This window comes from Mixophyes fleayi, chromosome 2, assembly GCF_038048845.1.
Source record: "Mixophyes fleayi isolate aMixFle1 chromosome 2, aMixFle1.hap1, whole genome shotgun sequence".
NCBI lineage: Eukaryota > Metazoa > Chordata > Amphibia > Anura > Limnodynastidae > Mixophyes > Mixophyes fleayi.
In genome coordinates this window covers 18720471-18864649 of record NC_134403.1, presented here as the reverse complement: position 1 = coordinate 18864649, position 144179 = coordinate 18720471, and the positions used below count along the sequence as shown (strand labels likewise).

Sequence of the window (144179 nt, the reverse complement as noted above, 5' to 3'; positions counted from 1 at the left end):
TATTGTAAGCCCTAGTGGGCAGGGTTCATCTCATTAGATTGTAAGCTCCTAGGAGCAGGGCTTCCTCCCCTATTCTGTATAGATGAATCAAATTGTAAGCCCTAGTGGGCAGGATTCATCTCATTAGATTGTGAGCTCCTAGGAGCAGGGCTCCCTCCCCTGTTCTGTATAGATGAATCATATTGTATTCCCCCAGTGGGCAGGATTCATCTCATTAGATTGGGAGCACCTTTGAGCAGGCCTCCCTCCCCTGTTCTGTATAGATGAATCAAATTGTAAGCCCTAGTGGGCAAGATTCATCTCATTAGATTGTAAGTTCCTAGGAGCAGGGCTTCCTCCCCTGTTCTGTATAGATGAATCAAATTATAAATCCTAGTGGGCAGGATTCATCTCATTAGATTGTAAACTCCTAGGAGCAGAGCTTCCTTCCCTGTTCTGTATAGATGAATCATATTGTAAGCCCTAGTGGGCAGGATTCATCTCATTAGATTGTAAGCTCCTAGGAGCAGGGCTTCCTCCCCTATTCTGTATAGATGAATCAAATTGTAAGCCCTAGTGGGTAGGATTTATCTCATTAGATTGTGAGCTCCTAGGAGCAGGGCTCCCTCCCCTATTCTGTACAGATGAATCAAATTGTAAGCCCTAGTGGGCAGGATTCATCTCATTAGATTGTAAGCTCCTAGGAGCAGGGCTTCCTCCCCTGTTCTGTATAGATAAATTAAATTGTAAGTCCTAGTGGGCAGGATTCATCTCATTAGATTGTGAGCTCCTAGGAGCAGGGCTCCCTCCCCTACTCTGTATAGATGAATAAAATTGTAATCCCTAGTGGGCAGGATTCATCTCATTAGATTGTAATCTGCTAGGAGCAGGGCTTCCTCCCCTGTTCTGTATAGATGAATCAAATTGTAAGCCCTAGTGGGCAGGATTCATCTCATTAGATTGTGAGCTCCTAGTAGCAGGGCTCCCTCCCCTGTTTTGTATAGATGAATCATATTGTAAGCCCTAGTGGGCAGGATTCATTTCATTTGATTGTAAGCTCCTAGGAGCAGGGCTTCCTCCCCTGTTCTGTATAGATGAATCAAATTGTAAGCCCTAGTGGGCAGGATTCATCTCATTAGATTGTGAGCTCCTAGGAGCAGGGCTCCCTCCCCTGTTCTGTATAGATGAATCATATTGTATTCCCCCAGTGGGCAGGATTCATCTTATTAGATTGTGAGCTCCTTTGAGCAGGGCTCCCTCCCCTGTTCTGTATAGATGAATCAAATTGTAAGCACTAGTGGTTAAGATTCATCTCATTAGATTGTAAGCTCCTAAGAGCAGGGCTTCCTCCCCTGTTCTGTATAGATGAATCAAATTGTAAGTCTTAGTGGGCAGGATTCATCTCATTAGATTGTAAGCTCCTAGGATCAGGGCTCCCTCCCCTGTTCTGTGTAGATGAATCATATTGTAAGCCCTAATGGGCAGGATTCATCTCATTAGATTGTAAGCTCCTAGGAGCAGGGCTCCCTCACCTGTTCTGTATAGATGAATCATATTGTAAGCCCTAGGGGGCAGGATTCATCTCATTAGATTGTAAGCTTGTAGGAGCAGGGCTTCCTCCCCTATTCTGTATAGATGAATCAAATTGTAAGCCCTAGTGGGCAGGATTCATCTCATTAGATTGTGAGCTCCTACGATCAGGGCTCCCTCCCCTGTTCTGTATAGATGAATCATATTGTAAGCCCTAGGGGGCAGGATTCATCTCATTAGATTGTAACCTCCTAGGAGCAGGGCTTCCTCCCCTGTTCTGTATAGATAAATCAAATTGTAAGTCCTAGTGGGCAGGATTCATCTCATTAGATTGTAAGCTCCTAGGAGCAGGGCTCCCTCCCCTGTTCTGTGTAGATGAATCATATTGTAATCCCTAGTGGGCAGGATTCATCTCATTAGATTGTAAGCTCCTAGTAGCAGGGCTCCTTCCCCTCTTCTGTATAGATGAATGAAATTGTTATCCATAGTGGGCATGATTCATCTCATTAGATTGAAAGCTCCTAGGAGCAGGGCTTCCTCACCTGTTCTGTATAGATGAATCAAATTGTAATCCCTAGTGGGCATTATTCATCTCATTAGATTGTGAGCTCCTAGGAGCAGGGCTTCCTCCCCTGTTCTGTATAGATGAATCAAATTGTAAGCCCTAGTGGGCAGGATTCATCTCATTAGATTGTAAGCTCCTAGGAGCATGGCTCCCTCCCCTGTTCTGTATAGATAAATCATATTGTAAGCCCTAGTGGGCAGGGTTCATCTCATTAGATTGTAAGCTCCTAAGAGCAGGGCTTCCTCCCCTATTCTGTATAGATGAATCAAATTGTAATCCCTAGTGGGCATTATTCATCTCATTAGATTGTGAGCTCCTAGGAGCAGGGCTTCCTCCCCTGTTCTGTATAGATGAATCAAATTGTAAGCCCTAGTGGGCAGGATTCATCTCATTAGATTGAAAGCTCCTAGGAGCAGGGCTTTCTCCCCTGTTCTGTATAGATGAATCAAATTTTAAGTCCTAGTGGGCAGGATTCATGTCATTAGATTGTAAGCTCCTAGGAGCAGGGCTTCCTCCCCTGTTCTGTATAGATGAATCAAATTGTAAGCCCTAGTGGGCAGGATTCATCTCATTAGATTGTAAGCTCCTAGGAGCATGGCTCCCTCCCCTGTTCTGTATAGATAAATCATATTGTAAGCCCTAGTGGGCAGGGTTCATCTCATTAGATTGTAAGCTCCTAGGAGCAGGGCTTCCTCCCCTATTCTGTATAGATGAATCAAATTGTAAGCCCTAGTGGGCAGGATTCATCTAATTAGATTGTAAGCTCCTAGGAGCAGAGCTTCCTCCCCTGTTCTGTATAGATGAATCATATTGTATTCCCCCAGTGGGCAGGATTCATCTCATTAGATTGGGAGCACCTTTGAGCAGGCCTCCCTCCCCTGTTCTGTATAGATGAATCAAATTGTAAGCCCTAGTGGGCAAGATTCATCTCATTAGATTGTAAGTTCCTAGGAGCAGGGCTTCCTCCCCTGTTCTGTATAGATGAATCAAATTATAAATCCTAGTGGGCAGGATTTAATCTCATTAGATTGTAAACTCCTAGGAGCAGAGCTTCCTTCCCTGTTCTGTATAGATGAATCATATTGTAAGCCCTAGTGGGCAGGATTCATCTCATTAGATTGTGAGCTCCTAGGAGCAGGGCTTCCTCCCCTATTCTGTATAGATGAATCAAATTGTAAGCCCTAGTGGGTAGGATTTATCTCATTAGATTGTGAGCTCCTAGGAGCAGGGCTCCCTCCCCTATTCTGTACAGATGAATCAAATTGTAAGCCCTAGTGGGCAGGATTCATCTCATTAGATTGTAAGCTCCTAGGAGCAGGGCTTCCTCCCCTGTTCTGTATAGATAAATTAAATTGTAAGTCCTAGTGGGCAGGATTCATCTCATTAGATTGTAAGCTCCTAGGAGCAGGACTCCCTCCCCTGTTCTGTATAGATGAATCAAATTGTAAGCCCTAGTGGGCAGGATTCATCTCATTAGATTGTAAGCTCCTAGGAGCAGTGCTTACTCCCCTGTTCTGTATAGATGAATCAAATTGTAAGTCCTAGTGGGCAGGATTTATGTCATTAGATTGTAAGCTCCTAGGAGCAGGGCTCCCTCCCCTGTTCTGTGTAGATGAATGAAATTGTAATCCCTAGTGGGCAGGATTCATCTCATTAGATTGTAAGCTCCTAGGAGCAGGGCTCCCTCCCCTGTTTTGTATAGATGAATCATATTGTAAGCCCTAGTGGGCAGGATTCATCTCATTTGATTGTAAGCTTGTAGGAGCAGGGCTTCCTCCCCTATTCTGTATAGATGAATAAAATTGTAAGCCCTAGTGGGCAGGATTCATCTCATTAGATTTTGAGCTCCTAGGAGCAGGACTCCCTCCCCTGTTCTGTATAGATGAATCAAATTGTAAGCCCTAGTGGGCAGGATTCATCTCATTAGATTGTAAGCTCCTAGGAGCAGTGCTTACTCCCCTGTTCTGTATAGATGAATCAAATTGTAAGTCCTAGTGGGCAGGATTCATCTCATTAGATTGTAAGCTTCTAGGAGCAGGGCTCCCTCCCCTGTTCTGTGTAGATGAATCATATTGTAATCCCTAGTGGGCAGGATTCATCTCATTAGATTGTAAGCTCCTAGGAGCAGGGCTCCTTCCCCTCTTCTGTATAGATGAATGAAATTGTAATCCATAGTGGGCATGATTCATCTCATTAGATTGTAAGCTCCTAGGAGTAGGGCTTCCTCCCCTGTTCTGTATAGATGAATCAAATTGTAAGCCCTAGTGGGCATTATTCATCTCATTAGATTGTGAGCTCCTAGGAGCAGGGCTTCCTCCCCTGTTCTGTATAGATGAATCAAATTGTAAGCCCTAGTGGGCAGGATTCATCTCATTAGATTGAAAGCTCCTAGGAGCAGGGCTTCCTCCCCTGTTTTGTATAGATGAATCAAATTGTAAGCCCTAGTGGGCAGGATTCATCTCATTAGATTGTGAGCTCCTAGGAGCAGGGCTTCCTCCCCTGTTCTGTATAGATGAATCAAATTGTAATCCCTAGTGGGCAGGATTCATCTCATTAGATTGTAAACTCCTAGGAGCAAGGCTTACTTCCCTGTTCGTGTATAGATGAATCAAATTGTAAGCCCTAGTGGGCAGGATTCATCTCATTAGATTGTGAGCTCCAAGGAGCAGGGTTTCCTCCCCTGTTCTGTATTGATGAATTATATTGTAATCCCCCAGTGTGCAGGATTCATCTCATTAGATTGTGCACTCCTTTGAGCAGGGCTCCCTCCCCTGTTCTGTATAGATGAATCAAATTGTAAGCCCTAGTGGGCAGGATTCATCTCATTAGATTGTGAGCTCCTAGGAGCAGGGCTCCCTCCCCTACTCTGTATAGATGAATAAAATTGTAATCCCTAGTGGGCAGGATTCATCTCATTAGATTGTAATCTGCTAGGAGCAGGGCTTCCTCCCCTGTTCTGTATAGATGAATCAAATTGTAAGCCCTAGTGGGCAGGATTCATCTCATTAGATTGTGAGCTCCTAGTAGCAGGGCTCCCTCCCCTGTTTTGTATAGATGAATCATATTGTAAGCCCTAGTGGGCAGGATTCATTTCATTTGATTGTAAGCTCCTAGGAGCAGGGCTTCCTCCCCTGTTCTGTATAGATGAATCAAATTGTAAGCCCTAGTGGGCAGGATTCATCTCATTAGATTGTGAGCTCCAAGGAGCAGGGCTCCCTCCCCTGTTCTGTATAGATAAATCAAATTGTAAGCCCTAGTGGGCAGGATTCATCTCATTAGATTGTGAGCTCCTAGGAGCAGGGCTCCCTCCCCTGTTCTGTATAGATGAATCATATTGTATTCCCCCAGTGGGCAGGATTCATCTTATTAGATTGTGAGCTCCTTTGAGCAGGGCTCCCTCCCCTGTTTTGTATAGATGAATCATATTGTAAGCCCTAGTGGGCAGGATTCATCTCATTTGATTGTAAGCTTGTAGGAGCAGGGCTTCCTCCCCTATTCTGTATAGATGAATAAAATTGTAAGCCCTAGTGGCCAGGATTCATCTCATTAGATTTTGAGCTCCTAGGAGCAGGACTCCCTCCCCTGTTCTGTATAGATGAATCAAATTGTAAGCCCTAGTGGGCAGGATTCATCTCATTAGATTGTAAGCTCCTAGGAGCAGTGCTTACTCCCCTGTTCTGTATAGATGAATCAAATTGTAAGTCCTAGTGGGCAGGATTTATGTCATTAGATTGTAAGCTCCTAGGAGCAGGGCTCTCTCCCTTGTTCTATGTAGATAAATCAAATTGTAAGCCCTAGTGGGCAGGATTCATCTCATTAGATTGTAAGCTCCTAGGAGCAGAGTTCCCTTCCCTGTTCTGTATAGATGAATCATATTGTAAGCCCTAGTGGACAGGATTCATCTCATTAGATTGTAAGCTCCTAGGAGCAGGGCACCCTCCCCTGTTCTGTATAGATGAATCAAAAAGTAATCCCTAGTGGGCAGGATTCATCTCATTTGATTTTAAGCTCCTAGGAGCAGGGCTCCCTCCCCTGTTCTGTATAGATGAATCAAATTGTAAGCCCTAGTGGGCAGGATTCATCTCATTAGATTGTAAGCTCCTAGGAGCAGGGCTCTCTCTCTTGTTCTGTGTAGATGAATCAAATTGTAAGCCCTAGTGGGCAGGATTCATCTCATTAGATTGTAAGCTCCTAGGAGCAGGGTTCCCTTCCCTGTTCTGTGTAAATGAATCATATTGTAAGCCCTAGTGTTCAGGATTCATCTCATTAGATTGTAAGCTCCTAGGAGCAGGGCTCCCTTCCCTCTTCTGTATAGATGAATCAAAAAGTAATCCCTAGTGGGCCGGATTCATCTCATTAGATTGTAAGCTCCTAGGAGCAGGGCACCCTCCCTTTTATTTCTCTACAGAGCTATATATGATCCAGGATGAATATTGATTGCCATACGTGAAGTCAGGAAGGAATTATTTTTCCCTCTTTGAGAAAAATGAAATGTCTCTGAGGGGTTTTTCGCCTTCCTCTGGATCTTTAAGATGAGTAACTCTGAAGCCAGATCACCGAGAGCTGAAACAGGACTGGAACAATGGACATTATTACCAGAAATACTGGTGAATTTCACCTGTATGGATCAAAAAACATTTCAACTTTACAAGTTATCTCTGCAGCCCCTTAATGCCCAGAGGGAAGGGCAGTCCTCGCAGCCATGGTTCCCCAGAGGTTTCCTCCACAGGGGGGTTTTTCCTCTCCTGAGCGCTGAAGGATGACTCTTCGTGAGTCCAGGGGTATCTGTTATCATGGTTCTCTTATAGAACAAGTGTGTAAAAGACATAGGACAATGTTCAAACATACGTTCCTATTTTATGCAGAATAACAAATGTATGTTTTAATTTGAAATAAAACAACAGTAATATTTCAATTGCATTTCTGCATATTGTTAAATAAAAAAAAATATTTGAAAATAAACTCTGTGTGATTCTTGTTTATATTAAGCTGCACACACTCAAACACAATGATCAAATGAGGTATAACTAGGTAACTGGTTGGTTATCAATGGAGTTCGGGGAGAATGGGGAGGTGATGATTGTGAGAGGACGGATAGGGCTCCGGTCCCATCAGAGCCTGATTTTGAATATAGTGACTGGGAGAACGAATAGCTTCCTGCTGGTCTGCATGGTCACCCCCCATAAGCCAAGACTAGGCGGTGCCCATAAGAAGCACACGCACAGGGGCGCTGGAGTCCTATTGGAGGCCCTGAGTACCATGGATACAGACTGCCAGCTGACATACGGACAGGGCTGGACTGGGACTAAAAATCAGCCCTGGCATTTAAAATACAGAGGCCCACCTCAGTTCAAGCATGAAAGAAGCTTTGTGCCGCCGCGCAGCGTCGGCGCCGAAAAGGGCGTGACTACATTGTTTTGTGGGTGTGGCCAACATGGGGCATTGATACATACATCATAATAAAACATTACATTTATCACAGCCCCCTCAGTAATACAGAGCCCCCCCTCAGTAATACACAGCCCCCCTCAGTAATTTACACAGCCCCCCTCAGTAATACACACAGCCCCCCCTCAGTAATACACACAGCCCCCTCACTGACACACACAGCCCCCCCCCTCAGTAATACACAGCCCACCTCAGTAATACACACAGCCCCCCTCAGTAATATACAGCCCCCCCTCAGTAATACACACAGCCCCCCTCAGTAATACACACAGCCCCCCCTCAGTAATACACACAGCCCCCCTCAGTAATACACAGCCCCCCTCAGTAATACACACAGCCCCCCTCAGTAATACACAGCCCCCCTCAGTAATACACAGCCCCCCTCAGTAATACACACAGCCCCCCTCAGTAATACACAGCCCCCCTCAGTAATACACACAGCCCCCCCTCAGTAATACACACAGCCCCCACAGTGACACACACAGCCCCCTCCTCAGTAATACACACAGCCCCCCTCAGTAATACACACAGCCCCCCTCAGTAATACACACAGCCCCCCCCCAGTAATACACACAGCCCCCCTCAGTAATACACACAGCCCCCCCCCCAGTAATACACACAGCCCCCCCCAGTAATACACACAGCCCCCCTCAGTAATACACACAGACCCCCCTCAGTAATACACACAGCCCCCCCCAGTAATACACACAGCCCCCCTCAGTAATACACACAGCCCCCCCTCAGTAATACACACAACCCCCCCAGTAATACACACAGCCCCCCCTCAGTAATACACACAGCCCCCCCCAGTAATACACACAGCCCCCCCCCAGTAATACACACAACCCCCCCCAGTAATACACACAAGCCCCCCCCAGTAATACACACAGTCCCCCCCAGTAATACACACAGCCCCCCCTCAGTAATACACACAGCCCCCCCAGTAATACACACAGCCCCCCCTCAGTAATACACACAACCCCCCCCAGTAATACACACAGCCCCCCCTCAGTAATACACACAGCCCCCCCCAGTAATACACACAGCCCCCCCCAGTAATACACACAGCCCCCCCTCAGTAATACACACAGCCCCCCCCCCTCAGTAATACACACAACCCCCCCTCAGTAATACACACAGCCCCCCTCAGTAATACACACAGCCCCCCCCAGTAATAAACACAGCCCCCCTCAGTAATACACAGCCCCCCCTCAGTAATACACACAGCCCCCTCAGTAATACACACAGCCCCCCTCAGTAATACACACAGCCCCCCCTCAGTAATACACACAGCCCCCCCCCAGTAATACACAGCCCCCCTCAGTAATACACACAGCCCCCCCCAGTAATACACACAGCCCCCCCTCAGTAATACACACAGCCCCCCCAGTAATACACACAGCCCCCCCTCAGTAATACACACAGCCCCCCCAGTAATACACACAGCCCCCCCTCAGTAATACACACAGCCCCCCCTCAGTAATACACACAGCCCCCCCTCAGTAATACACACAACCCCCCCAGTAATACACACAGCCCCCCCCCAGTAATACACACAGCCCCCACAGTGACACACAGCCCCCCCTCAGTAATACACACAGCCCCCCCCCAGTAATACACACAGCCCCCCCTCAGTAATACACACAGCCCCCTCAGTAATACACACAGCCCCCCCTCAGTAATACACACAGCCCCCTCCAGTAATACACACAGCCCCCCCTCAGTAATACACACAGCCCCCCCTCAGTAATACACACAGCCCCCCCCCCAGTAATACACACAGCCCCCCCTCAGTAATACACACAGCCCCCCCTCAGTAATACACACAGCCCCCCCTCAGTAATACACACAGCCCCCCTCAGTAATACACACAGCCCCCCCAGTAATACACAGCCCCCCCCAGTAATACACACAGCCCCCCTCAGTAATACACAGCCCCCTCAGTAATACACACAGCCCCCCCAGTAATACACACAGCCCCCCCCCAGTAATACACACAGCCCCCACAGTGACACACAGCCCCCCCTCAGTAATACACACAGCCCCCCCCCAGTAATACACACAGCCCCCCCTCAGTAATACACACAGCCCCCCCAGTAATACACACAGCCCCCCCTCAGTAATACACACAGCCCCCTCAGTAATACACACAGCCCCCCCTCAGTAATACACACAGCCCCCCCAGTAATACACAGCCCCCCCCAGTAATACACACAGCCCCCACAGTGACACACAGCCCCCCCTCAGTAATACACACAGCCCCCCCCCAGTAATACACACAGCCCCCCCTCAGTAATACACACAGCCCCCTCAGTAATACACACAGCCCCCCCTCAGTAATACACACAGCCCCCTCCAGTAATACACACAGCCCCCCCTCAGTAATACACAGCCCCCCCTCAGTAATACACACAGCCCCCCCTCAGTAATACACACAGCCCCCCCTCAGTAATACACACAGCCCCCCCAGTAATACACACAGCCCCCCCTCAGTAATACACACAGCCCCCCCCAGTAATACACACAGCCCCCCCCCCAGTAATACACACAGCCCCCCCCCAGTAATACACACTTACCTTGTTACTCGGCGGAGGGAGTTCAATGAGATGTGCGGCTGTTGCCAGTGATCACATGGGACGCGCACCATGTGACAGGTGCCGTCCCATGTGATTAATATCACATGACCGCACATCTCATTGAACTCCCTCTGCGCGCTGCTCGGGCGGGCATGGTGCCCCCATCAGATCTGCCCTACTAGCATTTGCCAGAAGTGCCCGATGGCCAAATGCTTATAACCAATCAGTGGTTCAGCAGGACATGAGCCGTCCCCATGCCGCAATACTCTGTGGTGTTATCTCATGTTAGGAATTCTGGGAAAGTGGTTTATTCTGCAAAAATACCAGATGGTAATAAGAATGGAAGGAAGGGTCACATGACTACTAGATAATCACTATGAATACAGGTAGAGTTAAGGTTTATTTTACCTGGAAAACCATTAATCAGATAATGAAAATCAGAAAGGAAGACTATAAATAATTGCTGCTATTTGGTGATAATGTCATGCACACAGACATGATCAGAAAGTGTCTCCTTCAGTTACTGTGAGGAGCTCTGCTTCACAACTGTCAGGAGGAGAGGAATGCCGGGGGTAGTAACTGGAAAGACCGGGGTCTATTTATAATTTAGTAAATTTAAGGCAAAGTGCTTCAAAATATAGAAAAACCCTTCTTCATGAAGCATAGTCCCATGTATTTTGGATAATAGGTCCCATAGCGGTAGTGTAATATAATGTAATGGTGATAGGTGATTTCTCAGCCTCTTGGTCACAGTGAATTTACATTGGTCACACTGGGTAATCCCACTCCTACAGACATTGGCTAATTAATAACAGTAATATATATTTACATAAAACAATGTGTATGACATATGTAAGAAAAATACATATATAAATACGTAAATATTGGGACTTTTCTAGTAAAACTATAAAGAACAGCTCAGTGTATTGTTAAATAATATGAAATTCCTTATGTGTAGAATGCTTCATCATGCGTTAAAGAACAAGGTGTTTGACAGCTGGATACCTGGATCCGCCTCCCATAGGTGCAGTCAGTGGTCTTTTCACACCTTTATTCCAAGATTCACACAACAAAGCCATACAAGAAGTGAGAATTACAGCTTAGATCTTCATTACGTGCAACTCAGAAGTTTCTGACGTTTCTCAAATGTATATCGAGATGTTTCTGGTTATCAGCTAAGGTTTTATACACTTTATACACTATACGTTGCTGTGTAGAACTGCAAACATCAACAGGGTTACAACATGAGCAGACTGACACTTAGCTATTATACACCTTACACATATAACTTGTGTTTCCCAGCTTAACAACATATTCCTGGACCATCTCTGTTCTGCGGTCAGTCTTAACTTCACAAGTAACCTGGTCCTTGGGACATCTGGGATAGTTCCTGTTTTTCTTCCTGTAAACAATTTATGTAATAATACTGAGTGAAGCATATTTTATTTGATACATTTATAATAACATTACACTCTTCAATCAATATAACAAACATGGCTGAACTATGGTTCACATTTGGGGTCCATCTGCTATACCACTTAACTGTTAACACTGAACCAATAATAACAAAACAACACAACCAATTAACAAAATAAACATAGGGATTCAAAGACTATTGAACACACGGCAGCAGCCATAATAGCTGTTTTAAATCACTATACAAAAATGAAACTGCTTATTTGAATCACTATAGATCCAATAAACACCAGCCCAAAAAAGGGCTAAATTCTAATTATACTCCTAGATTAATAACTTAGTTTCATATGTCGAAGTCAGCAAATTGGATAAAGTCATTTCAATTAAAGTCTAGCAAACTTGGTTGTCTTTGTCTGAAAAGATGCGTACGGTACGCTATGACGTACAAGGGCACGCTACGGCGTGAAAGGGCGTACGCATCCACTACACGTGGCAGCAACAGTAATCGGTCTTTTACCATACATTCGCACAAACACGCATACTTATAAAATAGTACACAAATAATGGTAATTGCAACACATAGTCAGTTATGTCGAAATATAGTAGTATTTATATGTTATATCAGAGTTACATGCATATTAGTGAAATACACGGAATGGGTTAAAGGAATAACATCATGAGTGGTATCATAATGAACCTTATTACATATCCTACTGTTTGGTTCACTCTGCGAGGGAATCGCAGAGTGCATGCACAAGTTATGAATGATAGGGAATTATGAACTACTTAAGACTAAGGAATCCGGGCGGGAAGAGCAGAGCATACCCCCTGCAGAGATGACCCCCTCCTTTGGATTCCTTAGGATGAACCAGCCAATGATTGACGACCCCTTGGACATTCCTGAGACCCGGACCAATAGATGCAAGCTATACCATCTTCATTGTATTACTGTATTTGATTGTGTATATAAGCAGCAGCTTGTGATCCAGAGTGCAGACATCTTGTCCCCAAACTTCAGGATTGAATGACTGCACTGGATCCAGAGCGCCTGCGATAAGTAACGGCTGTATTTACTATTACTTCGCTTGAGCATATTATTCCACTTATTGCGAATAAATCTTTGTGCTTTGGAAACACAAATCGAGGTTCGACAATCGTTATTGGTTAGCGACAATACGCACATAACAATTTGGGGGCTCGTGAGCTTTGGAGGTTTCGTTGCCGATGATACGCAAGACCAACGGATTTCGGTTCCTCAACAAAGGGTGGAGACGCGTCATAAACGGGTAAGAACGCATGGTGTTCAAAACCTGAATTTTACTCTGTGTTGTGAAACCGAATGTCCGTTTTGCATTATCTAGGGCACGCTAACTAGAACCTAGGGACAAAAGAGAAAACTGTTTCTTTTTTCTGTCATTGTGCGTTTTAACTGTATTGCATTGCTTAGCGTATGTGTATTTCCTGCTGTGCGTACGCGAACTTCCGGTAGACTTGCCACGTGGTTAAACAATCGTTTTGATAGTTATTGTACATGTATAGTATAATTACTTGTGAAAGCCTCTGAGATATTATTACTGTTGTTGGGAACTTTTGATTTTCTGCGCAGAAAAGGTGTATAGTGTGTGATGTTGTAACGTAGATACACTGTTTTATTGTGGATTGTGCTCAGTTGCTGTCTGACGAGGCGGATTGCCCAACTGAAGGACGGTATACAGGGCAGGTATACCGAATGTGAAAACCGGGTTTTCGCAAAGCGCTACCAATAGATCGCAAGGTTTGCTAATAATTAGTATTGGTAGGCAGTGCGATCCGATCGCACCATTAGTGCGAATTGGTGAAGCAGCTAGGAGGAATTATACTGGAAAGGCAGGTTGATTGTATTAACTTGCGCTCCCAGCGATAATAAACTCAGCAGATTTTTATGGTTGAGCCAGGGTATCGAGGAGCTGATAGCCCTTGGGGCCCACAGTGATATTTCTGTATTAGGGATCCTCGCCAGGGGCGAGAAAAGCGAGTGAACGCGGCTAAAGGAAATACGTTCACCGAGCATTATAGATCTCTAGCGGTGAGTATAGCAACAGAGTTGAAATTATTAGGTGGAAAGAACAGAGCATTGCGGTGTGTCTGTATTTCACATTTGGCCGGAAGGAACAGAGCATTGCGGTGTGTCTGTGTTCCAGGTAGAAGGTATATTGTTCAACATGGGTGCTAAGCATACGCTAGAGATGGTCAGTGTACTGCCTAAGGAAGGCCCTATTGGTTCAGCGAAATTTCTCATGTGTAAGAAATATGGTGCATACACAACTGTGTATTGTGACACGTGGGTCAAGATGACCAAAACTTGTGATAGGCCTTTCCCAACAATAGGAAGTTTTAATGCAGAGGTACTAAATACCGTAAAAGATAAAGTATGGTTGATTACCTCAACGAAAGTGAGGAATAAACATAATGATTGTTTAAAATTGTGGCAAATGGAAAGTAACACGTGGCAGAGCAGCGAGTGCAAACCGGAAGTAGGCGTGACGAAAAGCGAGCGCAAGGCGGATGTAACCGTTGCGAAGCGTGGCGAACTCAGCTTACCCCACCTTATGTGGCGGGAGGGGTAAGTACAGCCGTTGTTAAAACTGAAAATAGAAAAATTGCTAAGTTGTATCCTGTTTTAAACCAGTTTAAATCAAGTGTATCTGAAAGTGAAGATGAACCCACTGTGATTTCGGCCATTGCCCATGCCGTTAGTGTACTAGAGGCTCAGCGCAAGTATGAGAAAATGGCTGAGATAGGTGAGAGTAGCGTGATCACTAGGAGTGAAAGCGTTCTAAATCTAGGACCAGTAAATCCTGTAGTGTCTCCTGAAGTCAGTGTACCAGAGGGTGCGTTCCCGGTCCGCACAATATCAGTTCCCAATGGGAAACCGGATAAGGATGGTGTAGTTCCTTTAAGAAATGTTACAATGCATTGTCCCTGGACTAGATCAGAATTACGTTCCATTATGACTGAATTCCCAGATCCTGGAAAAGAGTTAGCTAAATGTCAGAAATTTGTTAAAGACTTAGGAAATGCTCACGAACCAACCCGTAAGGATTGGCGGGTAGTGTTGAGGGCGTGTCTTCCTCCCAATACTAACATACAAAAATTTATTGAAGATTGTTTGTTGGAGGAAGATGACACCTTGACTGATGAGATTAACCAACGGAATATAGAACAAATTGTCAAACACTTAGCCATCTGTTTTCCAATAGTAGTAAATTGAAGTAAGATTTTCACCATTAAACAAAAGGATAGTGAAACTGCCTCAGATTACTTTGCTAGAGCTATAACAGCGATCGCACGATTCACTGGGATATCCAACATAAGTGAGGATCCACATCACAGAGAGGTAGCTGTAGGAGTACTGATGGATGGCCTTAGAGAAAATTTAAAGACGAGAGTACAAACCACATTACCTAATTGGAGAGGCGTCACGGTAGACTCTCTTAGGGAGTCTGCTGTGGAGCATGACAAGAACCTTTTTAGAAAAAGGGAAGAGAAAAGTGATAGGTTAATGACGGTAAGTATACAGGCTCTAGAAGGGGTGCATACACGACCACCAGCATACAACCCATATAACAGGAAACCTAAAGTGATCAGGTGTTTCAACTGTAACGAGGAAGGACATTACGCTAGAGAGTGTAAAAAGGAAAGACTCAATACACAGAAAGGTGGGTCACATAGATATCCTCCAAGGAGGGATTCACATAGACTAGAAGACTCACATCTACCCGCGCATATTACGGCAGCAAATGCTGCGCGGGAAATCAATAGTCAGCGGTAGGGGTCAGGTCATACCTGTAGTCTACAGCCAGTGAGGTTAACTGAGAGTCAGAGTGAAGAACCAACAATGATAGTTGACATAGCTGGTAGGAAACAAACTTTTCTTGTAGATACAGGGGCGGCCCGATCTGTGATAACCTCTCCTTTCAACCTACAGGTGACCAGTAAAACTATTCCAGCTATGGGGGTAACGGGAAAAGTGTTACATTATCCTCTAACTAAACCCGCCGAAGTTACTATCGGGCCTCTGCATACTAAGCATTCATTTCTCTTGGCTGCAGCGGCTCCTACTAACTTGCTAGGGAGAGACTTGTTATGTAAAATGGGATGTGTCATATACTGTACTTCTGATGGTGTGTTCTTAGATATGCCGGAGAAGGTCGCACATGAGGTACAGGATATATTGGACACCCCTCAAAGGTTAATGTTACACTCTACTGTTATAGAACAAAGTCCATCTCAAGTAAAGGGGATGTTGCTGGGAATACCAGGTTCCCTATGGACCAGAGATGGACAGGACACTGGACTGATGGCAAACGTAGCCCCTGTCATGGTCAATCTAAAAAGTGGTAGGATAGCTCCAAAAATCCCACAGTATCCATTAAAACCGGAGGTGGAACTAGGGGTATATCCTGTTATTGAGAGGCTGTTACAACAAGGGATTTTAATTCGTACAGCCAGTAAAGCAAATAGTCCCATTTTCCCTGTGAAGAAGAGTGGGGGGAGGGGCTATAGATTAGTCCAGGACTTAAGGGGAATTAACAAAGTTGTTGAGAGCCAATTCCCCATAGTGCCGAATCCAGCTGTCATCCTCATGCAGATTCCACCGTCTGCCAGTCATTTTACTGTCATTGATCTATGTTCTGCTTTCTTTTCAGTCCCTCTTCACCCTGACTGCCAATACCTTTTTGCATTCTCCTACAGGAGAGTGCAATACACATGGACCAGACTACCCCAGGGGTTCATTGACAGCCCCAGTATTTTCTCCCAAGCCTTACATGACTGTTTGCAATCCTTTCAACCCCACAATGGGTCTGTTCTAATTCAATATGTGGACGATTTGTTGTTGTGCTCTGATTCTTTTATGTCATGTTTGCATGATACTAAATTGTTGTTGCTTCATCTTTCACAAACAGGGCACAAGGTGGCAAAGGATAAATTACAGCCATGTCAGACTAAGGTCAAATACTTAGGACACTGCCTCACTAAGGGGCTAAGACACCTGACAACCGACAGAATTGAGGCCATACAACACATGACCCTGCCGCAGAGCCAGAAGCAGATTCGTACTTTCTTGGGGATGTGTGGATACTGTAGGTCCTGGATCCCAGGTTTTTCTGTTCTAGCATTACCATTGCAGGAGCTAGTCTCTTCCTCAAAACCAGAGCGTGTTGTACACACAGAAGAGTCAGAGCAAGCGTTCTTTAACCTTAAAGATAGTCTGACAAGAGCACCTGCATTGGGAATACCTGATTATGAAAAGCCTTTTGAGCTACTTTGTACAGAAGCTGATGGCTGTGCAGCAGGTGTCCTCGCACAGAAACTAGGGATGAGCGCACTCGGATTTATGAAATCCGAGCCCGCCCGAACGTTGCGGATCCGAGTCGGATCCGAGACAGATCCGGGTATTGGCGCCAAATTCAAAAGTGAAACTGAGGCTCTGACTCATAATCCCGTTGTCGGATCTCGCGATACTCGGATCCTATAAATTCCCCGCTAGTCGCCGCCATCTTCACTCGGGCATTGATCAGGGTAGAGGGAGGGTGTGTTAGGTGGTCCTCTGTGCTGTTTAGTTCTGTGCTGTTTAGTTCTGTGCTGTTTAGTTCTGTGCTGTTTAGTGCTGTGCTGTGCTGTGCTGTGCTGTGCTGTGTTCTGCAGTATCAGTCCAGTGGTGCTGTGTGCTGTGCTCTGTCCTTCTGAGGTCAGTGGTGCTGCTGGGTCCTGTGCTGTGTCCTGTTCAGTCCAGTGGTGCTGTGTCCTGTGCTCTGTGCTTCTAAGGGCATAGTTATTTCCCCAATATTCCCCTGTGTTTAAAAAAATAAAAAAAAGTTTTTTTAAAAAATACCAAAAACTACTTTAATTTTTTTAATTACCACAAAATTTGCACAACCAATCCTGCAGTATAAGCCCATTGGTACTGCAATATTACCAAGTTCACACATTCAGCAGTAAAAGTCCAGTGGTACTGCAATATTACAAAGTTTACACATTCTGCAGTATCAGTCCAGTGGTGCTGTGTCCTGTGCTCTGTCCTGCTGAGTTCCGTAGTGCTGCTGGGTCCTGTGCCGTGTCCTGTTCAGTCCAGTGGTGCTGTGTCCTGTGCTCTGTGCTTCTAAGGGCATAGTTATTTCCCCATTATTCCCAAGTTTTTAAAAAATAAAAAAAAAGTAAAAAAAAATAAAAAATTTAAAAAAAAAAAAATATATAATAATTATAACCAAATTTGCAAAACCAATCCAGCAGTATAAGTCCATTGTTACTGCAATATTACAAAGTTCACACATTCTGCAGTATCAGTCCAGTGGTGCTGTGTCCTGTGCTCTGTCCTGCTGAGGTCCGTAGTGCTGCTTGGTCCTGTGCCGTGTCCTGTTCAGTCCAGTGGTGCTGTGTCCTGTGCTCTGTGCTTCTAAGGGCATAGTTATTTCCCCATTATTCCCAAGTTTTTAAAAAATAAAAAAAAGTAAAAAAAAATAAAAAAGTAAAAAAAAAATCAATAAATATAATAATTATAACCAAATTTGCAAAATCAATCCAGCAGTATAAGTCCATTGGTACTGCAATATTACAAAGTTCACACATTCTGCAGTATCAGTCCAGTGGTGCTGTGTCCTGTGCTCTGTCCTGCTGAGTTCCGTAGTGCTGCTGGGTCCTGTGCCGTGTCCTGTTCAGTCCAGTGGTGCTGTGTCCTGTGCTCTGTGCTTCTAAGGGCATAGTTATTTCCCCACTATTCCCAAGTTTTTTAAAAATAAAAAAAAAGTAAAAAAAAATAAAAAATTTAAAAAAAAAAAAATATATAATAATTATAACCAAATTTGCAAAACCAATCCAGCAGTATAAGTCCATTGGTACTGCAATATTACCAAGTTCACACATTCTGCAGTATCTTGTGCTACATATAATGGAGACCAAAAATTTGGAGGATAAAGTAGGGAAAGATCAAGACCCACTTCCTCCTAATGCTGAAGCTGCTGCCACTAGTCATGACATAGACGATGAAATGCCATCAACGTCGTCTTCCAAGCCCGATGCCCAATCTCGTAGTACCGGGCATGTAAAATCCAAAAAGCCCAAGTTAAGAAAATGTAGCAAAAAGAGAAACTTTAAATCATCTGAGGAGAAACGTAAAGTTGCCAATATGCCATTTACGACACGGAGTGGCAAGGAACGGCTTAGGCCCTGGCCCGTGTTCATGACTAGTGGTTCAGCTTCACCCACGGATCTTAGCCCTCCTCCTCCTCCCCCCCCCTACAAAAAATTGAAGAGAGTTATGCTGTCAGCAACAAAACAGCAAACAACTCTGCCTTCTAAAGAGAAATTATCACAAATCCCCAAGGCGAGTCCAAGGGTGTTGGTGGTTGTCAAGCCTGACCTTCCCATCACTGTACGGGAAGAGGTGGCTCGGGAGGAGGCTATTGATGATGTAGCTGGCGCTGTGGAGGAACTTGATGATGAGGATGGTGATGTGGTTATTGTAAATGAGGCACCAGGGGGGGAAACAGCTGATGTCCATGGGATGAAAAAGCCCATCGTCATGCCTGGTCAGAAGACCAAAAAATGCACCTCTTCGGTCTGGAGTTATTTTTATCCAAATCCAGACAACCAATGTATGGCAATATGTAGCTTATGTAAAGCTCAAATAAGCAGGGGTAAGGATCTTGCCCACCTAGGAACATCCTCCCTTATACGTCACCTGAATAACCTTCATAGTTCAGTGGTTAGTTCAGGAACTGGGGCTAGGACCCTCATCGGTACAGGGACACCTAAATCCCGTGGTCCAGTTGGATACACACCAGCAACACCCTCCTCGTCAACTTCCTCCACAATCTCCATCAGATTCAGTCCTGCAGCCCAAGTCAGCAGCCAGACTGAGTCCTCCTCAATACGGGATTCATCCGAGGAATCCTGCAGCGGTACGCCTACTACTGCCACTGCTGCTGTTGCTGCTGTTAGTCGGTCATCTTCTCAGAGGGGAAGTCGTAAGACCGCTAAGTCTTTCACAAAACAATTGACCGTCCAACAGTCGTTTGCCATGACCACCAAATACGATAGTAGTCACCCTATTGCAAAGCGTATAACTGCGGCTGTAACTGCAATGTTGGTGTTAGACGTGCGCCCGGTGTCCGCCATCAGTGGAGTGGGATTTAGAGGGTTGATGGAGGTATTGTGTCCCCGGTACCAAATCCCCTCGAGATTCCACTTCACTAGGCAGGCGATACCAAAAATGTACAGAGAAGTACGATCAAGTGTCCTCAGTGCTCTTAAAAATGCGGTTGTACCCACTGTCCACTTAACCACGGACATGTGGACAAGTGGTTCTGGGCAAACGAAGGACTATATGACTGTGACAGCCCACTGGGTAGATGCATCCCCTTCCGCAGCAACAGCAACAGCTGCATCAGTAGCAGCATCTACAAAATGGCTGCTCATGCAAAGGCAGGCAACATTGTGCATTACAGGCTTTAATAAGAGGCACAACGCTGACAACATATTAGAGAAAATGAGGGAAATTATCTCCCAGTGGCTTACCCCACTTAGACTCTCATGGGGATTTGTGGTGTCAGACAATGCCAGTAACATTGTGCGGGCATTAAATATGGGCAATTTCCAGCACGTCCCATGTTTTGCCCACACCATTAATTTGGTGGTGCAGCATTACCTGAAGAGTGACAGGGGTGTGCAGGAGATGCTTGCGGTGGCGCGCAAAATTGCTGGACACTTTCGGCATTCAGCCAGTGCCTACCGCAGACTAGAGGCACATCAAAAAAGCATGAACCTGCCCTGCCATCACCTCAAACAAGAGGTTGTGACGCGCTGGAACTCCACCCTCTATATGCTGCAGAGGATGGAGGAGCAGCAAAAGGCCATTCAGGCCTACACAGCCACCTACGACATAGGCAAAGGAGTGGGGATGCGCCTGAGTCAAGCGCAGTGGAGACTGATTTCCGTGTTGTGCAAGGTTCTGCAGCCATTTGAACTTGCCACACGAGAAGTCAGTTCCGACACTGCCAGCTTGAGTCAGGTCATTCCCCTGATCAGGCTGTTGCAGAAGCAGCTGGAGAAAGTGAGGGAGGAGCTGGTAAGCCATTGCGATTACACCAAGCATGTAGCTCTTGTGGATGTAGCCCTTCGTACGCTTTGCCAGGATCCGAGGGTGGTCACTCTTTTAAAGTCAGAGGAATACATTCTGGCCACCGTGCTCGATCCTCGGTTTAAAGCGTATGTTGTGTCTCTGTTTCCGGCGGACACAAGTCTACAGCGGTGCAAAGACCTGCTGGTCAGGAGATTGTCCTCTGAAGAGGACCGTGACATGCCAACAGCTCCACCCTCATTTTCTTCCACATCTATAGCTGCGAGGAAAAAGCTCAGTTTTCCCAAAAGAGGCACTGGCGGGGATGCTGATAACATCTGGTCCGGACTGAAGGACCTGCCAACCATTGCAGACATGTCTACTCTCGCTGCATTGGATGCTGTCACAATAGAAAAAATTGTGGATGATTACTTTGCTGACACCATCCAAGTAGACATGTCAGACAGTCCATATTGTTACTGGCAGGAAAAAAAGGCAGTTTGGAAGCCCCTGTACAAACTGGCTCTATTTTACCTGAGTTGTCCCCCCTCCAGTGTGTACTCGGAAAGAGTTTTTAGTGCAGCGGGGAACCTGGTCAGTGAGCGGCGAAGGAGGTTGCTTCCTCACAACGTTGAAAAAATGATGTTTATAAAAATGAATAATCAATTCCTCAATGAAGTACAGCACTGCCCTCCAGATACTACAGAGGGACCTGTGGTTGTGGAGTCCAGCGGGGACGAATTGATAATGTGTGATGAGGAGGAAGTACACACTGTAGGGGGAGAGGAATCAGAGGTTGAGGATGAGGACGACATCTTGCCTCAGTAGAGCCTGTTTAGTCTGTACAGGGAGAGATGAATAGCTTTTTTGGTGTGGGGGCCCAAACAAACCAATCATTTCAGCCAAAGTTGTTTGGTAGGCCCTGTCGCTGAAATGATTGGTTTGTTAAAGTGTGCATGTCCTATTTCAACAACATAAGGGTGGGTGTGAGGGCCCAAGGACAATTCCATCTTGGAACTTTTTTTTTTGCATTATATGACCAATCAACAGTCGTTTGCCATGTTCAAAAAGTAAAACCAAATGTAAAAAAATTCAAGAAATTAAACCAAAAGTAAAATGCCGTGTCATAATTTAAAACAAGAGGTATTGACGTGCTCGAAAACTACTGTATTGTTGTTTATATTTTATAAACACTACACTTGAAAGCTTGAGTCTTTCAATAGAAAAGTAACTGTCCATTGCACGAATATTTGCAACAGGGACAATTTTAGGGTTAAGAAAGTCAACTAATAACACTTCGACGCTGTCTGTCTTTATAAACACTACACTTGGAAGTTGGAGGAGGTATTGTGGCCCCGGCACCAAATTTACTACCGGGGCCACTCCACTGTGCAGTCCATATTTAGGTGTATCAGATATTAAACAACGGTGACAGTTGATGCCCAATTTTTTAATTATATTGTGGCCTCGGTACCAAATTGATTACCGGGGCCACCACACTACGCAGTCCAGATACTTGTTTGGTGGAATTCAGACCAGTTGAGGGTTTTATTATTATATTGTGTGGACCACTCTATCTATACCACACTACAACTCTATACCACTCTATTTCATACTTTAATTCTATTTCATACTTTAATTCTATTTCATACTTTAATTCTATTTCATACTTTAATTCTATTACTAATTAATTACCATAAAGAGGAACAAAATAAACCAATTTTACCAAAAGTATAATATGACTTAGACTTACAAACACTACACTTGAAAGATCGTGCCTTTAAATGAAAAAGTCAGTCTTCATTGCACGACTATGTGCAACAGGGACAGTTTTTTGGGTTTACAAAGTCAAACAATAACACTTTGACCCTGTCTGTCTGGGATCTCAATGACGAATTGTCTGTACCATGTTTGGAGGAGGTATTGTGGCCTCGGTATCAAATTGGGTACCGGGGCCACCCCACTATGCAGTCCAGATACTTGTTTGGTGGAATTCAGACACGTGGAGGGTTTTTTAATTATATTGTGGCCTCGGTACCAAATTGTGTACCGGGGCCACCACACTACGCAGTCAAGATAGATAGATGCGTATTGCGTATCATAGATAAAGTACATTCAGTGGTGTGGGGCAAATTGAAAAATATTCAAAATGCACTGACATTATCAAAAACAAGAGGTTGTCACACGCTAAAACTCCAACATGTATATGATGGAGAGGATGGAGGAGCAGCCGTATGTGTAGTGTAATGCAGATCTGTTGAAGGTTTTTTATATATTTTATTGTGGTGCCCAGTGCCCACTCCTCTACGCAGTCCAGGTACAATTATTGGTGCGAATCATAAAAGTTCAGGGTTTTTAATATATTGTGGTGACCCACTCCTCTACGCAGTCCAGGTACAATTATTGGTGCGAATCATAAAAGTTCAGGGTTTTTAATATATTGTGGTGACCCACTCCTCTACGCAGTCCAGGTACAATTATTGGTGCGAATCATAAAAGTTCAGGGTTTTTAAGATATTGTGGTGACCCACTCCTCTACGCAGTCCAGGTACAATTATTGGTGCGAATCATAAAAGTTCAGGGTTTTTAATATATTGTGGTGACCCACTCCTCTACGCAGTCCAGGTACAATTATTGGTGCGAATCATAAAAGTTCAGGGTTTTTAATATATTGTGGTGACCCACTCCTCTACGCAGTCCAGGTACAATTATTGGTGCGAATCATAAAAGTTCAGGGTTTTTAAGATATTGTGGTGACCCACTCCTCTACGCAGTCCAGGTACAATTATTGGTGCGAATCATAAAAGTTCAGGGTTTTTAATATATTGTGGTGACCCACTCCTCTATGCAGTCCAGGTACAATTATTGGTGCGAATCATAAAAGTTCAGGGTTTTTAATATATTGTGGTGACCCACTCCTCTACGCAGTCCAGGTACAATTATTGGTGCGAATCATAAAAGTTCAGGGTTTTTAATATATTGTGGTGACCCACTCCTCTACGCAGTCCAGGTACAATTATTGGTGCGAATCATAAAAGTTCAGGGTTTTTAATATATTGTGGTGACCCACTCCTCTACGCAGTCCAGGTACAATTATTGGTGCGAATCATAAAAGTTCAGGGTTTTTAATATATTGTGGTGACCCACTCCTCTACGCAGTCCAGGTACAATTATTGGTGCGAATCATAAAAGTTCAGGGTTTTTAATATATTGTGGTGACCCACTCCTCTACGCAGTCTAGGTACAATTATTGGTGCGAATCATAAAAGTTCAGGGTTTTTAATATATTGTGGTGACCCACTCCTCTACGCAGTCCAGGTACAATTATTGGTGCGAATCATAAAAGTTCAGGGTTTTTAATATATTGTGGTGACCCACTCCTCTACGCAGTCCAGGTACAATTATTGGTGCGAATCATAAAAGTTCAGGGTTTTTAATATATTGTGGTGACCCACTCCTCTACGCAGTCCAGGTACAATTATTGGTGCGAATCATAAAAGTTCAGGGTTTTTAAGATATTGTGGTGACCCACTCCTCTACGCAGTCCAGGTACAATTATTGGTGCGAATCATAAAAGTTCAGGGTTTTTAATATATTGTGGTGACCCACTCCTCTACGCAGTCCAGGTACAATTATTGGTGCGAATCATAAAAGTTCAGGGTTTTTAAGATATTGTGGTGACCCACTCCTCTACGCAGTCCAGGTACAATTATTGGTGCGAATCATAAAAGTTCAGGGTTTTTAAGATATTGTGGTGACCCACTCCTCTACGCAGTCCAGGTACAATTATTGGTGCGAATCATAAAAGTTCAGGGTTTTTAATATATTGTGGTGACCCACTTCTCTACGCAGTCCAGGTACAATTATTGGTGCGAATCATAAAAGTTCAGGGTTTTTAATATATTGTGGTGACCCACTCCTCTACGCAGTCCAGGTACAATTATTGGTGCGAATCATAAAAGTTCAGGGTTTTTAATATATTGTGGTGACCCACTCCTCTACGCAGTCCAGGTACAATTATTGGTGCGAATCATAAAAGTTCAGGGTTTTTAATATATTGTGGTGACCCACTCCTCTACGCAGTGCAGGTACAATTATTGGTGCGATTCATAAAAGTTCAGGGTTTTTAATATATTGTGGTGACCCACTCCTCTACGCAGTCCAGGTACAATTATTGGTGCGATTCATAAAAGTTCAGGGTTTTTAATATATTGTGGTGACCCACTCCTCTACGCAGTCCAGGTACAATTATTGGTGCGAATCATAAAAGTTCGGGGTTTTTAAGATATTGTGGTGACCCACTCCTCTACGCAGTCCAGGTACATTTATTGGTGCGAATCATAAAAGTTCAGGGTTTTTAATATATATTGTGGTGACCCACTCCTCGTCGCAGTCCAGAAAGATACCTTGTTGCAACGTTTTGGACTAATAACTATATTGTGAGGTGTTCAGAATACACTGTAAATTAGTGGAAATGCTTGTTATTGAATGTTATTGAGGTTAATAATAGCCTAGGAGTGAAAATAAGCCCAAAAACTTGATTTTTAAACTTTTTATGTTTTTTTCAAAAAAAATCCGTATCCAATACCTTAAATCCGAACCGAGACCTTTCGTCAAGTGTTTTGCGAGACAAATCCGAACCTCAAAAATAACGAAAATCCGGATCCAAAACACAAAACACGAGACCTCAAAAGTCGCCGGTGCACATCCCTAACAGAAACATGGTGACGCTAGCAGACCGGTAGCATACTACAGTGCACAATTAGACAATGTGGCAAGGTCACTCCCAACATGTCTCAGAAGTGTAGCAGCAACGGCCCTTTTAGTAAGTAAGAGCGAAGATGTAGTATTAGGTCATAATTCAACCATCTATACACCCCATGCTGTATCAGCTCTGTTAAGTTCAGCCCAAACCAGACATGTTTCTTCAGCTAGGTTCACAAAATGGGAACTAGCCCTGATGGCACCCTCAAACATCACCATCAAACGATGTAACACCTTAAATCCAGCTACATACCTTCCGTATGTGTCTCAAGAGACACAAAGGGTGGGAGGTGAGGAGACCCTGGTTGATGATGAGTTAGGCAAGAATACTGACACGCATGACTGTATGGAACACCTGAATCAGACCTTTACTGCAAGGCCCGACATACGTGACACCCCCTTAGAAAAAGTAGATTTTACGTTTTATACAGACGGAAGTTGCCATAGACAGACAGAGACAGGAGAGCTATGTACTGGTTACGCTGTTGTAGACGATCAGGATGTGGTAGAAGCTGAACCCCTTGGTCCACCTCACTCAGCCCAGGTGGCGGAACTAGTAGCACTAAGGAGAGCTTGTGAATTGGCAGAGGGTAAATCAGCCAATATATATACTGACTCTAGGTACGCCTTCGGGGTAGTGCACGATTTTGGGGCCCTTTGGCGTCTTAGAAACTTTACGACAGCAGCAGGTACACCAGTAGCACGCTCACAACACATAAAAGGACTTCTGACAGCGATACAGTTACCCAGAACAGTAGCCGTCATAAAGTGCAAAGCCCATACCTTTGAAGAAGACCCAGTGTCATTGGGCAACAACAGGGCAGACGAAGCTGCTAAATGGGCAGCAGGGCAACCTATGACTGTATTGACCGAGACTATGATGGTTTTTCAGACATTAGACACGCAGAAATTAATTGAAATGCAAGATTTGTGTTCCCTGCAGGAGAAGGCTGTCTGGAAGGCGAAGGGATGTGGTCAAGAGTCCTCAGGACTCTGGAGGGATGGACAAGGTAAGCCTGTAGCTCCCCGAACATACTATCCAAGCCTGGCTGAAGCAGCACACGTCCTGACTCACCTGGGTAAAGAAGGTATGTGCAAACCGGTGAGAGCATACTGGTGTGCTCCCGGATTTTCCTCTCAAGCTGGTAAGAAAGCAATGTCATGTCTTACTTGTTTGAGGATAAATGTTGGGAAAACTATTCCAACTGAGCCATCCCACATCCCTCCTACAGACGGACCTTTTCAGGTAATACAAATTGACTATATCCAATTACCACCGTGCAGGAATCTAAAGTATGTGTTAGTGTGTATTGATGTGTTTTCCGGTTGGGTAGAAGCATATCCGGCAGCCACTAATACTGCTGTGTTCACTGCAAAGAAAATTGTACAAGACTTTGTGTGTAGGTTCGGTATCCCTAGAATCATTGAAAGTGATAGGGGTACCCATTTTACTGGTGATATCTTCCAAAATATGTGTAAACTCATGGGAATCAGTAGCAGACTTCACACCCCTTACCGACCACAAGCCAGTGGTAAGGTGGAGAGAGTAAACGGTACTATCAAGAACAAACTAGGTAAGATAATGGCTGAAACTGGGTTGGCATGGCCTGAGGCTTTGCCGTTGGTCCTCCACAGCATTTGAACCACTCCTAGACCTCCTCTTAATCTGTCCCCCTTTGAGATACTGTTCGGACGACAACCTCATTTGATCGTGAGTCCACAAGACGACTTAAAGTGTAATAATGAAGTGACTGTACAATATCTTATAAGAATGAGTAGACAGCTGAAACAACAACAACAAAAACTAAAAATGCTGTCACCTGGTATGCCAGAGACGAACTGTCATGATGTTGAACCTGGAGACTATGTTATGATCCGCAATTTCTTACGTTCAGGTTGTTTAACAGACCGTTGGGAAGGCCCGTACCAAGTGCTGCTGACCAGTACTACATCACTGAAGGTTGCAGAGAGACACACTTGGGTCCATTCCACCCACTGCAGGAGAGTCCATAATCCGGAGAAAGTGCAAGACAAGACTCAGACCGACGACATAGAGCTGTCACTTGTGAGCCTGTTCCGGGAGACCTAAAGCCTGCAGTTGAGACACCTGAACCAGAGACGTTGCCTCAGAACTATCTTTCCAGCGATGGAGTGGCAGTTTTTGTTTTTCTTTTGTTCCAGGATTTTCCTTGTTTTTACTTTTTCTAGGACATTCTATTTTTGTGAAGGAGGATGGAGGACGGAGGAGAGTTCTGGGAGTGATACGGATGAAATGGAGGCCGAAGAAAAGTTAATAGGATATCCTGAGCAGCCCATTATCAAACTTGGTCCAGGGGTTATGAAAAGGTCTGCTAGCTCAGGAACTCGGAGGCAGTGTGAGGGGCTATTGTCTGATGAGTATTGTATCTGCAAGTTCTGCAACTCCCTAGTTGAAGAGAGATGCATCCAACGATGCCAGTCCCCCAGTACTCTGAATATAGGCGGGCATCCTTTGGAGGATTATCACTCCCTGGTGGGTAAGGTGCTAAACCAAACCGAGTGTTGGGTGTGCTCTCACGTGCCTCAAGGGCAGCATAACATAGGACTAGTGCCATTTCCTCTAAACATATCCGAAGTACTCGAATTAAGGGGTGGGAGGCCCATAGAAGGGAGGTACAATAACACTAGGTCCCCTAGTCTGACGCTTTGACAATACTCCATAGGCAGATCTTTGCTGTGCCTAAACATATCTCATGCAAAGCGCCTGGAGAATTGGGAGGCTGACCTATCAGATCAGACAATGGCTCGCCACACTCATTTTAGAGAGAGACTCACAAGGTCACTACTAGGCAGGAATGTTGATGGAAGTCACAAGTTAGGGCGTATAACCAAACATAAGAAGGTATCTATTGGAAAAGTCTCTACATATAAATGTGAAAATATCATTAATGCCGACACGTGTCTAGAGCAGATGGAGACACTAGGCATGGGTAGTCTTATCAAAACTCTGTGTGATATAATTCATGGGCATACTGTTCCTTATGTTCTCCCTGATGATGTGTATTTTGTTTGTGGAAGGAAAGCTTATTCCTGGGTGACTCCGAGTTCCAAGGGCTTGTGTTTCCTAGCTAAACTGGTTCCTGAAATCATGACTATTACTCATGAAGAAATGGTAGATATTCACAAGACTACATCACCACCATACATACACACACAGTATGAACACCGTGGCAAGAGAAATATGATTCCTGGTGAGGAACCCATAGCTACAAAATTGATTAGTGAAACTGCTGGTTTCCAAGTTATGGTTGCTCTAGATCTCACCAGGACCGCTCGGGGAACATTAAACTTTAAATATATCCAAGACCTAGCTAAATTAATAGATAATATCACTGAGATGTATGATGACACTTTCAGGTATACTGGAAGGGAGCTACAAGCGTACAAAAAGGAGTTGGTGCAACATAGACTGGTACTAAATTATCTCACCTCTATTACTGGTAGGTACTGTGTGACACTGGCCACCCAGTTCGGTGTCAAATGTTGCACGTACATTACTAATAATACTGAAGACCCTAAAGAGGTTATAGACCGGAAGATGGATGAAATTTTGCAGCTGAAATGGGAATTTCGAAAGAGCCATAATTCTTCGTTATATGAGGTCGGGGAAAAGGTGGCGGGTTGGTTTTCATGGTTGAACCCAGCAAAATGGTTCTCCGGTCTGGGGGAGTGGGTACAGGAAATGATTGCGAGTGTAGGTAAGCTCCTTCTCCTTATACTGGGTGTCATCTTAGCAATTGGTTTAGTTGTCAAATGTGTTCCTACTGTGTTGAAGTGTGGAAAACGGTCTCATGGGAGTAACACTGAGAAAGAGACTGAAAGGGTGGTACCAGATACTGAGATCATGGTCTGGGAAGAAGTATTGTATAATCCTGAACTTGAAACGGTGATTGGGTGATAGTTTATTACACTATCAAAGGGTGGAACTGTCGAAGTCAGCAAATTGGATAAAGTCATTTCAATTAAAGTCTAGCAAACTTGGTTGTCTTTGTCTGAAAAGATGCGTACGGTACGCTATGACGTACAAGGGCACGCTACGGCGTGAAAGGGCGTACGCATCCACTACACGTGGCAGCAACAGTAATCGGTCTTTTACCATACATTTGCACAAACACGCATACTTATAAAATAGTACACATTAATGGTAATTGCAACACATAGTCAGTTATGTCGAAATATAGTAGTATTTATATGTTATATCAGAGTTACATGCATATTAGTGAAATACACGGAATGGGTTAAAGGAATAACATCATGAGTGGTATCATAATGAACCTTATTACATATCCTACTGTTTGGTTCACTCTGCGAGGGAATCGCAGAGTGCATGCACAAGTAATGAATGATAGGGAATTATGAACTACTTAAGACTAAGGAATCCGGGCGGGAAGAGCAGAGCATACCCCCTGCAGAGATGACCCCCTCCTTTGGATTCCTTAGGATGAACCAGCCAATGATTGACGACCCCTTGGACATTCCTGAGACCCGGACCAATAGATGCAAGCTATACCATCTTCATTGTATTACTGTATTTGATTGTGTATATAAGCAGCAGCTTGTGATCCAGAGTGCAGACATCTTGTCCCCAGACTTCAGGATTGAATGACTGCACTGGATCCAGAGCGCCTGCGATAAGTAACGGCTGTATTTACTATTACTTCACTTGAGCATATTATTCCACTTATTGCGAATAAATCTTTGTGCTTTGGAAACACAAATCGAGGTTCAACAATCGTTATTGGTTAGCGACAATACGCACATAACACATATATGCCCGTGTAAATGAAAGAAAGAGCTTTCTCTAAAACCAGCAGAGGAAGGATGCTTAGTTAGGATACACGGTGAAGGACAGTTATGGTCGCTTAAGATTTCTACAGTGACTGGTTCACGTTTCGTGTCTCCGGCTTCTGCTGCCTCTCCTCGTTCTGACCATAATACACTTTCAATAGCTGCACAGAAATGCCAGTCTCCAAAGGCTGCATTATTATTGGGGGCTGTGACTGGACTTTTCCATTTCCCTACCAAAATACGGGTTATCAGGTTCTCAGTGTACACGGAGGCTGCTCCTGCATCACGTATCTTAGCGACTGCACAAATGATCTGCAGCCACCGACTGAACCTGGAATGCTCTCCTAAATCTCCCCCCTCCTCTTGAAGCATATTCAAATATCTCATTGCACAACATGAAGTCTCACATTTGCATGTGGGTTCAATACAAGGCATTATATATATAATTGTGTTCAGGGTGAACCAGGAACATAGGAAAGCAGTAGAGTCCTGTCATTATTGTAAAGCAGTTCTGTAGAAAACAGTCAGCTACAATAAACAGATAACAATAAAAAATGGTGAAACCTCAAGCGCTTACGGTGTTCTTACATAGTAAATAAGTGATAAAAATAAAAATAAATAATACTTATATTCAATAGAATTCAGATTCTTCTTTGTAGGCAGTCATTCCCCATATGGATGATCATGTAAAATAAAACAAATAACAAAAAACATAGCGTGATACTGTAAGCATAAAATTGACAAAATAAAAAACACAAATAAACAACACAGTGATGGATCTTCTCGAGTCTCTTCTCTCTTAGACCCCTTCAAGCGGTGCACTTACAGAAACAAATTTAAATGTGTGCTTTGAACATGTATAATGAACTTTCTTTCAAATATGCTTTTTCAAAGCGTGAGATACTTTTCAGGATTTTACCACCCCTCTTGTGTATATACTCACAAGATATTTGTGATATGATAAGCATTGTATATATATCCTTTTGATTTTCTTTTATGGTGAATGATGTTCTCTAGTCATAACATGATGAAAACATCCAAAGAGTATTCCAATAAAAAAAAGTGTCTTTAATTATACATAAAAATTGCAGAGATGATAAGATATAGTACAAAAAACATATATAAAAGTGGACTTCCTGGGTACAAAAATCAGATGGATTCCTACCAGATCATATTAGATGTTACGCGGGGTACAAATCATCGCAAGTTCTAGGAAATTTTCATCATTGTTTCCTCTAGATATGGTGTCCTGGTAGTTGATTCTTGTATCACCATCTAGGTCCACAGGCCTTTACACCCGACGCGTTTCAACCTTCCAGGTCTTTTTCAAGGTTAAGGCCTATATCTTTATTTGCTCCCTTATATACTGTCTGACCTCTCAGTAACATGGTTCAAGGGTCATGTGTGACAATATATAATAAATATAAATAAATCCTTCTACAATACATCTGTACATACACCAGAATAACTACAATGCATATGATAAACATAAAATGACAATTTATCAAAAAACACATGGCTAACTGGAGTTTAAATATGGATTTACCACACTGTGTCTCACATACCTTGAAAACGACTGCACCCTTAGCAGTTTTTGGTTGGAGAACATTGTGTGAGGAATTAAGGACACCTGTTTCAGCATCATAACAATTTTAAAGGACAACGTATCTGACGCCCATAAAATGAAATCCAGGGAAAATAACATCTAAATTCATCTATATGCTGCCCATATGATTCCAATGCTAGTAGGAGTACCTGTGTACACCTTCATTTATCTTGAAGCTTTTTAAAGAATTCTTATGTGAGTGTAACTGTTAAAAGAGAATAAAGAAGTTTTGAAGAAAAACATTGTCACACTTGGCTTCTCTATTTTTCTCTTTTCATTTTTTGCATATAAACTATTATCCCGAATATCCGCGATGTAACCATTTGAACAGAATCATCTAAAGAAACCATTAGATATTTTCCAATAAGTGCATTACCGTCATAGTGCCACGGATGAATCAGATCTTCTCTACTTATATAAGTTGTAATGGCTAATAGAAAGGAAAATTCTAAGGAATTATTTCCTCACAAAGATATCTTTACTTACCTGTTTGTGTAATTGGACGTCATTTAGATAAAATGATAAATTGTATATAAGTTTTTGCACTATGTTTTGTCTTTTATATTTTCTTTTATGCAGGACGGGATTATGAACTAGTGAATGAAGATTTGAACACATGTTAAATTAATCACCATTCACATTTAGGTCTGTAAGCGGTACATCTAGAACTAAGATTAGCGCTGAACTATTTAAATTTTTATTTGGGTTTACACCTGCAAATGACACACACAAGAAACCCACCCAACTACCAACTCAGACGGTGTGTGGTGCACTACCCTAACTAAATGTAACACCCCACAAAGTACAACAGATATACAGTACAATACAGCACAATGCAATACAATACACAATGTAGGAAACAGTGAGCAGCAATCAAGCGTTACCCACCGCAGCTTACCTTTGATGGGGGCCAGACTGCCGGGTGCAGCAGTACAAGACACAGGGGAATGGATGGGTGACTACAATCTGCACTCCAAAATGACTGCCGAAGTTATGATGGGAAAACTGGGACACAAGATCGAGGATGGACTGGACACAGTCCCTCAATGTGCTGTAGCTTAACTTCTATATACCCACAGGCCAAATGCATTATCTGTCACCACAAGCCTAGAGCCTGATGCAATATGGCCACTGGCTCTGAGCCTGACAAATGTATGCTAAAAGGTGATTGCCTGAACTATGTTCCCCCTCCAAGGCTCTAAGCCTGCATACTAACTAGGACACCGGCTCTGAGCCTCAATACATCGCTGGGCAGGCTCTAAGCCCGATTTCGTTGTGGCCCCAGGTTTTAGCTCAAACAGCTGTGCCCAAAAATGATGACCTAAGGTAACCGTAAGAGCCACAGGCCATGTGCCCAACTAACTGTCCCATGGGCCTTGTTCTGGGGGGGGGGGAGGGGAGGAGGGGAGGGGCATGATTATTAACTCCTTGCCTTCTACAGACCTCTTATTGGGCCACTATGAATCCTCATAGAAACCCTTGGTCAATGGCCAGAAGACGAGGATGGAGTATACCTGCCTCCTGATATTGATGACCCTATAAGTATCACGAGCCTCCTTCTGCTAGGGCAACGGCAACAGTCGGGACGCATCCTCTGTGGAGTGCCGCGTCCCGGCATCCAGGACAGCCGGGCGCCTGCGCAAATTAGGAATTAGCCAGGTGGCTAAGTACTCTCTCCCGAGCCCCAATCCTTTGCATTGGCTAAGACCAGTATTTAAGGCAGGAAGGGGCAATCCTCCCTGCCGGTTATAGTCCCTGCTTCCTAACAAACTTTTCCTGCTGTGTTGCTGTTCCTGATATTTCCTCTCTCCTGTTGCCGACTTTTGCCTGGATTCTGACGATGATTGATTGCCTGTGGCCTTGACCCCCTGTTTGAATTAGACGCTGCTGATTTGCCTGTGACCTCTTTGACCCCTGGCCTGGACCTAGACGCTACTGTATTGCCGGCGACCCTCAAAACCTTTGCCAGGATCTTCACTCCACCTCTGTGTGAACACCTGCGCTACATTCTCAGATTATCAGCTCCTACTACTAGAGAACAAGACCTGGGGGCATCAGAGTACCTGTGAGCGCATCTAGCTCTACGGGAAAAGCGGTTCCTATAGGCGAAGACCTCTGAAGCCGTTCTAGGAGTTGATACCTGGGGAGTGAGCCGTAACAATAAGAACATATTCGCCGCTGGGAACAGTTGTCCGTGGGCTAGGTTGCACCACTGTATGGGGAATCTGCTGCCTCGAGGGTGTGCTCAGAGTATAAATTCCTTCTAAATGACTCACTGTGCTAAATGAAACTAATTGCTACACATACCTGACCCTTCATATTATCTAATCAGGCAGCTTTAAAACAGTACAAATGTCTCTAAGGGATAAAGCAGAGGCATCAGACGGAATCTGTTAGGACTCCGTCTTTATTCTGAATTCGGCCTGCAGTACCTCTGTGCTACCAGAGGTGCTGCTGTTGTACCTGGACAGTTTCTCCTTGCCTGCAAAGGATTAAGCTCTCATCATCTGATCTGGATCGTGGTCATCCTTGTCTGGCCTTTTTTAAAGACTGTCTTTTCCAACAGACTGGAGCCAGTTTGTTTGTTTGTTAAGAACATTTTATGATATTAAGAGGGAACATTTTAAATTGTGTATAGCTTCATTTGTTAAAGAGAAAATATACTTTTTCATTTATTCACCAGATATTTTCATTGTACAATTGAGCATCATAACATACAGATTATGTCAAAATAGTCAAAAAAAAGAGTAATAAAAGAGAATGATTCACTCAAGAAAGTCAACCATTTATAATGCAAAAGATTTAAGAAATATTAATTGATATTAAATTAATTAGATTTATATTCAATTTTTCCTGTCTTATATATCTATATGTATGTATCTAGCTATGTTATCTATCTATCGATCGATATATTTCAGTCTGATCAGTGTTAATGAAGTTTCTATGTTGTGTTATGCACATTTTGTAGCTATCCAATAACGACTGTCGAATCTCGATTTGTGTTTCCAACGCACAAATATTTATTCTCAAAAAGTAGCAGAATAATTCAAGCGAAATAATAAGTACAGCCGTTACTTATTGCAGGCGCTCTGGATCCAGTGAACAGTCATTCAGTCCTGAAGTCTGTGGTCAATGTGACTGAACACTAGATGAGAGCTACTGCTTATATGCAAACAGAAATACAGTGAAACAATGCAGATGGTATGGCTTGCTTCTTTTGGTCCAGGCTTCAGGAAGGTCCAGGGGGTTGCAGATCATAGGCTAGTTCAAACTGAAGAATCCAAAGGTGGGGGTCATCTCTCCAGGGGATGTGCTCCTTTCCTCCCGCCCAGACTCCAATTACAACTAGTCTATTAGCATTTTATAGTCAGCATAATATTAAAGGTTTATTCCCTAACATCAATAACTAGAGTATGCAATGTGCAATCTCTTCGCCAAATGCACCCGGCAGCTGCTGATGTAAAGGGGATTAATATGATATCAGACATGACACATTTCCTTTAACCTGAACCATATGTATCACTAATGTGCATATAACTCATAATATTACACATAAACACTACTATATTTCAACATAAATAACTATGTGTTGCAACTACGATTAATGTGTACTATTTACAAATGTGTGTGTTTGTGCGAATGTATACAAAAGTGTAAAAACTGTTATTTCCACGTGTTGCGGCTGGACACGCCCTATCACGCCGTAGCGCGCTCTACGCATAATTTCAGACAAAGACAATCAAGTTTGCTCGATATTAATTGAAATGACTTTATCCAATTTGCTGACTTCGACAGTTGCACGAGAGATAGGAGATTAAAGGTGTTTGCAGGAATCTTTTGCAATGGCTAGTGGCTCAGTGGTTAGCACTTCTGCCTCACAGCACTGGGGTCATGAGTTCGATTCCCGAACATGGCCTTATCTGTGAATTTGTATGTTCTCACCGTGTTTGCGTGGGTTTCCTCCCACACTCTAAAAACATACTGCTAGGTTAATTGGCTACTGACAAAATGAAACACTAACTGTCTGCCTGTATGTATGTGTATATGTTAGGGAATTTAGACTGTAAGCTCCAATGGGGCAGGGACTGATGTGAGTTCTCTGTACAGCGCTGCAGAATTAGTGGCGCTATATAAATAAATGATGATTATCCTTTAAATCTTTTATACCTGGCAGATGGCAGCTCAGTATAGCACCCACAAAAATGTATGGTTCAGTGTATACATCTTCCAGCTGTGGGGTATAGATTCTGGGTACAGGTTAATTACAAGGTCTTGGCTTGTTTCACATACATTCTTCTTGATATCTTTCATATACCATCACTATTCAAGCACGCAGTAATTACTCCCATTTTAAAAAAACAAAATTCAGACTCAAACTCTCTCTCAAATTACCGCCCCATCTCTCAGTTCCCGTGCCCCTCCAAGCTTCTCGAGAGAATTGCCTACAGTCGCCTCACACACTTTCTTACAGCAAACAACCTATTAGATCCTCTTGAGTCAGGCTTTCGCTCTCAACACTCCACAGAGACTGCCCTGATCAAGGTTGTCAATGATCTGATCACTGCTAAAAATAAAGGTGATTACTCTCTACTAATTCTCCTGGATCTCTCTGTTGCATATGACACTGTTGACCACTCTCTCCTTATACAAACACTACAATCCCTAGGTCTTAAAGGCACTGTCCTATCCTGGTTCTCATGCTACCTATCTAATCACTCTTTCAGTGTTAATTTCTCTGGATCCACCTCTGCTCCACTTCCTTTATCAGTTGGAGACCACAAGGCTCAGTCCTAGGTCCTCTGCTGTTCTCTATCTATACCGCTTCTCTTGGAAAACTAATAAGCTCCCTTGGATTTCAGTGTCATCTCTATGCGGATGATACACAAATCTATCTATCTATCCTCTCCTGATCTTTCACCATCTGTGTTGTCTCGCGTTACTGACTGTCTTTCTGCCCTTTCATCTTGGATGTCTTCTCGCCAACTCAAACTCAATCTTTCAAAAACAGAATAATATTCCCACCCAAAAACAGAAGCTTCCTGCCTGACATTTCTATTTCTGTTGATAACATGACCATAAATCCCACCCCACAAGCTCATTGCCTAGGTGTAATCCTTGATTCACAACTGTCGTTTATTCCCCACATCAACTCTATATCTAAATCATGTTACATACATCTAAAGAACATTTCCAGAATATGCACATATCTGACACAAGACACTGCAAAAACTTTAATTCATGCATTCATCATCTCCCGCATCAACTTTTGCAATTCCCTCCTTACTGGTCTTCCCAAAGTCAGACTTGAACCCCTACAATCTATTTTGCACGCAGCGGCTAGATTGATTTTTCTTGCAAACCGTTCTTCCTCTGCTGAGCCGCTCTGTCAGTCTCTACATTGGCTGCCTGTATTTCAACGAATCCAATATAAAATTCTGCTACTAACATACAAGGCCATCAACAAAATTGCACCGACATAGATTTCCTCACTTGTCTCAAAATATCTCCCATCTTGACAACTCCGTTCTGCCAGTGCCGTAACTAGACATTTCAGTGCCCTGGGCGAGACAGGGCACCGGCGCCCCCCATCAAAGTGGGAGTGACATTTGCCAAGTGGGTGTGGCCATTCTAATGTGGGGGTGTGGCTAGCTACACATATTTGCAAATGCATAATATATATATCTATATACATATAGCCATCTCAATATATATATATATATATATATATATATATATATATATATATATATATATATATAATATATATATACACACACACACACACACACACACAATACAAATACAATGCCTGCGCCCACATAATACAAATGCAATGCCTGTGCCTACTAAGGATGAGCGGGCTCGGATTCCGCTAATCCGAGCCCACCCGAGAAGTGCGGATTCGACGGGATCCGAGCACTGTTCGAGAACTTCCGCCCAGCAAAAAGATCCGAAACAAGGCTATGACATCCAAGTCTCGCGTCGGATCTCGCGAGACTCGGATGTCATAAATTCTCAGCTTGCGGCCGCCATCTTTATTTCGCCTGACATCAGGGAAGAGGGAGGTTGTAGGGTAGTGGTGCTCTGAGTCCTGCGTGATCAGTCCAGTGGTGCTTTATGCTTGTGTCCAGTGCTCTGTCCTTGCTGAGTCCAGTGGTGCTTTATGCTTGTGTCCAGTGCTCTGTCCTTGCTGAGTCCAGTGGTGCTTTATGCTTGTGTCCAGTGCTCTGTCCTTGCTGAGTCCAGTGGTGCTTTATGCTTGTGTCCAGTGCTCTGTCCTTGCTGAGTCCAGTGGTGCTTTGGCCAGTGTCTGTCCTGCTGAGTCCAGTGGTGCTTTAATCCTCTGCATTTTTGTACTAAGTCCATAGTAATTTTATAATTATTAAAAACTCCCCCAAAATTTGTTTAAGAGAAAATATTTTTTTTTTTTTTAAAAAAAAAATATTAAAAAATAATTAGGAAAAAATAGGAACTGCAATCTATATTACTACATTCACTGTTTCAGCAGTCCCAAAAAATAGGAACTGCATACTATATTACTACATTCACTGTTTCTGCAGTCCCAAAAAATAGGAACTGCAATCTATTAGTACATTCACTGTTTCTGCAGTCCAAAAAATAGGAACTGCAATCTATATTACTACGTTCACTGTTTCAGCAGTCCCAAAAAATAGGAACTGCAATCTATTACTACGTTCACTGTTTCTGCAGTCCAAAAAATAGGAACTGCAATCTATATTACTACGTTCACTGTTTCAGCAGTCCCAAAAAATAGGAACTGCAATCTATTACTACGTTCACTGTGTCTGCAGTCTAAAAAATAGGAACTGCAATCTATTACTACGTTCACTGTTTCTGCAGTACAAAAAATAGTGAACGTAGTAATATAGATTGCAGTTCCTATTTTTTGGGACTGCTGAAACAGTGAACGTAGTAATAGATTGCAGTTCCTATTTTTTGGGACTGCTGAAACAGTGAACGTAGTAATATAGATTGCAGTTCCTGTTTCAGCAGTCCCAAAAAATAGGAACTGCAATCTATTACTACGTTAACTGTTTCTGCAGTCCAAAAAATAGGAACTGCAATCTATTACTACGTTCACTGTTTCTGCAGTCCAAAAAATAGGAACTGCAATCTATTACTACGTTCACTGTTTCTGCAGTCCAAAAATTAGGAACTGCAATCTATTACTACGTTCCCTGTTTCCGCAGTCCCAAAGTGTGTGTGGTTTAGGGGTACGCTCTCTTGTGCTGCATATAATGGAGTACAAAAATTTGGAGGATAAAGTAGGGAAAGATCAAGACCCACTTCCTCCTAATGCTGAAGCTGCTGCCACTAGTCATGACATAGACGATGAAATGCCATCAAAGTTGTCTGCCAAGGGCAATGCCCAATCTCCTAGTAGAGGGCATGTAAAATCCAAAAAGCCAAAGTTCACTACAATTAGTAAAAAAAGAAAATTCAAATCATCTGAGGAGAAACGTAAACTTGTCAATATGCCATTTACGACACGGAGTGGCAAGGAACGGCTTAGGCCCTGGCCCGTGTTCATGACTAGTGGTTCAGCTTCACCCAAGGATCTTAGCCCTCCTCCTCTTCCTCCCCACCCCTCTAAAAAATTTAAGAGACTTAAGCTGTCATCAACAACACAGCAAACACTTCTGCCTTCTAGAGAGATGTCATCACAAATCCCCAAGGCGAGTCCAAGGGTGTTGGTGGTTGCGAAGCCTGACCTTCCCATCACTGTACAGGAAGAGGTGACTCCTTCCACCATTTGCAGCACGCCCTCTGCATATGCTGGAAGGATTACCCACAGTCCAGTTACAGATTTGGCTAATGAAGGTGTGAATGTTGTACACCGGGAGGAGGATATTGATGTAGCTGGCGCTGAGGAGGAACTTGACGAGGAGGATGTTGATGTGGTTATCATAAATGAGCCACCAGGGGGGGAAACAGTTGTTGTCCATGGGATGAAAAAGCCCATCGTCATGCCTGGTCAGAAGACCAAAAAATCCACCTCCTCTGTCTGGAGTTATTTTTATCCCAATCCGGACAACAAATGTATGGCCATATGTAGCTTATGTAAAGCTCAAATAAGCAGGGGTAAGGATCTTGGCCACCTAGGGACATCCTCCCTTATACGTCACCTGAAGAACCTTCATAATTCAGTGTTTATTTCAGGACCTGTAGCTAGGACCGTCAGCAGTCCAGGGACACCTAAATCCCTTGGTCCTGTTGGATACACACCACCAACACCCTCCTCATCAACTTCCTCCACGATCTCCATCAGATATAGTCCTGCAGGCCATGTCACCAGCCAGACTGAGTCCTCTTCAATACGGGATTCATCCGAGGAATCCTGCAGCGGTACGCCTACTACTGCCGCTGCTGCTGGTAGTCGGTCATCTTCCCAGAGGGGAAGTCGCAAGAACGCTACGTCTTTCACCAAACAGTTGACTGTCCAACAGTCGTTTGCCATGACCACAAAGTACGACAGTAGTCATCCTATTGCAAAGCGGATAACTGCGGCTGTAACAGCTATGTTGGTGTTAGACGTGCCTCCGGTGTCCGCCTACTGTGCAGTGGAATTTAGACGGTTGATGGAGGTATTGTGTCCCCGGTACCAAATCCCGTCGAGATTCCCCTTCAATAGGCAGTCCAGAAATATTAGTATCAGATATTAAACTACGTTCACTGTTCCTGCAGTGCAGAAATATTAGTATCAGATATTAAACTACGTTCACTGTTCCTGCAGTGCATAAATATATTAGTATCAGATATTAAAGTACGTCCACTGTTCCTGCAATGCATAAATATATTAGTATCAGATATTAAAGTACGTTCACTGTTCCTGCAGTGCATAAATATTAGTATCAGATATTAAACTACGTTCACTGTTCCTGCTACATCACAAAAGCATGAACCTGCCCTGCCATCAACTAAAACAAGAGGTAGTGACGCGCTTGAACTCCACCCTCTATATGCTGCAGAGGATGGAGGAACAGCAAAAAAGCCATTCAAGCCTACACAGCCACCTACGATGGCCACGTGTTTGTGCCGCCCACTTGTGTCGCTTAGCTTAGTCATCCAGCTACCTCGGTGCAACCTTTTGGACTAAAAACAATATTGTGAGGTGTAAGGTGTTCACAATAGACTGGAAATTAGTGGAAATGATTGTTATTGAGCTTGATAATAGTGTAGGAGTGAAAACAAACCCAAAATATGGATTTTAGCACTTTTTATGCTTTTTTAAAAAAAAATCAAAACCCAAAACCCAAACTCAGAACCAAAACCTTTCGTGGGGTGTTTTGGCAAAACAAATCAGAACCCAAAACCTCAAGCTAATCAGAACCCAAAACACCAAAAGTGGCCGGTGCACACCCTTAGTGCCTATACACACAATACAATTACAATGCCTGCCCACACACACACACAATATGTACATAATATATTTTTACTTACCTTTCCATCGCCTTTATCTCTTCTGTTCTTTTTTCTTCTTTGTTGCGCTGCCGCTACTCCTATCTTTTCCAACAGTGCTTCTCGCCGAATCCTCACTAAAAATTACATCGGGCATGATGACGTCACGCCCAACATTCAGTGGGAGCAAAGAAACTGCCGGGAGCTGCCACTAGATCAGGTCAGAGATCAGTTGGATTGTAGACCCCTTTAAATGTGAAATTGCTGTTGTACCAGAAGAGCCTCAAGAGTTGGCAGAGGCACTTTTTGAGCTTTGATGTAATAATGAAGCACATATTGCATTTGAAAACAAAGCAGATCTGTCATATTTTTGGATGTCAACAGCTGCAAAGGCATCAAAATTGCACATAAGGAGGCAGTCAAAAAGTTGCTGCCTTTTGCAACAACCTACCTTTGCGAACAAGGATTTTCCACTCTAACGAACATAAAAACAAAGCAGAGAAATCGATTGGACGCTGAAGACTGTATCCAAATTGCTACAACATCAAAATGCCCCGATATTGATGCTCTCGTATCAAATGAAGAAACATCATTTCTCCAAAACCTGATGTTTTGAAGTTGAAGCTTTCAAAGAATTTTTGAATAGATTCAATAACATTTTGAATTCCAATAATTAATAATATATGATTTCCTTCCTTTCAAATTAAGGGGGTAATGTTGGCCTATCTAAATATATTTGGGGGTAAAGGGTAAAAAAAATTCCCTGACGCCTGCTTTAAAGGCTTCCACTAGAAGTTTCATGATCAACGCACTAGAAAGATAATTTGTTGCTTTTCCTCTGAAATTGCTAATAAAAATCATTTGGGGGTGAAACGAACATATTGGTAAATACTCACAGAGGAGGCCAGAAAGTAGATATTCTATGTAAGATATATTTAGTTTGGTAACGGTGATGTTAGGATTCCTCACTAGGGAACCACATTTGTACACAGTGATTGCTGAGTTGAAGGATAGGCGGTTGGTGATGAGTCCTATTAATTAAGGATTAATTAAAGTGATATTAATTAAGGATTTTGTTAAAACATTTTATGGACAAATATAACCATTCACCTTGTCTGTAATGTAAGCAGTTATTGGACCTTTATCCACAGACTATTTTCATGATAATGATTAAAAATGCTGATGTTTTCATTTTATTTTATTTTAAAAAAAAAAACCAACAAGTTACATTGACAATGGTGGGGTAAACTTCTAGCTGGTCTACTCTCAAAATGGTATAAATCCCAGACAGATATATTGGCACCTAGACTATTACAATTATTTGAGGAAGCGTTCAGACAGGGAGAGCTGTCAATCCCAATGAGAGAGACCTTAATTACATTGATTTTGAAACCTGGCAAAGGAGCTTGATATTGTGGCTCGTATGGACTTATATATTTGAATAATGTAGATACAGTAATTCTGTCAAAAATGCTAGCTATTACTTTTAATCAAATAACTACTGTAAAATACACCGATCAGCTACAACATTAAAACCACCTGCCTAATATTGTGTAAGTCCCACTCGTGTCGCCCAAACAGATCTGACCCGTCGAGGCGAGGTCTCCACAAGACCTCTGAAGGTGTCCTGTGGTATCTGGCACCAAGACGTTAGCAGCAGATCCTTTATGTTCTGTAAGATGTGAGGTGAGGCCTCCATGGCTCAGACTTGTTTTTCCAGCACATCCCACAGATGCTCGATTGGATTGCGATCTGGGGAATTTGGAGGCCAAGTCAACACCTTGATCTCTTTGTCATGTTCCTCAAACCATTCCTGAACAATGTTTGCAGTGTAGCAGGGCGCATCATCCTGCTGAAAGAGGCCTCTGCCATCAGGGAATACCGGTGCCATGAAGGGGTGTACTTGGTCCATAACAATGTTTAGGTAGGTGGTATGTGTCAGAGTAACATCCACATGAATGCCAGGACCCAAGGTTTCCCAGTAGAACCTTGTCCAGAGCATCACACTGCCTCCGTCGGCTTGTCTTCTTCCCATAGTGCATCCTGGTGCCATCTCTTCCCCAGGTAAACTATGCATATGCACCATATGATGTAAAAGAAAACGTTATTCATCAGACCAGGCCACCTTCTTCCACTGCTCCATGGCCCAGTTCTGGTGCCATTGTAGGCACTTTCAGAAGTGGACAGAGGTCACCAGGGGCACCCTGACCGGTCTGCAGCTACGGAGCCCCATACGCAGCAAGCTACGATGCACTTGACACCCTTCTATCATAGCCAGCTTTAACTTTATCAGCAATTTGTGCTACAGTAGCTCTTTTTTAGGATAGGACCAGACAGGCACACCCCACGCACATCAATGAGCCTTGGGCGACCATGACCCTGTCACTTATTCACTGGTTGTCCTTTCTTGGATCACTTTTAGTAGGTACTAACTACTGTATACTGGGAACACCCCAGACAATTCAGACTTACAATTCAAAGCAAACCAATCTCCATATCTTATCTCAAATGTGAAGTCTTTGGCCTATTGATGGAGGTCATTGGGAAGGGGTGTTAGGAAATCTGAAATGACTTTCCATTAATATACAGGGGGAGCAAATTATGCAACTTCAATTTATATAGTGAGCATTCCTAACTCCATGGGGAACTGATAAATTCATGGGTGGTGTATTCACTAAATTGCGGTAGGTGTCATGTGGAGGAGGTGAAGTGTATCTTGGAGGGTAATCTAACTTGCCGGATGTCCGGACGTTCTGGGAGAGTAAGCATCAATGACCAATTTTCATTTCCAAATGTTCTTCTATTGGTGCTCTGCCAGTCCCTACATTGGTTATCTGTACACACTCTTTCTATATTTATTCATCACCCTATTGCCACCAAACCACCATTGCTGTGTGACAGGATCATTGAACCCCACAGCACTTTTTCACAATTCAATCTAGCTGGACTAATGAGCATTAAACCTCATATCAAACTGCTATTTGCCTATAGAATACAAGCAGGGTCCTCTTACCTCTTTATTGATACCCAATCTGCTCTTCATTTTGCATTTGTTCCCGGGTGTAAAGCAATGCAGCGCATACTGGCGCTATATAAAATACATTATAAAATTAAGAGTTAAAGTTGCACGAGGGTGCGCACAACCTAATAAACTACAGTGATCTGTAGCTTTGAATGTGTGGAAAACAGAGCTGTTCAGAAATAATCATTAAACTATTTCAGACACAAAGGTAGCACACACTGGTTGTAGATCAGCCTCCGAGCGTTTGATAAGAGGGCAGAATCTACAGAACCTTTCAAGGACTTCCCATAAATAACTCCTGCAGCTTCTGTTATTTTTTAATTAAAAGTCAGCAGAGAAACTGGGGAGGAAGGTACAAAGCAGCAGAAATATTCCTGATAGATGCAGGGTATTGGTGCCAGCTCTCTGCAGATACCTGATGGATGACGTACGCTGGCGCTGAGAGGGCACCCACGCACAGAGACCTGCTCTCTCCTAATCTAGGTGCCAGCTTCTACCTTCTGTCACTGAATCACCCGGCTACAGAGCTGGGAAACGGTTCAACTTCAAATAAAATCATTTAAATGGGCAGAGCAATCTGAAGAAAATGTAACAGCTTTGTTGTATTGTAACAATGTACATTTCAAAACATTTCTCAAGACAACATGATATACTGAAGAGAACAAACCTTTTAAAACAAAATCAAAAATATATTCTGACATGCAATTTGGAGGGGGAGAACTGAAGTGTAACATAAACGTCAGAACAGCTGTTTATTCAGCAAATTACTTTGGGAACAGACTGAATTCTTTCTATTTTTCAATTCGCTACACTAATATGTGTAGGAAGTAAGGAATTATTCATTTTCCTCATCTGAACCTAGTGGGTATAGAAAAGTTCATAAGCATGTGCCAGTTTTTGTTCTTAGATATCTGTACAGTTGAATGGACAGGCATATTATGAAAATGTAAAGTCTGTCACTACATACCCTTAAAGGTTGCTCAGTGAGTTCTGCCACATTACTATGAAAGCCCAGCACTCATTACAATCTAACATTGTAACTCCCACGCTGCCCCCCTCCACTGGAACCAGCTCCCCCGTTCCATCAGAAATTCCCCCAACTTGTCCAGCTTCAAACGGGCCTTAAAAACCCACCCCTTCCTTAAAGCCCTTCAGTCCCCCACCCATTGACCTCCTCCCAGTCTCCCCCTACCCCCCTCCCTCTTCTGTCCCCCTCCTACTTCCCTCCTTTTCATTCTCCTCTCCCCCCCCCTCCGTCCCTGCCTCCGTCATCCCCATTCCCTCCTCCTACCATTGTGTCTCTGTCCGTCCTACCCTCCCCTTAGATTGTACGCTCCTCCGAGCAGGGCCTCCTCTCCTTCTGTTCTCCACCACCTTAACTCTGCTCTCCAGCTCCTTGTCTCCTCCGCGAGGTCCTCCGGCCCCTGTCTCTACCCCACTGGGGGCTCTCACCTCTAATCTAGCTGTTCATTGAGCTTCATTGAGTTACTGTGATTTCTGTTAACTGTACTGTGCTGTCTCACCCTGTATCGTGTTTCTGTCTGTCCCTGTACGGCGCTACGGATACCTAGTGGCGCCCTATAAATAAAAATTAATAATAATAACATGGATAAGTGACCAACTCTTTAGCCGATTTGAGGCTTTAATACACCCAGGGGCATGTTTACATGTCAGAGTGAAAGTCTAGCGGTGATCTATGATACGGAAGCGCACAAAGACATAAGAATTATTAACCTGGCAGGATATGGTTAAAACAATTATGTTCTACCATATTAAGAAGCTCGACACCAATAACACAAACAGGACTTATTTTTTCCCCACCAGATCATCGGTATATGGACCGTTCTGAATATTTATTCTTGGCTTTGCTTAGGCTTAAAAATTCTTACCATGCCAAAATTGAGAAGAAAAGTAGTTTCTTTACCACAGATCTCCACATCCTATCTAATTATTATACTACAGGAGTAGTTAATATTGCTCCAGCTGTCCCATTATACACAAACTGTTTTTTTTTTTTTTGGGGAGGGGGGTGGGGGGGAAGGAGGATAAAATGATCAATTTGTGGGACAAAAGTGTCCATTCATTAAGGGAAGACCTGGAAACCAATCATTATTATAAATCCATTTCCCGTCACTTAGACAAATGCTCAGAAAGTATTTTACGGTTAATGGCTCTTTAAGGGCATATTTGACTTGTAGGTAAAGCTGGGGGCACACTACAGAAAATTCATCCAATGCGATTTCTGTAACGATTTCACCAATAACTGAAAGTCCCATTGACCAGCTGATTCCTGGGTACACACCTACATGATTTACCTTCAGATCTGTGATCTTCATCTCTCATAACCATCTGCTATAAGATGGTGACACTGTACAGATATCTGACTACACTGCTGGTGGCGAGTGCGTACACTGCCACATTTGCCCAACATCATTGGTCGCGATTTGTAGTCAGTTTACAACATCAATTGAAATAAGATGAGCTTTGGTATGATAAAGCATAATCGTGGGAGTGTACACACTAATGCGATATCGGACCTAACAGTCGTTTATGGAGTAATTGGCACAATTGAAAAACCTGTAGTATTTACCCAGCTTATCACTTTGTATACAGAGTCTGCATAGATAGAGCGCCAGCATCTATAATGGGCATAGACAGTCGTGTCCTGGCAGAGTGCCAAATCTGGACTCAACTAGACATGTCTGAGCAATGACATTGTACAATTGTATTTTCTCAAGACCAGAAGATCCATAGGCAGCAGGATCTGTCTACACCAGACCGCGAGGTACAATTTCGTCTTCTGTTTCCTACACACAAGCAGGAAAAAAAAAAAAAATAATTCTAGAATATAAACAGCTGCATTTTCAATACACTATTAAAATGAGTAATCCCAGCACATCCAGTCAGGAGCCCCTCAACACACCTCCCCTAAGATCACCCATTAATTGCCATGGGCACCACAGACGCCTGCCTCTGGTGCTCGCTAAACCCACTCACTGTGGTGAGCGAGGTCATATCTGCCAGTGGGGACAAAAACTCCTCTAATGGGACTGTCCTACTGAAATTGGGACAGTAGTGAGGCATTTGACTGCACACCGTGGAGGCAGCCATTTTGCTGGAGAATGCAGTCAATCAAGTAGACAAGAGGTTTAAATAGCAAGCCACTAGAATGAAGAGATCACCAGGAGGCACTGCCTGCTGTGATTGGTTCGTGTGGAGACAACAGATTTACACAGAACTCTAACATTTTAAAATAAGTGCTTCAGTTACTGTGGAATAATAGAACACTAAAAAATTAAACACAAAAATGCATTATGAATACAGAATCTAGAAGACAAATGTCAGTGCAAACCGTAAGAATATAGTGTGTGGATAAGTGTTCTGAACAGACGTTGCATTTGCATACGTGTCAAGAACTGAAACGATATGGAACTTTCCCGAAATAAAATCCAGAAGAAAAACAAAAACTTTGACGTGGGAGCAAAAAACAAAACCGAAACACAGCAGAGCACTGGTGCTTCCCTCCCACACAGATGAACAGACTGGATGTAGTGACAATGCTTTGAACACATTGAAATGAATAAAGCAAGATCCAAAAACCACATTGTAACTACAGGAGGACAAAAGTACGAACACAATTGGGTATTGGCGCATAGAACAGAATGAGTTATATTTGAACATGCAGTTGCACACGTACAAGTACAAGCTAGGAGCCGTGTTTTAACACCAGTTGGTAAGGGCTGCCCCTTCCCTCCAGAATACAATTCACGTTGCTGACCCTCACTTATAAAGCCCTTCGACCTCGTTAATACCCCCTATCATTATTTATATAGCGCCACTAATTCCGCAGCGCTGTACAGAGAACTCACATCAGTCCCTGCCCCATTGGAGCTCAGTCTAAATTCCCTAAGACACACGAGACACAGATGGAGAGGTCAATTTGTTAGCAGCCAATTAACCTACCAGTATGTTTTTGGAGTGTGGGAGGAAACCAGAGCACCCGGAGGAAACCCACGCAAACACGGGGAGAACATACAAACTCCACACAGACAAGGCCATGGTCGAAAATTGAACTCATGACCCCAGTGCTGTGAGGCAGAAGTGCTAACCACTAAGCCACTGTGCTGTTGCTATGTTCTGTCAATGACCTTCTCATCACTAATCACTACCACCCACTTGACCTGTGCTGCTCCACCCATAGCAGAATATGGCCCTGTCAGAGCAGACGCTGGGCCTGTATTCAAAGGAGGGCACTAAAGCATTGCTGAACCCCTAAGCACCCCCAACAAAGGGGTAGTTAGACCACTGGGGCACAGTCACATGTCCTGACCGCACGGGGGTGAAATATTGGGCACTCGCACCTGATGCAAAACCTGCAACTTGGTTAGTGCTGTAGAGACAGACAGACAGACTGGCCATAGAGGGGGAGAGAGTTATCAGCTGCTCCCGTGACAAATATGTCAATAAGTATATGAACAAAACACCAACATGTAAATGCCATTTACATGTGACTTGTCATGAAGAGATTGCCGATTGTTTTGCCGAGCTGTAGAGTAGGAGAAGAATCACTCCCACCGGCAGGTTCCAGTATACATAATACTTCTGTATGGGTCATTAATCACACACTATGATGCGGAAACCCAGAGTATCTCGGGCAGGAGAGGCAGCTGACCTGTCAGAGAACTTAATCCGCGCCGTTGCCGACGGTTCGCCATTTAAAAGGTTGCCCTATGTGCCACATGGGGGGGGATAAGTAATAGTAAGTTCTCTGCCTTTCCATGAGAAGTCCTTATAAGAAATGTAAGGCATAAAGCACAGGGTGTCTGCACGAAACCTTGAACCCAAAAATCAAAATACTATATTCCTAATCCTAAATTACTTTTTGCTAAAATGTCAACGTTCTAAATTCCATCCCATAACCTGTTACAATAAACGTAATGGGTTTGGCCTCTGTGTCCTCACCTGACCAATCACATCTAAGCCTCTGTAACTATACAGGTGGGACCTAGGTGAGCACAGGACTTATTAAGCTACATATGTTCCGCTCATTCCAGGAAAGGTCAAAGAAACACTATGAAATAAACAAGTTCAATACCCACAATAACCAGGATGTTTTGCTTTGTGCAAGAACTGATCTATTGTCACGTCTACAGAGAAGGGCAGATTTCTTGCCCATTACAATAAATTTGATTCTGCCTAAGGAAAGACAAAGAACAGCTCATAATTCCAAGTCCAATTTTAAAACCAGCAAAATAATAAAAAAAAATAATAATTCTGCGACTTTCCATCCCACCCACAATGGTGGCATGAACTGGCATGTTAAACGTATAACAGTACAGAATCACTTGCCAACATGGGCCATGTAGTAGAATTTAAATGCACCTCTGCTATACAGGCCCTGGTGTGAGCACTAGATTTCAGGGTGGGACGTAATGAGGTGTAATGGGATGTCAACATCACATTTTCAATATGCATACCATAAATAGAATATGCAGTACAAGATCTATAGATAAACTTCTCTAGTAATGTCCATCAGCTACATTATAAAATATATGGGCAGCACGGTGGCTCAGTGGTTAGCACTTCTGCCTCACAGCGCTAGGGTCATGAGTTCAATTCCCGATCATGGCCTTATCTGTGTGGAGTTTGTATGTTCTCCCCGTGTTTGTGTGGGTTTCCTCCAGGTGCTCCGGTTCCTCTCACACTCCAAAAACATACTTTTAGGTTAATTGGCTGCTATCAAAAGTGACCCTAGTCTCTCTGTGCGTATGTTAGGGAATTTAGACTAAGCTCCAATGGGTCAGGGACTGATGTGAGTGAGTTCTCTGCACAGCGCTGCGGAATTAGTGGAGCTATATAAATAAATGGTGGTGGTGATGATGATGATGATATGGTTTGGAGTCTCTACTTCACCTGCTGGTTATAAGTGGTAATGCAGTCCATGGTTTTTCACTCATATCTGTTGGACAACAGATTCTGAGCATTGGCCCCCTAAACATTGCTACAAATCCTAATTAAATATTAACCATCAAAATTATTGCAACAGAGCGACTAGCTGAAATACAAAAAGACGAGGGACTTTCCTACTGACGACCAAGGCTGGATTTATGGACCGTAAGCGATTAAACAAACACCTCCGTGATAACCTGTGATAGAACGTGGCTTGGCCAGGTCTCGTGTTTATTGCTCCGTATTGAACGACGCATTTGAAGAATATGAGAACGAGGTGGTTTAATTTATTCGGATCAACATTCAAGGTTCCAAATCATTAAAACAAAAAAAAAAAAAAAACAGTTAAAGAGACTTCAACAAAATGCTGTGTTTGTCACAAATAAAATAAAATGTTCACAGTCCTTCCTGTAAGGGTCCATAGAAGATTCCCTTGGGGCTCTAGAAGAGCCGCTTTGTGCTTGTAGCGCTCAGTCCAGGTAACGGCGGCTGAATAAATGCCGGTTACAGAAATCCCGGGCCAGGAGTCCGCAACGTCAAGTGGTCACAAGGATCAACGGCTGCTCTTCGTGGCTTCCTTCGCTGCAAGTATCAGAGGCGTGAGGCTGGACAGAGGTTTGGCGACCTTTAGGAACGGGTGCTGCGCGGGAAGGAATACAAAATAGAATTAAAATCATTATTGCAGAATTATGGCAAATACTAAACCTACTTCATGTCAGTTATAGTTTGTTATGTACAGGACCAGATTGACTTGGCTTACACTACAGTCAGAGGAACGTTTAAAGGGTATGTATCGCTGTATGAGAAATGAACAAACCTCCGTATACAATGAACAGGATTCTGCCTGGTAAAGCCGCCATCTGCAGTAGCTATTTAGAAACGGTCACAGCTGAGATCTGCATGACTTTAGATAGTTCCCTGTTTTCTGACTGCACTAAACAGGCAAATCTTATAAACGTGCACTGCACTCAATATAAAAAGGACTGAAGATCACCAATAATTACAATTTGCATAAAAATTATAAAAAGATAGGTTTATTTAACCTCAACCTTACTGTAAAAGATAGTTTTTGTGTTCGCCAGCTCTGCCGACATCAGTAAACAGCCTCGCTAAACTCATTCCACTTACCTGGTCTGCAGAGCATGCAATCTGAATATCCGTGAGCACAGACTGACTAAGCTGCAGTTTAGCTAGTAAAGATGTAGACAGTAGCCTCAAATATGTACTATTGATGTAACAAGACTCTACCTTAGTTATGAATTTGGAAATATACATGGACCTTTAATCTGTAGCATTGCAATGTTTTTTTTTTTTATGAATAGTTCTATGTAACTATATTCATATCCTGCCACTGTTTTATTTCTCCTCTGGGCAAATAGTTTTATTTTTTATAGTATATTGGAAAAAATAGAATAGAATATCCTACTTAAAAATTGTCTTACATACCAAGACCACACACAACTTCCTGTTGGTATTCCCTGATGAATAGCTCAGACGGAGAACAGTGCCCTGGTTTATCTCACAGCCGGGAAAATGCTTAAACAGTGAACTAATAATCCAATTAGATCATTAATAAATTAGATTATATTGGCCGCTCATTAAGGGACAAGACAAACAAGATAATTTGCAGAGTAATAAGCCCAGAACAATCGATTACTAAACAATCTGTGCATCAATATCCCAACAAAAGGAAATAAAAATCATTTCTATACAATTTAATTTATTTTGGCCCCCAGTCTTCGGGCAGCAGTTAATCTTCAGATCAAGGAAATATCTATGCAAACGAACTGCAAATGTAACAATATACTGAAAAATACCAGTTACATTTACGCAATAACTGCAGAATGGACTCTAATCTCCCCAATAGACACAGGTCTGTCACCGTTATACAGTGAGGGAAGAGAGATTACTTCTATCTATAACTGCTTTAGAATGGATACTTGTCCCACCCACGATGTCCAAAATACACGGATGTCTGTTCGGTCACAGTATCGGAGAGAGACGCTGGCAGCGCCGTCACCAGTAACTGAGGAACGGAACGGAGCGGATTCTGGCCCAGCGTTTGCATCGGATGGAACGTGCTGGGTTTAATGCACCGAGGTCTATTTATAAAGCATGAGATCAGCACCACTTCTGTGCACACAGAGTCTCCTGCCAGTCACGTGGAGAACAGAAGTCTGTCCGCGGGGAATGCAACCTGTTCTCCTCGAACACAGGAAAAGCCAAACACTGTGCCAGGCAGGAGGGAGAGGGTAAGCCATTCCTATACAGCACATAACACACAGTCCTATTATCCCTGGCATCTAATACCCACAACACCGCAGTCACCGTCTGCGCCATCACCACCATCAGTCGTCTCTGTATAGAGCATGGAAACACTGGGGAAGTAGGACACACAAATCCAAGAGAAAAGACTTTAATTCACCTTATTCATTCCCTGGTAATCAACAGACAACAGCTGGAGCAATAACCACAGAAGAGATCTATCCAGGCTGCGGCTTACTTCAACTATACAAGGCATCCTGGTGCTGTCCAGCGTATGTAGACCTAAAGCCCCAGTTTGCCCTGGCAGGCTTGGCACTCTGGGATTTGTAGTTCCACAAGAGCTGGAGAGTAAAAGATTAGATTGTACGCTCCTTTGAGCAGGGCTCTCTCTTCTCCTGTCTTCACCACTTTTAACTCTGCTCGCCAGCTACCCTGCCTTCCTCCTTGAGGACCCTCCTCCCGCGTCCCCTCTCGCTCCCTTCTCTTCCCCCTGGGGGTCTCCCTCTCATCTGTACCCTCCCTCCTAAGTGCCGTTGCTGGCTGACCTTGCCCTCTCCCCTCCCCTCTAGCTGTGCCTTGAGCTCACTGAGTTACTGTGATTATTGTTTACTATTCTGTGCTGTCTCACCTCGTATTGTAATCTTGTCTGTCCCTGTACGGCGCCGCGGACACCTAGTGGCGCCCTATAAATAAAAATTAATAATAATAATAATAATAATAATAATAATAAATAATAAAAGGTTGCCTAACCCTGAAGTTAAAGAGATTTCATATGATAACACATTATGTGTTATGTTGAGGTTTGCAGTCAAGAACTTTTTACTGTCTATTGAATGTATAAAACACAAATAAAGAAACGGATATAAAACACCAGCATCACTAACAATACAGCACATGGCGGATTCAGGGCATTCTGGGGCGATACAGAGGGTGAGGAGAGAAAATACGGAACCCGATTTATACAGCCACAATAACATGGGGACGATGTGTCTCCAATCACTAAACTGCCCTACGGAACACAACCGGAGAACCTAACCAGACGTGTCATACTGGACAATATGTAAAAGGTAGTTTTCTAAAGCAGTAAGTTTTCTGGATGGGAGATTAAAGTGACCCACAGTTATCTACTCCCTGATAGAGGATGTGCGGTGGGAGGGGGACCGTACGGGCCCGGTTAGAGCTTCCTAGTATGGGGTAGAGTTCTGTGAACAAAGTTACCACAATAAAACCATGAAACGTGATGGGGAGAATAGGAAACCGCTCCTGAGGGACAATATGTAAAGAAGACGATGGTATACAAGGAGACAGACATCTGGGACATATTTAAAGAGTCACTGGGTAGTCAGACATGGGTCAGTGCAAAGGCAAAATTTAATCCTACAGAGATGTTCACCCTGTTTGGAGCTCATCAGTATAGGGTAGGGGTTTCTGTACAGCACATACTAAACAATAACAGGTAATTAACACTGAGTGGAAAATATAGCGAGCAGCAAGTTCAGGAAACCCCTCTCCCCCGTCCATGAAAACGTAAGCACTGGTCCAGTGTTTTGCACAGTAGATCGGACCACCACATTTGGATGTCGGGGAGATCTCACCTCCAGCAGATCTTTGGCTGAACCTCTCTTCTCCACATCCATTTCCAGGCACCGGGTAAGGAAGTCTCTAAAAGAGACAGACAGCTTCTCTGGGTTCTGCAGCTCTGGGGTCCCGTTTGTAGCGATAAGATACAGCGCCTGGTTACAGAACGGAGTCACGCATCAAGAAACACAAATGCCAAACAATCTTGCCAAACAATCTGGAGTGTGTGTAGGGTGGGGGCAGGGGAATGATTTTGCTTTTTACTGCTCGGTGTCAGAAAAACAAAAGCTATTCTCTGCAGTACGGCAACAGTGAGTACAAGGCAATGATCTGTACATTTGTGTTGAGAAATAAATAAGCACGGTGGCTAAGTGGTTAGCACTTCTGCCTCACAGCGCTGGGGTCATGAGTTCAATTCCGACCATGGCCTTATCTGTGTGGAGTTTGTATGTTCTCCCTGTGTTTGCGTGGGTTTCCTCCGGGTGCTCCAGTTTCCTCCCACACTCTAAAAACATACTAGTAGGTTAATTGGCTGCTATCAAAAATTGACCCTCTCTCTTTCTGTGTGTGTTTGTATGTTAGGGAAAATTAGACCCTAGTCTCTGTCTGTCTCCCTGTCTGTCTATCTCCCTCTTTGTCTGTCTGTGTCTGTGTAAATGTGTGTATATATTAGGGAATTTAGACTGTGAGCCCCAATGGGGCAGGGACTGATGTGAATGAGTCCTCTGTACAGCGCTGCGGAATCAGTGGCGCTATATAAATCATCATCATCATCATTTATTTATATAGCGCCACTAATTCCGCAGCGCTGTACAGAGAACTCATTCACATCAGTCCCTGCCCCATTGGGGCTCACAGTCTAAATTCCCTAATATATACACATATTTACACAGACACAGACAGACAAAGAGGGAGATAGACAGACAGGGAGACAGACAGAGACTAGGGTCAATTTTTGAAAGCCAATTAACCTACCAGTATGTTTTTTGGAGTGTGGGAGGAAACCGGAGCACCCGGAGGAAACCCACGCAAACACAGGGAGAACATACAAACTCCACACAGATAAGGCCATGGTTGGGAATCGAACTCATGACCCCAGTGCTGTGAGGCAGATGTGCTAACCACTAGGTCACTGTGCTGCCCATAACTTAACATAACATAAATAAATGTTGATGATGATGATGATCATATTTGTTTTGCATTACAGATATCTGGGTGTATTTGGTACAAGCCCCTGTATAGTGGGGTCAGGGTATAAAGAGACTTCGAGGGGGAGATTCAATTCCTGGCGTTGTGGTGCGGGGGTGGGTGGGGGACATCACTGATCTCCGGCTGCGCAATTACTGTACAAATCTCGGCTCATTTATGGGATGAAAAAAAAATGAGCAGATTCCTGTAAAAACCCCGAGGTCAGGGGGTCTCTGCGGACGTTCCAGGGTCACCTTGCACTGAATTGACCCCCCCTCCCCCTTTAGAAAAAGGTACTTACCCTGAGAGGATTTTCATTCAAATATGGCGGCTCCCCCTCTACCATCTCTATGGCCATGATCCCCAGCGACCAGATGTCCACTTTAGGGCCATAAGCTTTGCGCGTGACCACCTCCGGGGCCATCCAGTAGGGCGTACCGACCATCGTGCTGCGCTTACTTTGTTCCGGGGTAATTTGAGCACAAAAACCAAAGTCCGCTACAAGAGAACCAAACACAACACGTTAAACAGACGTCACACACACTACGGATCCGGTGCCTCAACAGTAACATCTGTAAGCGAAATAACGTTATACATTACAGTCAGTACCAACAGGAGACCAAAAGAGTAAATACGAGTTACAGTAAAATTCTGGGGTGTTAACTAGATAACTAACAGCTTATTACCAAGCAGACTTTCTTTATGGATTAAGCACATAAGTTAAGGTGGCCGACTATGGTGCTGGGGAACCAATATATTGTATCCAATCACCACAGGATCCCCAGTAATTGTCTGCGCCAAGGTTACGATTCTAAAACCTCTTGAATCTGGTGTAAACTCAGAGTTATATCCACAGAAACGTTATGTGTAGGTTCTGAATGGGGCAAAGCTTCCAGTACTAACAGAAGGGGTCAATCTCCTGTACTGCATCTCCTACTTACTTACGTTATAAAACACACAATACCGTTACAAAGAAAGGATGTTAGAGTCCCGATTCCTACCTGTAATTAATCAGTGGTTCAGAATTTTAGCCCAGAGAAGGAATAAGAGTTACCGGCTACAGAGGACCATTTATACAGGAAGAGATATTAATGCTACAAATGAGAAACCCATACGACAACTTGCAGCGCATCACCGGAACGTACTTAATTTGACGGAACCGTCCATTCCCAGGAGGATGTTGTCGCTCTTAATGTCCCGGTGGATGACTTGGTTCGCGTGCAGGAATTCCAAGGCCTGAAGACACTGCAGAGGGGAGAACACCAGACTGTAACCGCGGAACCAGAACAGACACATTTATTTCTATCATACAGCAGACATCAATAAGCACAATCTATTAGATCACGAACGCTCATTAACCTGGGAACGGTCCTCTAATCTCATCCGCAGCCAGAGACTGTTACACGTAGAGAACAGACCTCGGATTTCTGGACATATCAGGATACAAATGACGTCTAATGTCTAACAGTCGATCAGCACACATTGTACTTCTTAAACTAAGGACAACGCAGGATTTTGCATATAAATCTGTGCCAAAATGTACTTAAAACTGATTTAACAATGCTGCAAATGATAAAAACTGTAATGATATTTTGATTTATAATGGTCACCAACAACAAGCAGTTTGTGATACAGCCGGAATCCACAGGATGCTTCGCAAAGCCGCGGTCAGGGAGGGCGACACCAGTCACTGTCCACAGAAAATGGAAAATCCATCTACTCAATGTCCTCTCTACCCCTTTAAATCTACAGAAGTCAATGTAACAAGGCACCTGTGAGCTCTAGTTTAGAAGACGCCGCACGGAGTGAGCTCTGGTGTATTTTCCCGTTTAGTTTGATTGCTCTGGGCCACCAACTCCCACTTCAAACTATTCAGTGTTACCTTCTCTACAGATGTTAGTTCTAGGCAGGATTTAAACACAAGCTGAACCAACCAGAGCACAGGCAGTTTGGGGAGGACACAAGGGTGACACCGATAGTTTAGTGTTAGTGTTGTGAATGCCATGTATCACGGTATATGTAGTTTTGTACCATAATCACTGAACACAGAGCTGTGATGTCATTGAAGCTCAACCTTCAGGTTTTATTTCTGGGGTCCAAACAATGAAAAACAAAACAAAAACCATTTTGCAAATATTAGCTTTACTAGAGATATGTAAAAATGGAGTTAGCCTTTAATGGTTATGTCATTTTAGCCGTACTTTCAGTAATCTAAATATGCACCACTTTGCAAATCCCTACACTGGCTCCGTATCCTACAGAATCCAGTTTAAACTATGTACGGTTACCTACAAAGCCCTCAACACCACCACCCCTTCAAACAGCTCAAATCTCATATCAAAATTCTCTACCTCCCGACCTCTTAGATCTACCTCTGGTAACCACCTCACTCCCACCTACAAGACTTCTCCTGTGCTGTTCCCCACTTATGGAATTCCCTACCACGCTCAATCAGACTTTCCCACAGCCTTCAAATCTTTAGACGTTCTCTAAAAACCCATTTATTTAATAACTCACCTTATCCCTGATGATACTATTCACACTAATGATCCTCACCACTGCCCCAATCTCCACTCTGAGCCACACTCGCTCCCCTTGTGCCCTCTTACACTTAGAATGTGAGCTCTCTAATGAGCAGGGTCCTCCATACCTTTTGTTTTCATGTCTGCATTTATTTTGTCTACCTTACATGTCCCCATTTTCTGTATGACCCAGTCTTCTCTACTGTACAATCCGGCGTTGTATATAGTAGATTTAATTTGGAACATATGGTTGCATATTTGAGTATAATGTTACACCTTCATGTGACATTTGGATAATTTGTAAATGATTGAATTTGTGTTTCTATAGGTTTTGTTTTTGGAAGATCAATTTTACAAAAAAAAAAAAAAAAAAAAAAAAGAAGGTTACCCTTCAACTACAAATGAGAGCCAGGTATCATCACTCCCCTCCCCCCTTAACATGTGATCCCACCCTCCCAGACTGGGGAAACCCTTTAAACATTATGCAAATATCATTGGGTACATCCGAACACTTATTTGTCAACGACACGAAATTTGCGATGATGCACTTTGAGTTTAAATGACGCACTTTAATTCATAAAAAAGTGAAACCCGTGACATTTGCATCAAGCCACCAGAAGGTTGGGAACCAATGGCCTAAAACATATCCTGATACAAAGAAACACACACAGACTTGGTAAGACCTTTACCTCTCTGCACACCGCCGCGATCTGTCCTTCATCCATACAGGTCTCGGTGACGACGTCCGTGAGGGATCCGCCCGCCAGGTACTCCATCACCACCCACAGCTCCTCCCCCACCAGGTAACTGCAGGGAGACAACGTCACTCCGTCAGTGGGGTCATTAACGGACGTACACAGACGTCTACCTGTCCATCACACGTATTTTCAGTGCTAGAATATTCCTATTCTGCTTTTCCCACTTGTTTTGTGGTCTGTATAAAATGCACAGGAATTAAAGACTTTACCAGCAAATAATTCAGCACAAATGATTTTCATTAGAAAGTTAGTGGGAAAAGCAGAAGAATCACACTGAAAAGACGACAGGTTTGATATGATGTATATTCAGACAACTGGATTTTGGAATGAAGCTCCTCCTGTTTGTCACCCCTCTGAACAGCCACAATACTGGAACAAAACAGCAATGAGCCACGTGCGCCCAGGCCACTTTCAGAGCCACGTATAGTTATCACACATGTATCAGGACAATAGTATTACAGTTTGGAGAATGAGTGCTAGTATTTTCCCATGGACTCACCTGTCCAGATAGTTGACAATGTTTGGGTTCTTGTTTTCCCTCATTACAAGGATCTCGTTAATAATTAACTCCTTCTTTGGCTGCTGTTGTAAATTCATCTGCTTAATCGCCACCTGCGTGTAGAACACAAAGAGTCACTGACAAATCCTGCGCGGTAATTAGCTGCAAAGACAACGTGACCAACGCGGGACGCTCACAGCTCAGTTTTACGGCTGGGAATCAGGACGGTGGGAACATCAATGTACCAGGGTGAAAAATAATATACATGGGTTCCCTTCTATAAAAACACGGGCTTACAGGAAATACCCACTAACTCAATGTGGAAACCATTAATTATAGTTTCACGTAACAAAGCCGACGATAATAGATTCCTTCTCAAGTTTCCCCATTTCCTTTTCATTCTTACATCATGGGGAGCTTTGTACTTAGAATTAAACATTCTGGTTTTCTACTGTCCCAGTTCAACCATGTGAGAGGCGGTAAGAGCTCTCCGTGCAGATAGCGGGACCCTGCATTCCAGGATAATGTATGTATGTATGTATGTATGTATGTATGCATGCATGCATGCATGCATGCATGATCCCTTGGGCTGGCTGCCACTGTATCTCTTCCTATAGATTGTAAGCTCAAAGAAACATAATTTGACAGCAGATAAGAACCGCTTGGCCCATCTAGTCTGCTTATTTCTTAACCTATGGTAACCTCAAACCCTATTTGATCCTTAGATCTTTGTAAGGATGTCTTTATGTTTATCCCAAGCATTAAATTGCTCTACTGTATTATCCTCTACCACCTCTGATGGGAGGCTATTCCACTTATCCACTACCCTTTCTGTGAAGTAGTTTTCCCCTCATTTCCTCTGACCCTACTTCCCCCCAGTGTCAGTACATGTCCTCGTGTTCTAATACTTCTCTTCCCCCCAGTGTCAGTACATGTCCTCGTGTTCTAATACTTCTCTTCCCCCCCCAGTGTCAGTACATGTCCTCGTGTTCTAATACTTCTCTTCCCCCCCCAGTGTCAGTACATGTCCTCGTGTTCTAATACTTCTCTTCCCCCCCCAGTGTCAGTACATGTCCTCGTGTTCTAATACTTCTCTTCCCCCCCCAGTGTCAGTACATGTCCTCGTGTTCTAATACTTCTCTTCCCCCCAGTGTCAGTACATGTCCTCGTGTTCTAATACTTCTCTTCCCTCCAGTGTCAGTACATGTCCTCGTGTTCTAATACTTCTCTTCCCCCAGTGTCAGTACATGTCCTCGTGTTCTAATACTTCTCTTCCCCCCAGTGTCGGTACATGTCCTCGTGTTCTAATACTTCTCTTCCCCCCAGTGTCAGTACATGTCCTTGTGTTCTAATACTTCTCTTCCCCCCAGTGTCAGTACATGTCCTTGTGTTCTAATACTTCTCTTCCCCCAGTGTCAGTACATGTCCTCGTGTTCTAATACTTCTCTTCCCCCCAGTGTCAGTACATGTCCTCGTGTTCTAATACTTCTCTTCCCCCCAGTGTCGGTACATGTCCTCGTGTTCTAATACTTCTCTTCCCCCAGTGTCAGTACATGTCCTTGTGTTCTAATACTTCTCTTCCCCCCAGTGTCAGTACATGTCCTCGTGTTCTAATACTTCTCTTCCCCCCAGTGTCGGTACATGTCCTCGTGTTCTAATACTTCTCTTCCCCCCAGTGTCAGTACATGTCCTTGTGTTCTAATACTTCTCTTCCCCCCAGTGTCAGTACATGTCCGTGTGTATGTGTGTATGTGTGTATGTGTGTATGTGTGTATATATATATATATATATATATATATATATATATATATATATATATATATATATATATATATATATATATATATATATATATATATATATATATATATATATATATATATATATATATATATATATTTCTATCTTGTCCCCCTTTCCCTTCTCTGCTTCAAACTATACATATTAAGATCTTTTAGTCTTTCCTCTCTGTTAATACCCAGTCTTGTTTTATTACCGAGATGCTCTCCAGCTCAGACATATGATGGAATGTGACTGGGGCGAGAGGTTCCCCTTTTAACTCATCAAGTACAAAGTACACAAGATTCTTATAGAAGACAGGGAGGAACCAGGCGACAGTTTCCCTGTAAAACACTGTACTGACCCTGCGTAGTCATTATTAGGTGCCTTGCACTAGGGCGAGGTCACCTACTGTATTCATTCTTCACACCAGGTTACACACAGACATGTAAGAGAAGTGGGCGGGGTTAGGACAACCTATAGGCAACCAGAGTATTCAAATGCTGCATTTCAGCACGCTGCGTGTCCGTGTATAGACTAGTTTAGAGCATCAGGACATTAATAGTAACAGAGTGATGGGAGACAGATGTCAACCACATCTATATGTAACAAAGATCACATATCACAGATATTTTATGTAGGATCAACGTGTTTATGGAGCCTTTTACAGGTCCTTAATGCTTCATAACAGACGAACGGAGAACACGTGGTTTCCAGTCTTCTCTTTTGTGAGCCGGCCAAGTAGTACCAACTAATACACTTATTAGTCACAATTAATGTTAAATTGCTCCCCAATTTTGCTTCTTAAAGAAGGTTTTTTATTTTCCGCCCTCCACCCCTCACAGCGAACATTTCCAACATCACAGATATGACCCCATTACCTCTTGTCCGGTCGCTACATCCACCGCGATATAAACCGTCCCCGACGCCCTGTGTAGGACAGAGACAGGTCATACAACCATAATTACAAGCCGGTAAGCAGAGTATAATTATGTGTCTGACACAACGGAAAGCTTCACTTAATAAAACACCAATACAGAGACTAAGCACCTCCGGGACAGACTGGGGTGACTGATGGAAGATTCTCGGTACAGCGCAGAGTAATATGTAGGTAAACGTTCCTATATGAACAAACATTTCCAATTTTAATGCATTAAACCTGGATAGAATATACCATGTACTCAAGTCGAACTCTTGCCTTTGTTTAATTAAAGTCACATTGACCACACAAGTCCAGCGAATAAACAATCGCTGGTTATATCTGCACCTCTCCTGTTTCAGTCGTACTACGATTACTTTAATCTTTAAACCAAAAATTAAATTTTAAAAAGTAGACACAGAAATGATGATGGTGCAGATGTTTTATGACATATCTTCTACATACACCACCCCCTTAACCCTTCATTCACCAGACCATTCACCCTATATAGGTAATTACATTTTCCTTTCATCTCCATGGAGAACTCAGATTAGAGGGTAAATGTATCAAGCTGAGAGTTTTCCGGCAGGTTTGAAAAGTGGAGATGTTACCTATGGCAACCAATCAGATTCTAGTTATCATTTTGTAGAATGTACTAAAAAAAGATAGCTAGAATCTGATTGTTTTTTTTAAACCCGCTGGAAAACTCTCAGCTTGATACATTTACCACCAGGAGTTCTAATGCACTGATGCCTATTCCATAATGGAAGCTGTCTGTGGTCGGTTGAATGAACATAAAGCAGGTTGTGACAAGTTATTCCAGGAGTGAAGTAAGCAGCAGTGAGGCAGTATGACCAGTGCAGAGATAGTACTGCAGGCTGCTGGTGGCCTCTCATCTCCTGCCAGTATGACCCGGGCTGAGCACTCGCTGACAGGAAAACAAAGAGAACAGTCATGCAGCTAACGTAGGGGCATTCCCCGACTGTGAGCACATGCAGGGTGCCCGCCGGTCCGTGACCGGCTTATATGGCATTATTAGATCCTGCTCTTACTACGTGCAGAGCCCAGGAATTTATACTACTGAAACTTTTAATGCCCTGTTCCATGTAACTGAACAATGCCCCCCAGAGAGCAGCAGGGAGATCGCTGGGTCCTGCAGGGTTTATGGTACAATGTCACATCCATGTGAACCTGCTAATCTACCATTATACACTGGGACGTAACACCTGGTTAACAATTATATGGATTAAGTGCCAGCCCCGGGGAATGATCATTTCACTACTCTGGGCCTATGTGGAGATAGGAGCAAAGCAAAAATAGGTGCAAATTTGCCCCTGGACAAGCCATGGTGCAAAGCAATGGATGGAAACGCATTTTTTTTTGCATGCAGGGAACATAGATACTGGTCATAGAGTATAGCTAGGACAGGCCCCCTCCCAACTCTAAATCTATCCTCATTTTTTAAATTTGTCCCCTCTGCAGTGCAAGATGGTTTTACCAAGGTGTAACTTTGCTCCTTTTTTTTTTTTGCCTTGTTTCCAACACTAGATCTGCCCCCTGTATTCATTGGTCTGACTATAGGAGTCTTCACAGCTGCATTAGCACTCAGGCCCAGGGACAACTTTCATCTATACATATCTGTGCACAGGACGAGGGCTGGGTCTATGTATTAGCAGACTTGGGCTCCAAGATAAGAGTACATGGGCTTTACCACCTCTGTATATAATCACGTAAGAATACGCTATAGCTAAGCCTATAAAACACAGAGATATCACTGACACCCGGGTGTATCGCTATCAGAACATTTCTAGTAACTAGAAGCCGGTCAGATAAAAGCGAAGCTTCCGCTATGACCCAGAGGGATGGAAGGTTCTCCCACCCTGCTCAGCAGGTATTTAAAGATGGCGACGTCCAGCAATGGGATAAAACTGATAACTTGCTGGGCAGAAGTAATCTAATATACACACATCTGGCATTTCTGTAATAACCAATCCTGGAACAGTAACAAAGGAGGAGACAGAATCCACATCAGAAAGGACAAGGGGTCCGTTACCCGGACAGTTTATGGTTTTAGCTGAGTACACCCCATAGACGATTACTGCAGACTCAATTTTTGTAACGATTTTACCAACGACTGAAAATCCAGATGATCATGCAGATTCCTGTGTACACACCTACACGATTTACCTTCAGATCTGTGATCTTCATAACCATCTGCTGAAAAGATTGCGACTCTGCACAATGTACAGAGATCTGCCTACACTGCTGGACGTGAGTGCGTACACACTGCCACATTTGCTACACATCGTTGATCGTGATTTTTGGTAAGTTTAGTAAAACCAAATCAACAGATGCAATATGTTTTGGTACGATACAACATGAATGTGTGCAGCACGGTGGCTCAGTGGTTAGCACTTCTACTTCACAGCACTGGGGTCATGAGTTCGATTCCCGACCATGGCCTTATCTGTGTGGAGTTTGTATGTTCTCCCCGTGTTTGCGTGGGTTTCCTCTGGGTGCTCCGATTTCCTCCCACACTCCAAAAACATACTGGTAGGTTAAATGGCTGCTATCAATATTGACGTCTGTCTGTAAGCTCCAATGGGGCAGGGACTGATGTGAGTTGTCTGTACAGCGCTGTGGAATCAGTGGTGCTATATAAATAAATGATGATGAACGTGGGAGCCTACACACTTTTTTTTTTTTGTATTGAAAGCCCGGGAACAGTGCTCTCGTGCCCTAATAAACGGAAAAAAGTGCGAAACTTAAAAAACGTGCTTCACCACTGTATGGAGCTTAAAGACGGGTACGTGTGAGACACAGACTTCGTATACACTATTCCCTGCAGACTGAGACCAACACGGATGATAGACTGTAGATCACGGCTACGCTGACTGACGAACACTAACCGTAAACCACAGCTTGTCTGAGGCATTGCGGGAGACGGGAATTGGAACGAGAGTTTATTTCGTGTTTAGTGCCAATGTTACAGCATGTCTTTTTATAATACTGTAGATCAGTTTGTATTGTAAGCAATTAAAAGGTTAAAAACCGAAAAAACAAGAAGCAAATAGAACTTTGTGGACTAAAAACAAAACTAAGACGTTTCCCACCCCGCTCCCCTTTATACAGTAGTTGTCCTGGCTCCCTCCTCCCCCACCGCGCAGTGTACAAGATCTGTACCCAGAATTCCTTCATTTACACAGACCGGTCTATGAAAGGGGACAAGGGTTTAAAGGCTTATAATTAACAATCAGACAATGGGCAGTTACAGAGCGCTGCTAAGTGAGGTTTCCTGGTTAATTATAGGTGTCAGCGAGACAAAGTAACTTTGTTCCCCCGACATCTGATCTACCTGTGTATTCAGTCAGGACCCAGGAACAGATCATTATCATAGAGACAAATGCTTCTGACAAAGTCCTCCTGATACCAGCTACCTAAAAGGAGGCTCTATAGACCCAGTGCACCAAAATGTTCTTAAACATGTTGTGGAAAACTAAATAAAATGGTAAATGTGCTTCATTTTGAGGATAATTTTGAGTGTTAAAAGCAAACACCTTAAACTTCGTACTGGATTTTAACAGAATATTTCAAGAATGTTCCGACTAAACTTCACAAAAAAAAAAAAATGAATGAAAACAAGATATTGATCAGTAACAAAATACAGACAAATCTACATAGCAAATGTGTTTATTTGAACCCTTTCAAGTGTGGAGGTGGTTTACAGACCTGACTATACCCATTTTCAAGTATTTGCTTAGTTTCTCCAAGAAGAAACTTTAATTCTTAGCCTGACCAAGAAAATGTTATCCCTGCCCCCTGAGTTATACAGAGACCCCCCTCCTCCACCCCCTGAAGTATACAGAGACCCCCCCTCCTCTTCCCCCTGAGGTATACAGCCCTCTCTCCCCCTCCCCCCAGGTATACAGCCCTCCCTCCCTCGGAGGTATAGTCCCTAATACAAGCTGCATAAACATCAATGTTCCCATCGGTGTCCTGCTCACCAGCCTGTGACACGAGGTACCGGCAGCCTGTACTTCAGGGATCTTATTACAACGACCTAACGACCCTTTATGTTTCCCCTACATTGCTTGACACAAAGGGCGCACACTGCAGCCAACCAGATCGCTAAATACACAGCTCAAAAATGAAAGACGAATCTGGGACTAAAAATGTGCCCGAAAACATGGTCTGTAACACACGTGTAACATACAGAAGTGCAAAATCCCAGTCATCAAGAGCGACCCACAGGCCACGTTTTATTAATTTTTGGCTGCAGATACAGGTAGGATAGTTACTGATCCAGCCAATTAGATTACCTCACCTGTGCACAGCTAAAGGAATCCTGAAACAGGACCTGTCGGTAGCTCCTGAGGACTGAGTTTGGGCACCTCTGCTGCAGGAAGTACAATATCGCAGACAAAAAAACCAAAACAAAACACAAACTAGATCTGCAACCTCATTTTTTACGCTATCCCTCCCAGTGGCCGCCCCCTCTCTCTTTCAAGGGGCACAATGTCCGATTAAGATTCTGCCTCTTATTATTAAAGCAGCAAATCCCGGATCTGAATGGGTTCTATATCCCTGAAGGGCTGCGGAACACATGTCTTCAGGTGGGGGGGGATAATAGAATCCCCTTGAATGGCACGCCGATTAATTATCTAAATATTAGACATTATTTATAATGCACCAACGTGTTATAGTACTTTACAGACAATGTCTAATCACCCACATCAGTCTTAATTGTGTACCCCACAAGTCACACACATACACACACACACACAGAGGGGTAATGTCGGAAGGCCGTTAAATTCCCAGTATGTGCTTGAACTGTGGGAGGAAAGTGGAGCACATTGGAGGGGGAGAAAGAATGGGAAACAAACATACAAACGCCACACAGATAAGGCCATGGTCAGAATCAAACTCATTTCCCCGAGACTGCAATGCTAACCACTCTGCTTCCGTAACTAGATGCATTGTTTCCAGAAGCTGCTTATCCAGAGGATATATAAATAACAAGAATTGTCTTTAGTCTGCTTGGTTGCCCACAACTCAGTGGGTGAATTTTCTTTTGCAACATCTTTCTCTATCACACCAGTCTTTATAAGTCTTGGACAGATGTCTTGCCAGCGATTAAATCCAAGTACTGGCTTTAATGTAATGGTGTACTCACCCCTGGCCGATCTTCTCAAACCTGGTGTATTTTTTCTTGGGATCTCCCACGCTGACTATGCTTCCTGTAACACACAGACATGAAGTATAAGACAGTTACACTGCTCGCCACAGTGCCTGCAATACTCCGTCAATAACACAGCAAAGTGTTAGTATCTCCATCGTAATCAAATGGGGTATACGGCCTGGGCTTAAAGAGAGAACACATTTACAATGGAGGAGTTCAGCATAATAATAAATATATATATATATATATTTCAATTATTTAAATACATTATCTTTGCTCCTGGTAGGAGACCCCCAAAAAATAAATAAAAAACAGGGCGCGTTAAGGAGACATACTGTAACACGGGCCACATGTGAGCAAAGTAATTAAGCTGGTGAAGTGGTTAGAACATATTTGCTGAATGTTGCAGCCAATTCCTATCATGTTCGCTGCCAAGACCGTCAGCTAGACGCACCGCATTCTAGTGGTTCACAAAGATCCCACATTAAGCAGAAGCTGTAGCCTTAATAATTAGTGGGGTTTAGTCTGTGGAAAATAGAATTTCATCTTCCAACAACACAGCGAACCAGCTGACATAAGTAGACTTTGGAATTAATGGCATACGTGTATATTACAGCCAGCCTTCCCCAGATGTATAATAAGTCGGCATGTATACAGCGGAGGCAGACATTTTGGGTCAATAGTCACAAAAAAACCAAAACAAACAAAAACCTTAATTTTCTAGGAAACAGTGACATTACTGAGGTATAAGGCAAACAGTGCCTCACGCCTCAGTAGCATCCCTGGCACAAAGTCAACAGACGAGCAGTATCTTTAAATATTGGTTCAGTCTACAAAACAAAAAACAGGGGGACATACGAAACGCGAAATTAAATAGGGACATACTCAATTTTTCCAGGATCTCTTCATCAGACATCTTGGGCTTCTTCTTGGCTTTCTCCGCGTTTTTTGCCATGGCCTCTAGGGGAGACGCGCTGTTTTCTGACGGCTCTGAAGGTAGCGGAGTGGGCTCATCCTTAACCGGCGGTGTCGGCAGGATGACGGAGATGGTGTGGATCTGAAACGCACAAACGCAGCGGTCACCTCTGGCTCGGACACACAGAAGAAGATTACAGAGGAGGTGTTCTCAATGTCTACAGGCAGACAAGTGATAGAGCCTGCTGGATGTCCTTCGCTATATGGTCAGGTGGATTAGCAAAACCATTATACACACAATGAAAACAAACAGGTCTAGAAAGGAGAGCAACTGTTTCAGTCTGGAAACAAGGACATTCAGGTCGTTTACGGCAGTAAAACAGACCCAAGACAGAAGTCGTTGACATGAAAATAATGCAGGATTTCGATACTCAGACTATTTGCATCTTTTTATTAAACAAGTCCAAGATGTGACCCACAGCAACGGATCTGTTCTCGTTCCCCTCACTTACATTATGGTTTGGTGGCCATAGCTTACAGCGCTTGGGTGGTATTTGCACCATGTTAATAAACAGATCTTTAATAATTATCTGCAGTACCTTTCCCAATAATCAGCCTATCATGAGCAGAGCTCTTTAAGAAACGCTCATAACGCTAAAAGGAGGACGAAACTGCCTCCGTCACCTTCACCTAGTGAGCAGCTATTTGTGGGTGGAGCCAGGAGAATACATCACAGAGTTATCGGCCAATCAGGATTTTTTTGAGTTTAAGTATTGGGTGGATCACTGCTCTAAGGAAATTATTCAAAAGCATTTCATGCCCTTGTGTTTCAAACTCCCATTGTCCCATAGACTGTAAGCTTGCGAGCAGGGTTCTCTTACCTCTCTGTCTGTATGTATTACCCAGTATTGTTTTATTAATGTTTCTTCCCAATTGTAAAGCGCTATGGTATTTGCTGGCGCTATATAAATAAATGATGACGATTTCTTGGACAGGCTCAGTGAACGAATCAAAGCCCTTGAGAGCTAGGACCCAGAGACGCTTCCCAGACAGACGTAAACACTAGAAACCTACTTTGCCGTTTCATGAAGGGATATTAACGTGCACAGACCCCAACGAGCAGGAAGAGTTTACATATCGTGTGCACTTTGTAATCCCAACACCTACAATTTTCTGTTTGCTCCCTTCTAATTATGCTTCATAAACAAACACAGATTGGGGAGAGACGTCTGCACTGTACATTGTCAGCTCCTTCTACTAGGATATCCTACCAGACATAGTCAGTATTCTGCTACGTGCAGGGATTGCGTCACAATTTGTACAGTCTTGTATCAATATTAGCAAACGTGGCACTTCTGATACCCAAAATGTCACACAGGCATATATAAATACAATACAGAATTAACACCACTTGTGCTTCTAAACAGCAGCGCTGCAAGACTGCAAGAGAGAATGAGACATCAGTGATGTCACAAGGTGGGGGGGTTCTTTACTATACTGTTAAACTTATGTGTAAAAGGTTACAGGAGAATTCCATACAAATTTTGTTTTTCAGACAACATCCACCAACTCCACAGCTAGCAAAACTGTGGTAAGGATAGGAGGCTATAGAATTTGTTTAGGTGGAGTTCTCCTTTAAGGTAGGACTGTCCAACAAGTGGAATTTCTGCAAAGCTGTTATTCACAAAGTATTGGCATCTTAAAAAGGTGCGGGAAACATGAAGGAACTACATTAGATGCTTTAATATCGTAAAAATGTAGTGTATACCTGAAATCAAAACTTTTAAATGGCGATTTACTGCACAGCGATCAGTATGTGGGTAGTTTATAATTCAAATGCAAAGTATTTTTCACTAACATTTGGCTGCTTTTAAAATATAAAAACTTTACTTATCACAATGCTTTAACACTAGTGTATTACAAAAAAAAAAATAGATCAATATCTTTATATGACAAGGGAGGTGTCTCCCACGAAAGGTTTAGGACCACTGTGGGAGAGCTGACGTAACAGATGTAATCATGAATAGTAAAAGGACAATTTAACAAAAGGAAAAAACGCTTCTACCTAGACTAGCGGTAGATTTATCAAACCTTCTACACAAAGAAAAGAGAAGCCGTTGCCCATAGAAACCAGATTCTACTTCATTCTAGAACACGACAGCTGGAATCTGATTGGTTGCTATGGGCAACACCTCCAGTTTTCCTATGTAGAAGGTTTGATCCATCTACTATCCTGGGTGAAATGCTCAGAGATTGACAATAATGTAGAGGTGGTAGATTTAGACAGATTACATTGATATCAGTCACCGGTATACATACTGATTTTGTATGGTCGGGACGTGGGGCCAGAACAGGAGGGGGAGTTTGTTCATCCTCGTCTTCATCTTCATCTTCAGAAACGGAGGGCACATCCGGGGTCTCAGACACCGGCTTTGAATTCTACCGATAAAATATTAGAATTAAAACTTTATATAATATCATAAAAATACCTGAAATCAAAACTTTTAAATGGCGATTTACTGCACAGCGATCAATATGTGGGTAGTTTATAATTCAGTAGTGAACGCCACACTTTAAAGGGGCTGATTATTTATCATAGTTGGACGTGAGTATTTGCACGTCAGAATTAGGCTCTGTACTGCGCACAACTTGTGTGTGTTTTTATCCGACCGTATCTGACGTTTTTTGACCCCATTGTAGAGTCAGATCAGGGGTTGTTCACAAGCAAGTGGGGTACTGCAAAGGAATAGGGGTCACATTTTAGCCACGCCATTTCAGCGCAGTCAGTAATTTGGTTTCACGGTAACGTTACATATGAATTGTTGCAGCAAGGAACAAGCTTTGCAGCCATCTAATAATTACTGCTGTTTTAGAAACCAACATGTATTTTAGGATTAGGAGACATAACTGGCTATTTGGCATACATATAAATATATATATGGGGTTAAAGAAGTTTATTAGAATTCATTCATACCAAGGACTATATATAAATTGTAAGCGAAACACAATAAAGATGATCTGGTCATGAAGATTCCATTAAGATTAATTCATGAAACGAGAATTCCCCGGACACACGATGTTCGTTATAAACACACACACAGCAGGGGCTGCCAAGTTTCTGTGGTGAACAGACGTGGAGCGTAGTCTCCGACAATTCCAGAAATATAAAACGGTTAATGCTCAAATTATTCCCAAATGTGCCGATAGCAGTTAACAGTCAGCACCCAAACGTGTGCGAGAAATATACAGGATCTCACGTAGCCAAGAAAGATGAACCATAGTAACACGAATGACAGAAGATCTCTTGTTTAGAGATCTCGTTTGATAGCCTGAAATATTGTCATGGAATAGGCTAAAAGGTCAATTTACAGACACATGAAAAAGTAAATACACCCTCTTCCACGGTGGAGTTTTTATAGACATAATTAACAATCCATCTAGTTCTCACCAAGTCTTAAGATTTTATCTAAGTCTATGCGAGAAAGAACACATAATATATTGGACTTTGTCATTTATTCAACAAAAAATAAGGCAATATGAAGATGCAAGGTGTGAAAAAGTAAGTACACCCCTAAATGAGAAGGTGATTGGAGGCAGGTGCACGTCATGAGAATCAGGAACTACGTCTATATAAAAGCAGAACCTTTGGCAGCTCCGTCTAGTGCCTTCTGGTTTTACAGAAAAGACATCTGCAAAGATCTCATAGGAGTAATTGTTGCTGCTCATTTTGACTGGAAAAGGTTATACGGCCATTTACAACCAATTTGAAGTCCATCATCCTATAGCGAGCCAGGTTATTTACAGTACACTGAAGGTAGCTGCTACTATTCACAGAAGTCCGGCAAATTCACCCATAGATTAAATCATAGGATGCTCTGAGAAATCGCAGAGAACCCAAAACCTACGTCCAGGAATCGACAGACCTTTGTCACCAAGGTACGTGTTAACGTTCACGAGTATACCATCAACAAACAGATGGAACAAGCATGGCTTTAATGAAAGGGTATCCAGGAAAAAACTCCTTTTTTCTCTGCAAAAAAAATAAAATACCACAAGACCAAAACAATGTATGATCACAAGAACCTTTGAAAACGTGGCGTTTTGCACAGGACCTGGACAACTCACTATCATTGGTGGACTCACAGTATTCTAGAGGGAAATGTGAGACCACCGATGCAACAGAAACTTTGCTGACCCTGGACCATCCAACAGGACAATGATCCTAAGCCAACCAGCAACAGAAGAATGAGGGGTGGAATGAACAACTCAACGTCCACACCTTAATCTCCATTGAACGGTGCCGTGGGACCTGGAGAGGGCCGAGCAGGAACCAATGCTCTCGTGCATCGCTGACCTAAAGTAAGGAGGAGTCAACCCAAATTACTCAAATACGATGCAAGAGATCACTAAACTTCTACAGGACACTATTTCTTCAACTTGTTGCTGTCAAAGGTTCTATGAGCTACTGACTCATGGGGTGTACTTACTTTTCACACACGTCTATTTGTAATAATAAATTATTGCAAAATAAAATCTGTTATGTGGTCACAAGATTAAATTGATCACAGACTCGATGATTAGATGTCAACAAAAAAAATAAAAAACGTACAGGACAGTCAGGATCTATTGACGAATCGGGACAGATGTGCATCTATTGACATCAATAGATCGGACTGCTAAAAACTTAGGTGCAAGCAGTCATTCTATTTGGCGTATCGGCACCCTAAATCCTGCCATTTGTCCGAGCTGGCTGCATAGAATACACAACTTCCTGATTTTGAAGGTATTTTTAGACTATCTTTAAATATGGCTTGAAAATAAAATATCAACAACTTACCAAGCTCACCGATGACCCATAGACATCAAGCGTGTTATCTGCGGATAAACAAGAGTGATTATTAAAAGGACATGTCCTGGTGACTGTGCAAAGTGAGAGATCTACACATCTAATATTAAATATGACGCCTGTTTAAAAATCCAAAGTGACTTTTGTCATATGTCAGTATTTGGGTTCCCACCTGGAACCCCTATATTATAAAGTCCTGCGAGAGCCATTCTCTTTCCCTGTTTATATACACATACACTGTATCTTGCATTTGCTTGCATTTTTGTATCCTCACTGTAATAAATGTGTTAATGAAACTATTAACCAAAAAGTGAGATGCACCCCCCTTTATCTTCTAGATAATTGTCCTCACAGTCAGACGAATGATGGACGAGGCTGAGCTGCAACAATTAAACTGCTATAAATATCCGATGCTTATTGATAAGCTGCCTGGGGAGGGCAGATGTCCGAGTGGGTGGATGATTTTTCGGCCCTTTATTATTTGGATAATTTTGACATTATACGGCACTAAGCTCCGGACAGCAATACACAAGCTCCATCTACAGTGACAGAGGATTGTAGGGCTGTCAGCCCTGACAACACATCGCTGCCGGGGAACCACAGTAGCAGAGTCAGCAACAGCGAGTCACGCCAAAGCAAACAATGCAGACACGTCTGAGGTCGTGCAGGGAGCAGCACTGGGATAGATCCGGAGCGAGGACGTCCATGACTCATATCGGAAACAATTACAATCTATTGCTTGGCTTGTAAAAATCCCCAGTGCACAGAGAGCGGGCGGCTTATCAGCAGCGTCTGGCCGAGTATAGAAACTGCTGACAGACAGGCACAGAGCAATAGGCTGAGTGTGCGGTAGGTAATGGGTGGAATGTCACACAGGGGAGGTAGCTGTATTTGGGGGCTGAGCCACTCGTAAGCAGCCCATCCAGTTACTAGAAACAAGTGGGATCAGTGAGGCACTTTGAGCCTTATGCCTCAGAGGTGTTCACTAGTTCCTGGTAAATGGTTAGGCTGAAAATAGATTTAGCCTGCAAAAAATGGCAGCCCCCAACACGTAGGGTCGACTACACACACCAAATAATTACAAGAGTAGACGACTGCTTCGTATTCTTAAGTTTGCCCCAAAAAAAAATCATATTAAACAACTGCCTGTGAATAGTCTTATTTGGTTAATCATTGTATTACAGCAGCAATCACACATAGGCTTTTAAGCATGCATTTGATAAGTCATGTTCTTAGCTACCCTCCTACAAATCATTATCTCCTTTTCAAAATCTCTCTACATGCGAGCTCAGAGGGGCATTCCATAGCATCTCTGCTCATTACATCATGCGCCTGTTGCCATGGTAGTCTGTGACAATGCATAATAAATAGTTAAAAAAAAGTGCAAAGAAACAAACCAAGGAAAAATGGTAAGTACAAAAACATCTCATTGGTTTTCTTTTACCTGTAAAGCTCATGTACTTCTGGCTGTTCTTGGAGTTATAAAACTCAAGCACGTCCAGGACGGCCTGCGGGTTCTTCTTCTGCTCCGATTTGGTGATGTTAGACGTCTGCAGCAGCCGCGCCCATTGTTCCGGCATTCCCTGCACAGGAATGGAAGGGTTAATGCAGGAAGCATAGAAGGATAGAGGGGCATAAAGACCGATAGGGGCGTATTCAATTGTTAGCGTTAACGCTATCAAACGAGCGCTCAAAAAATCTTAGCGTTAATACGGTAATTACTCACGGAATTTCAGCTCGCTGCGAGCTGAAATTTCACGAGTAAACTACCGTATTAACGCTTTTCGCGCGCAATATTACCATATAAACGGTAATATTTTTTGAGCGCTCGTTTTTCAGCGTTAACGCTAACAATTGAATACCCCTAATAGTGTCCATTTATATCAAGAGTATAAAAAGGGGACCTATCAACCAAGAGGCAACTTGGGGGTTTTATTTTTATTTATTTAAATCCAAAAAGAGCAGCTTTTCCAAGTACCAAGTTATAAAATAAACCCAATCACACAACTCATTCCTCTAACCACCAGTCAGCTCAATCCGCTAAACAGCATCAGTGGCAAGCACCGTAGAGGAATAATTCTGTACAGCGCTGTGGAATTAGTGGCGCTATATAAATAAATAGTAATAAATATTATTATTATTATTATTATTATTATTATTATTAATAATAATAAATAATTCTGCTTGTTTAATTTATTAGTATAGTCAAGCAGGCGGAGCAGTGCCTCTTCAGCTCCAACTTTTCCAGTTGCTTCTGGCAGGAAGAGGAGGATAGAGGAGGGGGAAAGGCAAAGGGTCAATAGAGCTGCCCTTACAGGCAGTTTAGCATATAAGTGGCATAGGGGGAACATTGCACCCCTCCTCCTGGTGACAGGTCCACTTTATGACAGTCCAACAGTCTTGGATAAATAGTAAATAACTAACTCAATGTGCCTCCGGCAGGCACTTACACAAGTACCAAAAGGTCTGCAGTCACTGATCAAAAAGCTCAAACAGCCAAACACGCACAGTGTCAGTTAATCTAGTCAGTCTTGCAGGAGACATGACTCAGCCAGCTGGAATCCACCTGTTAGGTATTTAATACTATCATTATTCAGCATTGTGATGGGGCAAACATTTACTGTCGTTAAGACAGAAAACGCTCGTTGTTTCAGATTTAACCCCAGAACACCCAGGATTAGATACGCAGTTGGCCTCTCGCCCTCCAATCAGCTATCTTACCGGACAGATCCTCAGTTCTATTTAAAAGATACTGAGAAACATTGGATGCAAGTCAGAAAAAGTAATGGACATTGGTCCCAAGGTCAGGTCTATTGATTCAGTGAAGGGGGGGGGGAATAAAAAAAAAAATATATATATATATTATATATATATATATATATATATATATTTTCATTGCTCTTTAATATATTACCCAATATCATAAAAGATTGCACCTCTGCCCTACATGGAAGATCACAAGGCGTCCTGCCCACAAACAGTGACATGTGCAGTTCAGTGCACTTGTAACTTGCAGCTGGTCTCGACTTCAAAGAGAACTCAGCATTCCATGGCTGGCAGCTTTTCCTTTCCATGTACTGCTATCTCCACAAAGATTAAGTGATTTATTACTCACATGAAATGACATCACCATGTGTGCGGCCAACTCTCCAAATAAGTAAAGTAAACTTTGTCAGCGGACTTTCCCTACTGGGAGAGGAAAACATTGCAGCAGAGCTACGGGAAACCCATGTAATTAGGGGAATTTACTTTCCCTTTTAAGAAGGGACGTACTTGAAATTTTTCTTCCTGCATCGGGAACTTTTGCTTGAGCTTAGATTTATTTATTTTTTCTTTAACGATTTCTGTCACCTTCGTTATTTCTAGGGTCACAACTTTCGAGGGATGAGGATGACTGAACGAATATTTAATGTAATTAGCTGAGCATAATGGTTCAGTAGACATTATACAAGCTGCTTTATTAGAATCTGAGAAAGTGCAGCTGAAGCTTTGGTTGGGGGGAGAATTTCCTCCCATGCAGACCAGACACTGGCTAAGCCTATTTGAGAAAACTACAGAGAGATTGTGGAAAGGCTGATGGAACATATTGCACCAGGGCCAGTAGTAAGCAAGGCGGGGGACTATTTAGTAATTATTTTGGCTAAGGGGTGCCTTGAAAAAATTGAGACCCTAAGGGTACCTCGAAGTGAGAAAGTTTGGGATCCACTGATTTAACATGACTTTTTTTTAATACTCCAACTAGAACATTAAATTAACAGACTTCACAATATATATTGATATACGGAATGATGGCAAATAGTTCATTTCATAGAAACATCGCCCACTGGGCTTACACTCTAAAGCAATCTGCTAGACACGTTTGTGGAACTTACATAGAAAACATTCAGCCGAGAGCTAAACCGACAAGTATAAACAACGCTGTTATTTTAGTACATTGACCGCTTATCATACGATATCGATCGCGAGCTTGTGACACCAGCCTGCATACAGCATGATCATATCGTGCAGGTGAAGCTACTGGTTGGTTCTCAGAACGCTGCAGCCAATGTGATTTATAGAGGTCGGATGGTGAACCTAGGAGAGAATTAAAGGTTTGCTTTCTGGAACAAGCAGGCACTAAGATTTCACTATCAAGACCTTGGGGAACAGATGCAAAAGCGGTGAAGGTGCGAGAGTTATTAGGAGTTTGGGAAGACAGAAGTACCACATGTGACGGCTTTGTTTACCGCACAAAGGATCGGCTTCTGCCAGGCAGAGAGACGCGGAGTTCTCAGAGGAAACCAAAGCTGAACACAAGGACCATTCAATCACAGCTCAATTCTCTGCAACACACCCTCTAAAGCATCTATTTATTATTCCATTATCTACGGTATAGTCGTTTCCGTCATTAAAAATACACAAAACTGTTTTTTGGGGAGGTTTTAACCAAAATCTTTAAAAGTACGATGTATGGGGGAAAACATTTGAATAAAAAGGACATTAAGTAAAGAGTTTTCAGCTAGACAGAAATACACACAACGTTTTGCAGTCTCTCTCGGTTGTTTTATTTTATGACCAATCGGTGCTTGTTTTGGCATTTTAGATTTGCTCGTATGGTCTTAACCCCTTCATGTCCAAAAAGTGTTTAACCCCTTCAGGACAGAATGCTCACCCTACTGCCGCAATTCTGTTACACAGGGGAAAAAAACTTTTTTACCCCAGTGAATCATATATATTTTCTTTTTGTCAGAGCACGAAGAGGCTTCTTTTTGGTAGCAGATTGGACGGACTATATCTAGTGCTGGTGGTTAACATAGGGAAAATGCACTTAGCCATTGTGCCGACCATTGTTATTTTCACATAGTCAGCGAGTTCGGCAACCAAAGATCCTCCAGAATTAGGCGAGATCCAACCACTTGGGACACTTGTGGTATGACCGGAGACGTCCGACCGGTCAGAAGATAACGGCACAGTCCAGGTAATGGCTAAGTGCACTACTGCAACCTTCTCCTTACTGGCCTCCCCCTCTCCCACCTCGCCCCCCTTCGCTCTGTTCTCAATGCGGCTGCCCGACTCCTCTTCCTCTCACGCCGCTCCTCCCCCGCCTCCCCTCTCTGCCTTGCCTTACACTGGCTCCCCTTCCCCTACAAGATCCTTTTCAAGCTCTTCACCACCACTTACAAAGCCCTCTCCCAGTCTACTGCCCCCTATATCCCCAACCTCCTCACCATTCACACCCCTGCCCGCTCCCTGCGCTCGGCCAATGACTGTCGCCTCTCCTCCACTCTGATCACCTCTTCCCACTCCAGAATCCAAGACTTCTCCCGAGCTGCCCCCCCTCCACTGGAACAACCTCCCTCGCTCCATCCGTCTCTCACCCAGTCTGTGCCCCTTCAAACGGGCACTCAAAACTCACCTGTTCCTCAAAGCCTACCAACAATCCACTTAACCCTTACCCTGTTGCACCTTCGCAAACATCCTTCTCTCGTTCTCCCCTCTCTCCACCAGCCCCGCCTTTCTCTCCCTTACTTTAATGGCTCCCTCCTGTGCCTGTTTGTCCACCCTCTCTTAGGATGTGAGCTCGTATGAGCAGGGCCCCTCTCCCCTCCTGTCTCCATACCTGTTCTTCTACTCCATCTTCGCTCATATGTCTGCCCGGAGTTCTGAAGTATTGCTACTTTGTGTTTATTGCTCTGTACTATGTCACCCTGTATGGTCTCCTGTTTGCATTATGTACGGCGCTGCGGAAACCTTGTGGCGCCTAACAAATAAATGATGATGATGATAATAATAATAATAATAATAATAATAATAATAATCTGCAGTGATCTTCCCATCGAGTTTACTAATATGCCGATAATGACCGGATCGTCGGACATTGCAGCCGATAAAGACCGCACACACTGCACCATTGGGCCAAGTGCCTATACTGGCTGCAATATCATAGGGTCGGTAAGCATGTTTTAATAGGGTAGAGAGGCTAGAGTCTTACTAGACTTAAGGGTTCTAACAGGGAAACCCCAGTGACAAAGCCAGATCACTGTAACCAACAATGGATATTTATATGTATTATGTAAAATGTGTTCTGATTAATGTTTTAACTCACCTATAACTGCATTTAAAAAAAATTCAACAGGGGAACAAATTAAAGGACATGTAAAACCACTTACTGACATTTATATAGCACTTACATACTATGAAGCGCTGTACAGAGAATATTTAATACCCAGCTCTTACCACATATGAAAGCCTGTGCACAAGGTAGCTAGATAATATACATGGTACAGACTTGTTTGTGGCTACCTAAATCTGTCCACCGTGGTGTCAATTCTAGCCTTTGCTCAAGAAGGTGGTGCTTCTCTATTTTACAGTAGTGCAAAGACAGAGCTGATGGGATATAAAGACTTGTCAGTCAAGGCAACAAATGCTTTGCTCGGTCTGCAGATTTGTGGCCGGGCTGTTGATGTCACAGCAAACATAACTGACGTGCTATGCTTTGCAACTAGAGCCTTTTGTATCATATCCACCTAGAACAGTATCCTAAAGACATGGGAGGTGGACTCAGCTGTCTAATGAAAGAAATGCTTAACCCCATTTTACTTTTTAACAATCTGGAAAGACAAAAGACTGGGACCTGGGGGTTTAGTGGTGTTTAAGCCAAATGAAAACAATGCCAGCTAAAGTCTGCATTGCATCGTATGAAAAGCATGATTCCAGACATTTCCAAAGCTACAGAGTTAATGTGTAACTAACACGTTATAAGATTACCAGCACACCAAGTAAAGAGACAGCCGTGCAGAAATCAATGCGCTCGAACAAAGGACTTGCAGGTACAGCGGGTGATGGCCAAGCTCGTAGGCTCTAGAACTGCAGATATTGAATGAAGCTTACAAGACTTTACATATTCACATCCTAGAACATGTTCTACATTTGATGCACTGTAAGAATTTGCCCCAATATCCTCTCACCCCCTTCCCCCCCCCAGCAGCACTTCTGGACTCACAGTGAACTCTCCGGTCACAGCATCAAAGCCAACGTGAATTGTGTGTTCAAAGTCCGAGGGCAGGGAGATCTCCGGCCTCTCCCGCTCTTTCTTTTTGTTGGCTGTAACAGAAACCAAAAACATTATAAGACAAGGAAGTGGTACGGCTCCCAATGAGACAGAATGGCTAACATGCATGCACTTATGCTGGGTACTCACTACAGGGTTTTCAGCCGACTATCGGACCAATCACATAATAAACGACCGTTCGGCCCGATATCACAGTGCGTACGCAGCAAATGATGAACGATTATCGTTCCAGAGCACATTGTACCGTTTCATTTTATAAACTGGACTGAAAATCTCTGTAAATGATGGAACAACATTGTTCCAATCCTGCAGTGTGTACACACTCAGGACCAGCAGTGTCCATAGATCCCTATGGATTGTGCAGAGTCACAATCTTTTCAGCCGATGGTTATGACAGATGAAGAGCACAGATCTGATGGTAAATCGTGTAGAACGTGTATAGTGTGTGCACATGAATCAGCTGCTGATCGGGACTTTCAGTTGCTGGTAAAATCGCTAACTATAACGCATTGGGAGAAATTTTCTGTAGCGTGTACACTGCCTAAATCCTGCACTCCTCAGTTTAACCAATAAACCAAAGATCATCACTCGGCTTATTTATTATTGCATTGATGTCAGGAAGGGGACTGTGTGGATATAGCGAGATAGGAGATCTAAACAGCCAGGGAGAGGGTTTCATGTAGAAATATGGAAGTATAGTGACAATATTATATTACACTGAGAGCAGCCTGAGGATTGGTTATGTATAGACAGTAAGCACTTTCTGAGAAGTGTGGCTGACCATACTTATTCCTGTACATTTAGGGAAGTTACTTTACTGTAAAGCTCAAACGTTCAGGGAGTTTCCCTACAGACAGAGCTCCTATTGCATTCAATCTCCAAAACGGGGAACAAGGAGGAGATGAAGTGGACAGGGAAATAAAGACAATCTAAGGAATGACTACAGGATGTTCAATCCGTCCACTTCAAAACCGGGGACGTCAGTAACAACCATTAGAAGACCATATACAATGAGGTGCTCGGACCACAGTCAAACGCAGACTCAATAAGTCGTATGACTGGTTAGTGCAGATCCGGTAGGTAGATCATTAAAGTAGTGAAAGTGAATTAGGAAACAAGCATGTATGACTAGGAGGTAAAACACAGCAGATACTTTATAAACCAAGGAACTATTAAGTGTTGAGGTCCAAAGTCCAAAAGACTTTTAAATCACAAGATCTCCCGGGATCCATGGAGTTCTCAGTTGAGGTAACAGTGTAGACCAGGAAGAGGAGATTATACATTATGGTGCGGAGTTCCCCAAAAGGTGAGGGGCCCCTTTAAGGTAAATAGTATTTTGCTGCTTAACCACGGCTTTAAAACACAGACATGGGGAAGGAACAAGTTGTACTTTTTTCTCCGGTGCCGGGGATCTTGAAGCGCATGGGTCGGTCCGCTTTCTTTTTCTTCTCCGGGTTCGGGGGCAGCGGCTTCGAGCCGTGGTTTAAAGTGTTCCCGTCCTTGACGTTGGCCCCGATTAACGTGCTGGTGTTCCTCAGGGGCGGAGCTGGGGGGCGGTCATCAATGTCTAAAGCATTGTCCGACATCTTCAGCAGTCTCCACTCGGCTTCTGCGTCAGAGGAGAAGGGTCGCGGTTAGAAACATAAAAGGAACTATCTCAAATAGAATATGCAACATACAAAACAATGGATAAATAAAATCAGGGTTACAACTTTCTATTAACCAATGCTTTTAATCATATTTAAAAAATTAATAATCTAAAACTCATTACATATATGGGCAAGAGTCCAACCATTCTAAAGGAACGTGTTTATATATTTATGAATGGCCATAAAATAGGAAATAACATCATATAAAGCAGGCCTGTCCAACCTGCGGCCCTCCAGATGTTGTGAAACTACAAGTCCCAGCATGCCCTTCCAGCTATCCACAGGTTGTCTACTGGCAAAGCATGCTGGGGTTTGTAGTTTCACAACACCTGGAGGCCCGCAGGTTGGACAGGCCTGATATAAAGCAATATTGCTATTGTTTGTACCTCTCCTTTGCAACATATAAAATGAATAAATACTACAATTAAACATCTGCAATCACAGCTGCCAAATATTAACTTAGCAAGAAACATTTCAGACCATCAAGATGTAAAAACGACTATTACGGAGGCAGAAACGTCCAATATTTTTATTGTAAACTTGCGAGCAGGGTTCTCTTACCTCTGTCTGTATGTATTACCCAGTATTGTCTTATTAATGTTTGTTCCCAATTGTAAAGCGCTACGGCATTTGCTGGCGCTATATAAATAAATGTTCATGATGATGATGATGAATATTTTACCTCAATATGAAAAAATCAGAAAAACTGTGTCTGCGTTTTCTAAATATATTCAACATATCCATCTTTATCCTACCCAGATTGTCTCTCTCACACACACACACCTATAGTTTATACATTAAACAGCTTTCCTTCTAGTGATAGATTTGTGAAGGGAGTTTTTTTTTTTGTACATCTACAGTCACTAGAATTAAATTTAATTACTGCAAAAAAAAAAAAAAAAAAAAAAAACCACCACACAAAAAAGCTAAAACCAGTCACATACATTGCTCCTAAAATAGACTACTGCACATTACCCGACACCCACATTCACTGTAGACATGACTAAAATTCACTCTGCAGGTTCTATAAATGTGAACTTCCCCAGATGTAACCAATCTGCATAGGGACATGAGACTGGACTGATGTATGACAGAATTATTCACCCCAGGAACATCTTAAACACCAATAGAAGGGAACCATTATATTTTGCTTAATATTAAAACAAACCCCCCTGTTGATAGAGATGTACCAGCCCATCTTAGTCTTGGTAACTGGACAGTAAAACGCACGAGCACAGGTCAGTCCGCACTGTACTAACTCCTCCCATTACGCTTGTGTGACAAAAACACAAGACACGACCCTTAGTGGGAAAGATCAACTATCCCACCAGCAGAGTATTATTTCTGGAATAACTTTATAAACAAACATCTCAGTTATGGGAGAAACTATTTAAGTGAAATTTATTATACAAGAGGACAGAGAGCCCATCTTACTAGTACTGTCATCAATACATCAACAAGGCCACCGACAAGAGCTGGTTCTACATACACAAAAGCACAGTCATGGATGCAATGTGTACCATTCTATTCTGCCTATGGTCACTCACACGTGGTCTATGAATCAGTCTGTTCTCCATAGGGATCAATGATGCCCATCACAAGCTTCCACTCACTACTTGGTCAGAACACCTAAACTGAACCTTTCAGATAAGAAACATGGCACAATTGGTCGGTGTTACTCCGACATTGCGTTGCTAAGAAAAGCATTCCTAGCCCATTACAGACCACCACATCCTCAGGACAGTGTCCTAATGAGACCCGATACACGTCAATAAGCAGAGGCATCACTGGCCACGCCCCCAGGTATAATTCAACCAATCCACCATGTGCATTGCTGCAAAGCAAGTCTGCCAAGCCGTCAGTCACCTTATGCCTGCTCTGTTTGAGAAGCATTTTGATTGTAATAGGGCAACCTGCTGAGGTGGAGTAAAAGATGAAACAATGGACAATATGTCGTAAAACCTGCAATCCAGCTAAAAAAAAAAAACTGTTGTAAGAGGATATATTGAAGTTTGTTTATAAAAAAAAAAAAAAAAAAAAAAAAAAAAAAACCACACAAAACTACTTTAAATGATTTACAGTTTGTCAACTGTCCTGTGTCTTCCATAGTAACTAGGAGACCTAGGCTGTAGTGCAGGGGTCTGCAATCCCCGACACGTGTACCAGAAGCGGCACGTCGACCACTTCTGTCCAGCAGCTCCATTCGGGTTACCTTTGGCTGCTTTGGTGAGGCAGCTCACGCAGGGGCGGATCTAGAAAAGTATCCTACCCCGGGCGATTTAGGCCACACCCCCTTTTTGACTTCAAGGCTGCCGGCGGCTGCACAGTATGTGCAGGTCCGCTCGGCAGTGACAATGTGCTGCCCGGCTGCTCTGATTGTGTTTTAAACACAATCAGAGCAGCCGGGCAGCACACTGTCACTGCCGAGCGGACCTGCACATATTGTGCAGCCGCCGGCAGCAAGCCCCTGCTAGGGGGGGCGATCGCCCTCCCCTGGATCCGCCACTGAGCTCACGTGGATGAAAGATGCGCACTCCAGAGGTAAGTATTAGGCACAGGAGGAACTGGGGGCCACAACTAGAAGGCTCAACATGAAATAGGGGCACAACTATGTGGAATAAAACTGGAGAGCACAGGTTTGAGGCATGACATGATCTGGGGCACAACTATTGTGTGGCATAACATGAACGCTTATCTGTAGTTCCCACTACTATTAATGTTATAATGATATAATAAGAAATAAATAATATATATATATAAATATACACAGTGGTCAAAGAGGATATTTAGTCATTTTTATGATCAAAACAGTAAAAGTGGTGGCGCATGGCATACCACCGCATATAAGCACACTGATAGATCTATATACACACGTACATGTCATCATTATATTGCGCCAACATACTCCGTAGCGCTTTACAATTGGGGACAAACACAGTACACTAATGAACAAACTGGGTAACACAGACAGAGGTGAGAAGGCCCTGCTCACAAGCTTACAATACAATGGGAGTTTGATACATGAGGTTAAGCCTACATTTTGCATTTCGGTACAGCCAGACTGCAAAGGTAAAAGTGACTCATAAGGTAAATGATCCCACATACACACACACAACTCTGGCACTTCTGGGCTTGAAAAGACTTTTGCCGGAACACTGATAGAAACAGGTTGCCGTCCCCTCATGTAGTGGGTAGGGGGTCTTTGGAACGCTCCTCTTTCAGCACAATTCCCTCTGCCATCATGTACATTTAGGGAGGGCTCCAACACTAATCATGTGACAATCTCCTCAGGAAGAAGCTTGAGTGCTGAAACATGTTCCAGCTACATCTGACCTATACCTCTTACCCACCGAGAGAAGGTTATAGTACATTAATATTCCTTCCACCTTCCCCACAACAATTAATTGTATTTAGCAAGGTCCCAACCTCTGCCGGTCCCCGCTGACCCTGCCTATGTGTCTCCGGAGGAGGGGAGAGCCCACGCAGTGCCGCTAAATAGAAACCAGCTGTATTTATCATTGTCCCAGCAGTCCTACAACAAACAGTCCCACGGGAGGAATCCTCAGAGTCTTATAAGAGATGGAGGAGGGGGGAAGGGGGGGCACAGTACTATTTCAATTGGGGAAGCCCCATTAAGCATCTATTTGTATTACTTGAATGCACAGTATATATACCATTACATTTATACCAATCACTACTGGTCATGAGATTAATATGTCCATAAAATAGCATTTAAATCCCATATAAAATATATTATTCTCATTTAATACTAATGTAAAATTACACAGAAAGCAGAATAATCATTTTTATTTTTATCTTTATTGTGCTCTATATATTGCATTAGGATCTTTCAAAAGGTCACAGCATCTTAACTCCTCTACTGTAAAGAGGATTGGTAAATTTGGGAAACAGGGTGGGTGTTATGCAGATGCAGCGGTGGTAGCGGGGTACAATGACCGGTGATGAAACAGACAGACGCCAGTACATCAGATAGATAATAAATGGGGTAAATTTATTTACTTTCCAACCTCTCTTCAGCACAGACCATTTGGTTACATCACATTACAGGTCAGCCGTAATTACTTGGCCTCAGAGCTGACATTCTCTCATGTTTTGGGGTTACCATGCTCTCACTAGGTCTTCTACCCCATTTTGGCCACATAAGCGTACTCACATGCTTTCTGTATCTGGCTCTCTCCAAGCATCAATCCAGACTGTACTTAATGCGATAACCTAAACTCTTGGGCAACTCTCTGAGCAAGCACTCATGCTGCACACACCCCTCACTCACATGCAGGCCAGCCACAGCCTGTTCAGTCCCCACACACTGTGTCCCCCCCTTTGGCATCTCACCTTCTCCCCCTTGGAACCAAAACACACTCAGCATTAGATGCTCTGACTCAAATGGTCATTCCGAAACTGAGTGTTCTCTCTCTATCGCTCCCCAATTAGAGAATCAAGTCACTTCTAAATAATCGGGTCCCGATAATGCTCTCGCCACGCCCCTAAGAGGGTCACTAATGCCTCATGAGGCGTTGCACTGATTTTTAAGGACCACGACTATAAATAAATAATCTTGATTTAATCAACGTATTTTCAGGAATCAACTGACCCCCCCTTTAACATTGTTCTATTTTAAAACACTTTTTACCCAATCAGCGCTGTGCACTTAGAGAACCAATTCATGTACAAGATGCCGCAGTGAATTCTGGACACAATCAGTGAATAAACTGGATATTGGGCAGTCTGAACATACAGCAGCATTTCAAGTCATTTTCAAAAGGCCTCAACTCCCAGAGCAGAGATAACAAAATCTTAGTGATGTTTCTTTACTGGTTGCTTATTTATAAGGCGACTGACACTGGTGAAATATTCAGGACAGCGTCACCAGTACTGCAGTTTATCTGGATTATTTGCTAATTTCCTACAATATAGGATCAAAGAACAACTGAAGTACAAGTCTCCAAGACTGAAGATTGAGCACAAAAAAAAATTGGGTCCTCTTAAAACAAAAACAGTCAAGCAGCGAATACAGCAGCACTGGGCGGTTTGTGGCTTATAAAATATTCAGTGCAGAACAGACCCCAGGGATCCTACACAAACCCCTCACCTGCAGGCCTGGGGGACACCAGATGGCAGATGCACAGAGTTACCCAAACAAGGCACCAATTTGCATCTAAATCGGTGACCAAGAGGCTGAGCAGTCCCTGAGGAGGAAGCATCAGCTGCCCACAGCGGACAGACTGCAGGGCCAAACCTTGTTTTACTGCAATCGTCGTATGGAGGACTCAGAGTTACTGCTGCCAGGGACTAGAACCACGGATTACATCACTTAGCCCCCTCCAGGATCTATAACCTGCTACATCGGGGTCCGATTCTACTAAGGATCTGCCAATCTTTTCTCATAGGATTACATCTGAATCCGAAAGCAGGTTTTCTGTTTTGTTTTTTTAAAACACACAAATCCAAGATGTGTGACTAGTGTTAGGTGGTGACAGAGGACACAGTGGACGTAGACATCTCTACTGTATTTTTCCAAAATGGAAACATGTACGAGTTCGCTTGTCGTTTTCGCTGCAGGGTCGACGTGTCTGTAAACGTACTGCTTCCGCCAAGCTTAAATTATAGATCTTCCTGGGGTTGTAGATTTTGCAGGGTTTAATAGTGAGCAACAAGTTTAGATCTAATAGGTGGTATGAGGTTTATAAGACTATAAATAGTGATATAAGAAGTCTACACACCCCCATTGACCGCTAGTATGAGTATCATCTTCCAAACGTAGCAATAGGTGCTAGTGAGGCCGCAAGGACTACAAACACCAGCATCTTTCAATTTTGTCACTTATATGCGTGATCAAACGAAGGGATCAGCGAGTAAAAAAAAAAAAAAAAAAAGCAGGACACCTTTTTGGGAACAAGGAGCACTCGCCAATGCAACGAGATTAGATTGCAACAATAATCATCCGTGGACAGCGGAGACGACATCATCATCATCATCATCATCAGTTATTTATATAGCGCCAACATATTCCGTAGCGCTTTACAATTGGGGACAAACGTAATAAACTAATAAACAAACTGGGTAAAACAGACAAAGAGGTGAGAAGGCACTGCTCGCAAGCTTACAATCTATGGGACAATGGGAGATTGACACATGAGGTTAAGTATACATTTTGCATCTTGGCCCAGCCAGACTGCAAAGGTAGGGTGACTCATAAGCTAAATGATCCTGTCACACAATAATGTTGGTCCGGGGGTAGTTGTCTTGTGTGAAATTGTGTAACAGGCTAAAGGTAGTGAGGTTAAGATGGTGGTTGAGGAATATTATACGCTTGTCTGAATAGGTAGGTTTTCGGAGAACGCTTGAAAGTTTGTAGAACAGAGGAGAGTCTTATTGTGCGAGGGAGAGAGTTCCATAGAGTGGGTGCAGCCCGAAAAAAGTCCTGTAACCGGGAATGGGAGGATGTAATGAGGGTGGATGAGAGACGCAGATCTTTTGCAGAACGGAGTTGCCGAGTTGGGAGATATTTTGAGACAAGAGAGGAGATGTATGTTGGTGCAGCCTTGTTGATGGCCTTGTAGGTTAGTAAAAGTATTTTATATTGGATTCGGTAGAAGACAGGCAGCCAGTGTAGAGACATACAGAGTGATTCAACAGAGGAATAGCTATTTGCAAGAAAAATCAGTCTTGCCGAAGCATGCAAAATAGATTTTAGGGGTTTGAGTCTGTTTTTGGGAAGACCAGTAAGGAGGGAATTGCAATAGTCAATGCGGGAGATGATTAGTGCATGAATTAAGGTTTTAGCAGTGTCTTGTGTGAGATATGTGCGGATTCTGGAAATGTTCTTTAGATGTATGTAACATGATTTAGATATAGAGTCAATGTGGGGAACAAAGGATAGGCGTGAATCAAGGATTACACCTAGGCAGCGAGCTTGTGGGGTGGGATTTATGGTCATGTTATCAACAGAGATAGAAATGTCAGGTATGCTCTTGTTGGCGGGTGGGAATATTATTAACTCTGTTTTAGAAAGATTAAGTTTAAGTTGACGAGAGGACATCCAAGATGAAATGGCAGAAAGACAGTCAGTTACACGGGACAACACAGATGTCGAGATATCAGGAGAGGATAGATAGATTTGGGTATCATCCGCATAGAGATGATACTGAAAGCCAAAGGAACTTATTAGATTTCCAAGAGAAGCGGTATAGATAGAGAACAGCAGAGGACCTAGCACCGAGCCTTGTGGTACTCCAACTGATAGGGGAAGCGGAGCAGATGTGGCTCCAGAGAAATTAACAGTGAAAGAGCGATTAGAGAGGTGAGATGAGAACCAGGATAGAACTGTGTCTTGAAGACCTAGGGATTGCAGCGTTTGTATGAGAAGAGAGTGGTCAACTGTGTCAAATGCAGCCGAGAGATCAAGGAGAATTAGGAGAGAGTAATGGCGTTCAGTCTTAGCAGTGATCAGATCATTAACAACCTTGGTCAGCGCAGTCTCTGTGGAGTGTTGAGAACGAAAGCCTGACTGAAGAGGATCCAACAGGTTGTTTGCGGAAAGAAAGCGTGTGAGGCGAGTGTAGGCAAGTCTCTCTAGAAGCTTGGAGGGGCAAGGGAGCTGAGAGATGGGACGGTAATTTGAGAGAGAGTTTGGGTCGGAGTTTTGTTTTTTTAGAATAGGAGTAATCACTGCATGCTTGTATAGTGATGGAAAGATGCCAGTAGAGAGTGAGAGATTACAGATTTGAGTTAGAGGTGAAATGAGCACAGAAGACAGGGATCTACCAATTTGCGAGGGAATAGGATCAAGAGGACAGGAGGTAGAGTAGGAAGATAAGAAGAGCGTAGAAATTTCCTCTTCATTTGTGGGGTCAAATGAAGAGAGGGTGTCAGAGGGTAGTGGGAAGGAAATGAGCTGATGGCTTGTTGAGGAAGAGGATACCATTTCTAGTCTGATCTTATCAATCTTGTCCTTGAAGTAGGTAGCAAGATCCTGAGCACTGATAGTAGATGGAGGGTTCGGGGTGGGAGGATTGAGAAGATGATTAAATGTATTGAAAAGGCGTTTGGGGTTAGAAGCCTGAGCATAGATAAGAGATTGAAAGTATGTTTGTTTTGCAGTGTCCAGAGCATTTCGATAGGAGTGGTAGACAGAAGTATATGTGAAGAAGTCATTAGAGCTTCGAGATTTACGCCAGTGACGTTCTGCTTTACGGGACAGTTTTTGAAGATTTCGTGTTGCTTTGGTGTGCCACGGTTGACATCGAAGTCGACGTGTAGTATGAAGTGTCGCTGGAGCCACTTGATCAAGGGCCGTTGCTAAGGTTAGGTGAAAATGAGGTACTGCCATCTCAGGGGATGAGAATGTAGAGATAGGGGAGAGAAGGTGTTGGAGAGAGGTGGAAAACTGTTGAAGATTAATAGAATTCAGATTTCTACGAGTATGAGGAGGCTTGGTTGAGTTAGACAGTAGAGAGGTTAGAGCAGTGGGGGTGAGAGTGTAGCTGATAAGGTGATGATCCGAGAGGGGGAAGGGTGTATTAATAAAGTTAGAAACTGAGCATAGTCTAGAGAAAACAAGATCAAGGCAGTGGCCATCCTTATGAGTAGATGATTCAATCCACTGGGAGAGGTCAAGTGAGGATGTTAGAGAGAGTAGTTTGGAAGCAGCTTTGGAAGGTGGGTTATCAATGGGGATGTTGAAGTCACCCATGATGATGGTGGGGATGTCTGAAGATAAGAAGTGAGGGAGCCATGCAGACGACAAGAACGCATGTGGCTCAGAGGGAAGATTGGGACATCTGTGAGGGTACATCAGTGGGAGTAGGGCAGGGGTGGGAGTAGGGCAGGGGTGGGAGTAGGGCAGGGGTGGGAGTAGGGCAGGTGTTCCCTTCACCGGTCAGCCAAGAACACAAACAAAATCTGAGCATTTCACACATTAGGTTTTCTGGTTTCAGAGCTGCGGATCGTAAAGGAAGCTCTAATCTGCAGACACTAATTGTCAGTCAGCTTATCTTTCCCATGTATGAATAGGTAACATATCTACAGGGCAATTTCTAGTCTGACATTAAGTCACTATTTTCTTAAGTGATCACTTGTTCAGTGACTAATTGCTGTCAGTGAATGGTGCTGCACAAGTCATTTCCAATCCTACTCTTAGATGCACCTCTGACCTGCTTCTTGCCTGGTAACCAAACTCTTGTTCCTGTCTACAAGATGTTCTGCTACTTATCTATGGAATTCTCTACCTAGCCTGATCACTCGTCGCCCAGCATTCACATCTTTATACGCTCTTTATTAGATCTTATCCTAATCCCACCTATACTACTCACATTAATGCACCCTCACACCTACCCTACTCACACTAACACACCCACCTATACACTCTCACACCTACCCTACTACCATCAAAACATTTAAGCCTGCATCCCAGCACTGGGATGCAGGCTTAAATGTTTTGATCAAAATATGAACCAATACCTCTTGTTTTCATTTTGCTAGATACACACAGATATGTAGTGTTAAGGATAAGCGCTGACAACTGTCTTTTTGTTTCTTATTAAATAGAGTGGGAAGACTAAGAGGTGTTTTAGGGTAAATAGGGTTCTAAAGGTCATTCTAGGGGGTGTTTTTCGGGAGTGGGTTCTCTGATGGGCGATTGTGGGATCTGAGTGGTAAGTGGAGCCTATTTTAAGGATGTGCTGTGTCTCAATCTTTTGATTAAATGTATTATTGTAACATATTACTGGGATTAAGGATATCGTGCTGCCTTTTGGAAGGTCAGTGGGCAGCACGTAGCCCTAGAGTGCATCAGTTGCCCATCACCTCAGGGCATAATAAAATGATAAAATGTTCCGTTCAGGCTGCTCCTGCGTAATTTTATAGTGCAAATTAGTATTTAGATCCAGTATGTGCTAGAGGTTTAGTAGGAGGCAGAATCAGAAACCATGCAGCTGGTGCATCCAGCGGAAGGAGCTGGAACAAGACATTAAACAGCCATTTAGTTAAGTCATATGTGGAGGTGGAAATTGATAATAAGGGGTAGGAGAATAAACATAACGAAAACAGTTCCTTTATAATTACATCTGTCAACACGGATAATAAGAGTGATCACTGACTGCTTATCGATAGCTGGCGAGGAGGTTTTGTATACAGTAATGATGGGTAATTGGTGGTCCGCACAACCTCCACCCGCCGGCCCGCCTGGCCTCCACCCGTCGGCCCGCACCACCTCCACCCGGGGACCCGCACCACCTCCACCCGGGGACCCGCACCACCTCCACCCGCACCACCTCCACCCGCCTGCCCGCCTGGCCTCCACCCGCCGGCCCGCCTGGCCTCCACCCGCCGGCCCGCACCACCTCCACCCGCCGGCCCTCCTTTATTGTCAGAATTGTTTGTTATAGCTTGTAACACTTGTACTATACACCTACTGATATATTACAGAATCCTTATAATATTGGGCTACTCATACACTACGTTAGTATTTCACCATATCGTACGGTCCTTTCTCCTTAACTCGACTTCTGTAAACTACCCACGCTAATAATTTTTCCTTGCATTTAAATTTATTAAGACACGGGCCTATAATAATCTGTATTTAACAGTGTTCTTCATGCTTCAGTGACGTCTCCAGCTCCTAAGGAATAGACTGAATATCGGTACAGCCTCCTGTGTACGTCGGAGCTTGATCTATATGAAGACCACTGCAGGGCTGAATTTACCCCCCCCGCACCCCCCAACTAGATCACCCTCACCGATATACCCCCCTACTGTAGCTCCACGAAGCCAGGACCACTGCATAAAACGCAACATTAACTCAGTCAGCATTATTGGAGCCAACGTAAGTGTTTATAGTATATAATTAATGAAGATAAACGGAAACGGTGAGATGCCAAGTAAGCACAGTGCCACCATTGTACCTGCCACCCTAGACACTACCCACAAATCCAGGCATGGGACAATAATCCACAAAGCAGAATACTTTTTACATAAAAGGGTTAAATAAAATGCAGAAATTAAAACTAGGTTGTTTTCTCACCAAGTCGCTGAGCTAAATATAATCAGCCGCCGAGCTACGTGCAAAGTAAATCATTATAAAAAGGTGTTTTATATCCAGCATCAGTCAGACGGCACGAGATTCAGGACCTGCAAATATACAGTTCTCAGACCCCTCTATTAGACACCCTACAGGAACAGGGGTACATTAATAAGACAAGCATGGTGCACTAATACCACGGCCACAAAACCCCCAGGGAAAGAGCCCTCTACCCCAGTTACATGATCACATCTCCGTCTTGTATACGAGTCTTGGTGAAACATTCCGCTCCAGACTAATGCATCCCGCCGTTATAGACCAACAAAAATGTCATTTAGAGCATGTAACATACATACAAGTCACACTCCTCGTGTTCACAGAAACCATGATACAAACAGTGAGTGCACAGGGATGAAATATTAAAAAGTATTCAGTTATAAATATATATCCTGCTCTGTATACAAGAGTTTGTGCCGCAGTTTTCTAACACTTATCCAGCACCATCATTTATCCCACATATCCTTGAACATAAACGTGTTACATGGGAACAGTAGAATCACATTTCAGTTGGGTCTTCTGTCCAATGTTAAGCTTTACATTATAAATCAGCATTAAATTCATATACCACAGGGATACTCAGCACTCTGCTGTTGGGAACAGACAGTAGTAACACGAGACTGGGTATTAAAGCTGTAAGAGGGCGCTACTCACAGCCTACAATTCAGTATTATTTAGACTACATTTAGGGGCTGAGGTTACAGAGCCGATGTTCAGAAAGTCTCTCACAGACTGGGACTACGTTATATTCATTCTTTAGGTTTCTTTCCAACTTTTACTTGTCAAGAAAACCTCTAAAGATTCCCTCCCGTAACCTACAATGTTATTTTCGCTGTTCCCCAAGTGATAACATTCAAAGTTGCAATTTCCTCCGGAATGACGTCACCACAAATCGACAGGTCGTCCCAAATGCTGTGATGGGTTGTGGGACCATCCAACTCACGGTTACTATGTGTCCCAGTTTCAGACAGGGATGGATGTCCCTGCTCCATGATGGAAACATTTATACCAACAGTAAGTGCTCAGGGGTGGAGCAGAGAATGTCGCTATGTGCGACGTAGGAGAGAGAGTCAGAGCCCCAGAACAGTCAGGAAAACCCGCTAGATCAGAGGTCTACTGTACCAGAAGTACTTATATCATATGTTTGTGAACTCTTTTGGGTAGTATTATATACTTGCCAACTCTCCCTGAATGTCAGGGAGACTCCCTGAAATAGGGGTGATCTCCCTCACTCCCTGAAGAGTCTGGCATTCTCCCTGATGCTGAGCCAGTACAAGACGTGGTTGGCTTCACCCTCTGTGGCATGATGACAGTTCAGATATTGTGTTCTATGTCCATGTATTGATGCCTATGGAGGTGGCCATTTTCATGGAGACCAAGATTTAATCAAAGACTGACAGGTAAGACAACATGAAATCAGTAATGGAGACAGAAATGTAAGACTTCAGCCTCTAGAGATTCATTAGCTGCTTTTCTTTAACGCATAGTTGTCTACTGGAGAATCCTGCATTTCTGGGAAAATTGTGACAATCGTTTAGGGGTCGGGTCCAAAATGATGCAATCCATCAAGCCCCGCCCCCGCATGCCCACCTCCCCTGGGATCTCCCTGAAGCCAACGAGGAAAAGTTGCCAAGTATGTGGTATCACCAAACCACAACACTGTAATGTTCAGACAAACAGTGAAGATAAAATACATTAATTCACATGAATCTGGACCTTCCCCACCAACTACATTATAAAGGTATTAACACCACCCTTCATCAGGCAGCTGAATCTTTAGGACAGGCTGCAGCCATGAGCAGAGCCAATGAGAGCATAGAGGGAGCCAGTCAGTCACCATCTACCTGTATAGAGAGAGAAGCACCTCCCTGCTGACAGCACCTAATACAGAGGTACATTGTGCTCTATGTATAAACCCTTCAGTTATTCTCATCCGCTCCGCTCAGTAACACATACGGCCTTTAATACGTATTAATGTCACATACTGGCTTTACTTGCTGTATAACTGTACTCTACAATGGTTAATTACCCCCCTCTGTGTGATTAGCTCCAAGTCTCCTGGATGGGCAATATCTGCTCACGCAAGTCATCTCCGATGCACTATATACACCTTACACTGATTTGTGGCTCCCAGCAGCTCTGTACAAGGGTCACCCTCACAAATCACTTACAATATGCTCTGGTGCTTTCACAACGTTTTGGGCACCTGCATCTACTGTCACCCTGCCATGTACAACCCGTGTGTGTGAGAAATCCCTACAAGGAGGAAGAAGAATCTGCAGCTTGTTCTTCCTGTGGTTTTGTGGGCAGCTACGTATCATCAGATCAGAGTTCTACAATTACACTTCTCCAGTTTTAAGATGAATTTATTTAGGCTCTCAGCACCTTGTTGTACTCAGTCTTCAACTCATAACTGACTATGTCGTGGGCGCAGATTATTTCAGGAGATGTGAGATGTGGGAGGTAGAGACCTGTCTATTTGTATGATATCAGGACAGAGGATGCATGTGACAGTGACATGATGTGAGGAGGGGAATTGAGGCAGCAGGAAGCCACAGACAGAGTTGAATAGTGGAAGGAGCAGGGTCCTCCAGCAGCACAGAGTATATCAGGAGATGAGTGATGTGTTAGTGAGGACAGGGCTGCATGCGACAGGGGCAGTGACATGATGTGAGGGGGGGAATGGAGGTAAACAAGCAGACAGTTAGATTGTGGAAAAGATCAGGTTCCTCCCACAGCTCAAAGAAGAGATTAGAGGTTCCTGTCACACTGAAACAGGAAGATTATGAAGCCAAATGCACATCTGTATGAAACAAAGCTCACACATCCAAAAACGTAGTATATTTCAATTTGCACTGTGACAATTGCAGACGAGTTGCATCTAATCATGTACGGTAAGTTGGTCACTATAGTGCACACAATTATATATCCTTGACTTGTAAGCCATGAGTACACCGTACTTCGTGCCTCAGCAATGTCACTGGTTCCTAGCGAACCGATTGGTACAATAATGGTTCAGCCCATATTGGCGGCCTCCTCTATGTGCAACGACCTGATGAAGCACAAATCATCATGCAGAAAGCATCCCGCTTCCTAACGCTGGGGGCGTTTAGATTTGCAGCACTGGGCGCTCTGCGCAAATTTTGACAGTAAAACAAATAATTCACCCTCCGCAGATTAAAGGTGGCACTTATGGCATCGGGAAAGGGTCCCCTCTGAGGGCTAGATTTACTAAGCTGTGGGTTTGAAAAAGTGGGGATGTTGCCTATAGCAACCAATCAGATTCTAGCTATCATTTTGTAGAAGGTACTAAATAAATGAAAGCTAGAATCTGATTGGCTGCTATAGGCAACATCCCCACTTTTTCAAACCCGCAGCTTAGTAAATCTAGCCCTGAGAGTCCAAGTTCACAAGTTTAAATTGTATTGTTTATTTTGTGCTCAAAATTCTTTTTGTGCAAAACATTTCAATAACTACTGTTTTGCATTTAGAGGCGGCCATCAGTGTAGCTTCTCAATAACAATTTAGCTGATAATAGTCAGTCTCCGCAGCCTGAGAGAAGTTATTTGGTGATCTCACTTCATTCATTCAATTAACATGTGTGATGTGAAACGTGGCGAGAGAGACCTGACTGCCGTAGTTCTGCAGACACAGCGGTTCAGAAGCTTAACAATGACATGCTCTATTATATTGGGTTTGTTTTTTTCCTTTTTGTGTTTACCTATCCCCCTAGTCTTCGCTCCCAGGGTCACACCCACAAAAAGTGCACTTGATAATCGCTTAAGTGAGCCAAGCTGGGTATTGTTCTGCTCCCTCCACTACCAGCCGTCAACTTCAATATCCATACCGATTACATGAGCTCTTGAACAATGCAAACTATGAGGGGGGCGTGATGGAGAGAGCCTGGGCGATGCAATAGATATATGAAAAAATTAAAAAGCACAAATATCCCCCAAAAAAACCAAACATTTATTTTAAATAAACGAATACTCCTAACAGGTCTGCTTGGGGGAAAAAAAATGAATAAATAAGGTCCATTTCAGTAATTTAGAAAGCATTGATGTAAAACCAACACAAACTGACAAAGGGGCACATTTATCAATATTCACATAAAGTGAAGAGTAGTTTTCAATCCTTATCGCAATGATAAGGATTGAACTATTTCTCACATTTATGTACAACCCTGCACAGAAACAGCAGTTCCGAAAAACTGCCGTTTCTGTGATGTAAAAAAACATACTTACCCCCCTCTTCGGAAGCGCTGTCTCCGGATCTTCTCCTCGATCTCTTCATTCTTCAATTGCGCACGTGCAGTTCCAAGAATTGGACATGCGCACAAAGATCCCCTCTCTGTCTCTGCAACTATCGTTACAGAGAGAGAGCGCTGAGTGACAGGGAGGGATCATGTGATCCCTCCACACATGCGCTGTCCAGCTCTGCTCTTCGGAGCAGAGCTGACAGCATTGGATTTCTTCAATTCTGATAATGTACGCCAGCTTCAACATTAACACAACAAGTTCCCGAAAAAAGATTTTTTCGGGACTTGTTAGATTGCGGCCAGAGCAGTCACCATACTGTTGTATGATGACTACTAGCAAAAACGATAAGGAGTGCAAAGCAGCAGATATCCATGATATCTGCTGCGATGCACCTTTAATAAATTTGAGTAGGAGACATTGCGGACTAATTTACACGGTAAGTGCACGATAGTGCACTACCGTTATTTCTTAAATATACCCCAAAAGGAGCCAAGCACTAGAAAAATGAAAGTTCTTTTCCGCCATACTGCGCGCTAGCAGAGGTCAGACAGAATCTGTGCCGACTATACGAGCCACGCCCCTTCCCATACTATTGCCCAAAATAACGGACGCGCGCCATGGGTCTGACAGGAGTCCGCAGAAGAGGCTAATGAACGCTCAATTAGGGAAAGATCAGCCTTTTACGGGCTACCTAATGTTTAGGGATTTAAGTGGCCTTGAAAGCTCACAATCAACCATTACTTAGCTAATAAATAGGTCATTTTTACTCATTCGCTGTTCCTCTTAAAAGGCATTAAATTATTGATGACCACTTTTTGGATCAGAGCAGACAATTGTATTTTTTTTTTAAAAAAAAGGAAACAAATGTACCACTAGTAATTAGTAGAAATAAAAAAAGTCATTATAATGTTATGTAAACTATAAAGAGAAATGAAAAATAAATGAATCATAAACGTTTTCCGAATTATATAGCTATATATTTGAAAGGGATGGCTCCAATCGGGCAGATACTGCTGTATTGATGTGTGAGTAATCTATCTGACACAAAAGGCAAATCCACCCCGTGGAATCCGTTTACAAAATGAAGGTGGACAGATTCGTCCATTCGGCAACCAGGTCACATGACCAGATCCCACTGGGGGCCTGTTAAATTTTTGGGCACCTCTGAAATCAGTCGCACCAATCATTCATCTGGAATGCAAATCATTTGGGGGGAGGGGTCACAAACGTGCCAATATTCGGCCAATTGCAATTAGTGGCTCTAATATCAGGAAGTGGATCCATCTCAATTACTAATCCAGCGTAAATGCCCTTTTATAATTAGTGCACAAAAAAATCGGTTTCCTTTCACACCAATGCATTTTCAAGCCTAATTGCAAACCCGCATACAGAAAGAGATCAATGAAATTATAACGTCTTCGTAGCACGTTAATTATGCATACAAGTCATTAAAGACGTATATATAAATTAAATCAATATTCTTCATTAAAAAAAAAACAAAAAAATGCAAACACATTTTAGCTAATCCGAAACAAGAGGGCTGTATCTCTTGTAATTTGTGAGAGGGGGAGAGTGAAAATACTAGATCGTTGAAACATGAATGGCAAGCTTAATAAACATTTTCCCCCAATATGCTCATGTTTTACAAGATCTTAAAATGATCACTCCTGTGTGGCAGACACTAGAGCCTTCAAAAATATGATTGTCCAAGCTTGAAAATTTTGATCACCTGGAACTTGAAAAGTCCACGACAGCGAGCAGATTGGACGCTCAGCGACAGCGAGCAGATTGGACGCTCAGCGAGCAGATTGGACGCTCAGCGACAGCGAGCAGATTGGACGCTCAGCGACAGCGAGCAGATTGGACGCTCAGCGACGTCCACAACCAGATTGGACGCTCAGCGACATCCTGTCCAGAAATGCTCACTATAAACTTTAGCAGATTTACATTTGACTGTACAGTCTACAAACTGTTCAATGAAAGCATTGTTCTTTAAAAAAAAAAAAAGTCTTTGATTAAATTTAATTTGAGAGCATTTTATGTTTCTTGCACAACAGAACTGAGCAGAGCTGTGACAGATTAATACAATACTTTAAGGAGGAAGCAAGTTATATCTCTGCTAGGTTCCTGGTTATCCTGCTTTCTCCCAGGCACAATATTGCCTCTCCTGAGTAACGCACTCCCTCTAACTAGCAATGACTTCACTGAACCTTATATCTCAGCCATTCTGAGATCACCAGACAAACAGGTGTGTTTGCTGCAGACTAATAAACACAGATCACAGCAAATAAAATAGCTGGAAACAGATGAAGCAAACACGCAGCATCTTGATGCCCCGGCTGAGCCGTGTACAGTGTCGGCAGGGAGCAGCTTGGGGCGAGAGCTGACACTTTACTGTGCACACTTCACACAGGAATTCGAAGCTATGGGAAGGAGTGAGGATGTGTGAAAGACCAATACACAAGCCTTAAACCTGGGAGAATGAGAATTCTCCACCAGTGCATCATCAACTTCAGGGAATGGGAGGAGGGGCGGGGGTCCTAGTTCTTTATAAGATACTACAAAATTCCGCAGCGCCACAACATTGATTAAGTGCAAAACATGGCAGCCTCCACTGACAGTAAATGCATAGACATGTATTTTAACATGCAAAACTCATATGTCAGCAAATGATAGAGATTCTCCCACATCTGGAGGCCTCCGAATGGTGAAAGGTCCGTCCTGCCCGTCACAAAGCGGGTACATCCCTATGGTGCCAGCACTTTCATCGGGAGTCCTGGATTGACACCTCCAAATTGAGAACGTCAGACCATAGCACAGTGCCTCAGTGGTTAGCAATTCTGCCTCACAGCGCTGGGGTCATGAGTTCAATTCCCGACCATGACTATCTGTGTTGAGTTTGTATGTTCTCCCCGTGTTTGCGTGGGTTTCCTCCGGGTGCTCCGGTTTCCTCCCACACTCCAAAAACATACTGGTAGGTTAATTGGCTGCCATCAAAATTGACCCTAGTGTGTGTTAGGGAATTTAGACTGTAAGCCCCAATGGGGCAGGCATTGATGTGAGCGAGTTCTCTGTACAGCGCTATGGAATTAGTGGCGCTATATAAATAAATGATGATGATGATAGGAGAAAGACTGCTCACATGTGACGCCTCAGTCAGCCCACAAAAGTGTGAATTCCTAGGAACAGATGGCGTGAACCTCCCCCCTATATCTTTATTGAACAGTTATGTACATACTTGGGATAGGTTCTGACGTTAGTCAGAAATATAACTGAAGGAAGTAAATGAAAGTCAATATAGTGCCAGCGAGACGTGACTCTGTGCCAACATTAGTAATAGGGCAGAACCAGAGCAGAGATAGGAGGGAGCATTAACCCCAGAAAAGGTGGGACTGATCGTGGCAGCACCGATAATATCTGACTATCCTGTACATAGGGCACTGTTTATAGGGGCTGGGGCCACCCTGGTCATTCAACACGCAACTCTCACCAACCTACGCACACTGGGGGCAGCCATTTTGAGGGGGTAAACAATATTAATAAGGAACCTTTAGATTCCTTAATGACATCCCTGACACACTGAACCAATGTTCAAAATAATATAGTCTATTAAAAGTTTAGTGAACGGACATGACTGCGTACTTGTGAATATTGGTTCAAACCACAAACAAAAATGGCTGCCTACATGGTCTGTATCGCATGTTAAAACTTGGTTTTGAACCTCTGGACTGACGACATTCGCTCTAAGGACAAAGATGATTGGTTGCTTGCAAGGGGGAGGAGGGGGGGGGGGTTCTAAAACAGCCCAAGTAGCATATACTATGGTACAAATCATATAGTGTATAACTTGCAAATTAGAGGATAACACTAGCACAACGATATAGCAAAACAACCTCTTCTCAGATCACCGTAACAGGGATACAATTGATCCATTGTATATGTGTAAAAACGTGTCCGCTTAGGATGGCATAAAATAAATATTTCATATTTCACTATGGAAGGGTTAAAATATTGTTCTTTTGGTCCACACAAATCACTACAAGCTATTCTAAGCCTGTGTGTGCAGGTGCAGAGCACTGGACTCTTAAAACAGAAAAACTATAGAGTTAAAATTTCCAATTGCAAAAACAATGACTGTACCAAAATTATATATATATATATATATATATATATATATATATATATATATATATATATATATATATATATATATATATAGAGACACACTTTCATCTCCTCCCACATGTATGTAATATATAACTACAGCATCAAGTAAATCACTGCTGGTTAGATCCAGCTATACAGACAACCCACCAGTCCTTGCAGAGAACAAATACATAACATAAACAGCACTTTATCAGCGTATAATGGATTTATGCTCTAAATACACTTTCCCAGAATGTGCCGTTGACACGAAAAATGACTGATCCCTGTCCAAGATTAGGTCCTTAGGTCCTTATTGTATTGTGTGTGCCCAGGGGGTCTATCAGTGATGTCCCCCCAGAGACTTCACAGAAAGCTGATGTGTCTATGTCAGCATCTTACAGGGAGATAGTGCACTGAGCTGCCAGGGACACACCAGCTAAGTGTCTATAGATACAGATCTAGATTCACTGGGAACCACAATGGTTCCATCCAGCAGCAAATCAGAGTCTATAGACACAGATGGAGGGAATGCAATTTTAAATGTCTATTTTTTAAGTTATGCAAGTGTTAAAGAGGGACAATACTGGACACATCAAATGCTTCTATATGCATTATAATTCATTGCACATGCAAAATTATATATATATATATATATATATATTACACACACACGTGTATATGCATCATACATGTCCACAATGAACTTGCACATGACATGCATCACTACACACAGTGATAACATGTACCAGACAGTGCACTTAGAAGGAACATGTGTACAACACATATGATGCATCATGCCTATGCCTGCACCTGCCCACCATCCGGGCACCTGCCGGCCCCTCCTCACCTCTCACAGGGATCCAGGTGTCCTCGCTGGTGACCCGCTCTCCTCGCGCACACACCCGGCTCCAGCCCCCCCGGTCTCCGCACTCCACACTGACTGACTACTCGCTCAGAGTCCACGGCCGCTCAGGGGGGGCCCCCACGCCCACCTCACCTGGTGACCAATCATCTGCCTCTGCGGGACAAAGCCCCTCCTCCTGCTCTCCGCCTCCTCACGGCGGTCCCGTCCAATCAGCGTCCGGCTGGGGCCGCCCGGCTTCTCGTCACTTTGTGTGACAGGCTGGCTGAGCCCTCGCCAGCCGCGACCAATGACCTGCCTCACACAGCCGCCGCCGGCTGCTCATTGGCTGGGGTCCGCCTGCACGTGACCTCGCAGCTGTGTGAAAGGAGCCCACCACGTGTGTGGCTGTTAACCCCTTCCCAGCCACTTGATCAATGAGATTATAGTGATAGATAGATAGATAGAGATATAGTTATATTATATGTTATTATATTATATGTTATTATATTATATTATATTATATGTTATTATATTATATTATATGTTATTATATTATATTATATTGCACCTTGTTACAGGAGCAAACGCAGAATTTGTAGAGGGGGGTTACCACACCAGGCCACCAGTGGGCGTGACCAGCATGCATGGGGACATAGCTATAATTTTAAACAGTGCTTGGCTGCTCTCCAACTCTTCCTATCCCCACAATATACATGAGCAATGCTGCGTGCACTACTGTTAGGTGCACACAGCTCTCCCTTTTCAAGCAGAGCCGTGTGAAGCGGGGGCAGGGTCCAGCCACCTCAATTATACAGTGTCTCAGGCTTGGAGGGGGGTCCCAGGCACTAGGTAACCCCCCTCGGTTTGCCTATGCTCCCATCTATCCTGATTTAATGGGGCAGTTTTGATTCTAGGAGACTGTTCCGCCATCACGACAGTTAGGACTAAGTTACCTCCCAGGGGATGTGGCATGCCCCAAATGTGACTCTTCCACATACTTACCTACTTTCTTCAGCTCCCTTCCGGGAGCCAGCCAGTGGAGGGGGGCGTGAAGGGGCGGGGTGGCCGAAATCGCGTCATTTCGGCCCCGCCCCCTGTGACGTCATGACGCAAATTGCGTCATTTGACAGCGTGGGCGGGGCCAAACGCCGCGATTCACCGGGAATCGCGGCGTTTGGGATCTAATTCTGCCCACTTCACTAGGAAGTGGGGCACTTCCTAGTGAAGTGGGCAGAATTCGGGAGATTGCCACACTCGCCCGGGAGTCCGGGAGACTCTCACAAAATGCGGGAGTCTCCCGGACATTCCGGGAGAGTTGGCAAGTATGCTCTTCCACAACCCAGCACTGGCATGGAAAGGACTCCTTGTCAGAGGCCCGCACTGTCCTGAATAACAAAGCTCAAACGTTGACAGGTATGCTTTTGCATAGCACATTTTGTAGCTTTGCTGGACCTGTCATACAACAGGATTTTTGGATACTAGCCTGCACAATTCATACCTTCTTCTTTGAAATCATGTTCCTTAAGTATACCTCTTCTACCTAGTAATGTGTATTTAACTGTAGAAATGTTACATCAATTCTCAAACCACTCAGTTCATGCAAAAAAACACAATGTATATTGTCACCTTCCAGCCTACAACAAACTTCGGTACATGTCTACTGTGTCTAATGGGAAGTCCAGGTTTGGTACCACATACACCAATGTCAGGATGCACAGGTAGAACTGAAAGATCAGACGTAAACAATTAGACAAAGGGAAGAGAAGCAATTAGCCAATAGAGGACAACAAGAAGCAAGGGGTCATCCACAATAAGATAAGGAGAATATCTCTGTTTATAATCTTCAGGATTCAGGGGGGCAGTCCTGCACACTTTAGTGGACATGAGTGAGCATGAGCGTGATGAAGCACTTAGAGTTAAAATAATATTAATATACTTATTAATATACTGTATACATCATTCATAAGCAGCAAGATCTCCCTCAAAAATGTACCGTATCACAGAACAATTACTGGTATGTTTTAATGCTGGGAGTAGTACTGATTTGGTTTCCAGTACCAAAATCCTTAACCAAGTCCTGCACAAATACCAGATGCCAGGTAATCACGCCAACTGAAGGATGCCATCTACCAACTGGATGAGCAACACTTGTGCTGACATACATGGATACAATCATGAAGCGGAACCAGTGTTTAGTCGCTGTCAGCACTTGAGAAAACCTACCAGTCACGGGCACTTTACAGGATAACGTCAGTGTTCCGCCGCGTCACCCTCTGAAGCCAACTTTACATGTCGGCAGAGACTAAGAGCTGAACTGATTGAGGGAGAACTATTATACAGCAGCCGCGGCGCTGTCCTAGAAGCGTCCACGGCGGTGCTGTATTATACTACAATACAGCACCGCCGCGGATGCTTCTTTGACAGCGCCTCGGCTGCTGTACAGTACTATGTAGGGGCACTGTCTGGAGAACCAGAAACCCCCCCCCCCCTGCGTGCGCCACTGTGTTACCTGTCATTAGTAAGCTCCCCCCACACATCACATAATTAGGCTGTGACTTTTTTCAGTATTGTCCATCTGCACAATACAGTTCCCACATCTGCATGTTTTATGCAGTTCTTCCCGTCCATTCATATTTTCCAGCCTTTATAAGATAATAAATCATACTTGTTAACTCTCCCGTAATGTCCTGGAGACTCCCGAATTCCAGGTAGGTCTCCCAGACTCCTGGGAGAGTAGGGCATCCTCCCGCATCTGCCCACTTCCTAGTGAAGTAGGTAGGATTTGGAGCCACGCAATTCTCAGTGAATCTCTGCGGCATTGAGTCGCATGGTGGGGGGCCAAATGACACGGTTCACAGAGCCACACGCCCACCGCTCCGACGAATCTCCCGGAGGCCGACATTTAAAAGTAAGTAAGTATGTATTAAATATTTATATATGTTATAATAACATGCCTTATACATGTCACCATGGGGTCTGTAGTGCTCCCAGGTCTGACGAGATAGAATCGTTCTCAGGGAGGGAATTCAATCGCTGCCAAAATCCCGTTGAGGCCTCATGAAATGTTCTGTACCGAACACGCGGAAACAGGCGCAGCCGCAAATTGTAGGGAGCCTATACGGGACCTTGCGCTGAATTGAATCGCCGCCTTAGGGGGGATTCATTTCTTTGAGATCTGCCCCTATATTTGCCTGCCTACATATACGCTTATTTTGGTAAGGAATCTCCGCTCATTTTCCTTGCACCCCTCCTTCACACACCCTTCGGAGGCAGTCCGCAGCACATCGCGCTGAGTTGAAGACCCCCCTTTGGGGATTTCTCCTGTCTCGCAGGACGTTGGGAGATATTTCCCAGCTCACCATGCTGTGCAAGTTCCACGCGCACTGCAGGCAGGTGCAATGCAAGGGTGTTTTAGGAGGAGTGTTGGGAGACACACACTCTGTAATGTAGACAAGCCCCTTACACATACTTGCCAACTCTTCGGGTTAGTCTCCCGGGCTCCCGCGAGAGCTGGCATTTCTCTCGCATCTCGGAATTCACAGAGAATCGCGTAATTTGACTCGATTCTCTGTGATTCGTGCCATTTTGGCCCCGCCCCCCGCAAAACGTCATTTACGTCATTTACCTCCCGCCCTCCAGTCACGCCCCTCTCCCGGAAACAAGTTTACAGGAGTAGGTAAGTATTCCCTTACATGATGCTGCCACGCCCCATTTTTGGAGGATGTTGTGAGCAGGCCCGGCGCTCCAATTAGGCAAGGTTAGGCACTTGCCTCGGGCGCCGGGCTCTGGAGGGCGCCACAGAATGAAAATTACTTTAAAACTGTGCGGCGATCGCTGACCTTCCACGGCCGCCGCACAGCATTCAGATACTTCCACGGAGAGGGGGGAAGAGGCTATTGCTCACCACCGCCGCCTCTCTGCTCTGTCACCTCCCCTCCACTCAATGACTGTCTGGCCGTGACATCATCATCAGGGCCCGACAGTGTCAGTGAGCGGAGGGGAGCAGACGGAGCAGAGAGGCGGCGGTGTTGAGGCAAGGTAAGGAAAGACGTGGGGAGGAGGGAGGCGATTTTCAAAGTGTTCCTGCGGCGCGCGGGGGGGGGGGGGGGGGGGCGCCGATTTTTGCGCGGGGGGTGTGCCGATTTTTGCAGGGGGGGCGCCGATTTTGACAAAGTGCCTAGGGTGCCATGGACCCTAGCACCGGCCCTGGTTGTGAGGTATGTCAGCATCCATGTTTGTCTAAGATTTTCTGCCGTCAGTGTCACATCTTCTATATTTGGCAACTATTACATCTTCCATATTGGTGTGTGTCGTACTTATCAGAGACAAATGAAGTATCTGTAAATAAATAAGTCATTTTTATATGTTTAATTCAAGCATACATATATACATACCCCCTCAAATGTCCCACTTCCCTATCCATTCCTCCTAGCTTACAGGTTGTGCCATATATTACTATTATATATATATATATATATATATATATATATATATATACACTGTACTGTCCTTTTTTTACAGGGGTACCTATTTTAAGTTATTTGCTTTCTGTCTCTGTCTCAGATGGTGCCACCAGGTTGGTCCTCCATAAAATGAGATTTCTTAGCAGTGAACTGACGCTGTCATTGAATCTATCTGCTGTCGCTCCATCTATAACAATTAAAACTTCCCTCCTTCCCTTTGATATCCTGCGTCCAGCTGCCGACTATAAATCCAGACATATCCAGGGGCCCCTCCACATATCGCCCCCCTGCGTGTCTGTCTTCCCAGCAGCTGCTTCATTGTGTGGGGTTTGTCTCTGTTTCCTGAAAAATGTCCCCCTTGAGGCCAATGATCTGTCTATTGCCCATCTCACTGGTGTAGCAGGAGGATATCATCCTGAGATTAGGGCTGTAGAAGGCGCTTGTAACTGAGATATGAGTTACTGCACTATAATATAGCGTGATCTAACACATATAAATATGTAAAGATCTTTATATCTTGTAGCTGATTCCTAGTGAATCGATTGGCTGTGCTCTCACGCTTCCCTGTATGGAGACGACTGGTGAACTTGAAGTAGTACAATTAAAGGTAGAACAGAAGTAGAAACATTTTAGTGTGAAAGCCAATTGGCTCCAGCCTAGGCGGACTTTCCTCAAACCCTATCTGCATTTATGGACACATAGGGGGTATTCAATTGTCGGCGGAAACGCCCAAAATCCCGCGGTCCACGCACAATTACCGTTATTACCGGAAAAACAGTTAATACGGTAATTTAGTCGCTGGATTTCACCGTATTAACTATAATAGTTTTAACGCCGCGGAACTTTCGGACAATTGAATATGCCCCATAGTATCTGATTTGTGTTCGGACGCAAACTGCACACAATTTGCATTGTAAAGAGGAGCTCGGAACTCCAACGTATTTCCGATCATTTTCAAATGGAAGCGCATCTCAAGTCGTGTTTCCATTTGAATCTGCAGGGGCAAACGCAGGATTTGTAGAGGGGGGTTTCCACACCACGCCGCCAGTGGGCATGAACAGCATGCATGGGGGCGTGGCTATAATATTAGACAGTGCTTGGCTGCTCTCCAACTCTTCCTATCCCCATAATATACACGGACAATGCTGCGTGCACTACTGTTAGGTGCACGCAGCAGGGGCGCACGCAGGATTGTCACCCCCCTGACCCCTCCCCCCGTTTCGGCAGCGCTGTCCTATACAGCAGCCGCGGCGCTGTCAAAGAAGCATCCGCGGCGGTGCTGTGGCCGCGGATGCTTCTTTGACAGCGCCGCAGCTGCTGTACAGTACAGTGCCACTATGGTGGGCACTTAGTTAGCGGAGGGGGGGTTCTGGAGACCCAGAAACCCCCCCTGCGTGCGCCACTGCGCAGCTCTCCCTTTTCAAGCAGAGCAGTGTGAAGTGGGGGGCAAGGTCCAGCCACCTCAATTATACAGTGCCCCAGGCTTGGAGGGGGATTTCCAGGCACTAGGAAAAACCCCCTCAGTTTGCCTATGATCTGGATGAAGTACCCTCTTTCTAATCGTTACTTGACAGGTACAACAGACTGCAGTATTCGCAGAAGCGTTTGTTCACTAATTGGCTGCATCAGAACACAGAAAAAAAATCAATTATAAAATAAATGAACAACTATTAACAGTATAATCATTAATACAAATATGGATTTTAAAACATTTTTTTTTTTTTACATTAAATACATAAATCAAGGTGCTCTTAATGCGTACTGTACAAATAATATAGTCATTCTTCCTAGCATACACATTTTCTTTGCTATCTAGTGACATACGTGTGGTTTTTAATACAAAGACTATACCATGTCAGTCATCACTATCAGTCGGCACTTACACCTGCCTGTAGCTGGTGCAAATCACACCACTAAAGAAAAATTAAGTTTAGAGAAACCCAGGACTTGGATCGGCTGCATCTGCATTGAAATGTCCTTGCTGTACACTGCCAGTGGCGAACGCAGGGGGGGTTTCTGGTTCTCCAGAACCCCCCCTCCGCTAACTAAGTGCCCACCATAGTGGCACTGTACTGTACAGCAGCTGCGGCGCTGTCAAAGAAGCGTCCGCGGCCACAGCACCGCCACGGATGCTTCTTTGACAGCGCCGCGGCTGCTGTATAGGACAGCGCTGCCGAAACTGCGAACCAACGGTACTGTACAGCAGCCGCGGCGCTGTCAAAGAAGCGCCCGCGGCAGTGCTGTATTGTAGTATAATACAGCACTGCCGCGGATGCTTCTTGACAGCGCCGCGGCTGCTGTGAAATTCAGACTCGCCGAAATGGAGCTGCTGTTCGCCCCTGACTGCTTATGTTTATCTGCCCCTTCCCTCAATCAGGCCCATCATGTTCACAGAACATATGTCCCAACACTAACTATTTTGGCAGGACTGTAAAACATGGACCCTGAAAGGGGAGTGACCTCTAGATGATATATCGATATATCATACTTGCCAACTCTCCCGGAAAGTTTGGGAGACTCCCAGAATTCGGGTCAGTCCGAGCTGGCATTTCTCACGCATCCCGAAATTAACTTGCTAAAATGACGCGATTCACCATCAAATTGCGTCACTTTGGCCCTGCCCCCCGTGAAATTCGTCATTTTACTCGAGGCCCGCCCTCTAGTCACACCCCTCTTCCGGACGTCGCCTAAGTCTGTGATATATGCTTGGATTAACTGGAACAGGGAGGGACTTATGTGGGAATGGGTGTGGTCTCTGCAGAACTGGGTGTGGTCAGATCAGGGGCATGGCTTATTTTTGTCCCAATTGTACTTCTAAATTGACCGGAGGTATGACAAATCCCATTCTGGAACCCCAGTTGTCAGCTATGGACAGGGCCTGATTAAGGGTTCCAGCCGCCCCAGGCTAACACATCTGTTGCCGCCCCCCCCCCCCCCCCCCCCCCCGCGCGCGAGCGAGCGTCTCCCACCCCAACCCATACCTATATGTCTATGTTTATGCACAGTGTTCAAAGTGGAAACTCAGAACAGTTTTACAATCAAGGCAGTAGAAGTGGATGTATGGAATACCACAGCCTATCAGCCCACTTCACCACTGTGTGTGTGCGTGTACATACATGTGTGTGTGTGTGTTTTTATATATATATATATGCAAAAAAATTTAAAATATTAATTAATACATAAAAACACACAGGCCCTGATTCATTGAGGAAAGGAAATCCCCCAAAAATTGTAACTTTGCATGTCAGCAAAACCATGTTGCATTGGAGGGGGATGTAAGTTAAACTGTGGAGACAGGTTTATAGTTAGGGTAGGGCATGTCCTAGATCCGTGATGGCTAACCTATGACACGCGTGTCATTGGTGACATGCTGAGGCAATTGGGCTGACACGCAGGGCCGGCGCTTCTGGATGTGCTAGATTGGCAGCTCCCAACTTCCTCCTGCCCCCGATGCTTCCGGCTCCTCTCAGCTGTGACTGGAGCTTCCCCTCCTGCCCAGCGCTCCCGGCGCTTCCGATGTGACGTGATGACGTCACGCGCATCCGCGTAGTTGGCTGCGCGGTCTTTCTTCCTGAGGCGGCGAGCAAATAGCAGGTAAGGAAATACCTGCGGGGGGGGGGGGGGATTTAATGACTAAAAAATTACAAAAAAATACTGGGCAACGGTTGTAGGAGAGACAAGGAAATAACTGTGGGGGGACAACTAAAACTGGCTGTGGGGGGGAAGAAATACCTGCAGGGGGTACAATGACTGTAGAAGGGGGTAATGCAAATATCTGCAGGGGAGAGTAAGGAAAAATGGCTAAATGCAGGGGGGGTAATGAAAATATCAGCAGGGTGAAGTAAGGAAAAATGGCTACAGGGGGGGTGTCAATGGCTACAGGGGGGGTAATGAAAATATCTGCAGGGTGAAGTAAGGAAAAATAGCTGCAGGGGGGGTGTCAATGGCTACAGGGGGGGTAATGAAAATACATGCAGAGGGGGTAATGAAAATATCTGCAGGGGGTGGGGGCAATGGCTGTCGGAGGGAGAAATGAAAATGGCCAAAGGTGGGTAATGAAATGAATTTTACTATTAGTTAAGATTTTTTTTATATATATATACATATATTTTTAGAGATATTATCAATTATATAAATTTTTATACACTTTACTACCCACAGCGCTGTTTTTCTTATGTTTAGATGCGTGGTTTAGTAAGAGGGAGTGCAATAGTCCCTTTTAACAGCCATCATCTTGACTTTTATCTTTCTTCAGGGTTCTTCTTCTGGAGGCTGTGTTTTTCCTGTCCTGTCATCTGGAGCCTCTTCTACTGTTCCAAGCCCAGTCTAGTTCCTGCTCCACAGACTTGCTGAGTTCTGCCAAAAGTGCTGCAGGTACGTGCCTGCCTACTGCTAGCTACAGAAGGGAGTACGTAGTGTAGTGCTTTAAATGATTTTGTACAGGAGTCTGTCCAACAACACCGTTACAAAGGTAAAGCAGTCAATAGGTTTTTAATTACCTCTGTAACAGTGTTGTTGTACTGACTCCTGGTACAAAATAATATAAGTTAATTTATGAATTAACCTTATAGAAAATGCCCTGATTTTTATTTATGTATTGTTGCAGCCCTGAGATGGAGAATCCAAAACATAAAAAAGCAAGATTGAATGATAAAGAGAGTGGTAGTAGCAGTAGCAGTAGCAGACCCTTTCAAGACATATGGACAGAGATGTATGGCATTATAGACTGAAAAAACAGATCATTGTGCATACTATGTAATGAGACTGTAGTAAGCAGAACGTGGAACATAAATAGACATTTTGAAACTAATCATCGCCAGCTCTTGGAAAAAAGTCTGGATGAAAGGAAGGAATACATTTCTAGGCAGTTACACCTCTATAAGAGCCAATCAAATTCCCTCCTTAAATTTGTAAGAGGCTCTACAAATTTAACATCAGCAAGTTTATGTGTTGCTCACTCCATAGCTCAGCATGGAAAAGCCCTCAGTGAAGGAGAATTTATTAAAGAAACTCTTCTAAGGTGTGCACCAATTTTATTTCACGAAATGCCAAATAAAAATGCTATTATTAAGCGAATTTCTGAGCTACCAATCAGTAGAAATGTCATCAAAGACAGAATAATGAGATTGAACACAAACATACAGCATCAATTAAAAGGAGACTTAGATAATTGTAAATATTTTTCAATTTCTCTTGATGAAACTACTGATGTCACATCAAATGCTCGGTTGGCCATTATTGCTAGATATTCAGATGGTCTCACAATGAGAGAAGAGTTGATAAAGTTAGAATCAGTGCCAATAAGTACATCAGGGAAGGAAATATGTAAGGTTGTTACACAAACATTCCGTGACCTAAGCATTGATATGTGTAAAGTTGTGTCAGTGACGACAGATGGGGCACCCAATATGGTGGGAAAAAGTGTAGGATTTGTGAAGTTGCTTATGGAAGCTATTGGACGTCCACTTGTGCCTTTTCATTGTATTATCCATCAGGAGGTGTTGTGTGCCAAGGCAGGATTCACAGAATTAAATGATTTAATGTCAGTTGTAACAAAAATAGTGAATTTCATAGCTGCTCGACCCCTTCACAAGCGAGAATTTACTGCACTTTTACAGGAAGTTGATTCAACCTACAGTGGACTGTTGATGTTCAGTAATGTGAGGTGGCTGAGCCGAGGGAAAGTACTTGAGCGATTTGTGGAGTGCTTTTCAGAAATTAAGGTTTTTCTTGAGAATAAGGATCTTGCAAACTTTCCTCAGCTCAATGATCATAAGTGGGTCAACTCATTGATGTTTCTCACAGATATCTCTGTTCATATGAATGAGCTAAACTTACAATTACAAGGTTTTGGCAAAAGTATTGATGTTATGTTTGGATACATCAAAGCCCTTCAAAGTAAACTTTAAGCGAGATATAGAAAGTAAAACTTATAAGTATTTTCCTCCAGTAAAAAAGTATTTTGAGAACAACAGCACAACTGTACAAAATGAAATAGAGCCCATGCACATGAAGTACCAGCATATTGTGAACTCGTTATTTGACCAGTTTGGTGAAAGATTTAATCAATTTCGAAACCTGGAACAGACCATCAAAATAATTAAGTATCCGGATTTAGTAGTCTACAGTACTTTAGAATTAAATAGTTTCGAATGGATGCAAATTGATGATTTGGAAATGCAACTTGATGAATTTCAAGCCAGCATCTGGATTCAAGTGTTTGTCGATTTGAGGTCCAGACTTGAGAATCTGGAAAGAAATCGTTTGGAGAATGAAGAAGACTGCCACTACGAACAGGAAATTTGGAGTGCTTGGAACAGATTACCAGACACTTTTAGCACCCTGAAAAATCTAGGAATGGCTTTACTCACAATTTTTCCCTCAACATACTTTTGTGAGACTTTATTCTCAGCATTAAATAATATTAAAACAAATAAAAGAAACAGACTGACAGGTGAAGTTAGCAGCGCTTGCTTGGCCCTGAAGTGCACAAAATACAAACCTGCAATTGAAGATCTATCAAATGCAATTCAGCAACAGAAAAGTCACTAAGGTAAATCATTATTTGTTTTTGCTTTTCGAACTAATAAATAGTACAAATATATTAAAAATATAACTCTTTCTTTATTAGGGCTGTAAATATCACCAAATTATGAAAATTTCTTGAAGTGACACACGACCCAGGGATGGCAACACTTTTTTCCGATTTTCGACACACCAAGCTGAAAAGGTTAGCCATCACTTTCAAAAACATTTTTTTACTTGATAATAAATGAACAATGTTCAGTTTTCCTTCTTCTTGTGAATCGACAGCATAAAATACAGATTTATTTTCCTCCCAAGGAGATGTCAATTTTTTTCGTGTTAAATCCTCATTTGATACCAAGGGTATGAAGGTCAGAGAGCTCAGCTCGCTCAATGCAAATGTATTCATAGCTGCAGAGGAATTCTGAATTCTAACAAACTGATGTGTTTCTGAATATATATTTATTTTATATTCTGCTTTTCAGCTCATTCCTGGTCGGACACAATATTTTGTCTGACAATAATTTCAGTGATCTTAAAGCTGCACCTACAGAGAAGATTTTACTATCGTGACCCCCCCCCCCAAGTCGTAGCCCCGGGGGCTCCTCTCCTCCTCTTACATCCCCAGCCGAAAACCAAGGAAGGGGGATCGGGGTCGAAGAACCAATCACAAGTCAAGAGACTGCGCCTTCTGATTGTTGCTCGAAACTTGTGACTGGCTCCTAATAGGTGTTCTCAGCCCCCCTCAGTAGGTGAACACCTACGTTACAGTGACATCTCCCATGGGAATGATCTGTGAGGCCTATTGTAGGATTGTAAAAATGTTAATTCCGATTATAGGGATCTGCCCCGCTATCCAGCATGAAGACATGTTTGTCCTGCAGTTGGGAATGTTGGGGGAAGGGAGATTTCTAATGGCAGCCTAGCGCTTTGGGAGTGCGGCCCTGCCCCCTTCATGCCATGGCCACACCCCCATCGCAACATGAGCACGCCCCCTGTCCCGCTGCAGGGGACTGACATGTAGGGAGTAATGTTTTAGGCATCCCCTAAACATTGGCAGCCTAGGCCCTGTGCCGACTTACACCAATGGACAATTAATTTCCACTTTCACATTTGTGTATTTGAGAAGAGTGTGCATAGAAGGTGACATTACAGGACACCTGATCACTTCCCACAATGCACCCTGTCCATCCACTGAAGCTCATTTAAATATCTTGTCCTGCAAATGAATAAACCACATTGATCACTACAGATGTGAGGTCCCAGGAGCGCTATATTCATCTCCTTTTCCACATTTTCCACAATCACTGTTTGAGAAGCCCCCAGGGAGTTTGGCAAGAGATTAACGTTGTCAGTCTCCTATGTCTTTGTCTCACAACAACCTGACATCTCTTCTTTGTGTTTTGGAAAAGGATGACGAGTGTGCGCCTAGCCTGCATTCAGTAAGGAGCCCCCCATGATACAACACACTTATACATGTGCACGTTTACAGGTCATAACATACATTGCGGTTTGGAAGGTGATATCACTTAAACAAGTTATACAATACACAGCAACTCGGAATGTACAGAGAGGCCTCTGAATTTCTGAGAATTTTCCTGGATTCCCGAAAAAATCTGTAATTCTCCCAGATGCCGGGACAAGGCTGCTTCACGTATTTATGACCTATCTTCCAATGCACAATGTTCATCATCACGCACGTATGGGCGAGACAAAATAACGCAATTCACGTCACCTGACCAACCCAATCTGACTTTATAGAAAAGGTCGGGTCAACAAATCATGGCCTACAACCACATCTTCCCTGGCCTTAGCTGCGCATGTGTGATGGTCGAGTATTGATGGGAATCCTTCCCTTACCTTGTCCTCCAGACACGAGTCAGGTTCTTTTCTGTTCGGATATCCGGTGGTCAGGAGATAAATACTTCAATGAAAGGGACAAGGATTGGTCAAACAACTTGTGTTTATTGAGAATGCGGTAAGGATAGTTTCGGTAAGACACCGCGCCACTGACCCCTTTAGCTCAATAGTAATGACAAAATAATGCGTCTGATCAGCATAGAGCACAATAGCATTTAACATATAACATACACCTGGTGAGTATAAGGCAGAATAACGATAACATCTTCAATGCACATTGTCTAATAAGGCACACTGGTAATCACAGTTACTACTTTCACGTTAACAATATCTGATTGGTGATGATGCAATAACCATCAATAATAACCCATCAAGACTCTTACGGTCACTACCGCGCCCACTAGAGGGCTACTTCTTATTCAGGTGTTTGGGGTACCGTGCTATTCCCTATGGGTCAGACGCCCCACTTTTAGCCTCTACTGCTGAGTTAACTTGAATTGCAGCGGTACCACTAACACTGAATGTCACACCTTCAATATTAATAAATCAATTCTTAGGTAAATCACATAACATTAACATCCATCTCAACATTTGGTGCACCAATATTATCCCTGGTAACGTTACCATATTTTCCACTCAGTCCTGGGCTGACCTGTGCACAGGAATTTGGTAGTGTTCCAATGTCCTGCAGAGGTTTCCATCAAGGGTTAAGTATTATAGTAGAAAGCAGGGCTGTTGCTCATTTCAGCCACAAGATGGCGCTGTTCTCTCAACAGTCAATGAATCTCTATCAGCACATGTGCTCTGCAACAGGGTATAATGTCCAGATATCAGCACACACACACACAGGATATAGCTGAAACGACCGTCTTAATTGTTCCCTGCAGCATGTGTAAAACTATGATCTGGGGGAAAAGCTCTCACAATCCTTCCTTGTACAAGAATGCAATGTCAGTTTTGGATAGATTCTCTCATCACTCTTCCCTCTGACACTGGGGTGTGTGCAGTACACTGCAGGCTAGGGTTTTACCTTGAGATGGTTCTGCAGTTAGTGGAGACTGTCTTTGGCGCCCCGCTGCGTGTCCCCAGCTGTTCTCCGTCCGCTTTGCTGGCAATGTCACAGTTCTGGCAGCAGCTTATCTTCTCTCTGCTCGGCTGCACGTCCTCCCCCTTGTTCCTTCTACCATGCTGCTCTCTCTCTCTCCTCCTTCCTGCACATCTTCTTCCTGTTACTCCCCCAGTCAATCAGGGCCTTCATCCTCCTCCTGTCAATCACTCCTGGGCACAAGTTTTCAGGAGCACAATTAACCCCTTGTAGCCCTGCGTTTTAAAAGCGTTTATGCACTCCTCTGTGCTGTTCAACAGGGCTTTGGGGTACCACACATACACAATAGCCGCACTAGTGGTCAGAGCCTCTATTCGCCCGCAATGTTAAGCTGCTGGTGAAGGATTTTAGATTGGGAGGGGGGTTCGTCAGGACTCACCAACGAGTCCTGGCTTGATAAATTCAAGTGGCAGGACATTTTGTATTACTGCTGCATGAAAAATTAAACTTACTGCGGCCCACTGGCCACCAATGTTAAATAGACCCCTTATACCACTTTGCCACACTGCCGTCCCTGCAATATCCAGGGTATATGAACCCGGGATATTGCCGGGTGATCGAGACCCCCACCCCGACAAATTTCCAGGCGGACCGTGTTCAGACTGAACCCGGGTCTCCCTGGCAACATCACAAGAAGAGATTTCATTGGCTACTCTTGTGATATTGATTTTTTTATTATTTTTTTTCAATAGGTTTAGTTGAGACCTGGGTTGAAAAACCTGGGCCTCACCGTTCATCCGTAGCATCTACAGGGGACCCGTTCAAACTCGCCGGGGTTCCCCCTGACAATAGCCCGGGTTTTTGAGGCGGTGTGAACGGGGTATTAGTTAACATTTCCTGCAGAGCATTGCTCTCATCTCCACCATTGCCAGCTCATCTAAATTTTTCATTAAGTTTTTATTGGACATAGTAAAAAACCTCTGCACTCTGGAACATTCATGATCCACCTACGTCTTCTCATTGTCATGCAGTGAATGTCACTTGTAATTTATTATTATTTTTTTAAAAGGGATCCAGCAGTGTAGATTTAAATCAATATATTTCAAAATGTTCTTTGATAGCTGTGTAACTTGACAATCACTGGTAGAAGCTCTGTCTGCTGGATGTATTAATGGCTTTAAACACCATTATGTTTGGAAAGGTTTTCCAGTCTCTGTTATTTCTAAATGTACCTTAATTTTCTCCATGATCACATGTTTTCAGGATTTCTGTCTGTAGAAACGGGTGGGTTAATTACGGAACCAGATAAAAAGATTACCTCCCCTGTGCATGGTTAAAGAAATCCTGAAAACATGAACTGTTGGTTGCTCTTGAGGACAGAGTTTGGGTACCTCTGTATTACTGGTCGTTAGATATTGCGTATAGTGTATAATTAATGACTCCAGTATTCAGAATGATTACAATTTATATGGCAATGACACCACTAAAATTTAACTTGTAACCACCACATTAGTTAGGAAAAATTAATCACTGGTTCTAGCGTACCATGAGTTTATTCACTAGAATTTAATTTAAATTGGCAATGAGCGAGGATTAGCTCAACTGGTGGAAACTGGCACAGTGGAAGAAGGATAAAACAATTCTGATGACTGGAGATGAAGAGAAAGACACTCAAAAAACATTGATGTTCGTAAAGCGGTTCAGAGCGCTAGTTGTGAGTCTATACCCCGAATGGGGTTCCAGCATCTGCTCTTAGAGTTCTTTATTTATCCAATATAGCTACTGACTGTGGGGGCGAAGATGTGGACAGAGTAAACATGGGGCAATCGTCAACATCAGCTTGAAGTCTTGAAAACTTAACATCTTGTGCAGACGCAGAATTTACGCTTTGTAAGGAACATATTTCAGGCATACTTGCAACCCAAGAGTGCGCTTAAATTGTATCTGCACTCTCTTACAGCACTGCACGTACACGTGAACGCCCGATCCACCTCTCAAAGCACAAGGGTCCACAAGTGCTGTAATACTGACGCTAGTCGTGCACATGAACAGTGGGGAGAGTTATACACAAGAAACATATTTACACAAAGGAAATGCACTTGAGTCCAACTCTAATAACTCCCCCATAGTGTATTAGACACGTTGGATGGTGGAGCCAGGCCCGGCGCTCCCATTAGGCAAGGTTAGGCACTTGCCTAGGGCGCCGGGCTCTGGAGGGTCCCTGGAGGGCGCCCTCCAGAATGAAAATTACTTTAAAACTGTGCGGCGACCGCTGACCATACCTGTCACGGCCGCCGCACAGCATTCAGATGCACGGGGAAGGAGGGAAGAGGCTATTGCTCACCACCGCCGCCTCTCTGCTCCGTCTCCTCCCCTCCATTCACTAGTGTCAGTGAGTTGAGGGGAGGAGACGGAGCAGAGAGGCGGCGGTTGTGAGGTAAGGAAAGACGGGGTGAGGGGGGAGGAGGGAGGAGGGCGCCGATTGTTGCCTGGGGGGGGCTGGGGCGCCGTTTTTGTAAAAATGCCTAGGGCGCCATGGAGGCTAGCACCGGCCCTGGGTGGAGCTATGGACCTTTTGAATCCGGGAGGCCTGTAGGGCAGGTAAAACAGGGAAATAATTAAATTCCAGAATTGGGGAAGTTAGATTGCAAGCTCTAATGGGACATGAACTAATGTGTGTGAATAAAGTTCTCTGATTAAACACCGCTGCTGAAAATGATGCGATATATAAATAAAAAGTTAATAATGATTAAATCAGCTGCTACATACAGTGCACTCTCCAATATATATATAGAGATACCTAGAGACACCTAGCGGCACAATATCTTCCTTATATGTGAAGTAGACAAAGCAATGAAGTTCTCCATGAAGCGGTCAGTGCATAAATGAATCTCACTACACAGCCACATTCCACACCGCAGGGCAGTCACAGGGCACTGCCGGATTCTCACACCCTCCCGGCTGCCAGCTGAGGGTTTGTTGCCACCTAGGTTTGAGGTCGCAGCCTGTGGTGAGAACATAGATCTTCTCATGACACGTGGAGGAGAGGGGGATGCTGCTATAGAAGCAGCAATGAGTTAGGATGGGCAGAGCTGTAAAGATCACACGTAGTGACTAGAGGAGATTGGACAGATGAAACAATACCTATACAGGATTATAGTACAGTAACTAATTACTATCAATCATCTCTTGTCTTGGCTCCATTAATTGTAACATGTGATCATTAAAGTGTGTCTGTTCATTCATGTGTTTTCTCAATGCACCTCTGGATAAATAAGACATCACGCCCGACATTCCCTGCGAGCATCGCACGGAGGAGGAGACAAGGGAGGGAGCCGGAGTACCAGCTGACGTGACCGCAAGGTAAGTTTTTTCTTTTCTTTTTTTTGCAGGATTTTTTTTTTCCATTAAGAGCGCTGCCCCCTTGCCACAACCAAACCTCCTTCTGGGCCACATTTACAGGGATGCTGGGCCGCATGTGGCCTGGGGGCCGCAGGTTGGACAACCATGCACTAGACGGACCATTTGGATAGACTCACAAGTGCAAAACTGCAAAACCACTGTGTTTTTAATAGTGTGCATCTAGTGACATTCGTGACTGAGGTCCACTGAGCGTCTGAATCATCCTCTGTACAGACAATAAGTTTACTGCAGCCCTCAGGAAGCTGTTAATGGCTGAATCATCCCCTAGTAGTGGTCTGACCCCAGACACAACAGGTTACATGACGGAACGTGGCTGAGTCACAGTCTGAATGGTCTGAGTCACTCCGCCAGTTTACTATGAGACTTTCAGCATCTGCTGGGTTGTGAACCTTGTGTATTAGAAAGACAATAAACACAAACTGTCTGCACTTCCATGTCCGTGCCCGGTTAACACTTTCACTGCCAGAGGTCTGCTGGATTATTTTATTACAATTCCACACTTTTTGCATACATCAGTAGCACATATTCAGTAAAACCGTATATTTCCTGAAAGCAGACTTCCTGCAGAATTCAAAACTACTATCATGATTTCTGTACTACATGCTATGCTCCTGCAATTTTTGGTCGTAATATATATTTCTAATACATTTTACACAAAAACATCGTTTGCGGCTAAATATCTCTGACAGACACGAAGTAACACACAAAATACCGTTTAATTGTAACAAGTGTGTAGTGTTCATAAATACAGAGGAGAGATCATAAATACTCAATTAGGGTGGGAGGTGTGTCAGATTGTTTCCCCAGAAAATCTCCCGCATATGTGACACCCCTTCTTGGGGACCGCCTCTGCTGCAAGTACCGGGCAGTCCCTGTTGGATGAAGCTTACTCCGGGACAATGATTTTTCCTCCCTTCCCATATTTATATATATATATATATATATATATATATATATATATATATATATATATATATATATATACGAGTCCCCTGGTTTGATTCAGAAGGGCAGCATTATGGCACAGAGCATATAAGTAAAACAAGGTAATGAAAGCCATGCTCTTGGCCACCGATGAGTACTCTGGTCAGGGCCTGATCAACCAATAGGATGATCAGGCTGCAGCCTGGGGCGCTGGAACCTAAGGGGGGGGGGGCAGCACTGGCAGCATTTAAGATTATTTTTACTATTGATTACTTGGACCCGGAGCTGCCCCTCCCCCCTTCTCTACGCTGTCACTCTCTCCCCTTCCCTTTCCTCCCTGGCTGTTGGGTGTGATGTCACCTTTACATCCCGACAGTGTCAGTGAGATGCCCGGCAGGGAGGAGCAGAAGCCTGAAGACAAGTGTCAGGTAAGGAAAGCATGGTGTACAGGGGAGAGGGGGTGTGTGCTGTGGGGGGGCATTGTGATTCAGGGGGGGCAGTGGTGTGATGCACAGGGAGGAGCAGTGGTGTTATGCACAGGGGTCAGTAGTGGTGTGATACACAGGGGGGGGAGTGGTGTGGGGCACAGAGGGGGCAGTGGTGTGATGAAGGGACATATGTGTGATGAAGGGACATATGTGTGATGAAGGGACATATGTGTGATGAGGGGACATGCTAAAGCTGTCTATTTGGATTACTTGTCATTTCCATGTGGACCAATAAAGGAAGGAAGGTGCCCATTGCTTTTGCCAAGTACATAATACATAGACTTATTGTGTTTCTTGTTCTGAAATCTAACACCTGGACACCTCCCATCTAGATATCCTGTGTTCGCTCCTGGGCAGCAGCAGAGTCTGGACTGCGTTCTGCATCAATCATCGCTGCATCTGGACCGCTGGAGGAGGTAAGACTTATCTTTTATTTATTTTTTGCATTAGTCAAGTGTGTGAGGGTCTGGGAAGTGGGTATTTGGTGTGTGCAAAATTCTCTAGGAAATTTTGCCTAGAGCACCGAGAAACCTTGTACCAGCTAAGAGGGGCATAGCCACATAGTTAAATAAGGGGGACAGCAGAGTGTGATTAAGGGGGGTCAGTGTGTGCTGCAATGTGGGTCGGTATGTGCTGCAATGGGGGGCAGTGTGCTCTGCAGGGGGGGCAATGTGTCCTGAAGGGGGACAGCAGAGTGGGCTGTAAGGGGGGCATTGATTTGATGGCTGGAGGAAAGGGGTCATGAATTTATTTATACATCCTTTTCACTAATGTTATAAATTGGCAAGAGGAAGATATATGGGGGGAGCTAAGGTGGGTGATGAATTGGCTGTGGGGTAGGTGATGAATTAACTTGGGACGTGGTTGATGAAATTGTCAGGGGCATCACGAATTGGCCACTGGGGTGTGATGAAATGGCTGTTGGAGGAGCATGATCTCTGTATTGTTTGGTGTTCATGAGGATAAAGCTGAGCGATAACAAAGCTACTAGAACAGTAAGAAAGAACAGCAAGAACAGGTAAGAGAATCTGTCTAAATTTGTTTGCTGGATAATAATCCTGAATTTCCCTTTATTGATTTGAGGGAGGGGGGCGCGGTACAGGTGTATTAGCCTAGGGCGGCCATAAGCCTTAACCAGGCCCTGAACCTGGCAGTATATTATATAATCTTTGAATTTTGTAGTATGGTGCAGGCCACCTTCGTCTCCCAGCATCCTCATTTATTTATATAGCGACAGCAAATTAGATAGAAATTAATAGATTTAAAAATTAGAAAAAAATGGCTTTTTTTGTGGTGTGCTGCTGCGTGCTGACCTCTCACAAACAGCCTTCTTTAAATATACATTTCACTGATTGATCCTTCTAAACTAGACAATTATTGAAAAATAGAAAATAATAGAATATAGAGATTTTTTGGAGTGTGTTACTGCTGCTGAATCTCACACACACCCCCAGTGTTTCTCTAATTTGTTTCACTTGTCACTGCCCCACACAAGATTACTGTCACTAGAAAAACTTTCAAGTTTATTTTCATGTTTACTTTTTGGATTCTGCTGCTAATAGTCTGACAGCAAATGCACTGTTTTTCTCAAAGAATATATTAGTTATTTCAGAATGATATCTTTCTAACTCAGTCTGTATATACTGACTAGTACTATTAGATATATGCAATACGATGCATTAACAACAACCAGTAGCCACTGTGTAAAGTTTATTTAAGATTAAAATTAATAGCAATTGATAATTAAACTATTCTAGCTGACTGTTTTCTACAGAACTGCTTTACAATAATGACAGGACTCTACACTTCCTATGTTCCTGGTTCACCCTGAACACTATTTAATGAGCAGAGCAACGCAGCTAATCTCCCCCTGGCAGAGAAGAAAATGAGGGGGGGGGGGACGACTATAAATCTATCTATCTATCTATCTATATATATATATATTTATGTGTATGTATGTATTTGTATATATATATATTTATATATATAATGCCTAGTATCGAACCCACATGCAAACCTGAGACTTCGTGTTGTGCAATGAGATATTTGCATATGCTTCAAGAGGAGGGGGGAGATTTAGGAGAGCATTCCAGGTTCAGTCGGTGGCTGCAGGGCATTTGCACAGTCGCACAGATACGTGACGCAGTAGCAGCTTCCATGTACACTGAGAACCTGATAACCCGTATTGTGGGAGAGAAATGAAAAAGTCCAGTCACAGCCCCGAATAATAATGCAGCCTTTGGATACTGACATTTCTGTGCAGCTATTGAAGGTGTATTATGGTCAGAACGAGGAGAGGCAGCAGAAGCCGGAGACACGAAACGTGGACCAGTCACTGTAGAAATCTTAAGCGACCATAACTGTCCTTCACCATGTATCCTAACTAAGCATCCTTCCTCTGCTGGGTTTAGAGAAGGCTCTTTCTATCATTTACACGGGCATATGTGAAGCTAAGTTATTAACCTAGGAGTATAATTAGAATTTAGCATTTTTCTGTGTGGTGTTTATTGGATCTATAGTGATTCAAATAAGCAGTTTCATTTTTTGAATAGTGATTTAGAACAACTATACTGGCTGCTGCCGTGTGTTCAATAGTCTTTGAATCCCTATGTTTATTTTGTTAATTGGTTGTGTTGTTTTGTTATTATTGGTTCAGTGTTAACAGTTAAGTGGTATAGCAGATGGACCCCAAATGTGAACCATAGTTCAGCCATGTTTGTTATATTGATTGAAGAGTGTAATGTTATTAGAAATGTATCAAATTAAATATGCTTCACTCAGTATTATTACATAAATTGTTTACAGGAAGAAAAACAGGAACTATCCCAGATGTCCCAAGGACCAGGTTACTTGTGAAGTTAAGACTGACCGCAGAACAGAGATGGTCCAGGAATATGTTGTTAAGCTGGGAAACACAAGTTATATGTGTAAGGTGTATAATGGCTCAGTGTCAGTCTGCTCATGTTGTAACCCTGTTGATGTTTGCAGTTCTACACAGCAACATATACAGGGCCGGTGCTGGGGTCCTTGGCGCCCTAGGCACACTTTCAAAATCCGCGCCCCTCCATAGCCCCTTCCCCCTCCCCGTGGATTTATCTGAAGCTGTGCGGCGGCCGTGGAAGGTATGGTCAGCAGTCGCTGCACAGTTTTAAAGTCATTTTAATTCTGTGGCGCCCTCCAGAGCCCGGCGCCCTAGGCAACTGCCTAACTTTGCCTAATGGGAGCGTCGGGCCTGAACGTATAGTGTATAAAGTGTATAAAACTGATAACCAGAAACATCTTGATATACATTTGAGAAACATCAGAAACTTCCGAGTTGCATGTAATGAAGATCTAAGCCAGGGTTGTCCAACTCGTGGCCCGTGGGCCGCATGCGGCCCAGCACGCCTGTAAATGTGGCCCAGAAGGAGTTTTGGTTGTGGCAAGGGGGCAGCGCTGTTAATGGAAAAAAAAAATCTTGCAAAAAAAAGAAAAGAAAATACTTACCTTGCGGTCACGTCAGCTGGTACTCCGGCTCCCTCCCTTGTCTCCTCCTCCGTGCGGTGCTCGCAGTGAATGTCGGGCGTGATGTCATATCCATTGCGGAGCGCAGCACAGAGGAGTCACCCGCGCGAGAAGAACAATCAGCAGCAGAGAATTGGAGAAAAGAAGAGAAGAGGACAGGAGAACAAGCCGATTAAAAGGTAAGTTAAGGGGGATTTTTTTTATTATTTCAAGGGACACTGACCAGTGAATAAAAGTCACCTGGTCCTGGAGCATCATGGACCTTATCTCCCTGCTACATACTTCTACTTGTATTACTAATGGGGCATTATATATTATTCTCTTTGGCCCATTATAAGTTGTTATCCCTTATCTAACATAGTGGTGTAATTAGCAAAACAGGTCACAATTTGGGGTCACAGTGGTGTATATGTCAGGTACCGCAGGCCTGGTCAGGGCACCCTGATATACAATGCCTGGCTTAAATGCACTTTATTGATAATGCATCGAAACAATGCAAAAAGTGATTATAGTATAATAACTAGAGAGGATTTTTTGAACAGGGCGATTGAAAGGTAAGTATAGGGGGATTTGAAAAAAAAGTTATATAAATAAATATATATATATATATATATATATATATATATATATATATATATATATAATCTATATCACTTTTTTTCTCATATATATATGTTAACTATGTTTTCTATGGTTTTTTGGATGATCAGCTATCATTATTGTTAGTGTATCTTATGTGCGGCCCAAACCATCTCGTCGTCTTCCAATGTGGCCCAGGGAAGCTAAAAGGTTGGACACAATCTTTACGTATTTATATATGTATTTTTCTTATATATGTCATGTACACCATTTTATGTAAATATATATTACAGTTATTAATTAGCCAATGTCTGTAGGAGTGGGATTACCCACAGTGTGACCAATGTAAATTCACTGTGACCAAGAGGCTGAGAATCACCTATCACCATTACATTATATTACACTACCGCTATGGGATCTATTATCCAAAATACATGGGACTATGCTGTCTGAAGAAGGGTTTTTCTATATTTTGAAGCACTTTTCATTAAATATACTGAAATATAAATAGACCCCGGTCTTTCCAGTTACTACCCCTGGCATTCCTCTCCTCCTGAAAGTTGTGAAGCAGAGCTCCTCACAGTAACTGAAGGAGACACTTTCTGATCATGTCTGTGTGCATGACATTTTCACCAAATAGCAGCAATTATTTACAGTCTTCCTTTCTGATTTTCATTATTATCTTGTTAATGGTTTTTCAGGTAAAATAACCCTTAACTCTACATGTATCCATAATGATTAACTAGTAGTCATGTGACGCTTCCTTCCATTCTTTTTTCTGTCTGGTATTTTTACAGAATAAACCACTTTCCCAGAATTCCTAACATGAGATAACACCAAAGAGTATTGCGTCATGGGGACGGCTCATGTCCTGCTGAACCACTGATTGGTTATAAACAAACCTCCTCCGTATATCAGCTGGCAGTCTGTATCCGTGGTACTCAGGGCCTCCAATAGGACTCCAGGGCCCCTGTGCGTGTGCTTCTTATGGGCACCCCCTAGTCTTGGCTTATGGGGTGTGACCATGCAGACCAGCAGGAAGCTATTTGCTCTGATGAGACCGGAGGTGTGGCCGAAGCCCTATCCCTCCCCATTCTCTCCAAACTCCATTGATAACCAACCAGTTACCTAGTTATACCTAATTTGATCATTGTGTATGAGTGTGTGCAGCTTAATATAAACAAGAATAACAGAGTTTATTGTCAAATATTTTTTTTATTTAACAATATGCAGAAATGCAATTGAAATGTTACTGATGTTTTATTTCAAATTAAATCATACACTTGTTATTCTGCATAATAAAATAGGAACATAAGTTTGAACATTGTCCTATGTCTTTTACACACTTGTTCTATAAGAGAAACATGATAGCGGATACCTCTGGACTCGCGAAGAGTCATCCTTCAGCGCTCAGGAGAGGAAAAATTCCCCTGTGGAGGAAACCTCTGGGGAACCATGGCTGTGAGGACTGCCCTTCCCTCTGGGCATTAAGGGGCTGCAGAGATAACGTGTAAGGTTGAAATGTTTGTTAATCCATACAGGTGAAATTCACCAGTATTTCTGGTAAAAATATTGTTCTGGTCCTGTTTCAGCTCTCGGTGATCTGGCTTCAGAGTTACTCTTCATAAAGATCGAGAGGAAGTCGAAAAACCCCTCAGAGACATTTCATTTTTCTCAAAGAGGGAAAAATAATTCCTTCCTGACTCCATGTATGGAAATCAATATTCATCCTGGATCATATATAGCTCTGTAGAGAAATAAAAGGGAGGGTGCCCTGCTCCTAGGAGCTTACAATCTAATGAGATGAATCCTGCCAACTAGGGTTTACAATTTGATTCATTTTAAACAGATTAGGGGAGGAAGCCCTGCTCCTAGGAGTTTACAATCTAATGAGATGAATTCTGCCCACTAGGGCTTACAATATGATTAATCTATTCAGAATAGAGGAGGGAGCCCTGCTCCTAGGAGTTTACAATCTAATGAGATGAATCCTACCCACTAGGGATTACAATTTTATTCATCTATACAGAATAGGGGAGGAAGCCCTGCTCCTAGGAGCTCACAATCTAATGAGATGAATCCTGCCCACTGGGGGATTACAATATGATGCATCTATACAGAACAGGGGAGGAAGCCCTGCTCCTAGGAGCTCACAATCTAATGAGATGAATCCTACCCACTAGGGATTACAATTTGATTCATCTATACAGAACAGGGGAGGGAGCCCTGCTCCTAGGAGCTTACAATTTAATGAGATGAATCCTGCCCTCTAGGGCTTACAATTTGATTCATCTATACAGAATAGGGGAGGAAGACCTACTCCTAGGAGCTCACAATCTAATGAGATGAATCCTGCCCACTAGGGATTACAATTTGATTCATCTATACAGAATAGGGGAGGGAGCCCTGCTCCTAGGAGCTTACAATCTAATGAGATGAATCCTGCCCACTAGGGATTACAATTTGATTCATCTATACAGAATAGGGGAGGAAGCCCTGCTCCTAGGAGCTTACAATTTAATGAGATGAATCATGCCCACTGGGGGATTACAATATGATTCATCTATACAGAACAGTGGAGGGAGGCCTGCTCCTAGGAGCTCACAATCTAATGAGATGAATACTGCCCACTAGGGATTACAATTTGATTCATCTATACAGAATAGGGGAGGAAGCCCTGCTCCTAGGAGCTTACAATCTAATGAGATGAATCCAGCGCACTAGGGCTTACAATATGATTCATCTATTCAGAATAGGGGAGGGAGCCCTGCTCCTAGGAGCTTACAATCTAATGAGATGAATCCTGCCCACTAGGGCTTACAATTTGATTCATCTAAACAGAATAGGGGAGGAAGCCCTGCTCCTAGGAGCTTACAATCTAATGAGATGATTCCTGCCCACTGAGGGATTACAATTTGATTTATCTAAACAGAATAAGGGAGGAAGCCCTGCTCCTAGGAGTTTACAATCTAATAAGATGAATCCTGCCCACTAGGGCTTACAATTTGATTCATCTATACAGAATAGGGGAGGAAGCCCTGCTCCTAGGAGCTCACAATCTAATGAGATGACTCCTGCCCACTGAGGGATTACAATTTGATTTATCAAAACAGAAAAAGGGAGGAAGCCCTGCTCATAGGAGCTCAAAATCTAATTAGATGAATCCTGCTCACTAGGGCTTACAATTTGATTTATCTATACAGAACAGGGGAGGGAGCCCTGCTCCTAGGAGCTTACAATCTAATGAGATAAATGATGCCCACTAGGACTTACAATTTGATTCATCTATACAGAACAGGGGAGGGAGCCCTGCTCCTAGGAGCTTACAATCTAATGAGATGAATCCTGCCCACTTGGGCTTACAATTTGATTTATCTATACAGAACAGAGGATGGAGCCCTGCTCCGAGGAGCTTACAATCTGATGAGATGAATACTGCCCAATGGGGGATTACAATTTGATTCATCTATACAGAATAGGGGAGGAAGCCCTGCTCCTAGGAGTTTACAATCTAATGAGATGAATCCTGCCCACTAGGGATTACAATATGATTCATACATACAGAACAGGGGAGGGAGCTCTGCCCCTAGGAGTTTACAATCTAATGAGATTAATCCTGCCCACTTGGGCTTACAATTTAATTCCTCTATACAGAACAGGGGAGGAAGCCCTGCTCCTAGGAGCTTATAATCTAATGAGATGAATCCTGCCCACTAGGGATTACAATTTGATTAATCTATACAGAATAAGGGAGGAAGCCCTGCTTCTAGGAGCTCACAATCTAATGAGATGAATCCATCCCACTAGGGATTACAATATGATTCATCTATACAGAACAGTGGAGGGGAGACCTGCTCCTAGGAGCTTACAAATTAATGAGATGAATCCTGTCCACTAGGGCTTACAATTTGATTCATCTATACAGAACAGTGGAGGAAGTCCTGCTCCTAGCAGTTTACAATCTATGAGATGAATCCTGCCCACTAGGGATTACAATTTGATTCATCTATACAGAACAGGGAGGAAGCACTGCTCTTAGGAGCTCACAATCTAATGAGATGAATCCTGCCCACGAGGGCATACAATTTGATTCATCTATACAGAACAGGGAAGGAAGCCCTGCTCCTAGGAGCTTACAATCTAATGAGATGAATGATGCCAACTAGGACTTACAATTTGATTCATCTATACAGAACAGGGAAGGAAGCCCTGCTTCTAGGAGCTCACAATCTAATGAGATGAATCCTGCCCAGTAGGGATTACAATTTAAATCATCTATACAGAATAGGGGAGGGAGCCCTGCTCATAGGAGTTTACAATCTAATGAGATGAATCCTGCCCACTAGGGCTTACAATATGATTCATCTATTCAGAATAGGGGAGGGAGCCCTGCTCCTAGGAGCTTACAATCTAATGAGATGAATCCTGCCTACTAGGGCTTACAATTTGATTCATCTATACAGAATAGCGGAGGAAGCCCTGCTTCTAGGAGCTTACAATCTATCGAGATGAATCCTGCCCACTGAGGGATTACAATTTGATTCATCTAAACAGAATAGGGGAGGGAGCCCTGCTCCTAGGAGCTTACAATCTAATGAGATGAATCCTGCCCACGAGGGCTTACAATTTAAATCATCTATACAGAATAGGGGAGGAAGACCTACTCCTAGGAGCTCACAATCTAATGAGATGAATCCTGCCCACTAGGGATTACAATTTGATTCATCTATACAGAATAGTGGAGGGAGCCCTTCTCCTAGGAGCTTACAATCTAATGAGATAAATCCTGCCAACTAGGGCTTACAATTTGATTCATCTCTACAGAATAGGGGAGGAAGCCCTGCTTCTAGGAGCTTACAATCTATCGAGATGAATCCTGCCCACTGAGGGATTACAATTTGATTCATCTAAACAGAATAGGGGAGGGAGCCCTGCTCATAGGAGCTTACAATGTAATGAGATGAATCCTGCCCACTAGGGCTTACAATATGATTCATCTATTCAGATTAGGGGAGGGAGCCCTGCTCCTAGGAGTTTACAATCTAATGAGATGAATCCTGCCCACTGAGGGATTACAATATGATTCATCTATACAGAACAGTGGAGGGAGGCCTGCTCCTAGGAGCTCACAATCTAATGAGATGAATCCTGTCCTCTAGGGCTTACAATTTGATTCATCTATACAGAACAGGGGAGGAAGCCCTGCTCCTAGGAGCTTACAATCTAATGAGATGAATCCAGCGCACTAGGGCTTACAATATGATTCATCTATTCAGAATAGGGGAGGGAGCCCTGCTCCTAGGAGCTTACAATCTAATGAGATGAATCCTGCCCACTAGGGCTTAGAATTTGATTCATCTAAACAGAATAGGGGAGGAAGCCCTGCTCCTAGGAGCTTACAATGTAATGAGATGAATCCTGCCCACTAGGGCTTAGAATTTGATTCATCTAAACAGAATAGGGGAGGAAGCCCTGCTCCTAGGAGCTTACAATCTAATGAGATGAATCCTGCCCACTGAGGGATTACAATTTGATTTATCTAAACAGAAAAAGGGAGGAAGCCCTGCTCATAGGAGCTCACAATCTAATGAGATGAATCCTGCTCACTAGGGCTTACAATTTGATTCATCTATACAGAATAGGGAAGGGAGCTCACAATCTAATGAGATGAATCCTGCCCACTAGGGATTACAATTTGATTCATCTATACAGAACAGGGGAGGGAGCCCTGCTCCTAGGAGCTTACAATCTAATGAGATGAATCCTGCCCACTAGGGCTTACAATTTGATTTATCTATACTGAACAGGGGAGGGAGCCCTGCTCCTAGGAGCTTACAATCTAATGAGATGAATCCTGCCCACTAGGGCTTAGAATTTGATTCATCTAAACAGAATAGGGGAGGAAGCCCTGCTCCTAGGAGCTTACAATCTAATGAGATGAATCCTGCCCACTGAGGGATTACAATTTGATTTATCTAAACAGAAAAAGGGAGGAAGCCCTGCTCATAGGAGCTCACAATCTAATGAGATGAATCCTGCTCACTAGGGCTTACAATTTGATTCATCTATACAGAATAGGGAAGGGAGCTCACAATCTAATGAGATGAATCCTGCCCACTAGGGATTACAATTTGATTCATCTATACAGAACAGGGGAGGGAGCCCTGCTCCTAGGAGCTTACAATCTAATGAGATGAATCCTGCCCACTAGGGCTTACAATTTGATTTATCTATACTGAACAGGGGAGGGAGCCCTGCTCCTAGGAGCTTACAATCTAATGAGATGAATCCTGCCCACTAGGGCTTAGAATTTGATTCATCTAAACAGAATAGGGGAGGAAGCCCTGCTCCTAGGAGCTTACAATCTAATGAGATGAATCCTGCCCACTGAGGGATTACAATTTGATTTATCTAAACAGAAAAAGGGAGGAAGCCCTGCTCATAGGAGCTCACAATCTAATGAGATGAATCCTGCTCACTAGGGCTTACAATTTGATTCATCTATACAGAATAGGGAAGGGAGCTCACAATCTAATGAGATGAATCCTGCCCACTAGGGATTACAATTTGATTCATCTATACAGAACAGGGGAGGGAGCCCTGCTCCTAGGAGCTTACAATCTAATGAGATGAATCCTGCCCACTAGGGCTTACAATTTGATTTATCTATACTGAACAGGGGAGGGAGCCCTGCTCCTAGGAGCTTACAATTTAATGAGATGAATCCTGCCCTCTAGGGGATTACAATATGATTCATCTATACAGAACAGGGGAGGGAGCCCTGCTCCTAGGAGCTCACAATCTAATGAGATTAATTTCTACCCACTAGGGATTAGAATTTTATTCATCTATACAGAATAGAGGATGAAGCCCTGCTCCTAGGAGCTTACAATCTAATGAGATAAATCCTGCCCACTCGGGCTTACAATTTGATTCATCTATACAGAATAGGGGAGGAAGACCTACTCCTAGGAGCTCACAATCTAATGAGATGAATCCTGCCCACTAGGGATTACAATTTGATTCATCTATACAGAGCAGGGGAGGGAGCCCTGCTCCTAGGAGCTTACAATCTAATGAGATGAATCCTGCCCACTAGGGCTTACAATTTGATTTATCTATACAGAACAGGGGAGGGAGCCCTGCTCCTAGGAGCTTACAATTTAATGAGATGAATCCTGCCCACTAGGGATTACAATTTGATTCATCTATACAGAATAGGCGAGGAAGCCCTGCTCCTAGGAGCTCACAATCTAATGAGATGAATCCTGCCCACAAGGGATTACAATTTGATTCATCTACACAGAATAGGGGAGGGAGCCCTGCTCCTAGGAGCTTACAATCAAATGAGATGAATCCTGCCCACTAGGGCTTACAATATGATTCATATATTCAGAATAGGGGAGGGAGCCCTGCTCCTAGGAGCTTACAATCTAATGACATGAATCCTGCCCACAAGGGCTTAGAATTTGATTCACCTAAACAGAATAGGGGAGGAAGCCCTGCTCCTAGGAGTTTACAATCTAATGAGATGAATCCTGCCCACTGAGGGATTACAGCTTGATTCATCTAAACAGAATAGGGGAGGGAGCCCTGCTCCTAGGAGCTTACAATCTAATGAGATGAATCCTGCTCACTAGGGCTTACATTTTGATTCATCTATACAGAATAGGGGAGGAAGCCCTGCTCCTAGAAGTTTAGAAATCTAATGAGATGAATCATGCCCACTGGGGGATTACAATATGATTTATATATACAGAACAGTGGAGGGAGCCCTGCACCTAGGAGCTCACAATCTAATGAGATGAATCCTGCCCTCTAGGGCTTACAATATGATTCATCTATACAGAACATGGGAGGAAGCCCTGCTCCTAGGAGTTTACAATCTAATGAGATGAATCCTGCCCACTAGGGCTTACAATATGATTCATCTATACAGAACAGAGGAGGGAGCCCTGCACCTAGGAGCTTACAATCTAATGAGATGAATCCTGCCCACTGAGGGATTACAATTTGATTTATCTAAACAGAATAAGGGAGGAAGCCCTGCTCCTAGGAGCTTACAATCTAATAAGATGAATCCTGCCCACTAGGGCTTACAATTTGATTCATCTATACAGAATAGGGGAGGAAGCCCTGCTTCTAGGAGCTTACAATCTAATGAGATGAATCCTGCCCACTGAGGGATTACAATTTGATTTATCAAAACAGAAAAAGGGAGGAAGCCCTGCTCATAGGAGCTCAAAATCTAATGAGATGAATCCTGCCCACTAGGGCATACAATTTGATTCATCTATACAGAATAGGGAAGGAAGACCTACTCCTAGGAGCTCACAATCTAATGAGATGAATCCTGCCCACTAGGGATTAAAATTTGATTCATCTATACAGAACAGGGGAGGGAGCCCTGCTCCTAGGAGCTTACAATCTAATGAGATGAATCCTGCCCACTACGGCTTACAATTTGATTTATCTATACAGAACAGGGGAGGGAGCCCTGCTCCTAGGAGCTTACAATCTAATGAGATAAATGATGCCCACTGGGACTTACAATTTGATTCATCTATACAGAACAGGGGAGGGAGCCCTGCTCCTAGGAGCTTACAATCTAATGAGATGAATCCTGCCCACTAGGGCTTACAATTTGATTTATCTATACAGAACAGAGGATGAAGCCCTGCTCCTAGGAGCTTACAATCTGATGAGATGAATACTGCCCAATGGGGGATTACAATTTGATTCATCTATACAGAATAGGGGAGGAAGCCCTGCTCCTAGGAGTTTACAATCTAATGAGATGAATCCTGCCCACTAGGGATTACAATATGATTCATACATACAGAACAGGGGAGGGAGCTCTGCCCCTAGGAGTTTACAATCTAATGAGATTAATCCTGCCCTCTTGGGCTTACAATTTAATTCCTCTATACAGAACAGGGGAGGAAGCCCTGCTCCTAGGAGCTTACAATCTAATGAGATGAATCCTGCCCACTAGGGATTACAATTTGATTCATCTATACAGAATAAGGGAGGAAGCCCTGCTTCTAGGAGCTCACAATCTAATGAGATGAATCCTTCCCACTAGGGATTACAATATGATTCATCTATACAGAACAGTGGAGGGAGACCTGCTCCTAGGAGCTTACAAATTAATGAGATGAATCCTGTCTACTAGGGCTTACAATTTGATTCATCTATACAGAACAGTGGAGGAAGTCCTGCTCCTAGGAGTTTACAATCTAATGAGATGAATCCTGCCCACTAGGGATTACAATTTGATTCATCTATACAGAACAGGGGAGGAAGCACTGCTCTTAGGAGCTCACAATCTAATGAGATGAATCCTGCCCACGAGGGCATACAATTTGATTCATCTATACAGAACAGGGAAGGAAGCCCTGCTCCTAGGAGCTTACAATCTAATGAGATGAATGATGCCCACTAGGACTTACAATTTGATTCATCTATACAGAACAGGGGAGGGAGCCCTGCTTCTAGGAGCTCACAATCTAATGAGATGAATCCTGCCCACTGAGGGATTACAATTTGATTAATCTAAGTAGAATAGGGGAGGGAGCCCTGCTCCTAGGAGCTTACAATCAAATGAGATGAATCCTGCCCACTAGGGCTTACAATTTGATTCATCTATACAGAATAGGGGAGGAAGACCTACTCCTAGGAGCTCACAATCTAATGAGATGAATCCTGCCCACTATGGATTACAATTTAAATCATCTATACAGAATAGGGGAGGGAGGCCTGTTCATAGGAGTTTACAATCTAATGAGATGAATCCTGCCCACTAGGGCTTACAATATGATTCATCTATTCAGAATAGGGGAGGGAGCCATGCTCCTAGGAGCTTACAATCTAATGAGATGAATCCTGCCAACTAGGGCTTACAATTTGATTCATTTATACAGAATAGCGGAGGAAGCCCTGCTTCTAGGAGCTTACAATCTATCGAGATGAATCCTGCCCACTGAGGGATTACAATTTGATTCATCTAAACAGAATAGGGGAGGGAGCCCTGCTCCTAGGAGCTTACAATCTAATGAGATGAATCCTGCCCACTAGGGCTTACAATATGATTCATCTATTCAGAATAGGGGAGGAAGCCCTGCTCCTAGGAGTTTACAATCTAATGAGATGAATCCTGCCCGCTGAGGGATTACAATTTGATTCATCTATACAGAACAGGGGAGGGAGCCCTGCTCCTAGGAGTTTACAATCTAATGAGATGAATACTGCCCACTGGGGGATTACAATTTGATTCAACTATACAGAATAGGGGAGGAAGCCCTGCTCCTAGGAGCTTACAATCTAATGAGATGAATCCAGCGCACTAGGGCTTACAATATGATTCATCTATTCAGAATAGGGGAGGGAGCCCTGCTCCTAGGAGCTTACAATCTAATGAGATGAATCCTGTCCACTAGGGCTTACAATTTGATTCATCTAAACAGAATAGGGGAGGAAGCCCTGCTCCTAGGAGCTTACAATCTAATGAGATGAATCCTGCCCACTGAGGGATTACAATTTGATTTATCAAAACAGAAAAAGGGAGGAAGCCCTGCTCATAGGAACTCAAAATCTAATTAGATGAATCCTGCTCACTAGGGCTTAAATTTGATATATCTATACAGAATAGGGAAGGAAGACCTACTCCTAGGAGCTCACAATCTAATGAGATGAATCCTGCCCACTAGGGATTACAATTTGATTCATCTATACAGAACAGGGGAGGGAGCCCTGCTCCTAGAAGCTTACAATCTAATGAGATGAATCCTGCCCACTAGGGCTTACAATTTGATTTATCTATACAGAACAGGGGAGGGAGCCCTGCTCCTAGGAGCTTACAATCTAATGAGATAAGTGATGCCCACTAGGACTTACAATTTGATTCATCTATACAGAACAGGGGAGGGAGCCCTGCTCCTAGGAGCTTACAATCTAATGAGATGAATCCTGCCCACTTGGGCTTACAATTTGATTTATCTATACAGAACAGAGGATGGAGCCCTGCTCCTAGGAGCTTACAATCTGATGAGATGAATACTGCCCAATGGGGGATTACAATTTGATTCATCTATACAGAATAGGGGAGGAAGCCCTGCTCCTAGGAGTTTACAATCTAATGAGATGAATCCTGCCCACTAGGGATTACAATATGATACATACATACAGAACAGGGGAGGGAGCTCTGCCCCTAGGAGTTTACAATCTAATGAGATTAATCCTGCCCACTTGGGTTTACAATTTAATTCCTCCATACAGAATAGGGGAGGAAGCCCTGCTCCTAGGAGCTTACAATCTAATGAGATGAATCCTGCCCACTAGGGATTACTATTTGATTCATCTATACAGAATAAGGGAGGAAGCCCTGCTTCTAGGAGCTCACAATCTAATGAGATGAATCCTTCCCACTAGGGATTACAATATGATTCATCTATACAGAACAGTGGAGGGAGACCTGCTCCTAGGAGCTTACAAATTAATGAGATGAATCCTGTCCACTAGGGCTTACAATTTGATTCATCTATACAGAACAGTGGAGGAAGTCCTGCTCCTAGGAGTTTACAATCTAATGAGATGAATCCTGCCCACTAGGGATTACAATTTGATTCATCTATACAGAACAGGGGAGGAAGCACTGCTCTTAGGAGCTCACAATCTAATGAGATGAATCCTGCCCACGAGGGCATACAATTTGATTCATCTATACAGAACAGGGAAGGAAGCCCTGCTCCTAGGAGCTTACAATCTAATGAGATGAATGATGCCCACTAGGACTTACAATTTGATTCATCTATACAGAACAGGGGACGAAGCCCTGCTTCTAGGAGCTCACAATCTAATGAGATGAATCCTGCCCACTGAGGGATTACAATTTGATTCATCTAAGTAGAATAGGGAAGGGAGCCCTGCTCCTAGGAGCTTACAATCAAATGAGATGAATCCTGCCCACTAGGGCTTACAATTTGATTCATCTATACAGAATAGGGGAGGAAGCCCTGCTCCTAGGAGCTTACAATCTAATGAGATGAATCCTGCCCACTAGGGATTACAATTTAAATCATCTATACAGAATAGGGGAGGGAGCCCTGCTCATAGGAGTTTACAATCTAATGAGATGAATCCTGCCCACTAGGGCTTACAACATGATTCATCTATTCAGAATAGGGGAGGGAGCCCTGCTCCTAGGAGCTTACAATCTAATGAGATGAATCCTGCCAACTAGGGCTTACAATTTGATTCATCTATACAGAATAGCGGAGGAAGCCCTGCTTCTAGGAGCTTACAATCTATCGAGATGAATCCTGCCCACTGAGGGATTACAATTTGATTCATCTAAACAGAATAGGGGAGGGAGCCCTGCTCCTAGGAGCTTACAATCTAATGAGATGAATCCTGCCCACGAGGGCATACAATTTGATTCATCTATACAGAACAGGGGAGGAAGCCCTGCTCCTAGGAGCTTACAATCTAATGAGATGAATCCTGCCCACTAGGGATTACAATTTGATTCATCTATACAGAATAAGGGAGGAAGCCCTGCTTCTAGGAGCTCACAATCTAATGAGATGAATCCTTCCCACTAGGGATTACAATATGATTCATCTATACAGAACAGTGGAGGGAGACCTGCTCCTAGGAGCTTACAAATTAATGAGATGAATCCTGTCCACTAGGGCTTACAATTTGATTCAGCTATACAGAACAGTGGAGGAAGTCCTGCTCCTAGGAGTTTACAATCTAATGAGATGAATCCTGCCCACTAGGGATTACAATTTGATTCATCTATACAGAACAGGGGAGGAAGCACTGCTCTTAGGAGCTCACAATCTAATGAGATGAATCCTGCCCACGAGGGCATACAATTTGATTCATCTATACAGAACAGGGAAGGAAGCCCTGCTCCTAGGAGCTTACAATCTAATGAGATGAATGATGCCCACTAGGACTTACAATTTGATTCATCTATACAGAACAGGGGACGAAGCCCTGCTTCTAGGAGCTCACAATCTAATGAGATGAATCCTGCCCACTGAGGGATTACAATTTGATTCATCTAAGTAGAATAGGGGAGGGAGCCCTGCTCCTAGGAGCTTACAATCAAATGAGATGAATCCTGCCCACTAGGGCTTACAATTTGATTCATCTATACAGAATAGGGGAGGAAGCCCTGCTCCTAGGAGCTTACAATCTAATGAGATGAATCCTGCCCACTAGGGATTACAATTTAAATCATCTATACAGAATAGGGGAGGGAGCCCTGCTCATAGGAGTTTACAATCTAATGAGATGAATCCTGCCCACTAGGGCTTACAATATGATTCATCTATTCAGAATAGGGGAGGGAGCCCTGCTCCTAGGAGCTTACAATCTAATGAGATGAATCCTGCCAACTAGGGCTTACAATTTGATTCATCTATACAGAATAGCGGAGGAAGCCCTGCTTCTAGGAGCTTACAATCTATCGAGATGAATCCTGCCCACTGAGGGATTACAATTTGATTCATCTAAACAGAATAGGGGAGGGAGCCCTGCTCCTAGGAGCTTACAATCTAATGAGATGAATCCTGCCCACGAGGGCATACAATTTGATTCATCTATACAGAACAGGGAAGGAAGCCCTGCTCCTAGGAGCTTACAATCTAATGAGATGAATGATGCCCACTAGGACTTACAATTTGATTCATCTATACAGAACAGGGGAGGGAGCCCTGCTCCTAGGAGCTTACAATCTAATGAGATAAATGATGCCCACTAGGACTTACAATTTGATTCATCTATACAGAACAGGGAAGGGAGCCCTGCTCCTAGGAGCTTACAATCTAATGAGATGAATCCTGCCCACTTGGGCTTACAATTTGATTTATCTATACAGAACAGAGGATGGAGCCCTGCTCCTAGGAGCTTACAATCTGATGAGATGAATACTGCCCAATGGGGGATTACAATTTGATTCATCTATACAGAATATGGGAGGAAGCCCTGCTCCTAGGAGTTTACAATCTAATGAGATGAATCCTGCCCACTAGGGATTACAATATGATACATACATACAGAACAGGGGAGGGAGCTCTGCCCCTAGGAGTTTACAATCTAATGAGATTAATCCTGCCCACTTGGGTTTACAATTTAATTCCTCTATACAGAACAGGGGAGGAAGCCCTGCTCCTAGGAGCTTACAATCTAATGAGATGAATCCTGCCCACTAGGGATTACAATTTGATTCATCTATACAGAATAAGGGAGGAAGCCCTGCTTCTAGGAGCTCACAATCTAATGAGATGAATCCTTCCCACTAGGGATTACAATATGATTCATCTATACAGAACAGTGGAGGGAGACCTGCTCCTAGGAGCTTACAAATTAATGAGATGAATCCTGTCCACTAGGGCTTACAATTTGATTCATCTATACAGAACAGTGGAGGAAGTCCTGCTCCTAGGAGTTTACAATCTAATGAGATGAATCCTGCCCACTAGGGATTACAATTTGATTCATCTATACAGAACAGGGGAGGAAGCACTGCTCTTAGGAGCTCACAATCTAATGAGATGAATGATGCCCACTAGGACTTACAATTTGATTCATCTAAGTAGAATAGGGGAGGGAGCCCTGCTCCTAGGAGCTTACAATCAAATGAGATGAATCCTGCCCACTAGGGCTTACAATTTGATTCATCTATACAGAATGGGGGAGGAAGCCCTGCTCCTAGGAGCTTACAATCTAATGAGATGAATCCTGCCCACTAGGGATTACAATTTAAATCATCTATACAGAATAGGGGAGGGAGCCCTGCTCATAGGAGTTTACAATCTAATGAGATGAATCCTGCCCACTAGGGCTTACAATATGATTCATCTATTCAGAATAGGGGAGGGAGCCCTGCTCCTAGGAGCTTACAATCTAATGAGATGAATCCTGCCAACTAGGGCTTACAATTTGATTCATCTATACAGAATAGCGGAGGAAGCCCTGCTTCTAGGAGCTTACAATCTATCGAGATGAATCCTGCCCACTGAGGGATTACAATTTGATTCATCTAAACAGAATAGGGGAGGGAGCCCTGCTCCTAGGAGCTTACAATCTAATGAGATGAATCCTGCCCACGAGGGCTTACAATTTAAATCATCTATACAGAATAGGGGAGGAAGACCTACTCCTAGGAGCTCACAATCTAATGAGATGAATCCTGCCCACTAGGGATTACAATTTGATTCATCTATACAGAATAGGGGAGGGAGCCCTGCTCCTAGGAGCTTACAATCTAATGAGATGAATCCTGCCCACTAGGGATTACAATTTGATTCATCTATACAGAATAGGGGAGGGAGCCCTGCTCCTAGGAGCTTACAATCTAATGAGATGAATCCTGCCAACTAGGGCTTACAATTTGATTCATCTCTACAGAATAGGGGAGGAAGCCCTGCTTCTAGGAGCTTACAATCTATCGAGATGAATCCTGCCCACTGAGGGATTACAATTTCATTCATCTAAACAGAATAGGGGAGGGAGCCCTGCTCCTAGGAGCTTACAATCTAATGAGATGAATCCTGCCCACTAGGGCTTACAATATGATTCATCTATTCAGATTAGGGGAGGGAGCCCTGCTCCTAGGAGCTTACAATCTAATGAGATGAATCCTGCCCACAAGGGCTTAAAATTTGATTCATCTAAACAGAATAGGGGGGAAGCCCTGCTCCTAGGAGTTTACAATCTAATGAGATGAATCCTGCCCACTGAGGGATTACAAAATGATTCATCTATACAGAACAGTGGAGGGAGGCCTGCTCCTAGGAGCTCACAATCTAATGAGATGAATCCTGTCCTCTAGGGCTTAAAATTTGATTCATCTATACAGAACAGGGGAGGAAGCCCTGCTCCTAGGAGCTTACAATCTAATGAGATGAATCCAGCGCACTAGGGCTTACAATATGATTCATCTATTCAGAATAGGGGAGGGAGCCCTGCTCCTAGGAGCTTACAATCTAATGAGATGAATCCTGCCCACTAGGGCTTAGAATTTGATTCATCTAAACAGAATAGGGGAGGAAGCCCTGCTCCTAGGAGCTTACAATCTAATGAGATGAATCCTGCCCACTAGGGCTTAGAATTTGATTCATCTAAACAGAATAGGGGAGGAAGCCCTGCTCCTAGGAGCTTACAATCTAATGAGATGAATCCTGCCCACTGAGGGATTACAATTTGATTTATCTAAACAGAAAAAGGGAGGAAGCCCTGCTCATAGGAGCTCACAATCTAATGAGATGAATCCTGCTCACTAGGGCTTACAATTTGATTCATCTATACAGAATAGGGAAGGGAGCTCACAATCTAATGAGATGAATCCTGCCCACTAGGGATTACAATTTGATTCATCTATACAGAACAGGGGAGGGAGCCCTGCTCCTAGGAGCTTACAATCTAATGAGATGAATCCTGCCCACTAGGGCTTACAATTTGATTTATCTATACTGAACAGGGGAGGGAGCCCTGCTCCTAGGAGCTTACAATTTAATGAGATGAATCCTGCCCTCTAGGGGATTACAATATGATTCATCTATACAGAACAGGGGAGGGAGCCCTGCTCCTAGGAGCTCACAATCTAATGAGATTAATTCCTACCCACTAGGGATTAGAATTTTATTCATCTATACAGAATAGGGGATGAAGCCCTGCTCCTAGGAGCTCACAATCTAATGAGATAAATCCTGACCACTCGGGCTTACAATTTGATTCATCTATACAGAATAGGGGATGAAGCCCTGCTCCTAGGAGCTTACAATTTAATGAGATGAATCCTGCCCACTAGGGATTACAATTTGATTCATCTATACAGAATAGGCGAGGAAGCCCTGCTCCTAGGAGCTCACAATCTAATGAGATGAATCCTGCCCACTAGGCATTACAATTTGATTCATCTACACAGAATAGGGGAGGGAGCCCTGCTCCTAGGAGCTTACAATCTAATGAGATGAATCCTGCCCACTAGGGCTTACAATTTGATTCATCTATTCAGAATAGGGGAGGGAGCCCTGCTCCTAGGAGCTTACAATCTAATGACATGAATCCTGCCCACAAGGGCTTAGAATTTGATTCATCTAAACAGAATAGGGGAGGAAGCCCTGCTCCTAGGAGTTTAGAAATCTAATGAGATGAATCATGCCCACTGGGGGATTACAATATGATTTATATATACAGAACAGTGGAGGGAGCCCTGCACCTAGGAGCTCACAATCTAATGAGATGAATCCTGCCCTCTAGGGCTTACAATTTGATTCATCTATACAGAACAGGGGAGGAAGCCCTGCTCCTAGGAGTTTACAATCTGATGAGATGAATACTGCCCAATGGGGGATTACAATTTGATTCATCTATACAGAATATGGGAGGAAGCCCTGCTCCTAGGAGTTTACAATCTAATGAGATGAATCCTGCCCACTAGGGATTACAATATGATACATACATACAGAACAGGGGAGGGAGCTCTGCCCCTAGGAGTTTACAATCTAATGAGATTAATCCTGCCCACTTGGGTTTACAATTTAATTCCTCTATACAGAACAGGGGAGGAAGCCCTGCTCCTAGGAGCTTACAATCTAATGAGATGAATCCTGCCCACTAGGGATTACAATTTGATTCATCTATACAGAATAAGGGAGGAAGCCCTGCTTCTAGGAGCTCACAATCTAATGAGATGAATCCTTCCCACTAGGGATTACAATATGATTCATCTATACAGAACAGTGGAGGGAGACCTGCTCCTAGGAGCTTACAAATTAATGAGATGAATCCTGTCCACTAGGGCTTACAATTTGATTCATCTATACAGAACAGTGGAGGAAGTCCTGCTCCTAGGAGTTTACAATCTAATGAGATGAATCCTGCCCACTAGGGCTTACAATATGATTCATCTATACAGAACAGAAGAGGGAGCCCTGCTCCTAGGAGCTTACAATCTAATGAGATGAATCCTGCGCAGTAGGGCTTACAATATTATTCATCTATTCAGAAAAGGGGAGGGAGCCCTGCTCCTAGGAGCTAACAATCTAATGAGATGAATCCTGCCCACTAGGGCTTACAATTTGATTCATCTAAACAAAATAGGGGAGGAAGCCCTGCTCCTAGGAGCTTACAATCTAATGAGATGAATCCTGCCCACTGAGGGATTACAATTTGATTTATCTAAACAGAATAAGGGAGGAAGCCCTGCTCCTAGGAGTTTACAATCTAATAAGATGAATCCTGCCCACTAGGGCTTACAATTTGATTCATCTATACAGAATAGGGGAGGAAGACCTACTCCTAGGAGCCCACAATCTAATAAGATGAATCCTGCCCACTAGGGCTTACAATTTGATTCATCTATACAGAATAGGGGAGGAAGCCCTGCTCATAGGAGCTCAAAATCTAATTAGATGAATCCTGCTCACTAGGGCTTAAATTTGATATATCTATACAGAATAGGGAAGGAAGACCTACTCCTAGGAGCTTACAATCTAATGAGATGAATCCTGCCCACTGAGTGATTACAATTTGATTTATCTAAACAGAATAAGGGAGGAAGCCCTGCTCCTAGGAGTTTACAATCTAATGAGATGAATCCTGCCCACTAGGGATTACAATTTGATTCATCTATACAGAACAGGGGAGGGAGCCCTGCTCCTAGGACCTTATAATCTAATGAGATGAATCCTGCCCACTAGGGCTTACAATTTGATTTATCTATACAGGACAGGGGAGGGAGCCCTGCTCCTAGGAGCTTACAATCTAATGAGATAAATGATGCCCACTAGGACTTACAATTTGATTCATCTATACAGAATAGGGGAGGGAGCCCTGCTCCTAGGAGCTTACAATCTGATGAGATGAATACTGCCCAATGGGGGATTACAATTTGATTCATCTATACAGAATAGGGGAGGAAGCCCTGCTCCTAGGAGTTTACAATCTAATGAGATGAATCCTGCCCACTAGGGATTACAATATGATTCATACATACAGAACAGGGGAGGGAGCTCTGCCCCTAGGAGTTTACAATCTAATGAGATGAATCCTGCCCACTAGGGCTTACAATATGATTCATCTATTCAGAATAGGGGAGGGAGCCCTGCTCCTAGGAGCTTACAATCTAATGAGATGAATCCTGCTCACTAGGGCTTACAATTTGATTCATCTATACAGAACAGGGGAGGGAACCCTGCTCCTAGGAGTTTACAATCTAATGAGATGAATCCTGCCCACTAGGGCTTACAATATGATTCATCTATTCAGAATAGGGGAGGGAGCCCTGCTCCTAGGAGCTTACAATCTAATGAGATGAATCCTGCCCACTAGGGCTTACAATATGATTCATCTATTCAGAATAGGGGAGGGAGCCCTGCTCCTAGGAGCTTACAATCTAATGAGATGAATCCTGCCCTCTCGGGTTTACAATTTGATTCATCTAAACAGAATAGGGGAGGAAGCCCTGCTCATAGGAGCTTACAATCTAATGAGATGAATCCTGCCCACTGAGGGATTACAATTTGATTTATCTAAACAGAAAAAGGGAGGAAGCCCTGCTCATAGGAGCTCAAAATCTAATGAGATGAATCCTGCCCACTAGGGATTACTATTTGATTCATCTATACAGAACAGGGGAGGGAGCCCTGCTCCTAGGAG

General features: G+C 43.5%; 1 protein-coding gene across 3 annotated transcripts; it reads right to left on the bottom strand.

Moving 5' to 3' along the window:
• Window positions 1–50466: 50466 nt before the first annotated feature.
• On the bottom strand, window positions 50467–101861 carry PAK1 (p21 (RAC1) activated kinase 1). 3 transcript variants are annotated; one of them, XM_075198596.1, is made up of 15 exons: window positions 101695–101861; window positions 81089–81307; window positions 79630–79730; window positions 74092–74230; window positions 72639–72676; window positions 70121–70240; window positions 67772–67943; window positions 66881–66944; window positions 61670–61718; window positions 59010–59122; window positions 58442–58559; window positions 56376–56475; window positions 55532–55728; window positions 54060–54197; window positions 50467–50839 (listed from the first exon to the last, which is right to left on the bottom strand). In XM_075198596.1, exons 2-15 carry the CDS (start codon window positions 81282–81284, stop codon window positions 50753–50755), a joined length of 1632 nt encoding a protein of 543 aa, XP_075054697.1. In that variant the 5' UTR covers window positions 81285–81307; window positions 101695–101861; the 3' UTR covers window positions 50467–50752. The 3 variants fall into 3 exon arrangements, with proteins under 3 accessions (XP_075054697.1, XP_075054699.1, XP_075054698.1); XM_075198598.1 differs by lacking the exon at window positions 101695–101861 and having other exon boundaries at window positions 79630–79725; window positions 81083–81181; XM_075198597.1 differs by lacking the exons at window positions 79630–79730; window positions 101695–101861 and having other exon boundaries at window positions 81089–81168.
• Window positions 101862–144179: the final 42318 nt, after the last annotated feature.

What these genes read in the sequence shown, in the direction of transcription:
- PAK1 (XM_075198596.1), bottom strand. Translation starts at nt 81,284, where the DNA reads ATGTCGGACAATGCTTTAGACATTGATGACCGCCCCCCAGCTCCGCCC. An exon ending in ATTGTCAACTATCTGGACAG is followed by an intron (nt 58,560 to 59,009) that starts GTGAGTCCATGG and finishes GTCTCCCTGCAG; the next exon opens with TTACCTGGTGGGGGAGGAGC. An exon ending in TCGCGGCGGTGTGCAGAGAG is followed by an intron (nt 56,476 to 58,441) that starts GTAAAGGTCTTA and finishes TCCCCTCTGCAG; the next exon opens with TGTCTTCAGGCCTTGGAATT.